General features: G+C 37.1%; 3 protein-coding genes and 1 long non-coding RNA gene across 5 annotated transcripts; 1 reads left to right on the top strand and 3 right to left on the bottom strand.

Annotated features, from left to right (window-relative positions):
• Nucleotides 1–10132: 10132 nt before the first annotated feature.
• Nucleotides 10133–88843, bottom strand: LOC130622433 (tectonic-3-like). The gene is made up of 13 exons (XM_057437898.1): nucleotides 88686–88843; nucleotides 88388–88505; nucleotides 72107–72213; nucleotides 67200–67336; nucleotides 57013–57115; nucleotides 56740–56858; nucleotides 56312–56551; nucleotides 21968–22099; nucleotides 21435–21550; nucleotides 21170–21307; nucleotides 20526–20688; nucleotides 20354–20452; nucleotides 10133–10410 (listed from the first exon to the last, which is right to left on the bottom strand). Exons 1-13 carry the CDS (start codon nucleotides 88765–88767, stop codon nucleotides 10201–10203), a joined length of 1764 nt encoding a protein of 587 aa, XP_057293881.1. The 5' UTR covers nucleotides 88768–88843; the 3' UTR covers nucleotides 10133–10200.
• Nucleotides 88844–93584: 4741 nt separating this feature from the next.
• LOC130622436 (uncharacterized) lies at nucleotides 93585–97217 on the top strand. 2 transcript variants are annotated; one of them, XR_008981072.1, is made up of 2 exons: nucleotides 93585–95239; nucleotides 95325–97217. It is a non-coding gene; the product is annotated as an uncharacterized LOC130622436 (long non-coding RNA). The 2 variants fall into 2 exon arrangements; XR_008981073.1 differs by having other exon boundaries at nucleotides 93585–95125.
• Nucleotides 97218–107069: 9852 nt separating this feature from the next.
• On the bottom strand, nucleotides 107070–107990 carry LOC130621275 (uncharacterized). Its single transcript, XM_057436579.1, has 3 exons — nucleotides 107792–107990; nucleotides 107290–107744; nucleotides 107070–107168 (listed from the first exon to the last, which is right to left on the bottom strand). Exons 1-3 carry the CDS (start codon nucleotides 107988–107990, stop codon nucleotides 107070–107072), a joined length of 753 nt encoding a protein of 250 aa, XP_057292562.1.
• Nucleotides 107991–108026: 36 nt separating this feature from the next.
• LOC130621276 (uncharacterized) lies at nucleotides 108027–108686 on the bottom strand. The gene has a single exon (XM_057436580.1). It carries the CDS (start codon nucleotides 108684–108686, stop codon nucleotides 108027–108029), a length of 660 nt encoding a protein of 219 aa, XP_057292563.1.
• Nucleotides 108687–140587: the final 31901 nt, after the last annotated feature.

A 140587-nucleotide genomic window follows, 5' to 3' on the forward strand; every position in this document is an offset into this window, starting at 1 on the left:
CCTTGGTAGCCATGACAGCAATGTCACCATTGGCCAATTCTTGATCAAAAAGAAGTACGCTCTGTTCGTTGATTTTCGGGCGTCTCCCGATCATACCCTACATGGTAGTGGAAGGCCTCTACAACGTCTAAGTGATGGGATTGCCCTACACATCACCAAAAAAGCAGACGGAACCGGAGATTTCATGGATTACATCTACCTCTTACAGGATGCGCAGCTGAATACACTGGACGGTAGGTTTCATTCTGTGGAGTACTGAGAAATAAAGAGACATGGCGACAATAGATGTGATCATGGCTGCGGCGGCCATAAACGCCCTAGCATTCAGCGAACGAACTTTCTATTTTCAAAGCTATCGGGAAACGGTGAGGCTGAACGTAAATGGCACGACGAAACTGTTGAAAAGCTCAATACAGCCCAGGCCCAATGGATCAGGGATAGACAGAAAATATTAGACTGGTTTGCGAAGGAAAGAGGGAGGCAAATAAAGGCGGCCAAAAGCCTAAAAGAATTGGAAGACGATATGTATCGGTATTATATTGCCTTGGAGAAGGAGGCACCGCACTTTTATGTACCCTCGAAGCAGCAACAAGACGGTGAGTTAACGTTAGTTGTTGGCTCCTTATCCCTGCTAGGCTTTGTAGCCTACAAATACTTATAGGAACGTTTTTGACATATATAAAAAACATGTCAAAAGCATCACACGTTGTTACCGAAGAAGAGGCGGAAATGCTGAGCAATATCTACTATACTCCGGAACATCTGTGGGTCGAACGGAAAGCCGTTAGATTACTTACGAAGGAGAGTGGCATCCCCAAAAAGCTAGTAATACATTGGCTTAGTAGGCAACTCCTGTGGTTGAGACACATAAGGGGCCCAGAACATATAGACTACCCCCATTTTACCATTACGAGGCCCAACGAAATGCATCAGTTTGATCTATTGTACATGCCTCACGATCGTTTGTACGGTAGTACATATAAATACATCCTGACAGGCATTGACGTGGCCTCACGTTACAAAGTAACGAAGAGAGCTAGCGAGGTCGCCGAGATGATCAAAGATATTTACAAACCAGGACCTTTACGATACCCCAAGATTTTTCAGTGCGACAATGGTTCTGAATTCAAGTCAGATGTAACCAAGCTGCTAGAGGGCAAAGGTGTTGAAATTAGGAGGGCCACCACCAAGTACCGACATACATTTACGGCCTTCATCAAATCGTACAATAAGGTACTTGCAGAAAGACTATTCAAACCCCAGGATGCGCAGGAGCTAGTGTCCGGCGAGCCCAGTACCATTTGGTTCAAGCACCTGTATACCGTCGTCTTAATAATGCCAAGACTGCCATGATCGGCATGAAACCTAACAAGGCCATCAAGCTCGATGAGATACCACTCGCAAAAAGCGAGGAATATCCCGAGGAAAAGCCTCTACCCGGGGATGGTCTCTACCTCTATCTTCTACAGCCAGGGGAGGAGCACGCTGATCAAAAGAGACGCACAACCGATGCTTTCTGGAGTAAACATACTTACAGATTGGATCGTATTGTGACGGGTAGTCGTCTTTTATACTACCTAAAAGACGGTCCTGATTGCAGCTTTGTTTCGGAAGAGTCGATGCTTATTCCGGAGGATGTTCAGATGCCTCCGGAGGGTGTGAAGGATTGGTAAAGAGTATTTTTAGAAGTACGTCTAAGGGTTCATCCTACAACTCTTTACTCGGATCTCTTATATACAGCAAAGGAAGTAGGGTATAGAATGGGTATCCATAAACGATACCTTTGATGACATCAGGCTCAATATCCAAATCAATATCAAATAGACAATTGAGTATTTTGCATCCTCGTCCACAGGGTCTTGCGGAGATCAACTTCATCAACAAGGCAAAATGCCCTGGGAACGAGGTTGACTCCCTATCCTTGATAACCTCGTAACAGAGTGCCCCATACTTATTCTCCTTAACCGAGACGATATGGAGCCCCAGGCGTTCAATATCATCCTCGAGATCATCATTGATCTCGCTTCTTGCAAATGTCCCCCATGCTTTTTCGCATGATGCTACTCTGTGTAAAAGATCATCATCCGTGGGGTATTCAAAAACTTCATAGTATGCCCCGTCTCGATACCTAAAATTTTCTAGGCAGGTAGGACAATAACCAGTTACTGATCCTGCCTTTCTGCAGCAATGCAGCACAGGTACCCGAATATCATAACCCCTTACTTACTTTTTTTGTACGTAGGCTTCCATCTTTTTGATATTTCACTACTTTTTAACATACAGCTGAAACGGTCAAAAAGGTATACACCCTCAATTTTCACTACCCGCAAGGGTAGTGAAAATTAGCGTCTGCCTAATCCTCTAATGCCGGAACACCCAGATCATATAGGTCATGCCGAGTAATATCAATAAGCCTGAAATTGTTTCTGAAACATTCCAGATGTCCCTCCTCTTCAAACCGATTACCGCTGGGGTTGTCGATGACGACAATCTCCTCCGCGCCTGGGTAATTGTCACTGAACCACAATCTCTTCCTGCTAATATTGCGCCTCTGAACACGCGTGCAGTAATAGGGAAGATGATGGTATTTGTCGTCATCCTGTGCACGGTGCTTACGTTGGATGATGATGACGTTGTCTATTCCGAGGTCCTGAGCATTGGGTACATGTCTTTCTCTAAGCCTTACATTTTCCTGGGTCTGTACTTCGAGTTCGTACCCCAGCTCTACGAGTTGTTCATCCCTGGAGTCAAGATCGTTCTCGAGAATGACAATGTTAACATCTCTGTCTTCGAGGGCTTGACGCTGCTCCTTGAGTTCATCCTGTAATTTTTGGACACCTGCCCGGGCTAACCATTTGATTAGCCCTTCGGCCTTTGGTTTTCGGAAACGACGTATGATTTCTAATGCTTGATCTAATGTTACAAATACATCATGCGGATTTTTCCCTCTTCCAAGGCCTAGGGTAGCACCCTGGGCCTTCAGACCCACAATTTCTTGCCTTGTTATAGTTTCCCCGGCCAAATATTGAAAACTGCGCGCTATGTCAACAATGCCTGTATTCATTTTCAAGGAGGTCCAAAACACGTTGTGTCTTGCCACAAGACGTCGGGCCTGTAAAGATTGCCGTGTGGGAGTCTTCTAAAACATCCATTTACTAATAGTTTCCTATCGTGAATTTTGGGGTATAGCGCGGCACATGTTGAACAGATCAACACACCTCCATGCTTGTTTTCCAAGGACCCTCGACAGGCATGGCATAGCTTGGTATTTCGAGCCTGATATTCGAGGGGTGGTGGAGTATATATTAATTTACCCTGAAGACACCGCAATGCGTTGCGATATCTCTCAACAAGCCATGCCTTCTCGGGGCTATCCTCGATGAGTTTAATATATCGAAGGATGATTTGGTATGTGAGTAGGTCTTATAAAATCAAATAATTCCCATCCTGTTGAACACCTCAAATTTTCTTATCAATAGCAAGGGGATCCAACTCGTGTTCAACATCCTCAATATCTCTATTTGCTGCAGCCGCCTCTCCTTGGCTTTAGTCAGGCAAACAATGCAACTTTTCGTTAAAGTATTGCCCCTAATTTTAAACTTGTGCGGGGGTAATAGCTGTTTACATACGTGACAACATCTTATGTCCATTTTATTGTTTGCGTCTTGGGCACTTGACTCATTCCATAACTCATGTTTGTCCACTCTATTTTTGTTTAGGCTCAATGCTTGCGGGTAGCCATCCTTTGGATACGGCCATTTCACGACTTGCTCTCCCTGCCACGAAGTACGCAACCATTTTGAGGACGTCTTCGGTGTCCATTTTTGTAGAAAGACTTGTTATATTCACAAATTTCTTACCTGCCATGGCATAGGCAAAGGTGAAACCAAGGTCTACAATTTTCTCATAGAGCATATCTAAAATCTTCTTTTCTTTCTGGGTAACGTGGCTTGCACTCATTTTATTATTACTGCATTTTGAAAAAATCGATATTTGGTTGGGTTTTACCCTGTTTCTCCTGTTGGGGCTCGGGATGGGCCGCCGGCTTGTTGGGTTCATTCCCACCCCTGCCAAATTTGTACCAAACCCCGGCGCCTGTTGCCAATATGGCCAAAGTTCCGACCCCATAGATGTAGACACTGTCCATCGACTGTACGGTACTGGCCCCAGAAGAGGATTTGACTGCAGGCTCTACAGTACCCTCCTGTGGCTTCATTTCATCCTTGCTCTTCTTCATCAGTGCCGTCAACTTGTGCCCCTGCGCAACACTTCCAGGATGCTTTGGCGGCATTTTAATGACTCTCTCTTCTTGTTTTTGTTCCCCTTCACTCATTTGTTATAAGTCCTAAAACTTATAACAAATTACTTCTTTTTTACTACAAGAGAGATAGTAAGGCCTTGGTCCTCAAGGATCTCCATGGCCTCCTTTATCCCCTTGAGTATGGCTTCGGGGGTGTTTAAATCCCTCTCGAAGTATCTCAAGAACTCCCTAAACGTCATGGGTTCTTTCTTTTGAGGCTTTCGAAGCCGGTTCCATTCGGCAAGTCTTTTGCCAGCAGCAACCCTTCCCGGGTGCTTTTTGTGTACATCAACAATTTTTTCTACGGCCTCGGGTTGCTGTTGATTGATGATAATACTACACGCACTGCTCATCTTTGTTATCCTGTCGATATCCACAAAGTTGCCAATCATGTTCGCATACAGATTGACCACGTGAGTAGACAATGCCCTAGCTGCTTTCTCCCCCTTTTCCCGAAGCTCGCGTTGTATGTATTCGGTATGGATCTTTTCTACCGCCTCATCGGGGGCCTTGTCAATGGAGCCCTCTGTACATTTTCGGGCAGAAGCTGCCCCTTGCCCTTACGTAGAGCCTCTTTCAGGACTTGACGCTTATTGGGCGGGGTTTCCACATGTTTATATTCTGCAGAGGCATTGTCAAAGACTTGTGCGATATCAGACATCCTTTTTATTAGTAGTCGATATCGCACAACTATGTAGCCCATCATGGCATACGGTAGTATTATTTTTTTCCCTTAAACCACAAGCGGAGAGGTATGTACCCCGTCATCGTGCCGAGAGCCCGAGCTTGTTTTGTTCGTACGTGATCATGCCCTGCTCATGTACCCGAAAACCTACGTTCTTGGCCATATCTAAACCACCCTTCAGCGCACTCAGGTATCTACCCCAGGTCACAGCATTTTGCCCTTACATGAGAATTTAGTACCCTCCTTACCTTCAACAAAGTAGCATTTGGCTGTTAAAGCAATCATCCGAAACCCAATAAATTTCGCTTTAAATAACCCTCCTGTTCGAATCGAGTACTTATCAGTGGCAAGGCAGTTTTTTACAGCCTCATCATACTCGTCAAGTAGTTCGGGGCGAATGACATGTCGTAACTCTTCTCCGAAAATGGCAAAATACGCACTGTCGGTGTCCATGTAAATATACTCAAAGTCCCGACGATCCACGTACTTGTCCAGAAAATCGTAGTAAAATTCGAGCATGCGCAACTTCGCGAGTTGATATACCGCGATACCGCACTGGTAGGCTCTATCGATAGTACATTTGTGCTGGCCCCTTCTTACCTCATACGCATCCCCAATCTCTTCAAGGTCCTCAAGGTACGGGCTTCGCAGAGCAGCGTCAACCTACTTTTCATCCCTCGTAAATGTAGTATTTGCATGCCTTGCCAAATCTTCAATCATCTTGCCGTAGAACGAGTTGCCTTTCAACTTTGCCGTATCCATCGCAATACGTTTGTCGGGGTCTTTATCAGCCTGTCGTCGTGCATCGGCAATTTCCTCCGGGAACCAGGCAAAGGGCCTACCTCGGGCGGACTTGAGGAACTGGTGAAAGGCAGTAACCTTTAGCCCATGGTTAAGTTACCATTTTAGCACAGGGGTATACAGTAGGATTCTTTCAGCACAAACAGGGGAGCCATTTCACTAAACTTTTTGCGCAGATTTTCAGGCACCTCAATATAAACTTGGGCAAAGCCAAACAATGACCCATCCATCACACCCCGTGCCAGTAGCTCCAAGTTATGTGCCGATGTCGGTGTGGCCACCTTGATCAACTGTTCCTTCCCACAATGAAAGACCTGTAAGAGCGTGCTCGGGTAAAGCATGTTTGCATCATACCCTAGAATGGTCTTGCACTTGTGATGTTCACTGTACACGTGAGATCTGATACCCGTCACGTTTCGTTCGTGGTATCCACAGAATACGATCGCGGGACCACCCACCATCCCCGTCCTCAAAAGGTCGTAGGCCTCATTCCTCGTACATTTTTCACATGTTTCCGTACCTTCTTGCAGGCCTTACAAGTCTTGATATAGCAAGAGTCCTTACACCTATGCCTGCATGGATCTCCTGGAGCGTATAGCTCTAGCTTTGGGTTCAGCCGTAGAGACATGTTCAATACGTAGCGCATCAACACGCCTGGAATACTGACCGCGTCCTTCAAAATATCGATTTCATCATCGTAATACTGCATAAACCTCGTCTTGTTCACGGCTTCAATAAACGGTTCCACATCGGCTAAGTTGTACTCACGCAACCAGTCCATCATGGTGACACAGCCTCGCCTGTTAAACTCACCGCGGAATGTCTTGTACTCTTCGTGAGATAGTGTGTTTTTCCCACTTAGACAGCTATAAAAGTCCTCATGCGCGACAGGTCCAGCATGGTTCAACTTCTCGTGGCTCGTCAACCATTCATAGGGAAACACGAGCTTTTCGAGCTTACATTCCAACGACTTGCACCAACCGTCATAGCGGGAGCAAGGAAATTTTTGATATCTAGAAATTTAAACCTCGAGGTGGTAAGGAACATGTAGTCATTATCTTTTTTCGCCACCTTGATCTTATCGCCTTGCGCGATCTCTTCGACAAAATACCGCTTGATCAGGTTGATGTCGTACTTGCCAGAATTAAACCCTATTACAGCTACTTGATTTAACCACTCATCCCACAACTCCCGGTTCTTTTTGGAGAGCATGTCAAAGTCGTCGGGCTTCGGGTACATTCTCTCGACCTCTTTCACAATCAGGGCATGCCTCTTTTCCAGCTCCCCCACAAACTGCTTGACCAAAACCTTGGGGTCCTCGTGCTCGATGAAATCAGGTGGCCATTCAAACTATCGGCAATACCAACACTAGGAACATGCCTCGAAAGGTATGTTAGATCAGATGTTTGCCGGTAATTTAAAGGTGATAGGAGGGCTTCGAAATCAAATACCAGGTAGTGAGGATATGGTCTGAACTCCTTCCTAAAGTACCTCCTGATTTTGGGTAGTTTTTTACATTCCCAAGCTGTGACGAGGCTATAGCCCTTTTCCCGTATCATCCTTTCCTTAGACGGGGTTGCAGCGTAATGAGTCTTGTCCGCCTCGGTTCTTCCGGACAGACAGGGACATCCGTGCCACTTACAACCTTTGTACTCGTGAACGGTCTTTGTGACAGGCTCAAAGCCATCCACTTTCCACTCCTTTCTGCCATCACGGATAACACGCTTACCACCATGTCCACAGAGTGCATGATGGATATGCCTTCCGGTTTGCTTTGACATGCATTCTATCCATTTTGATACATCATAGCTATACTCCTAATCGTAAAAGACCTTCTTAGCCCTGCTCGGCATACGTTTGACCTTCTCCCTTTGCAGATAATCATCGTCCTGACACGCCCGCATTCGTTCCTTTTATGCCGTGTGAGGTGGTTGCTTTTGGTAAACAGTTGTTTGCATACCTCACATTCCCATTTCTGTTGGGCCAGCACGTCTAAGTCCTTGATGTAGAAACAGTGTCCGTCCGGCATACCTAGATTGATAGTGTCTAACCCCTCTTTGTGCTGCCTTTGCCCATAGACGATAGTCGCCATGGTGCTTTATCAGAGTTTGTCTTGGGTTCAAAGACCCTGATGTTGACCTTGAATTGTTTGGCAACGCCCTCCAAATCCACCAGCCTTGTGGGGCGCACGTCCTTACGCTTGAGCTTGGGGTTCTCGTAGTACTGTCCGGCTAGGGCGAGGGCTGGCCTTGTTGTCCGTTCTACCATCTTCGCCATCCATGGCGTATATGCACCTCTTGCCCCGCAGTCAATCCGGGAGAGGGCCGCATCCCAAAAGAGGCTCACGTGTTCTTATCACCTTGATCTGTACGTGATCGAAGACAATTTTGCCCTCATATGCTCCGGGGGTCTCGGTGGTTCTAGTGGGTCGTAAATAAGCCTTATTCCAGAACTCGTGATCCTCCAGATCGAGGCGCTTCATTTCGCATTCTTCTACGAACGCTTCGATTTCCGCTATACTTGACAACGACCTGGAGCTCTTAGTTTTGTGATAATCTGACACCTCGCCCCCAGCCTTGTAAATATGACAGCCAAAGCTGTACACAACCTTAACGCGCATGTCCATGTGTGATGTAATTTATTGGATAATTGCGTCCTTTAGAGATTGATTTAGATGATTGTTAAAACGCCATGTCTTGATCCTATTTCCATCCTCCAACATCTGGATATCGTCCCCGGGGCCTTGAATATCCTCCGTGTAGTCCTCCCTTGCCCCCTGTTCAATCTCGTCGTGAAGCATTGTACCTCCCGAAATTTGTTCCTTTGCCCTGTTGTAATAGAATGGGACGGTATCCCGCACACTCTGTAGTCGATAGGCAAGAGCGTCGTGGGTTGCTGCCACTGGTGCCGACACGGTGCTATATAGTTTGCTGATAGCATTCTTAAACCAACTCATCTTTATTATATACGGATTTTTTTTTGAAGTGGTGCCGAGGGTTGCCGAGTTTTGAGTAGGGAATTTCCCTAATCAAAACATATAGTAGTACTCAATAAGGTATGCCACGATACAGCCGGTCGAAATAATTTTATCGGCTTAGCTCGCGTTCTTGATCAGGCACTCGATACAATTTGTGCTAAATCTTAGCCTTTTTTTGTCTATTATCCTATACTCAAAGTCAAATTTAACCTTTTTACAACAGGGACACACTATACCATTACCATATTTTTTCCGACGTTTTGCTAGGGCAGCAGCTTGTTGAACATCAAGGCACCCGATGCAACATTTTGTCAGCTGTCCGTCATCCTTGATCCTAAAATTGTCCATAGATAAAAATTGTCTAGATTTTGGGCACTTCTTGGCCTCCTCCACGTTGTTTTTTTGTCATATCTTCATGTAGGTTATATGTATGGTCGAAGGTTCGGCCGAATGTTGGGTATGGGAATTTCCCCTACTCCATTTGCGCATGATTTGTCACATCTTACAGCGCATGCGTTGATTTTTTGCTGATGATCAGCACAATTTTGTGCAATGGAGCGTGACGAAAAGTGGTGACGTCACAAGTGAAATTCGGTATAATATTTATTATGAGAGTTTGACCGTGATTTTTGGAAAATCCTGTACATAAGGACCCCCTACACTAGCTGCATTTTCTACTTCTAACTTTACTTTACTACTTCTAGCTCCACTCTACACTTCCAAAATAACTTATTGTGCCTTCCAACTTCACTTTTCTACTTAGAAGTAGAACTACTTCTAATTCTTCTCTTGGACTTTTCTTTCTTTTTCATATATGCTTGTTTGAAATACTTTACGTTTTCACTCTGTGCACTTTTTTCATGACAAAGGGCCCGTTCTTTTTTTGTGTATGTGTCGATTGTAACCCTATTCCAATGCTTTTTTTTAATCCACTCCACTTCTTCACTTTGACTTCCCTTGCTCTTAATATCTGCATTTTTATGAGTAAATAAGAAATTTTTTATCCGCTTTTTTAGTTCGCATTTTGTCGAGAACTTTGTCGGGATTTTTTTATGTTTGTTTGTTTTTACGCCTAGGTAACTTTCTTTCGAATGCAGTCCCGTTGGAAAGTACGTATTTGAACGAATCATACTGCTTATTTTTATCACGTGGTTTCTAACGGTTGCGAGACGAATGTAAACAAAACAAAAAAGCTCGAAAAACTAGTGCATTTGGGTGGTAAAAAATATCGCGTTTCAAAAAGTCACAGAAAGACAGGTAGAAGCTCCGTATTATTATAGAGATGCTATTAGGTGGACAAAAATGCAAGAACTAGAGACGCAGAAAATTTTTGGGACAGGAACTAATAACCTGCAACTGATAACAGTCATTCATGATTAACTCAAACATTTTATCACAGAAAATAACTTTAAAGTAAAATGTTTTTCCAATAACCTTTCATAGAAATGGATAAAAGAAGTCATTGGGCGCCTTCGATTTAAATTTTGGTTTTTCTTTTATTTCTGTTTGAGGTGCTGAAGAAACATCAATAAATGAAACAGCTTGAGTAATTTCCACTTTCCTTGTTGTTGTAGTTTGACAAAGCAAGCCGTTGCATTGATTTAACAAGATTCTATCAGCATCATACTTTACTTGAAAACCAACAATCTAAATAATAATCTGAAAAAGTCTAAAAAATATAGGAAAGGGAAAAAACAAAGAAAATAAAAAAATTAAACAAGTCTAGGAAATGCTCGAGTTACAAAATCGGGCAGTTAGGAAGTTAAGATTTGGGAAGTTATGGAACAGTTATACATATTTCCGGTAGCCGGGAAAAACCTAAAAATATAAAATTCAAAAGAAAACAAAGCCACCATATTGAACAACTATGACCTAACACTGTAATTAAAATATTTTAAATTGTTTTTGTCAATTTGCAAAAAATTCTGACAGTAAAATATTGACATAAAAATTAATTATTTTATTGTCAATGTAACTTTTGTGTCATGTTGGTCCGTATATACCGTGGCCCAGAAGTGTCAAATCTATCCCACGGCACAAAAAACCCCACAGCAAAATAACAATGCTACTGCACACACAAAAAAATGTCACGGCACAAAAAATAAGCCACGTACAAAATAAGAAGATCAGTAAAGTTTGTTTTGATAATTAAATAGCAGAACACCTGGGATATAATTTTAAAAATAGTTTGGCTGGGCCTACGAGATTTTTTTGTTGTTGGGTTATTCGTGTTATGTGGTTAAAGAATGTTTCTTATTTCGCCATATTAGTTACGAAATACATTTCGAGCTTCCTTCTCTTCTATACTGCTAATTAGCAGTCAACGTATATAAATTATTTAAAAAAACAAACAAAAAAATGTTTTGTGTCAATTGTGGCAAATCTAAAGTTGAAAAAACAAAGTTTTGCAGCTACTTATTGCAAGTATTAACAGTATGCCATTGTCATGACATTGCAGAGTAATGCTGAATGAATATGTATATTTTTACATTTTCGATTCAATATTTCAATTTAGTTCTTTTAAAACTAACAGGAAATTAGAATCTTGAGTAAAAATTTGGTATAAAAATTATTTTATTGCTTTAGTTGAAAATGCTGAACAGGAACCAAGGCAAATAATTAATTCATTTCAAAAGTATCGAAGTGAAAAAGGGAGCCAATGGAAGTAGTGTTTTTTTTCAAAAAAGTACCACCCGACATAAAGTAGAAAATCAAGAAGAGCCGTTATATTTATTGGTATGTTGAAAATAAAAGATTAAGAATTAAAGTTATTAGATGAAAACGATTGTCTTTACGGGTCTCCAAAGATTACAGTCCTGTTGCAACTCAAATTAAAGCAGAGAACAAATGGAAAGGATACTACCCGACTTTATAATTTCTATAAACTCGCTTATGAATGTGGCAGAGTCATGGAAACCTTACAGCACAGAGCCATTTACATTGTATCGACACAAAGAGGAGCTGGGCAAGGACTACAAGAGGATCACCCTGTTTTTCTGCACTGAAAATGATATTAAATTGGCAGTCTTGATGGGATAAATGATGAAAGCAGTGATAACGAGGATAACAGTAAGAATAAGCATGTTTGGAAAATTGTTATCTCTCTTCAAAAACTGGAATCTGTTTCACCAGGAAATAACAATTGTATGAATTATCAGCAAAGAAAAAACATGTCTCCTCATCTACCGTCAGTTCACCTCCAACTAAAACCCACTGGAGATATTAAGTGAGAACGACAAAATAGGTGTGCCTACTGTACATGAACAACCGGAACCCACTGTGGAAGAAGTCAGTGTGCTATCAAGCTGTTATAAAACATATAGACGCAAAAAAATTGTTGTTATCAATGATTTCAAGAATGGCATCAACAGTATTTCTGACAGTGTTCTTGCTTACTATGCTAAATTTGCTATATATTTTTGTTACAGTAACACATCTTTCAAAGCGTTTGATATTTTAAATCTCTTTTGACATAAAAAGGATTGTATTCTTAGGTCAAATGGCAGACTTGAGGAATATGATGCAATGATAGAATTTAAATTCAGCATTGCAGATCTTGAAAAGGGCAAATAAATCTTAAAGGTTTTTATTATTTGTGACATGTTACAATCGCATATCTGCTTTTGGATTTTTAAAAAAATAGACATTTATTTCTGGCAACAGTGACCAGCTAGCAACAGCATCGACTTGCACTACGAGTTTTACAATACCCACTGTTCACACAAGAAATAACATTTTAAAAGCGTTGGAGGAAGGAAAGATGTTAATGGCTATTTGAGATTAAAGAGATATACCTTGTTCGCATTAGTTTTGTCTATTTTTTTCATACAGGTAGCTTTTATTTTATACACAGAGTAAAGACTATCTTTACTAGATAAAACGTCGTGGAATAGGCAAGGTGATCACAATTTTTTTCCAAGAAAGGAGGATTTTAGGGGATTTTAAAAGAGATTTTGCACTGAAGTTAGACGATTTTTTTCGCAAAAATAAAAAAAATTGATAAAAAATAGAGGATTTTAGAGGATCAACTGCACAACTTTTTTTCTTACTTCTTAGATTTTAAAAGCCTATCAATTGCTGAGGTCAAGAACAAATACCTTTAGAAAGTATTACTTTAAGAATAATAAAAAAGCTTTTGACGAGGGACGTATTGCTAACATGAAGGATAGAACTAAGATCTTATATCACTATAAAAAAAAAAAATCTCTGTGCCATAATAGACATGTCATTCACGAAATTTAAATAAAATTTATCATCAACTAGAACAACTATTTTGAGGAGTTTGTATGTAGCATCACTTGAAATCAAAAACAAAATCAAAACGAAATCTGTCATAAATGACTACCATCAATGAAAAAAACTTCGACAGCACTGAGCATTAATCGTTAATTTTCTGATTTTGAGTTTATGGACTTTGCTACGATCCAAAGAACTTAAATAATCATCATAAGCTGATGCTTTACCTAAAAACTTAGAATTTCAATAAGATGACTGTACTTCATTGTCTATGTAGGTCCATTTGACCTTTTTTTAGAAATTTTATTATAAGACTAGTCGATTTGGCCCGTGGAAAAATCCACCTAGGCAGGGGAACAATGAAAAAGAGAACCATCACTTGAAATTTGATGACATCTGCAAGGACCTGTTAATATACAAAAATATTTTCTCGGAAATTTATTTATCTAAAATACGAAAATATTTTTTTTAAAAAATTTTTTACCCGTTGCCTTCATCGTATAGATCTTGAAACGCTGATCAAGAAAATGAATAGGATCATGTATCTTAAAGTTGCAGAGATATTAGGGTTTAGGGCATCCAGGTTTGGAAAACTTACCCAAATTGGTCCCAGGCTGTACTTAGTTACCCACACGGTGAAAAAATGACTGACGTCACCACCTCGTTACCAATTTAGTTGGCCTCAAAGTTTTAAGTGCACTTTAATAGCTTCATTAATAGGGACCTTGCGAAATGGACGGGGAAGATTTTTAGGACGGCGCTATTCTTAAAAGTTGTATCTGCGCATGCGTAATAAAAGGGAAACTCCATAGTTTAAGCGTAGTCAAAATCCTTCGACGTAAAGGCAAGTCAGTAGCCGTAGCCAATAAAACGTGAGTATACTTCGACTGGTTTTAAGGATTAATTCGTTTGATAAATGTAATACAAAGTGCCAGTGTATAAAGATATGGCTGTTTCTACACCCAATCATAAATTCACTTAAAAATTATGAATATTTTTAGATGGCAGAACAAACAGAGAACATGTCAACAAAAACCACAGCTTCGAAGAAGAGACAGTAAGTTTCACTACAAAAATTTTTTTGTAGATAGCTCTAATAAAGTTCTTATTCACTAAAATATTTAACATGCTGGGCATCGATGGATTGGACTGAGTCGCACGACATTTTGTTAATCAGGGAGATTTTAACAGTTGAACCATATCAATAAAAACCTTCGACAGTTAGAAGGGGACAAGCTTGAAATGAAATTACCGATCTACTCAATTCTTCTGACCAATCATAGTTCAGAATTAATCAGAGATCGATAAGAGAACGATTCAATCACCTAAAAAAAAATTTTTACCAGAAAAATTGCAGACGAAGAGAAAGTATCTGGCATTTCCCCTCCAGAGTTGACAGAAAATGAAATTGGATTAGAAGAAATTATTAGTAAAAAGAAAGAAGCTGTGATACAGCAAGAGAATGAAAGTGAAGCATCTAAAGATGCTCAGAGTGCTGAGAGAAGCAAAACAGAAGAAACGAGAAAACGATGTTTAGAAACATACGCCGAAACAAAACAAAGATCAAAAGATTTAAAGGAAGATGAAAATAAACCCAACAGGAGGGCTCGTAGAAGTAGAAGTGAAAAAATAGCCTATCTTCAAGCAAAAGCCCAGACAGATTTAGAAATCAAGAAGGAAGAGCTATAGCTGAGGCGAATGGGAAAAAGAACGCCTGAGAAGATTGTCAGACGGACAACAACAACAAATGCTGGTAAATATTTTCACTCAACAAAAAGATCAAATGAAAAAGCTAGTACAACAACAAGCTATACAGCAACAAAATAATCAACTCGTCATGGCTCAGTTGCAAGCACAGCAGCAAAATCAACAACACTTTATGACCTTAATAGAGAAACTACAAAAATAACTCAACTTATCAACTTTTTGCAGAAAACAACATTTTTTAACTTGTACATCATCCAGAAGAATGATGTTGTGCTTCCATAAAGACAGCTTCGAGCATTACGTATCACTGCACTACAAAAGTTCATCTTTCCAACTGCGCTTAGACCTATTTTCAAGTTCTTTTTAAAGTCAAGAAAGGCGAAGAAATTCACTAATGAATTTAAAAAAGGCTATAATCATTCGTGTTTGAGCAGACAAAAATAATTTTTTTGATGCTAGTTTTATTGTAGTTCCTGGTGATATAAAACCATTGTTGAGTCAACATCATATTCGCATATTACGTGCAACAAATATTTCCGTATAACGAAGAAATATACATATCAAAATGTGTTTTTATTATCGTTTATATTAAAATAATAATAATAATAATAATAATAATAATAATAATAATAATAATAATAATAATAATAATAATAATAATAATAATAATAATAATAAATATCAGGAAATCGGGTCTCGGGTATTAGTATCAGGGTAACGGGTCTCGGGTATCACAGAGTATCGGGTCTCACTTTTCTCATATACCGAACAGAACAGCTTACTTTTTGATTCTGATGAGCAGTATGAATATTGGCATTTTAAATCTTTAAATGACGAATCTCTGCATTTAATGCCTGATCTCTTGATACTATATCAATATTATTAGTTTGCTTTTGAACTATTCTCTGTTCTGTTTACTTACTTCAGAAGGCTTTTTAGCAAAACATATTGCTACCAGATGGACATCTTTCTGTACGTTTCTTGCCTTATATTCTTAATTCTGTTTGCAATACTAAACGACTTGTAACGAACTTTACAAAAAACATTTGTTTCATCCTTCTTCACATTGTGAATTTCTCCACATTGATCCACGAGTCCTGAAATTTACTTTTGTATAGGCATTATTTCTACTTTTCTAAACAAAACAAGTAAATTCCTAATGATAGGACCTTAGAGGTTGTTTTTTTTAAAAAAGACGACTTTAGATGATTTTAGAGGAGGCGTGATAGGTAGTATTATATAAAGCTGTCTTGCGTTAAATTTTAGTTATATTTTATATACATTATAATGGTGTTTTCAGAAGTATTTTTTAAAAAGTTTAAAAAGCATCTAAACATTATCCTCGTCAAGCAAGTAAACAAGAATTTTGGATTTACAATAAGTTCCCTTTTGTTTCCCTCTTTTATAATATTTGTAACTTAAAAGTTTTGTTATATTGCGTCATTTCCTGTTTGTCCATTAAGTGAAATTTTCAGTAGTTTTTCAAAAGTTAATAATGCTTCTCTCCAATCTATTGACATAGTAATGTTAGTTTCAGCCCTAACATAATCTAAATACTCTGTTTACACGTTAAATTTAACTTTTTATTCCTATCGTTACCAGGAACCTTTTGATCTTGTTCTCCAAATCTTTCCGAAAAAAAATATACGGAAACAGGACGCCAAGCTACAGCATGTGTTTCCAGTGCTAGGGTTGTCATGAAAAAAAGCTTGGATAGCAGCCGTAATTTCATTTTCAGTAAGTCAGTAATTAACTCTATTGGAAAACCATCTATTTCTGTCACTGCATTTAGGCACATGGAAGGTATACGATCTGGTGATTTTTCTTATCTAGTCACGCATAACCACATAATATTAAGGTTAAATCCATCAATACATCCATGCATTGGAAATCCACAAGGTTTAAGTTTATCATATCCTTCAATATGCCATACATAGTTAGGTCCTATGAGGCCTTCTGCGAAGTTTCTGAGCCTGCCTCGCTTTAACGCCAACAGGATCCGAATCTCTTAGCAAATATTGTACTATATTCCTAGGTACTTGAAAAACTTTGATGGGCAATGTGTGCCAAATGGGTCGGTAACCACCGTATGATCCTGGACCATCTATAATTTTTTCAATACGTTTTTTCCCTTTTGGATACATACCATTACATATGGGATTGCGTCGTTGAGATAAGCCATATAACTTTAACCTACTTAGCAGTGTGCTTCCGGAGTTCCTTGCCGTAGCATGTTTTGTGCCGTGGTATTTTTTTGTTGTGACTATTTTTTAGGTGGCGACTATTTTTTGTGCCGCGACTTTTTTTGTGCTAAGGTGTGGATAATTTTTTTTTTATCTTGGATTTTATTTTTTTGTTCCGTACCTTGGGCTGTGGAGTTTTTTGTGCCGTGGGTAGATTTCTCCCGTTAAATTTGTGGGCCACCGTACGCATGGAATTTTATCACATGGATCTATGTATGTTTCATGGTTTTTGTGTTTTCTTGTTGTTACGTCCTTTAATGATGCAAAATATGTTTTTTTCTTGCTTCTTGATATTGGATCCAGTTCTGAACCAATATCAAAGATTTTTGTGTTTTTTTGTAGGTAGTCTTTGCAATAAAGTATGATAAATCACTTCAAAGGATGTTACAGTAGTCTATTTAATTAAGGGACACTCCAAATGGCGGACACCTCTGAATAACAGACATAATTCCATTACACTGGCCAAATTCTGATAAAGGTCTTTCTAAAAACCAGACAAGCAATTAGCGGACAATAGACCTTTCCCAAATTTCCTAATTATGCCAAACTCAATTAAAGAGGTCGATACTAAAAAAGATTCTTGTCCCTAAGTTTCTTAGCAAAAGGTTAAACAAATTACCTAATTACCTGAAAAGCCAATAGGAAAACTTCGTTTTGTTTACAACTAATAAGAGTACAGATTGTAAATAATCTGATCTTTACGATTTTCTAGTATTCTACATTCCTTGGTCAAATCTTTGGACTATGACCAAAAGCACTTTGAATTCTGGTTGTGCGCATCGTGTCCTTTAGCTGTGCCTGTGGGGAATTTCTTTTAGGGTTGGCTTGCTGGTAGGAACTCCAGAGTAGTATATATTATAGTATACTTGATATAAGGTAAGAATTATTGTAGTTTGATTAGCTAGCTGGTGTCTTTTAGCTGATCTGCACATGCCTTTTGTTTAGTCACCAAGCTAGCTAGCTTTAGAATAGTTAAAGCTAGCTAGCTACCAGAAAAGCAAGTTTTTAGTTGGGTTAATAATCAGCCAATTGGACGTAGGTACCCATTTATTCTTTAGTTTTACAAGGGTTTTAATTAACTATTTCGGTAACTTTAAGATTTTATATCTGAAAGCTTGGGCACTTTGTTGAACTTGCTTGGTAAATTCCTTAACCAACAAGCAGAAGCATTTACAAAATATTTTTTCAGGCTTCGATTGGATAAAATTATACTTGAATTTTGTAAAATCACTTTTCCCTGCTACAGTTAACCACATTATATAGTAGCTAGCTAGTTAGACATGTTTCATTGTGACATAATGGTGTTTATATTTCCATACCCCAAACACAAATTGACAGGCTAAAAATTGCAGGCGATAAGCCATAGACTATTTTTTTAAACGTTATTTCCAAGATTTGCGCATTGCTCACTTATATATATACTATGTTTTAATAGTTTTTTACATCTATATTATAACTGGGACATATATATGTTTTTCCGTAAGCTGAAAATCCAGACCACATTATATACGTTTAGCCTTTATAATTTACAACGTCGCTGACACTGCAATTGGCCGAGGCGAATGCCCAGGTGTTAACAACAATTCTCTATTTACGTTGGCATGTATTCACCGAAATGGTTTGTATTGCAGTTGGATGTAACTTAATTTACATATATAAGTTTTGTTCTCATTTTCTTATAAATTTCTCTTTAAATGTAACTGCAATTTGTGTATGGGAGCATACTATCACAAACAAAATATAAATTGCCCACATGAAACCGAGTTTTCCAACTTAGAGCAGCCAAAAGGTAGTTCATGTCAGGAGTTTTTTGCCAACAAGAAATAAATGAAATTAGAAAGGCTGATGTTTGAACACCTTCATAGACTATATATAATAACAAAATTATAAGTGTACAACGCTAAAAAAGCATAAAAAGTAAGTTATAAAAAACCCTGATCCTGGTAAAATTAAAGCAGGTTTAAACTTGGAAGAAAATAGGTTTTTTCGGTGATATTACACTGAAATTGTGTTTCACCGATGTTGTACAAATTTTTAAAGAAGCATAATCAAATATTTTCACAATTAATAATAATTTTTGTATTAGTCTTTCTTACATGTGTTGTGAACACTGTGAATAAAATCATGTATATATACTTCACCTGTCTCGTATATACGTTTTCTGTCCTGGTTTTAAAATTGGATGGAGGGATAAACGAGGGATAAATATGTTGTGTATGGACAAGTATCCAATTGTATTATTGTTCCTAATTTTTTTGAATGTTTTTTCTTTTTTAGATTAGCCCTTATCAAAACATCCACTGACGGCATTTTCAAATTGAGCGAGAGTTAGAGTAACGCCTAAATACTTAAACATTCAGAAGTTCAGTGTTACATAAAAGAATTTGTATATATCAAAAAATGTCCACAATTTTCTAGATCAATTTCAAAGACATCAATTAAAGGTTTTATTTTTCCATTAAAAGGGGCGCTTAATTGGCAGGGCGGTTAATTATGTAGTAGTGCTTATTCAGCAGGGGGCGGTTATTCCGTAATTTATGGTATTCCCCTAATTTGATGATAAGTGCTACAAAGTGTAGCACTTGGATTTTTTTATATTTTTTTTATATTTTTATTTAATAAAATTGTAGTCAAGCTTCACAAAGCCTTAAAATAATCTGAACATGTTCTTAAATTTTGAAACTTATGTTCTTATATACTTTGTTTCGTCCTCAAAACAAAAGATATTTACACTGGGCTTACTTTGTTTTTTCTTTGTTTTTAACCTTGTTAAACATTGGTGCAGATAACATGCATTGCGTTATTGCTCTATGAGGATAATCTCACACTATATGACATATTTTAATCCCATACTTATTATTTTTGCTGATAGCGGGAATCTTCAAGCCATCGGGCTTCTTGTTTCTTTCTAATTAGCAGACAACTGCCCTTTAAATTGTTTTCTGTAGAGAAAAAATGAACGAAAACAGTATTTTACTAGGATTTTTTTTGCTATTGCTCTTTTTAAACATTTAGAAATAGTACAATACACCTTTCCCGAATTTCATAAATTATAATAATTATGACATCATCCAGAATTTTATAATGGTTCTATGCTCTTCAAATAAGGATATTCAGATAGAATATTAAATTATCTGAATTTTTTAGAGCAATATAATATTCTGGTCGGATTTTATTTATATTTGAAAAAAAATAATAAACTGAAGGGTTAGGTGTTAAAACCACATGGTGTTTCTTGTTTAACGTCCAGCTTAATCAACAGAGGACAGGAAGGTAGAATTTGCTGTTGTTTTTATGCATAAACTAATATCGCTTATATCAGATTAGTAAAATTAAATCCTGTGAGAGGGAGGAGATTTAATTTTCACCAAAATGTTTCTACGTAAAGGTATAACACTACACACCTTGTACTGAGGGTTTGCAGAGTAACCAGTCTTAGCAAACAAAAATTCAAACAGTACCCCAGTCACCATGTTGCCACATTGACTGTTCGAAACTGAGACCTTAATAAAATGACAAAAAAATGTGTTAGAAAGTGTTAAGAAATTCTCCATGCTCAAAAACCATTTTTCTTACCACAGCTGTCGGCTGATTGTTAATAACCGCCACCCATTGATCAATAGCAGTGCCAGTTGAATTACCAAATGAAGCAATATGTGAAGGAAGATCTCTTAGCAGCACACTATATATATCTTTCTGTAGCTGTTCACATTCAGTCAAAGTCATTGCATCTTTTACACTATGGTATGAAGTTGGTTAGCTGTTCTGTTTAATTTGCTGATGACGCAGGACAAAAAATAGGATTAGGGAAAACCACTTTTTGCAGATTATTAGTCTTAAGCCTAAGATAGCCGATTCTGATTTACCATCAAGTTGAAGAATATGTTTATAAAAATCGTGTTAAAGTGAAAATATTTTAAATACTAGGATGCTTTTGGAAGAAATTTTTTTTCACACAGATTATATAAAGTCAGGTAATATTTTGGGACTAAATAATTGAAGTACAAGCCGACGATTTGTTTAAAAAAGACACATTGATAACACGATGAGAATATTGTATTAAAGCACAAATTATCATGTGCAATTTAAAATTAATTTTAGGCAACAATACTACTTATCTTTGAAAGTAAATTTCCAAGGAAAATTTTACTTTTAAAGATATATTCTGCAATAAGTTCTTTTTAAATATTAAGTTTATTTTTTATGTCGAAGTTTCTCACATCATAAAGCACCCACTTCTGAAGTCTGTACCAAACGATATGGGGAGTCGAAGTGCTGTGGTAGAGCATAAACCTTGACTTGATGAAGTGATCGTAGAAAACCAGGAAGATCTTTCCTGGTTCACCGCAATAAAATTTCTATAAACAAAAACGAAAATGCTACCATAGAGTTTAAAATATTGTTCGATATACTTAAATATTAGCTCCCAACAAAGAAAGAAAAATGCAACTCTTTATTTATAAGCAACTTTGCATAAGTACTTACGATTGAGTTGCAAAATCAACAAAGACCTTTCCTGATACTACAGGAAGACCTAAAACATAACCAGGATTGCCACTACGCGCAATAACCGTAGTATTGGTAATGTCACCAACAGGTTTCTAAAGTGTTAACAAATAAATGAAACAGAATGTTTGAACATGAGCAGTAAATGTGCTCACAATGAAATTAACTTGAAGGATGGTACTTTAAATGTGATTTTTGTGGTATCTTTTTTTGAAACACGTGTTGTGTATTTTAAAGAACAGAAGATGAATATTTTAAAGAATGCACTTTTCTACTCTGCAGTTATTCTCCTTGTTTTGAAACATTACTGCCATATACTAGCAATGAAGTAACTTCTACCACACCTTTAAATTCATACTTTTTCTAAAAATTACCTAAGCATGCCAAACAGGAGTTCTTTGCAAAAGCCAAGTGACGTACAGAAAGAAAAAAAACTTGATTAAAGCTATACTAAGGAACTAGGGAAAACAAGTTTGCAACTTTGTGATAACAATATTGGTTGTTTTTTATACCTCTTCAAATAGCATTGTGTGAGTTTGCTGAAAAAACTTGGTGTTGTCAGAAATACTTCCCAGAACAAAAGAAATCTCAACCTCGGAGACTTCCACAGTTGTGTTAATGGTGAAATTCACTTTATACTGCACCTAAAACGAAAAGCAGTTTCCGGTGATGCAGGACACCAATCATTATGGTCTCCCTAAAACAAGTAAATAAGCATAAAACAGTAGAAACATACTTTTTGGGTTCATCTGGAAGGTGTCTAAACATTAAAGCAATTCTAGTCCAGCTTAAAAATGCTTAAAAATTTAATTTCAAACTTCTTTAAAACATTTTTCAAGTTATGAGTCGATAATACCTTAATTCGAGCCTGGTACTTTTTATAGAAAGAATGTATTCTGGTGAACTCTCTTTAAAAGGGTCTGTATATTATTAGCTGCTGCTTGGTAAACAAAAAATCAAAATTTCTTGTTACAATGCATTTTGTAATAAGCCTAAAGTTTCTAGAAAGATGGAGAGGACACTTGCTTTTTGAAGAATGGAACTATTTTTAAATATCTGAGCAATTATGTTATTATTATTATTATTATGAATGTTTATACAGGATTGATATAATTCAGTTTTTAAAAAACTGCTCTTAATATATGTCCTGTGAAAAATAAAATTATAAAATATTATTATTATACTAGTCGATAAGGCCCGTGGAGAAATCCACTTAGGCTGAAGGACAATGGGAAAATAGGTTGTTTTAGATATTTGCTGACGTCAGCAGTGCATATACAAAAAAAATTGGTAAAATTAAGTTTATCCGTTTTCTGTAATGTGCAGAGATTGAAACGCTAATGACAAAAATTTATATTATCATGTGCTATTGACGAACGGTTAAGAAGAATAAAGGTTTAAAATTTTTGCTGACGTCAGCAAAGTACCTAATAAAAGTAACAAAAATTTTTCTTTTGAAATTCATAAACCCATTGCCTTTATCGTATAGATCTTGAAACGCTGATCAAGAAAATGTATAGGATCGTGTACAAACGGTTGCAGAGATATTGGGATTTAAATGTTCTTTGATGACGTCATAAACCCGTGCATTCCGAAACGGATTCGGAGACTCAGGTTTGGGAAAATGACCCAAATTGGTGCTAGGTGGTCCCTAGTTACCCGCGCGGTGAAAAATCATTGACGTCACCACCTCGTTTCCAAGTTATTTGACCTCAAAGTTTTTAGGTGCATTGTAATGGCTTCATTAATTTAATATAAGATATTGACGTTAAAGTAGTATTATTGACGTCGCGCTGTAAAGTCAGAAAATTTAACATATTAGACATTCATTTTTCCGCGACTTTAAAGAAAATAACAGTAAAAAACATGAGTTAAAAATACTAGCTTTACAATAAGGCATAAAATAATTTATTACCCCACTGTTGAGTATTTTCGTATGTTTACGTTTATTCGAACGTTCTCGGAAAATTTGATTGGTTTTTTTTTTCACGTGACCAGTCTATATGACGCCGTATTAACCGACATCAAAACAAAAACAAAACAAGAAAGTTAATTTAAAGTGGTAGAAAAATGTCAATTACTCCTTGTTTTCGTCTGGTAGACGATAGTTTATTTGACGATTTAAATGAAATAGACGAATTCATAGCAGGACAACAGTCAAAAGCTACAAAATATTGTAATACGTTTGCAGCAAACACCTTTTACGGATGCAAATGTCCCCGAAGTTTATGTAGCCCAACACAGTGGTCACAAAAATATTGATTCGTTAAGAAATTACAAATCAGCTAGTACCACTCACCGTTACAAAATGTCAAACATCTTGAGCTCAAATAATAACCAACTTGACGTACATAACCAATCGACAGCTCTTAATACTTCCAGTTCCACGCAGTCTTCAACCCTCTCTTCATTTTTTTCCGGAGGAAATTTTAACAATTGTACATTTAATTTTAATACGAACACTCCACCAGCGAAACGACAAAGAATTGAATTTTAAAACTGTTTTGAAAATATTCTATGTTTAAAAGTTGTGGATCGAATGTCTGTGTACGTTCGAAATATAAAGAAAGTTACATGGTTTCCACCTAAGCCTTGTTTTTGTTAAAGACCCCTGGACTCTAAAACCTTTTTTTCATTAATGGTTATGAAATAATCAGTGGGGTAATAAATGACTTATTAACCTTATTAGCCTGTCTATACGGGAAAATATAGACCTCTGTCACTCGCATGGACCTCACTGCGTTCGGTCCATGACGTCATGACCTCGGTCTATATTTTCCCGTATAGACCGGCTAAACGGTTAATAAGCCATTATTATTACAGGTTAAAATAGCTTTTAGTGTTTCTTACGAAACTTGGTAAAGTATCCGATCTTCGAATTTCGATTGGCAAGTCATTATAAATCTTTGAACCAGATCTTTTTACTTCAAGTCTCACTCTAGGTATTGTTAGTAAGTAATTGTTGTTTCGGGTGTTTCTACTGTGCGATCTTATCTCGAAGAAATCTTCAAAATTGCTACACACTGCTTTTTCCAAGCACTTTCTGACGAGCATGACAGCATGTTTTTTTATCTCATTCATAATCGGTACTTGGCGTTTCTGTCACCTTCGCAATTCTTCTATCAAGCGATTGAAGCTTATTTTGCTGGCCGTTGGTAAGATTTTGTAGTACAGCAGTAAAGAAGCGTTGGCAGCAGCATTTCGACGTAGATTTTAGTGATGGCATTGTTCGTTAAGTTGGATTTCAATGAGAGTAGTAAACGAAGCTTGGCAGACATTTTCTTGTAAAGACTAAAAAGTGATGGTTCATTGACAAAGTCTGGTCGAGAAAAGTCCCAAGATAACGATATTAGGTGGTTGCGTTAATTAGCTTTCCGTTGATTTCCAAGTTTAAGGTTGATCCGTTTTTATTCAAATTTTTGCGAGTTCCGAATATCATCGATTCGCCAGCCTTCAGATTTAATAAAAGTTCGTTTTCAATGAAGTACCTGTCTACGTTTTTCAATTCAGCGTTGCAGGCGATCTCAAGTTGCTGGCTTGTTTTTCGTCCAATGTATAACACGGTATCGTCCGCAAAGTTTAGTACTCTAGAATGCTTTAAACAATTTTCGAAATCATTGAAGTAAATAAAAGAGACAGGGTCCAAGAATGGACCCCTTTGGTACACCACAAACAATGGGTTGGGCTTAGGCATTGACCATTTACTTCACAAATCTGGGCGCGGTTAAACAAGTAGTCTGCGAACCAGTTTAGTGACAAACCTTTGACTCCATATCTTCTTAGTTTTGACAGGAGAATGGAGTGGCTTAAAGTATCGAAAGCCTTCGACAGGTCAACGTAAAGCGCACCTGTTAAATTCCCTTTGTCCATCTCCTTCCTGATTTCCTCTGTCAGATAGAGTGTGGCTAATTCGGTAGGTCATTTTTTCCTGTATCCGTATTGGTTGGGTGTTAAAATTTCCTTTTTTTCAAGATAGTTCACAAGTTGAACATAAACAGCTCTCTCAATTATTTTAGATATGGCCGGTAGGATGGAGATCGGTCGATAGTTTGACATTTCGTCCATTTTCCCACCCTTGTGGAGTGGGATGACTTTCGCCAACTTCCATTCAGTTGGTATGGTGGCTGTTTTTAGTGACAAGTTGATGATGAACGATAAGGGACTTGATAACGCTGTGGCTCCGTCTTTCAAAAGTCCTGATGGTATTTGGTCATAACCTGTAGCTTTCTTGCGCTGCAACTTCTGCAGCTGACTTTCAACAAATACATTTGAAACGTAAGTGAACGCAAAAACAGAATTCGTGTTTTCATTCACTTCACTTGGCTTACCCCATATAAATTCCTTCATTAGCAGTGCAACAGATTTAAGTTTATTTGCACATGTGGAAAAATATGAACAAAAACTACCAGCTGTTGTTAAGTTTTCTGCAGCCGATGTACATGTGCCATTGTTTACCGACTTCCCTTTTGTTGGAAAAATGCTTTTAATAATTTTCCAAAATTTTCTTGGGTTATTCTTGTTCTCGATAAGGAGGTTTTTGTGAAAACTGTTCTTTGCATTTTTATCATGTTATTGCATCGGTTCTTTAGGTTTTTATAAAGACGCCAATTAGCACTGTTGCCTGATTTTCGTGCCTTCCTCAAGACAGTATCTCTCCGAGAAATAAGTCTCCTAACCTCCGTACCTAACCACGGGCACTTGCCTCCCTTCACTCTCTTTTGTATGAGCGGCGCGTGTTTATCGATTACGGTAAACAAAATATTTTTTAAAATAACTCCACGCACTAATTACATCAGTCAATGTGTACAAATGCTTCCAATTTTGTTTATTTAATTCTTTTAAAAATCATTGTGGTTGTAGTTGGTATAATTACGACAAGTAGTTACTTTTGGTGGAAGTTTTTGACCAGTGTGTCTTCGAACGCAAGCGACGCAATCGTGATCGCCGATACTCAAGGGTATAACTTTTGTAAACAGCAAGAGAATCAAGCACCCTTATAGATTTGATTTATACAAACAATCACTCGCTAATTTCACGGACAACAACAGCTCAGATAAATAGTTTTACAGTTTTACTAATAACCTGACTCTTTTCGATTAAAGCATACATCTTTCGAAAATGTTTTTAATGCAATTACATCGTTACGACTTCACTGCTCCATGGGATTTGAAAACAATCACACGAAAAGTATAAAAAATACGTTGCTGATTATATTGCCTCATTGTTAACACATAGTATTAACTGCTGCATTGAAAGTTCTACCTTTTCAAAGTTATGAAAAATCAGCTGCGTTTGTCCGACCACTAAAATAACGCATCATTCTAATTTAGCTGACTATAGACCAATAAGTGCCCATTAGTTGTGTCAAAGGTATTTAAGAGAAAAATAAGTAAGGAATTTTTTTACTCTGGTTGTGCAACGAGGGTGTTTAGTTAAATTTGGTCGAAAAAATTAAAAATCAGTATATAACGGCGACTTAAATATTCAGGTGTTAAAAGATATCCTTATAAATCTTGATACACATAAAGTTTATCACATGCCACATGATTAATGAGAACAAACTTTATCAATGCTGTCATAAAATAACTTATTTTTATATGTGTATAAAAATATTTATGCAACAATAGTGGATTACCGTAATCCCTCTTTTAAGCCCCCGGGGGGCTTATTAAATTCTGAAGGTTTTAGACGGGGGCTTAATAGAAGGGAGAGGGGGGCTTAATAGAAGGGGGGGCTAAATAAAGGGAGGGGGCTAAATAAATAATAAAATTTTAAACACAATATCTATTTTTCAAAGTAAAACATAATGTTAATTTTTTCTGTTTCACCATCAAAAAGAACCATAGATATTTTGCAAACAAAACTTGGGAGAAAAAATTAAAGCTGCAGCATATGGATATCGTTGTATATGACATTAAATCAACGAATAATATCGAATTTCTTTTCCTACTTTTACTTTTTTATTTTATTTTAAAATTTTTACTTTTTTTTGAAGGGGGGGGGGGGGGGGGGGCTAAATAAAGGGAGGGGCTAAATAACTTTTTGAGTCGCTGGAGGGGGGCTTATTAGAAGGGGAGGGAGCTAAAAAGTGGAATTACGGGAAGCAGAAAAATAACTATTAGACTGCCATTTTGTTTATTTAATTCTTTTAAAAATCATTGTGGTTGTAGTTGGTATAATTACGACAAGTAGTTACTTTTGGTGGAAGTTTTTGACCAGTGTGTCTTCGAACGCAAGCGACGCAATCGTGATCGCCGATACTCAAGGGTATAACTTTTGTAGAACGAATTAGCGAGTGATTGTTTGTATAAATCAAATCTATAAGGGTGCTTGATTCTCTTGCTGTTTTCGTAGCCGCTGTTACCAACTGGTTAAATCCCTGGACAGCATTAGCGTTTAGCGTTCAGCCATTAACGTTTTTTTACTCTTTCTAGACTTTTTTTATAATATCAAAAAGAAGAAATTATTATATTACTTTAAACAAAAAAACCGAAATAGCAACTCTTTCCATTTAATTGATGAATTTCTTCGGAATTTATTAAGACTGCCATGGCAAAAAAATTCCTAATAATATATATAAAATCTTAGTAGCCGTAACTTTGTTTACAATGCAAAATTTCTAAAACAGGTCTTATGACATAACAGAAAGCAGGTGCATTGTAAGGATGAGTTAAGCAACAGGGAAAAAATTGATCCGGTAATTATGTTAATTAAAACATATTTTTAAGTTTTAGTTATCAACGACAACAACAAACTGTTAAATATACTCAGAAGTTTAATCAAATTTAAACTTTTCTCACTCTTGTTTCTGATGACATATTTTTTGAATGCAGCACAAAAATTTTACAAGAATATACTCTAAAATTAACTTTTACACAAAACAGTTAACAACAAAGATCTTCGCCAATCCTATAATACGCAAATCACACTGTCACTGTTCAACTTTTACTCCTTGGTGATATTAAAAGTAATCCGAGACCTGTCCATAAACCTTGTTAGGTTTGCAAAAAAACGGTGTGAAAACACAGTAAGAAATTTCAATGTACGCAGTCTAAACACGTGTTCATTGGAATTGTTTGTAGATTCGCCACAACAACTGTTTGGGGTACAAAAATGTATACCTTGTACCCGCTTAAATGTACTTTTCTGTATTGCTATGCTTTAATGCTCATAACACAAGTATGTCAGTTGTTCAAAAAGATTCTTTCACAACAACTTTTCTGTACCACATTTAACATCAACCCCTAATTTAAAGCAATGTTGAAAAGTCACCAGTTTGACGTCATTACGTTTTAAAACTTTCCTGAAATTCAATAACGATCCAGGCTATTAGTTTGGTTACAGAAATAGTGATTGACGCAAAAGTGGCAGTGTTGTTTTCTTACATTAAGACGTCGAAAATACATTAACGAATTGGAAAAAACAATGGAGCACCAGTGAATTGACATTTTGGTAAAAGAAAAAAGATCCTTTTGGGTACAGTATAACAACTTAGTAGTAAACCTGTTGATAACATTGGTGGGAAAATTTAATAACTTGTTGTCGTTATGGCACATGAAGGTTCAATTATCATTGCAGGCAATTTAAATGTAGATTTAAATGTATTGTCAAAAGCCATCTCTATCTGGACATTCTTAAAAGGTATACCATGTCACAACAAGTAAACAAGAAAGGATGTTGCCATGATTGATCATGTTATTTCTGACCAATCGACTAAAAAGCAATTGCAAAAAATTGCGAGGATTTTGTTTATTGTGGTGAAATTAATGACCATGACGCACCATTTTGCGTCTTTAAATAAAAGCCTGACAAATACGATCTGAGATATAAGTTTGTCTGTTATGACAGAACCTTTTATTCTGAATATCTTACTGTGAGGACTTCGGCTGACCTGGGTTATAACATGGAAGACATGTCTGACAAGCTAATTATGTTACATGCTTAATCACTGTTTGTATAAATAGACACGCACCTCTCAGGCGGGCTGAGTTACCAGGTCACCTTAGATAAAAGAACTAAAAACTTACCAAGCTTTAACATAAACAAAGCCATCTAAGGATTGAAGTTACGTTGGACTACAACAATGTTCAATGGAATTTCATAAGAACTGTTCATAACAAACTTAATAAAGGAGATAAGCTTAACTAAATTGAATATTCTAAAAGGCTCCTTAAAAATAAAAGCACAAAAGTCTGGAAAGTTATTAACAAGATCCTTCACTCAAATCCGAAGAATATCAAGTAAGATCCTGATGTCGTTAACAAATTCTTAAACAGTACTGCAACAAGAACAACGAGAATAAAGAAAAAACAACTTTCACGGACAACAACAGCTCAGATAAATAGTTTTACAGTTTTACTAATAACCTGACTCTTTTCGATTAAAGCATACATCTTTCGAAAATGTTTTTAATGCAATTACATCGTTACGACTTCACTGCTCCATGGGATTTGAAAACAATCACACGAAAAGTATAAAAAATACGTTGCTGATTATATTGCCTCATTGTTAACACATAGTATTAACTGCTGCATTGAAAGTTCTACCTTTTCAAAGTTATGAAAAATCAGCTGCGTTTGTCCGACCACTAAAATAACGCATCATTCTAATTTAGCTGACTATAGACCAATAAGTGCCCATTAGTTGTGTCAAAGGTATTTAAGAGAAAAATAAGTAAGGAATTTTTTTACTCTGGTTGTGCAACGAGGGTGTTTAGTTAAATTTGGTCGAAAAAATTAAAAATCAGTATATAACGGCGACTTAAATATTCAGGTGTTAAAAGATATCCTTATAAATCTTGATACACATAAAGTTTATCACATGCCACATGATTAATGAGAACAAACTTTATCAATGCTGTCATAAAATAACTTATTTTTATATGTGTATAAAAATATTTATGCAACAATAGTGGATTACCGTAATCCCTCTTTTAAGCCCCCGGGGGGCTTATTAAATTCTGAAGGTTTTAGACGGGGGCTTAATAGAAGGGAGAGGGGGGCTTAATAGAAGGGGGGGCTAAATAAAGGGAGGGGGCTAAATAAATAATAAAATTTTAAACACAATATCTATTTTTCAAAGTAAAACATAATGTTAATTTTTTCTGTTTCACCATCAAAAAGAACCATAGATATTTTGCAAACAAAACTTGGGAGAAAAAATTAAAGCTGCAGCATATGGATATCGTTGTATATGACATTAAATCAACGAATAATATCGAATTTCTTTTCCTACTTTTACTTTTTTATTTTATTTTAAAATTTTTACTTTTTTTTGAAGGGGGGGGGGGGGGGGGGGCTAAATAAAGGGAGGGGCTAAATAACTTTTTGAGTCGCTGGAGGGGGGCTTATTAGAAGGGGAGGGAGCTAAAAAGTGGAATTACGGGAAGCAGAAAAATAACTATTAGACTGCCATTTTGTTTATTTAATTCTTTTAAAAATCATTGTGGTTGTAGTTGGTATAATTACGACAAGTAGTTACTTTTGGTGGAAGTTTTTGACCAGTGTGTCTTCGAACGCAAGCGACGCAATCGTGATCGCCGATACTCAAGGGTATAACTTTTGTAGAACGAATTAGCGAGTGATTGTTTGTATAAATCAAATCTATAAGGGTGCTTGATTCTCTTGTTGTTTTCGTAGCCGCTGTTACCAACTGGTTAAATCCCTGGACAGCATTAGCGTTTAGCGTTCAGCCATTAACGTTTTTTTACTCTTTCTAGACTTTTTTTATAATATCAAAAAGAAGAAATTATTATATTACTTTAAACAAAAAAACCGAAATAGCAACTCTTTCCATTTAATTGATGAATTTCTTCGGAATTTATTAAGACTGCCATGGCAAAAAAATTCCTAATAATATATATAAAATCTTAGTAGCCGTAACTTTGTTTACAATGCAAAATTTCTAAAACAGGTCTTATGACATAACAGAAAGCAGGTGCATTGTAAGGATGAGTTAAGCAACAGGGAAAAAATTGATCCGGTAATTATGTTAATTAAAACATATTTTTAAGTTTTAGTTATCAACGACAACAACAAACTGTTAAATATACTCAGAAGTTTAATCAAATTTAAACTTTTCTCACTCTTGTTTCTGATGACATATTTTTTGAATGCAGCACAAAAATTTTACAAGAATATACTCTAAAATTAACTTTTACACAAAACAGTTAACAACAAAGATCTTCGCCAATCCTATAATACGCAAATCACACTGTCACTGTTCAACTTTTACTCCTTGGTGATATTAAAAGTAATCCGAGACCTGTCCATAAACCTTGTTAGGTTTGCAAAAAAACGGTGTGAAAACACAGTAAGAAATTTCAATGTACGCAGTCTAAACACGTGTTCATTGGAATTGTTTGTAGATTCGCCACAACAACTGTTTGGGGTACAAAAATGTATACCTTGTACCCGCTTAAATGTACTTTTCTGTATTGCTATGCTTTAATGCTCATAACACAAGTATGTCAGTTGTTCAAAAAGATTCTTTCACAACAACTTTTCTGTACCACATTTAACATCAACCCCTAATTTAAAGCAATGTTGAAAAGTCACCAGTTTGACGTCATTACGTTTTAAAACTTTCCTGAAATTCAATAACGATCCAGGCTATTAGTTTGGTTACAGAAATAGTGATTGACGCAAAAGTGGCAGTGTTGTTTTCTTACATTAAGACGTCGAAAATACATTAACGAATTGGAAAAAACAATGGAGCACCAGTGAATTGACATTTTGGTAAAAGAAAAAAGATCCTTTTGGGTACAGTATAACAACTTAGTAGTAAACCTGTTGATAACATTGGTGGGAAAATTTAATAACTTGTTGTCGTTATGGCACATGAAGGTTCAATTATCATTGCAGGCAATTTAAATGTAGATTTAAATGTATTGTCAAAAGCCATCTCTATCTGGACATTCTTAAAAGGTATACCATGTCACAACAAGTAAACAAGAAAGGATGTTGCCATGATTGATCATGTTATTTCTGACCAATCGACTAAAAAGCAATTGCAAAAAATTGCGAGGATTTTGTTTATTGTGGTGAAATTAATGACCATGACGCACCATTTTGCGTCTTTAAATAAAAGCCTGACAAATACGATCTGAGATATAAGTTTGTCTGTTATGACAGAACCTTTTATTCTGAATATCTTACTGTGAGGACTTCGGCTGACCTGGGTTATAACATGGAAGACATGTCTGACAAGCTAATTATGTTACATGCTTAATCACTGTTTGTATAAATAGACACGCACCTCTCAGGCGGGCTGAGTTACCAGGTCACCTTAGATAAAGGAACTAAAAACTTACCAAGCTTTAACATAAACAAAGCCATCTAAGGATTGAAGTTACGTTGGACTACAACAATGTTCAATGGAATTTCATAAGAACTGTTCATAACAAACTTAATAAAGGAGATAAGCTTAACTAAATTGAATATTCTAAAAGGCTCCTTAAAAATAAAAGCACAAAAGTCTGGAAAGTTATTAACAAGATCCTTCACTCAAATCCGAAGAATATCAAGTAAGATCCTGATGTCGTTAACAAATTCTTAAACAGTACTGCAACAAGAACAACGAGAATAAAGAAAAAACAACTTTCACGGACAACAACAGCTCAGATAAATAGTTTTACAGTTTTACTAATAACCTGACTCTTTTCGATTAAAGCATACATCTTTCGAAAATGTTTTTAATGCAATTACATCGTTACGACTTCACTGCTCCATGGGATTTGAAAACAATCACACGAAAAGTATAAAAAATACGTTGCTGATTATATTGCCTCATTGTTAACACATAGTATTAACTGCTGCATTGAAAGTTCTACCTTTTCAAAGTTATGAAAAATCAGCTGCGTTTGTCCGACCACTAAAATAACGCATCATTCTAATTTAGCTGACTATAGACCAATAAGTGCCCATTAGTTGTGTCAAAGGTATTTAAGAGAAAAATAAGTAAGGAATTTTTTTACTCTGGTTGTGCAACGAGGGTGTTTAGTTAAATTTGGTCGAAAAAATTAAAAATCAGTATATAACGGCGACTTAAATATTCAGGTGTTAAAAGATATCCTTATAAATCTTGATACACATAAAGTTTATCACATGCCACATGATTAATGAGAACAAACTTTATCAATGCTGTCATAAAATAACTTATTTTTATATGTGTATAAAAATATTTATGCAACAATAGTGGATTACCGTAATCCCTCTTTTAAGCCCCCGGGGGGCTTATTAAATTCTGAAGGTTTTAGACGGGGGCTTAATAGAAGGGAGAGGGGGGCTTAATAGAAGGGGGGGGGCTAAATAAAGGGAGGGGGCTAAATAAATAATAAAATTTTAAACACAATATCTATTTTTCAAAGTAAAACATAATGTTAACTTTTTCTGTTTCACCATCAAAAAGAACCATAGATATTTTGCAAACAAAACTTGGGAGAAAAAATTAAAGCTGCAGCATATGGATATCGTTGTATATGACATTAAATCAACGAATAATATCGAATTTCTTTTCCTACTTTTACTTTTTTATTTTATTTTAAAATTTTTACTTTTTTTTGAAGGGGGGGGGGGGGGGGGGCTAAATAAAGGGAGGGGCTAAATAACTTTTTGAGTCGCTGGAGGGGGGCTTATTAGAAGGGGAGGGAGCTAAAAAGTGGAATTACAGGAAGCAGAAAAATAACTATTAGACTGCCATTTTGCCTTTGACTGTAAGATGGTCACTAAATAATTAAAAAAGATATTTTACGTTTTCTAGTCTAAACAGTCAAATATAAATTTAGAAAAATCGTCTTCTTCGACCTCATCACTGTCACATTTTGTAACGAAGTTTGGATTCCAGTTTATACATAATTCACCATAAAATTTCTAACATGCTGTGATGCAAAGGAGACTATTCTTTTTGCACAAACAAACTATAGAGAAACAAGGATTTTTTGACGAGGGGTTGCAGTTACAACAGATTAATTTAAAAGCCATTCCGGCGATATTCCATATCAGTCATTATAGGTTGTAAATGGTCTTTGTTTAATTGCCAGCCCCACTGATTTACTTTTAACGCATTCAAATTCCACATTATTCACTGACATACTTGTAAATGTCAAGGCAGGACATTTTGCAAATTTCTCGGTAGGTGGAGGATTTTCTGGTTGCAGACTTAATTTTGATACCATGGTCATGAACAATAAATATTGCAATTTCGTTAAAGTGTCAGTTCACTTTCCACTACAGCTGTGGAAACAGAAATCTGAATGCAGTTGAAGTTTTTGTTTGAAATTTCTAAAATGTGCATAAAAACTTAAAATGAAATAGTGCTAAACTTTTATTGATAATGCTAAACCTTTATTATATATAGCAAACGTTGTATCCCATCCTAAAATAGTATATATTGTCATTATTATTATTACTAGTCGATAAAGCCCGTGGAAAAATTCACTGAGGCAGGATAAAAATGAAAAAGAAGCGTTATTTGAATTTTGATGACGTCAGCAAAGACCCGCAAAAACACAAATTCTTCTTTAGAAATTTGTATGCCTGTTGCCTTTATCGTATAAATCTTGAAATGCTGATCAAGAAAATATATAATTTCATGTACTTTTGATAAACGGTTGCAGAGATATTGGGGTTTAAAGGTTTTTTAATGACGTCACCAACCCGTCCATTCCGAAACGGATTCGTGGAACCAATGTTTGGGAAAGTTACCTAAATTGGTCCAGGTGGTCCGAAGATACCGCCGCGGTGAATAAATGACTCACATCACCACCTCGTTTCCAAGTTATTTAGCCTCAAAGTTTTAAGTGCACTGTAATGCCTTCATTAATTTAATATAGGATATTGACGTTAAAGTAGCGCTGTAATTTCAGAAAATTTAACATTTGAGACATAACTTTTTGGCTACATCAAAGAAATATGATCACATCCACTTTGCCTGTCACAGACACACATACTCTTTGTATTATTATAGAGACTAGTCGATAAAGCCCGTGGAAGAATCCACTCAGGCAGAAGATTAGGTTGTTAAAGGTGTTTTGCTGATCTCCCAGGTGGTCCCTAGTTACCCCCGCGGTGAAAAATGACTGACGTCACCACCTCGTTTCTAAGTTATTTAGCCTTAAAGTTATAACTGCAATGCAATGGCTTCAGTAATCTTATCAAAAGCATTAACGTCTGTCTACTTGCATTGACGTCGCGCCGTAACGTCATATATATTATTAATATATCTATATATTATTAATACGGAAGTTGTGTCTGTCTGTGACCGCCAAAGCATTTCAAAATACATCTCACTCATAAAAGTTAAATCACTAAAAATGTCACATACAAGATGTCTCACAAAAAAAGTTAATCAGTGTCAAACACAAATCTCTCTCAATGTATATGTTAAAATCAGTTAGTTTATTGCAAACCCTGCCAAGGATTGACACAAAATGTGAAAATAAACAATAAATTGTGCCTCTGGCAGAAATTTTTATCTGAGATGTAAAAAAACGGATTGCAAGGATAAATTATAATGCAACAAAACGTTTTTTGATATTGCATATGGTCCTTTCTCACTAAACTTTGGACAAAATGTCAAAAACGGTTTGTAAACCCAAAATTAATTTCAAATCTTGCATAGTATTCTGTTACAAAAGTTTACATAAAATATATATATAAAAAAAATAACAGCCTGTATGGTGTAAAACTAATTGGCAAAAAAAATATATTGGCCAATTAGTCCAATTAGAAATGCAAAAAAAAAAAGTTTGAGTCATAATGAGTCATGATAAAACAACAACAATAAATCTAACAGTTCATTTTATGTCAATTTTCACACCAAATTTGCAACACAAAATATAAATTCTAAATAATACTAAATTCTCTTATTTCGGTCTATTGCATACTGACCGTCTCCCACAAAAGTTTTCGCAAAATCTATTTATTTTGGTATATCTATTGAATATGCCTTGCAAACAATATTTTATTCCAAAATGCCAAAGAAAAACAGTTTGCAAAATAAATCAGTTATTTCGAATATTGCATACTCTTTTTTTCCACAAAAGCTTCACTAAATGTAAAAAAAAAGAATGGATGTAGGGAGTACTTTTGATTCAACAAAAATCAGTTCTTTTGACATTTTGTATCTTGTCCTTACCCATTAAATCTTACACAAAATTTCAAAAAACTACGATTGGGAACGCATCAAATTTAAATCAAGAAGATCAGTCATTTTGGTTATTGCACACAGTCCTCCCTGGTAAGAATTTATACAAAATATAAAAAACACAGTTGCAAGGTGTAAAATCTAATTTTTCTTCTGTCTATGGTCCTTTCTTAGAAAATTAACATGAAATTTTAAAAAAATGTTTTAAAGTTTTAAAAGTCTAAAGCAACAAAAATAAGTTCTATCAGTATATGTCATGTAATTGTCTTCCACAAAATGTTCACCTTAAAGTTCCACAAGCCACAGCCTGTAAATTAAAACAACTAAGATCAGGTATTTTGGTCTATTTTACACCATCCTGTTCCAAAGAAATTTATATAAAATGTGAAAATTGAGCGATAAAACATAAATTTGCAAAATTCCATTATTCAAATATGCATATTGTATATGCCTTCTACAACAATAATTTAATCCAAAATGTCAAAAAGAAAAAAATAGCTTACAAAGAGTATAAAATCGAAATAAACAAAGTAGCTCTTTTGGTGTGTTAAATATGGCCATACGCACAAAAGTTTATATAAATGTAAAGAAAATGTAATTCTAAATCCACAAAAGTCAGTTCTTTCAGCATGCTCACTATGTCTTTGCCCACAAACTCTTATATACATGAAAATGTCAAAACCACAAATTAGAACAAATTAAATTTATAGTCAAGCACTTATAAATTGCGCACCAACATCAGGAACATTAAAGTTACGCACCAAATTTCTTAAGCTGCAAAGAAAATCAGGAGTTGGCAGTGTTTGATAAATGTAATTGAAATTAAAATATATTATAAATTAGAATGAAACAACTGGCATAAAGCACACACAGACAAAAAGGGAACGGAAGGCTAAGAATACCAAACTGTGACTAAATCGTATAGATTAATGTAGAATGTAATATCATTAGAAACATGATGCTACCTCACTAACTAGAGCGTTGGAAGAAATAGAATCTTCCAGCTTTTCATTGTGGAACAGTGTTCTGCTGCCACGTAAACAAATACACATTGATGAAAGAAGAGCGAAGCAGATCTTCCGCCTAATCCACGCAGATATAAGGGAATAATGTTGCTTTCGCTTTTCTGCCACCATTTCAGCAAGACGAGCATAAAACCTCCTACATTTGCGTGCCATACCGCCCAATGGTGACATGACTAAGGGCGTAAAAGATCCATGCTCGACCTGCATCACTCTCTCATTATAAGATCTCTTCTTTTCGTTTTCGTTAACTTCATAAGTTTTCAGAAGCTTTTGACTACCTTTTAGCGGTCGGGTTAAAAACCCTTTACATCAAAAAATGCTAATTGGCTTGTTATCTAAAAACCTCTGGCGCTTATATCTACTCGGGCCTCATCAGAAATGTTTGCAGTTTTTGCTTCAAAAGATTCACCGGTCAAAGGCTGTAGCTGTGGTTCAACTTTGACATCTTTACAAACTTAGAAGTTTATCAGTTATGTTTTTCACTTTGTTGTCTCAGGGTCACAAAGCTTCCCTTCTTGCCAGAGAGAGCGTATTATTTTTTTGCGTATGAACCAAGTTGGACATTAAACCTGTAATTGTAAATTGGTATTAATTTTGCTGTAACAGATTTTTTGTTTAATTTGCAATTCGTTTTTTCTGGATGTTTCTTAGTTTCTTCATTTCTAGATTAGCTATAAACAATAACAAAACTGTTAGATTTAAAAAGTTCTTTACAATCCTATTTAAGCATTTTCATTGTTTTACGTTGAGACATTGCTGTTCGTGAGCGTAAGGTGTGTTGATTTTATTACTTTTAAAAATGTACATTTAATGTTCAAGATGTTTCGTGGGGTGCGGTGTATATTTATTTGAGAGACCTATACTAACTTCGCTAATCTTTTAATTCCATTTATAGGTTCTATATTACTAACCGGTACCACACTTGTAAGTCTATTCAACACACTTTTGTGCAAGTTATTTTATTGAGGTTTAGAGCAAGGCTGATCGTTTTATGTTTAGTTAGGTTGTTTTAACAACTCTGCAAGTCAGGAATCGTAAAATTTGGCTGCGAATTCTTGAAGTAAAGTTAAACGTAAGGACATAAAAACAACATTTTCCTTTTTCTTTATTGTATTATTCGAACTTGTATATACTAATAGAAATTCAATTCTCAAACAGGAATCTGACAATACAAAATGCCGCCGAAAAATGTGAAGCGAAAACAGAATAGCAGGAAAGTGCGGACAGAAGAAGACATGAAGAACGCGCTTCTGGAATTCAACACAGGACAGTTCTCTAACCGTGGGATAACAGCGAAATAGGGATGTCTGAAGGGATTCTGCGACATTGTCTAAAAATGCAACGTGAAGGGCGCGAGCTCGTAGGATCAGGAAGGAAATGTACGTTTATGCAAGAAAAAGAAGAACGAGCCCCGTGAATTGGTACCTTGTGCAAGTTAGGCTTTAGCCCAACAAGAAGTTACATAAAAGTTTTGGTGAAAAGTTACAAAGCATGATATTGAAACTTCGTGAGACATCTAGTAAAAACTGGTTAAAGGGATTTATGCAAAGGAATAATCTTTCATTAAAAAAGCAAACATGATATACGCCGCAAGAAAGTCCGCAAATGCTAATCCTTTTAGTATATTCGACTTCTATGATATAATAGAAGGATTAATCAATGAGCTTAACTTAACACCTTCACAAATTTGGAGCTGTGATGAGAGTGGCTTCCCCAGCAACCCCCAAAAGTGTAAGGTTGTAAGTGTTAAAGAAGAAGTCGCTTACAAAGTCACATGTGGTACCGGGGGGAGGGGGGATACAACCACCTTGGCTGTGTGCAACGCTGCTGGAGGGGCATTAAAGGATAGGCGAACAGCCGTGGCATGGCTGCTGATTGAAAATTCATGACGCCTGAGATAATTTCAAAGACCAGATCCGCTGGTCTGCAATATTCGATAAAATCTTGACAATTGTTTAGCTTTGTAATATTTAGTTAGCATCAAATGGTCTTGTAAAAGATTTGCTGTTTTTATATTAAGGGGGTTAATAAATTAAAGCAGCTTGTTTAAAAAAGGTGAATTTATGGCTTAAAACTTTGCAGCACAACAACACGTTATTATACTCACATTATACCCTGAAAATCTCTTCATTAGAAGTTTATTTCAAAATACAAGTTTTTACTTTTATCCTTGAATGCTGAAGCATTCATTTTAGGCTCAATATTTTTACACATTTGCCAAACTGGTGTGGCTATTTTCAGAAACAATATTAGATCTTTCGCTACAGTGATGGCCACGCTTCGATGATCACACTGTTTTTTAAAAAATAATACAAAAGTTAAAGATCAAAATAGAAAATATGCTATTAGTTGAATAACACAACGAAAATATTTTTATTTTCATTACTAAACTTAGTAATTTATGAGTAAAGATAAAGAAAATAAAGATTTGTAAACACAGCTGAAACCGCCATATTGCACGTTCGATTTGTTGTTAAAAGTTTCCGGCCTGTGTATTTATCACATTTGGCGAACTTCATCGTTCGAAGTTGGATGTATGTTGTGAAAAAGCGAACCAAAATACGAAAAGAATATTATTATTGGCCGTGAAAGATATTTATAAAGTTCCAAGAAGTATTACCGAAGGTTATAAAATGCTGGCACTACGATTGTATGTAAAATATTCTTGGTTATCTTGAGTTAAAGGTCTTATTTTTAATGTTTATTGGTAAGTACATCTCAAACTTGCTTCTTTTTTACCCACATAGCCATAAAACTTTGTAAAAATGTTGCTAGGAAGGAATATGGATATTTATTTACGAAACAGTCATTTGTGTCTCGTTATAGTAGTTATTTTATTAGATTTTGGGATATAGATGTTCCTTAATTTTTGCTACCTCGCCTAAAATTTATTTTGTGGCTGCCACAAAAACGTTTTTTGTTCGCCTCTTCTTTAAACCCGCTGATTGTGTTTGCCGAAAAATATCTCCAAAGAGCATGGCATAGCGATAAGGCCTTACCTGGTACGTTCTATGGCGTGTATGATGGACGTCCGTCTTATTTGCCGAATGGTTTGAAAGGCTTACGCAAGTAGTGACGGAGAGACCCTTCTGTTGATTTTTGATGCCCATCTTACTCATTTATCGCTTGAGGTTATAGAAAGAGCCATAACTGAGAACATTCTATTGGTAAAACTTCCGCCTCACGTTACTGACAAGCTCCAACCTCTCGATGTAGCCGTATTTTGACCTTTGAAAAGGGAATGGGAGAGTGTCCTTAAAAATTGGCTTAGCCATGTAGGTCCAAAAGGGTCATTTAGAAAGTGCAACTTTGTGGACAAATTATGTGAAATTTGGCATAAAGGATTGTCGTCGGAAAACACTTGTGATGGATTTAGAACTACCGGCATTTGGCCTTTGGACAGGACTAAATTTCCAAGGAAGAGGTTAGATGCACGTTTGTTGAAACGGTTTAAATTGTGGGAACCCTTAAATAAACCTGATCTGTTTGATGATATGGTGATGTCGGTGCACACTCTACAGAAATTGCAGAAATCAGTTGCAGCTGCTAACTTGGTGTTGCAAATTTGACGCTAACGGAAACTCCTTATTCTATTTAGGCAAACATAAGTTTTGATGTACAAAAGTCTGATACAAAAGTCTGATACATACACGCCATCGACATCGAAGTGGGACTGTCAGCTGAACGAAATTCTTAAGAAGCTAGAACCGCAACCTCCACCTGTAGCAGGTCAAATTTGGGTGCCGGGTGGACGCTTGTTGACGCAGCTACGGTGAAAAAAGGTGCTGAGAAAAAGTCAAAGGCCCGGTAGAAAAACCACCCGTCAATAGACGAAAAGTCGATTTAAAGACAAAAGTGATGTCCAAGATGGAATATTTTACTGCGTTAAAAGAGCAAGACGCAGCGAGTGCGGAAAAGAAAAAGAAGAAAGAAGAAAATAAAAAAACAACGGCAACGTTTGCGAAAAAGTAAATTGAGTTTGCCGACGAAGATGTTTCTTTTAAAAATGACGATGAGCCTGAAAGTGAAACAGAAGAAGAGATAGAAGATACGAGTGAAGATGAAGATGAAAATAAAGAAAGCTTCTTTAACACGGGCGAAAGTAAACCCTCCCAACAAAGAAGACATAGTTCAGAAGTGGTACGGAGTAATTTTCAATTAACATAAAAAGACGTGTCTTTACGTCGGCAAGGCCTGAAAGCGCTTTATTGATGACGAATCCAACGTTGCCACCAGCCTAGAAGTCGATTGCTTAAAGTTTGATATTGGCACTGAGAATGTCCTTGAAGAATATGCCCCACATATTGATCGTGACATTGGCATGTTTCGAATTAGTGATGTTATTAATGGTCCTCTCCGCGTTGAGCCAATGAAGGGTGGTAAACTTTAATAATAGTCGTATTTTGTCAGTTTCTGCGCGGACCCCCCGCTGAGTTAGAAAATGATGTTACGGAAACACGAATATCAAATGCGATATATCTTTATCCACTTTGTTGCGACGGGTAAAGTTAAGGGACGGGCGACCCCGTGGATTTTTCAACGGGCTAACGGCTAGTCTATATTATAATACCCGAATACGTCTGTCCGTCACGCAAAATGGTACAGCAATTAGCAAGGGGCACGCAATGTATAAAGGGAACGGGAGAACCTGTGGATTTATCCATGGGCAAACCAACTAGTATATATAAATTAGATAGCAATTCTACTTTCTAGCTAGCTAGTTGTTGGTGGTGCCTGGCTTTATGATGCTAGCTAAGAAATCTGTCTCGCATCAATAATATAATCAAAACTGAAAAAAAAACATGAACAAACCTTACAGAAACCTTAAAGGAAAAGTAGAAAATACTAAAAAAAAAACAGCCATCTTTTTTGTAAACACAATTTCCGTGTACTTTGTGAATATCTAAGCCCGTTAATTTATATGTAGCATATATATTCCTATATAGGTATTTTGGCATATGGTATATATATTTACATCGTACATTGTGGCGCTTATATAGTTATAATTTATATGTGATTTCTATGAAGGAAAGGTCTAACTATTATGGTAAAATTTTAACGTGCCGCCACGCTTTAGGGGGCAATGCATGGGCCGTAAAAAAGTTACTGGTAATATTTGGTCCTTGGCCTAACTGTGCGCACACACGCACACACAAGGCGCATTAATATATGGATGTGCAAACATAAATATAAATTCAATCAGAAATAAAAACAAAATGAGCATAAGAAAAAAAAAATCATGTGGTTAATGTAACAGACAAGATTTTGATCGACCCAACAATGGGATTTAAATGGAAGAAGTTAAAGCTGCAAAAAATAATTTAGTTGTTCGAGTTAATTCCAGTTAAAAAGGCTATAATTCCTCTTAATAATGTACCTGATATTTTAAAAAATGAACTTGGTGAAATTAAACAGCTTGTTAGCCGGTCAAATGTTTTTACATATGAAATTTATGAGAAGGTTAACAAAACTTTAAGTAAAAACTCAACCCTGGCTAAAAAGCATTTTGAACGTGGAGAGCAGCTTTTAGAAAACCAATTAGATATTAACTCTACCCATGTTAAACAAAGTGATAATTTATTTTGCATTAAAGGTGTTTGTGCTGCAAGTTTAAAGAAAGTTGATCGGTGGGTCACAATTGCTCTTAATATAGAACCATGTAGCATATATTTTGCATATTGTCAATGCGTTGCAGGAAAGCCTGGTACATGCTCACATGTATTTGCTCTTTTAAAACTTATGGCTAAATGGATGTTAGAAAATCTAAAGAAGATTCCTACACCTGCTACATGTATTTCACAACAGTGTTTGTGAAATACATGCAGCTTACAGGGTTGTAAAAAGCCCAATTTCACTAGAAACATGGAAAAGGAAAAATGATGATGTTACAGACAGTAATTATTTACCTACCATTTCCGTTAAAAAAATAGAATCAAAAATGCTTGAATTTATTGAGAACTTATCTTTAAAAAATCTTCTTCAGAAAAAGAAAATTCGTTAAACAGTTGTTTATAAACCAAACTGATGTGGAACATATACAACAACAAACAGTACAATAAGCAAATGAACTTGCCTGGTTTGACTTCCAGAAATATAGACCCACAGCTTCTGTACAATCAGCTAAAACTCAAAAACCCTAAGTCGGACAAAGCATTTCACACTTTAGAACAAACAAACAAGAAACAAAATTTTACAATATAAGTTAAATTTTGGAAAATACCATGAGCCAATAGCACTAAATAAATATGAGCAGTATATAAAATTACAAAATCACAACATACAAATTGAACAGGTTGGTTTAGTTATTGATTACGCAAACTACGTTCTTGTTGCTACTTTGGATGGTAAAGTAATGGACCATACAGAAGACACTCCTTATGGAATTTTAGAAATTAAATGCTCAGAGGAATACAAGGGCAATGATCCACGAGATATTTGTTTAATATCTAAAACCTCTTGCTTAAAACTTGTAGCAAACCAGATAAAATTAAACAAAAATCATTTCTATAACGATCAGGTACAGATGCAGCTTGCATTAACAACGCAAAGTTGGTGCGATTTTATCTTGTATACTAAGAAAGGAATTGTGATAGACAGAATTCGATATGGTAAACAACACTGGTTTAACCCTATTTGATCCGGGGGGGGGGGGGGTGATTCTATGTTTAAATATTTGTATTTTCTTGGATTAGAAATCCACGGTCTGCCTTTAAACCTTCACCAGGTTTCCATAAAATCGAGTTTAAAATGCCACTGTGTACTGTCAGTTCTTTGTTACTAATACTTCCTAGATACACAGATGACACAAAGTAAATCCACCTCCTGGGCAAATACCAATTAAGAATTTTACTGTAGTATGGCTTGTGAAGTCAGAATAAAACATTTTGTGTAAAAATAGGGAAACAGGTACTTCAACTTTAAATTCTACCCCATCAATAATGCATTTAACATTTGGGAATTTCTCTTTCATTAAACTAGGCATAATTTGCTCTCACTTGATAGATGGCCACATCGGTATGCTTCCAAATTGAATGAATAAGTAATTAATCCAGGTTGTTACTGTGGTACTAACAGTAGTTTTTTTCACTCCAAACAAAAATGCTAAGTGAGAAACGATTAAGTTTCGTCAAAGTCTTATTCGTGGTAATATATAACAAAAAAGAGGAGCAAGGAACGTTTTCTCCCTCTTCCAGTTTCTTAGTTGTCTTGATTCTGGTACAAAATTACATTTTGTCCATGGGTTTAAGTTTATTCTAGCTTTCCACTTGCCGAAGTTGGTACAGAAGCTCCTTAAATAGGAGGGCAGCAATATGGGCAAAAGTACCCTGAATTTTGTTTGTCTAAATTAAATTTGAATTCATGATATTCGTTCGTAACGATTGTTTGGAAAAGATAGTGTCAGGTAACTTGGCTGACTTTTTTCTTTGTTGAACAGAGCTTTATGTGCAGGTTTTACAAAAGAAAGAGATATACTTTCTTCCACTGGAAGCCATTATAATGCTAGCATGTCATGATCAATGCAACGACGACGGCAAACAAAATTTGCTGAAGATTTTTGTAGCTTTCGCAAAGGTTTCGAAAGATATTTTGGTGAATAACTGAAGATGGTATTACAGTAATATATTTGTCAAGATTAAGCTCTGTGCTAGTGATTTTCGAAAATTAAAATCTGCTGCACGCTTAAATTGCTGTAGAGATCGTAAAACAGCTTAACCACTTTTAATAAAAAATTCAAAATGTACTACTTCAAAATGCTAAAATGTACTCTAAGTATTTTAAAGGTATTAACATAACCAATACATTTATTATTTACTAAGGTAACATCCTAATTAAACATAATTAAAATAGCATAAGTAAATTAAAGCGTGACGCCCACCATATGTTCCATTTTCATTTCCTGTTGCATTGATAATATCTTACAACTTGTCTACCTTGACATGTCGTTGCAGTGTTGTATCGTTGGCATATTGGGTAAGTATTTAGTCTATTGTTGCTTAGCAAAGTAACATACAGATTGAAAAGATGCTACCTCGAGGTACTCCAAATTTCACCAACAATTTCTGCGATACTTTATCGTCAACCTGCACCAACTGGTATCTGTTACTACATCAATTAGTCTGATGAAATGTTTCGAGAAACCTAATTGGTTAAGATTATCAATAAAGGTAGGATAGTCGACGGTTTCAAATGCTTTAGAAAAGTCTGCAAATATGGAAAGCGTGATTTCACCCTTCTTCATGGTATGTAAAATATTATTGGTTTAGCTAAACACAAAATCTTTGATGCTTCAAAAGGTAAGTCTTTTGGAAACCATTTTTCCATCTATGATTGAGCAAGATCTAGTTTCCAGTGATCATTATAAGAAATAGAATATATGTTTCTTTTTCTACTACCACACTTCTATTTCTACTAACATCTTCTATCGAACAGTAATCCTGAAGTGTCTTTGTAATACGAACATCTTCATACCATTGTTGATCTTCTATCTAGGCGATTACTAATAAGAATCACTTGGTGGTGGGGTTTTAATTGTGTTGAACCAGTATCATTGGTAATTCGTTGTGTTTAGTCAGAGTGGTGTTCAATAGTGTTGAGTTGAATCAATCACACTAAGTTAGCGTTGCGTTATACACAGAAAGAACTATTGCGAAGATAACCTACAGGTTAGTCTTATATATATATATTCCTATATAACAATGGTAGCAGAGGAATAAAAGTGAAATGTCAAAAAGTTGGGTCCCCCCACCATCATTAGACAAAGAGACAAGTTACAAAGATTGGAAAAAAGAAGTGCAAATATGGCAAGCACTGACAGAATTAAAGGCAGAAAAACAAGGGCCAGCTATATTCATGGGCTTAAGAGGGAAAGCTAAAGAATCAGTTCTAGAATTAGACATTGAACAGATAAGTGCAGCAACTGGAGTAAAAGCCATTACTAACAGATTGGACAAAATATATTTAAAAGATGAGAATCAAACTGCTTACCTAGCTTATGAAACCTTTGAAAGATTTAAGCGACCGCCTGAGATGAGTATGAATGACTATCTTATAGAGTTTGAACGGTTATACCATAAGATCCAAGGACATAATATGGTACTTCCAGATGGAGTGTTGGCATATAGAGTTCTACAAAGTGCCAACCTCACACCAGAGCAGCAACAGTTAGCAAGAGCAACTTTAAATGAACTACGGTATGATGCAATGGTACGGCAGTTAAAGAAAATATTTGGGGATACGGTGGCCTCATTAGGAACAAATACTGAAATAAAGATAGAACCAGTTCTTCAGGCAAATGCAGATACAATTGAGCAAAATTACTTCACCCAAAGAGGGGGATATCAACGCTCAAGGTTTAGAAGAGGAAGACCTGCAACTGCTTCAAATCAGAGATATGCAGGAAGAAAAACCAGACCCAATAATAGAAGAATGAATCCATCCGATCAATCTGGAAGTCCATCAAGATGCAATATTTGCCAATCTATATATCACTGGGCTTCAAACTGTCCACACTCTTATGAGAACCAGGAACCTGAGGATGTTAGAAAAGATGACAGTCATTCTAAGGTTACGTTTTTTGCAAAAATCAGAGAAGATGAAATGCAATCTCTGGTCGGCGAAACTCTGTCATGTGCAGTTTTAGACTGTGGTTGCACAAAGACCGTTTGTGGTAATACTTGGTATCAATGTTTTATTGATAATCTTGAAAATGATAGATTGCCCGAAGAGCATCCCAGCCAAATAAGATTTAAATTTGGAGATAGTGATGCAGTTTGTTCTATGAAAAGAGTGTTCTTACCTGTAATTATTGGCTCAAAAGAAGTTTATCTGGAGACAGAAATTGTCCCAAACGAAATTCCTTTGTTACTGAGTCAAGCTTCCATGAAAAAAGCAGAGGCAGTTTTAGATTTTATCAACGATTCGGTTACAATGTTTGGAGAATACCATCCTTTAAAATTTACCACTACAGGTCATTATTGCATACCTTTGAACAACAACATAATAGAGATGGATGGGAAGAAACATGACCACTTGTTACCCCAAGGTTGCCTTTGTTTGTGCAAGTACAAAATCAAGAAAAAGTAAGATTATCAAACTTTATCGTCAATTTTGCCATCCAAGTGCTGAAAAATTAAAATCTCTCATCAAAGCATCTAATTCCTTCTTAAATGACCGAAGTGAAGTTATGAAAGTCATCGATGAAGTATCAAACTCTTGTGAAGTGTGCATCAAATACAGAAAACCAAGACCGCGCCCTATTGTTGGCTTACCAATTTCATCAGTATTTTAACCAGTGTGTGGCTCTAGATCTTGTGCAACTTTCGCAATCATTATGGTTTATCCATATCATAGATGTTTTTACCAGATTTTCATCAGCAAAATTGACAAAGACGAAAGACAAAGATGTAATAACAGATATTATTTTTGAAATTTGGTTAGCCCGATTTGGTCAACCAAGGAAGTTTCTAGCTGATAATGGTGGAGAATTTGTTAACAAAGTGTATGAAGAAATGTGTGAGCAGTTTAACATAGAGTTTTCAACAACTGCAGCTGAAAGTCCTTGGTCAAATGGACTATGTGAACGACACAATGGTATGATTAAGGAAATGCTGAAAAAAATTATTGAAGACACAAAATGTACACACAATCGGGCACTATTCTGGGCTATAAGTGCAAAGAATTCTTTATCAAACAACAAGGGATTCTCACCAAATCAACTTGTTTATGGTAAAAATCACGACTATCCCTGCATCCTCACTGATCATTTGCCAGCTATGAATGACACAGTTTCAAGCAAAACCGTGGCCCATAACCTTGCTGTAATGCATGCATCACGAAAAGCCTTTATAGCAGCAGAGTCTTCTGAGCGTATACGAAGAGCATTGAGACATAATGTTCAGTGTTACAATGATGAGCGATATATCAATGGAGATAGACTTTTTTTATAAGAGAAAAGACAGTGAAAAATGGCATGGACCAGGCACTGTAATTGGACAGGAGAATAAGCAAGTCCTTGTAAAACATGGTGGAAGTTATGTTAGAGTACACATGTGTCGCTTGCAGAAGTTGGATCAAGTTTTGCATTCACAAAAACCTTTACAAGACACGGAAAGGAGTACTGAAGTGACAACTACACAAGTGAACAATTGCATTCCGCTTGAATGCGATGATGTTTTTGGTGAATATGTTGGTGCAGATGATTTTGACAGTAACAATACAGAAGAACCAGAAAATGAGAAAACAACAAATTTACAAACAACAAAAGAAACAACATCAGACGGTGCCTCAATGAATGAAACAACAACACTCAAGATATCAACAAATGAAATCACAACCAATGGAAATGTTAGCAATTCGTCAACAGTCCAAGGAATACCAAAGTTGAAGACAAAAATCATTTACAAGCTAACTCCCGACAGTGAATGGACAAGGGGATTAGTCCACAGCAGAGCAGGAAAAGTGAGCAGAAAAGGAAAAGAAGGCAGACAGTATGGTAGCTGTTTAAATGTCCAAAATGAAGACACAGGTGAAATAAATTGGTTAGATTTCAAAAGATGTGTGAGTGACTGGCAACCTGTTGTTGAGACAAACGAAACTGAAGAAGTACTATTATCGACTCAAGCAACTGTTACAGATGAGGTCCTAAATGCAAAGTATAAAGAATTAGCCAATTGGGAAGACAACAAAGTTTTCTCCACCATAGAAGATAAGGGTCAATCTCCAATATCCACAAGATGGGTGGTCACAACAAAGAATATAGAGGGATACAAAACAGTTAAAGCTCGTTTGGTCATAAGAGGTTTTGAAGAAGAAGAGGTCAAAAATCTGACTAAGGACTCCCCAACTTTTTCAAAAGAAAGTCTTCGCATTGTACTTACGATGTTAGCAACCTATGAATGGGAATGTCACACCTTAGATGTTAAGACGGCATTTCTTCAAGGCAACCGGATTGACAGAGAGGTTATCATAAAGCCCCCAAAGGAAGCAAATACATCAGGTGTGTTCTGGAAACTAAATAAAGTTGTATACGGCCTTGCTGATGCTTCAAGAGCTTGGTATCTACGTGTGGAGGAAGAGCTAATCGGCTTGGGGTTGAGAATGTCTTTATTTGATGAAGCATTATTTTATTGGATTCAAGATGACTGCTGCCAAGGACTGATTGTAATACATGTTGATGATTTTCTATGGGGAGGATCCCATGATTTTCAAGTGAAGGTCATTTCGCCTATCAGAGAAACTTTTCTCATTGGATCTGAAGATTACTCCAATTTCAAATATGTTGGTGTCAATATACAACAATCTAATGGTTCAATTAACTATGACCAAAAGAACTATGTGGCAGGTATGGAACTGGTCAAGATTCAAAACACAACAGACAGACATCGTCAACTATCACATGAAGAACAATCAAACTTCCGATGTATATGTGGGCAACTAAACTGGATGTCATCGCAATCAAGGCCTGACATTTCATTTGATGTGTGCCAGCTAAGCACAAAACTAAACTGTGCAGTAGTTGATGATGTCATGAGAGCCAATAAAGTGGTAAAGAAGTTAAAATTGGATCCCAACATTTCCTTGAAATTTTGGAAACTTAAGCTTCCATTACAACTGATCTTATATTCTGATGCTTCATTTGGGAACCTTCAAGATGGCAGCTCTCAAAGTGGAATTTTTATTTTCCTGAAAGGTGTTGAGAATCTTATGGCACCTATCACATGGCAGTCTAAAAAGATTAAGAGAGTTGCGCGTAGCACTCTTGCTGCTGAGACACTAGCTCTTGTTAATGGTATTGATACATGCATATGGGTGAAGAATGTGATAAATGAAGTGTTGAATACTAATCTAGAAGGCATCTTATGTCATACAGATAACAAATCATTGTTTGAAGCTGCCCATTTAACAAAATCTTTGGAAGACAAACGGTTAAGGGTTGATATGGCTTCCCTTAGACAGAGTATCAATCAGAAAGAGATTGAATTGAAGTGGATTTCTACCAAACATCAGTTAGCAGACGTGTTAACAAAACAAGGAGCAAATAGCACACTCTTAATGAATGTGCTACAGAGGGGTCATGAAGAATAATAGTGACCAATTAAATGTTGAGTTATGAAAATTTGAATATTGTGTTCAAAAATTAAGTTTTTTTGAGTTTTTATCTTTTAGAATTTTTATGTTTAAATTCCACACAAGTAATCACACGAAGAAAGAGAGATACATGTAGTGATGACTTAACCAAGACTAGTACAGTAGAGGGTTTTGGTGAAAAGCCAGTTTTGCCCCTAGACCACTGTACTAAGCGAGTAGGAGTCGCTATAAATTCCTCTCAACATTCGAATAACCAACTGAACGCCAAACAGAAAGAAAATAGAGGGAGATTGTTGATCTTCTATCTAGGCGATTACTAATAAGAATCACTTGGTGGTGGGGTTTTAATTGTGTTGAACCAGTATCATTGGTAATTCGTTGTGTTTAGTCAGAGTGGTGTTCAATAGTGTTGAGTTGAATCAATCACACTAAGTCAGCGTTGCGTTATACACAGAAAGAACTATTGCGAAGATAACCTACAGGTTAGTCTTATATATATATTCCTATTTAACAACCATCACCACTATTAACTGTCGCATAACCATTGTTTCTTCGTTCCTTGCTAAGTTGATCAATCAATTGTTGTTTATTAAATGGATTTTTGAAAAACTTATCTCCGCTTTCCGTTACAACTTTTTCTGACAGACTGATTAGATTTGCAGACATACCGCCTATTTTTTGTTGGTGTTCTTGACTTTTGATGGAAGTCGATTTAGTTGAATGCCCATCAAACACTACAAATACTGTGTCATATGCATGGTACTTGTGTTTGATATAGGAAACATATTGCTAAAATATATCTTTTGCACTGAGACAGCCTTGATTTTGTGTATTACCATTCCACCATCAAATACACATATATTTGTTGTTACATAAGGTATCTTCACACTTTTTTCAATACATATTTCCTTAAATCGGCTTCCTGTTGCTTTCAAATCATTCCATCTTTAATTTCCGGAGTTTCATATCGCGCAGGTCTGGGCCCGAGCAAAGTGGCTTGTATGGAAAAATTTTCAGAAGTCCCGCAAACATTTAGCTAGCGTTGGTACACACTTCCAAGTCATTATAGTTATTTTCTGAGTAACACTTATAGATCTTGTTTTTGTAATAATGGAAAAGACAGATTGTGTACAATCCAAAATCGGCCTGTCCACAGGTGGTACAATGCAAGAGCTTAACATGCGCGTTAATTGATTTAAGTTATACCCATTACTGGTGGAAAAATTAAGAGTTAAACGGGAAAGAAACTTTAGTTTTGGTACAACAATAGATCCCAATCTTATCCCTCCTATTTCAGCTCCCTGGTGTCCCAAAGAGGAACTGTATCATAAAGTAACAGCATCCATATTGAAAATTTACAGTTATAGAAAATTTAGGTCAGCAACAGAAAGATTATGCTATGATGACTAGCAGGAAAATAGTTTCAGTAAAAACACATGTTGCAGGTGATAATATATTTGTTAGAGCTCTTGTTAAAAAATGATATGGTGAATTAACAAGACCAACAGTTATTCTATTCAGTCATAATATTCCAGTCAAAAGCCACTATGAATTTCCTGTTGGTATTAGTGGCTTATGTTACCATACATTGACCTTGCTTCTTTATTAAAAAACTTTTATGACACGAAGGAAAACTTGTTGCCTCCATCTTGCACTGAGCAAATGCAGAAATTGGCATCACAGACTTAAACATACCTATGATGCCGTTACGAACAACATTGCTTTAAAGTTGCGTCATAAAGTAAATCTCTAAAAACATCTCTTGAAGAACATTATCTGCTTTTAAGTCTAACTTACTGAAAAGTGTTTCTAAAAAACAAGCTATCCAACAAATATCCTATACATTGTGCTTTTACCAACAGAATACATTTGTTTCAAACGCTGAGAAATATGAAAACTTATAAATCACAAGTTTATCTTGTAAAAAAATTTAAGTATGCCCTGTAAAATTTTCTTAAGTTATAGTTTGAAAAAAGTGTTGGGGGCTCGCGAAAGTTGCTTTGACTATAATAAAGAACTTTAACATCAAACTGACCCACACAAAGTGGGGCGCAATATTTGTCTGGTCTTACATGCACGACTTTGACAGTTTTTGTCCTACATGGTGCATCTATAAAAAAAAATACTGTGCTGTCCCAATTAAACGAAGTAGGGATTTTATTGGAAATATTGTAGTTTAAGTACGAAAACCACTGTATTGCAAAAAAATTGACTTTGGTCAGCTGTGTGCAATTATACCAAAGTAGAGCCAGTCAAAGTAGGGTGTTTTTCATCACAATCAGGAAAATAATACTTTTGAGGATACATTTAAGAAAAATAGCCTTGTTTCAAACAATAGCCTTAGCCTAAACTATATATAAGGCAAACTCTTGTGAAACTAGTAACCTTTCTTAGCAACACTTTGGAGTCAATCAAAGATGGGCATTTTCAAGTCTCCAATTGCTTTAAGCATAGTTTCTTTTCATAATGTTTTTTAAGAAACCAGTCAAAGGCCCTGAAAATTCCTGGCTAGCCAATCTGTTTCTAATTTCCCTGCACAATTTGAAAACTAGTCCCCAGGGATATCCCTCTTTATGTGTTGACAGAAGGTCAGAAGAATACAATCGAGGTCAATGTCTGTTCACATGCAGAAGTTTCTGAAAGTTCCCCAATTGATCAATGACTTAACATGAACACACACAAGAACAGAGAAAAATTTAAATTATTAGCATCTTAACAGGAAATATTAGATAAGGATCGTAAAATTGAGAAAAGTGTAAAATGACATTATAAATTAACTAGTCGATAAGGCTCGTGGAGAAATTCACTTAGGCAGACAAATCGACTTCAAAGTCTAGCCTTTATTTTCTACTTCTAACTTTCTTTACTTCTAGCTCCATTTCTCACTTCCAACTTAACATTTCTACTTCTTCACATGAAATTTTTTCTTTTTAAATATGCTCTTTTCACTTTTTTCAAGACGAAGGGACCGTTCTTTTTGTTGTTGTTTTTTTCAGTGTCGAGAGACACCATTTTTGTAAAGAAAGCAGTTAAATTTATTTCAGCAAATCAAGTTGCTCCATTTTAATCACGTGATGTAAACAAAGTAAACCTGCTAGCAAAATGGATATAACTTTTCGGAGACTTCAAAGGAAATATTGGCTGCATCAAAGGAAAATGAACATATCAACTTTGCCAGTTGCGGACAGACACACACAGTCTCCGTATTATTATAAAGATGGCTTATCCGTCACTCGGACTTGACAACGTTTTGTGTATGCAAACAGAAAAAGTAGTTTCTTTTACCTATATTTCAATATGTAATTTTAATGATAATGTAAAAACACATGCACATGATGTTTACCAACTTTCTGAAAACATTTTTTAAATAAAATCGGCGAAAACAAAAAGAAGGAAATGGAATCACCAACAAGAAATTAAAGGATATCGTTTAATGTTATCTTTATTTCAAACGCCTGCTTTGTCTAAGAATGTGAAACAAACTAAAACTACGCTGAAAGGATTAAATTTTGGGTGGATAAAACCTTTGTACGTCTGTGTGTCTTTTGATCTGAGAGAAGATAGCAAAAAATGCGCTGATATCATTGCTAAGTATGTGGTCAGGTCAGGGAACAATTCTGCGATTTTTAATGTTACCTGAAACAATCAGAACAACTATGTTTTTTTGAATTTGACTATCCTTATGTCTTGTATTACGTTACCTTTGACTCTTGTTTTTTTATTTTTGACATTTTATTTTTAACTTCAGTTTTACCTAAATCGATTTTATAATCCAGTTTGTACCATAGCCATTTTTTTACTTTTATGCATTATAGGGTATATTTGTATTATATTTATATAGCTATTAGTAAGGCACATATTTATTTATTTAAAGTACCTACATAGTATCATGTATTCTAATATCTTAGCAAAAGATATTCTCTACAGAAGCCATTCTAAAAAGTTTAAAAAACTTCCATCATTATTTTTAAAGTTACATTCAGCAATTGTACAACCTACATTGATTTGCTAGGATATACCAAAAACATATAATGTCCCATGTTGGCTATAGTGTGTTTAGTCGACTTAGGTCAGCAATAAAGGTCAGTAATAGCGACTTAGAAGGAGTTTGTGCACTTTGGTCAAGTTTCTATTCACAAAGAGCAAAAAATACTGTAATAATACTATTCTTTTTGCAAACGATAAAAGGAGTCATTAGCATTTTGAATCTGACTTTAAATCATTGTATCAGTTTGAGTATGCTGTCGATACGGGTCAACATGTCGAAAAGGGTTGAGAAGTATATCTATTAAATTTATGTAACTTTCGGTCGGTCGAAAAAGTCGATCTTAAAATGCCTTACTTTCAGTGGCTTCTATTCCTGCTCAAAATCAGCAAAAATTGTCAATATTAAAATGCCCGGGTGTTCTTTATTCCTGCCCAAAATCGGTCAAAAATTGTCAATATTTAAATGCTCTACTTTTGATGGCTTCTATTCCAATCAAGGTTGTGTCAAAAAATTTGCCCAAATGCTTTATTTTAAGCATGCTTAAGCTAAGATAGTTCTTGCTTAAAACCATTAAATTTGGTTAAATATGTGTTCATAAAAGCAATTTTCATTAAATTTAATTCAGGCATCTTTCGTTAAAAGTAAAGTAAGGCTTAAAATATTTCAATAAAAGTTATTTTAAGACACAAGAATGCAGATTGAACTGATGTATTTTACTTTTGATAGTTTTGCCCTACTTGGGTTATGGTTTAAAAAAATGCCCAACTTTAGGCAACTGCACTACTTTGGGTGGAACAAAAGAACATAAACACCACTAAATAAAGAAACCGTGTTTTGCTATTTTCTGTAACCTATACCGAGATGTGTGATATGTATCAGAATTAATTGTCTTAAAACACATTCATATTTATCTTCGTACTCTTAGATTATGTCAACCAGCTATAAAATTTGGAAACTACAAAAATTGTCATTTTGTAAATGTAACTTACATTAATAAAAGAGATCTTTGAACTACAACCCTCGACAAATATATTAAGGCAAAGTGAAAAATTTCAAAGTTTGTTCCTACAAGTAATTACATGGACTATTTTTATACTAGGTTAAGGCAACTTAAACTTTGCAATGTTTACCTACACATCTAAAAAAGCAGTAGTTGAGAATTCCAAATAGAGAAAAGGTGCCATCGTCTCAATATTTAAGTGAGGGGTTGTAGATCAACCCCATAATAGCCAGGTTTTACAACATCATGTTTTTGTTGGCAAATACCCAATAATTGATTTCTTTCTTTATAACTTATTATAAGCACAGCTTTAAACTTTTGCAATCGAAAATTCGACTTGTTTAAAAAACCACATTAAATTGTTATTTATCAACTTGTATATAGTACAAAAAGTGCTAAAAAGACTGCTGTCATTTAGATTATTTTGACAATTTAAATTATCTTTATTGGGAACTTTCACCTTTTAGACAAAAAACTGGATTGGAAGCATTGTCCATAAGTTCCTATGGAATTTAAAAACAAAAGAATATTAAATGGGTACGTGGGGCTTTAAAATTTATTTTTTCCTGTCTCATTTTGTACCCTCCTATGTGTAACTGACGAACAAGCCTACCTCAATAACAACATTATCACACTTTCCAGAACCAACATCACCAGAATAAGAGGGAGATGGCAACGTTGTGAAGGGACAGTCTGAAACTGAACCACTATCATCTTTACATTTAAATGGCAAATTTAAAGTTGGATCTACCAATCTTGGATCTGTTACTGATACCAAATCCACACTATTATTTGATGAGGACATATTAGATCTTGTTAGGAATATATTTATTCCCAAAATAAAGGATGGAAACTAAAAAAATATATTTATAATACATTTCTTGACAATTGATCCACATAATCTATTTAATCAACAACCTGAGAAGGCAAGTAGAATTCACTTTCTACTTAATATAAACAGTAACTGCAAATTTATCTATAAATTATGCATGCATTGAGAAAATCTTGGTAATTAAGAAATCACAAACGATTAAAACCTACCGGTGCAACCTTAAATCCAACAGCATAACCTTTAGCATCCCAACCTTTTTCAGACGTACATTGGGAAGATAAATTCAATACTTGACGGGAGCACACAGTTGTATTGCTTTCCAAAAACCCTTTAAAAAATATTTTGTTACGATTCAGAAAGGTTGCAGTACTGGCAAATATTGATGTTTCAAATTTAAACAACTAAAAAGTCAGACTAGGGAATATAACAAGAGCCACTACTTTTATTACAATAGTGATTTTAAAGAGTAGATTATTTCTTACTGGCTTTATTGCTGTCTTCACAGAATCCACTTGTAAAAGATGTTGGATGTGATATATACCCTTGCTTATTGTCACTTAATAGCACAAATAGGGGATCTCCAGCCTATATAAAAAAATTATGCAGAACACATTTCATTGCAGAAAATTGTGAAGGCGTCATAAGCTGGATTACATAGTGAAGAAGAATCCTTCAAATATACAGGTAATAAAAAATATGGTTTCGGTAACGCTCTAGCAGAACCTGGATATCAAAGAAGGTAAATGTAAAAAAATTGTCAAAAAAATGTCTGTAAAAATTTTGGTCACTAAAAAGCCAATAGCGTAAATGATCGATTAAGCCCCTGGGGATTTATTTGTCAAAATGGGTTTTGGGGGAGGGGGCTTATTCAAGAGGGGGGTTAAATGTGAGGGGGGCTTATAAAATTATACAAAAATCTAGTGTGCTAAAAAATAAAAACAACGATTTTAATAAACACAACCTATCTTTCTAAAAGTATAATAAAAACAAACACTAATCGATCTCAATATCACTATCACCTTCTTCGTCCTTGTCTACAATCGTTTCTAAGGGAGCCGCATCAATCATTTCCTTGGCATCTGGGATAAATGTGTTGTCTTCCATCTCGTTTACCAGTTGTATTTGATTATTAAGCATTGCAAGACCAGCCTGACAGGCTGGTCTTGCAATGATCGCTAGGGCTTCAAGAATCAATAAGTTGGTTATTGTTCTCGCTGTACTGATAATAGACACATGTTCCAATTTTAGTTTAATATCACATTTTATAAAATGAGCTCTAACAGGTTTGAGTGTTCTTTAAGTCGGTTGATCATATGCCAGTCAGCCTGACCAACATAGCAAGCTTCGCATCTTGGACAAACAATATGGTATACCACATAACTTTTTAGAGACTTTAGAGTCAACCATAGCCTTGAGCGATGGAAGAACTTATTTCAGCTTTTGGATCGTAAATACAACTTTGCTTGGAGCATTCATTCGCTTCAACAAGTCTTAAAATTTTTCAGAACATTTTCCTCAGTATTGTACAAAAATCATTTTCTCCTTCACAGGTTTTTCTTAACCATCCTTTGCATTGGTCCTTTCTGGATTGATAAGCTTCTTAATTGTCGATTTTATTATCGGTTCATAAAAATACGGAGGGTAAGAATTAGCTTCCAACAACCCCCTTGCTCTCTTCAAGCTTTTATAGAAATTTTTCCACGAAATACAGGCACTGTGAATTCTGTGTGTAAATCCTGAAACAGTAGTTTTCAATACTGTAAAGCACTAAAATAGTAGAGCTAAAACAAATTCTTTTCACTGATTAACATTTTCTTTAATTACAATAGTACAAAGAATGAATGTGTTGAAATTTCATTTGGTTCTGAATCCAGTCAATTATCAGAACATAGGTAAATATTCTTTCCTTAGTGCTATAAATTCTGTTTGTTGCTTTAAATTGTGTGAAACATTTGTTATAGAATTTTTAGTATATCAACAGAATAAGCCTTTTCATCGATAGCGACACCATTTTGAATTTCCCACTTTCACAATGCATTTCCGGATGACCGAAGTATCTGAGAAATCAAATCAGTACAAGATTAGAGCCATTTTGGAGCTTGTTTATACTTGGATTTTTGTGAAATGGGAATTAATGATCGCTGTGCTGTTGAAGCTTGTAATAATGCTAACAAATATAGGAATCAATATGTAAATAAGCCACATATCTCTGCATACGATGGGAGTCTTGAGCTGAAATTCTGAAAATGTTCTGATCCAAAGTTCTAAATGGGGGTTTGCATGTAATAGGAAGCATTTTATTTTTAAGAAACACAGTGTTATATGCTCAAACCATTTTGATTATGGAAGACCCACTGATGTTAGCCAACACCCTACACTATATTTGAAAGGATATGGTGAAGAGCCTGATAGGAAAAGAAAACAACCAAGGTACAGGCAGGCTACAAAAAATGAAGCATCTATAGGACAAGCCAGTGAAAAAGTGAAAGAAGAAATTATAACACCTGATACAGTGCTTCTGATTTTAGTGTCAGCGTTGATTTGACATCGGCGTCATCTTCCCTAGCTAGTTTTGCATCAGAAATTTTTTCGCCTTTTGGCATCCCTAATAATCGTATCATCAAGCTATATACTGGATGTCCATCAGGAAAAACATTTATGTTCATTTGTAAACCATCTTAGACCCAAGCATAAAAAAATGCAGTATTATCGAGGCTCTAAATCATCTAATAATGATGTAAATAAATACAAGCAAGTCAATAAAACTGTTTTGTCAATGAAAGCCTGGTCCAACGAGGTCTCTCTCATTGGAGGATGAAATATTAATGAGATTAATGAGAATTACCAGCATAAACATGCAAAATCTGCATGTTTATGCTGGTAAATCTTCTGGTTTTGAATATTTCATAGGAAATATTGAATCTATTTTTTGTATTGACTGGAAGTTTCTTTGGGCTATTTTGTGGAATTCTTCAAGGACAAATGTACTAATTAAGTCTTAGGAATTCTATCAAGAATGTACCTGCTGAAAAATTATTTATGTGAATACCAAAGCTTATGGCACTTAAGTGTAGCATGTTGATCCAAAATGATGTTGTATTACCGATCCTGCTAAATGGACAAGTGATATTTTATCATTTCATAAGTTCTGGTGTAACAAAAAATATGCCACAACAACAATTTGTTGGTTGATTTGGACAAATAAGAAGACCCATTTCATATATTATGATGTGATGATACGGGAAGCTTGGAGCAATCTTAAACAAAGTCCTACATTATTCAGAGTAGTAAGACTGGTCATGTTAGCAGCATATCAACAAAAAACAGACCATGACATCCTTAGTGACAAATATATAGTTAGCAGAAGAGTGTATACCAACAAGTCGAAGGAAATTCGCAAAAAGACATTAGTCAGAGGTCATTTACCTGATAAAATTCCACAAAACATAGTATATATTTGCCACAAATTTAATGACCAATAACATAAAATCAAAGTAAACCCCAATGAGAATAGTGAGATTAATATTCCTCACCTCAGAACATACCCAAGTACACGTAAAAAATTCTTAACGATGTTGCTAGTGGTGCTCTTTCATCACATGCTCAAGACAACTGACATTAGAGTATTAAATAATATTCCGTTATTTTCCTTTGATGTTTCCATAAAAATCTTTGATGTTACCGAAAAAAATATGTCTATTTTGTTAGCGGGTTTACTTTGTTTACGTCACGTGACGAAAACAACTCAATTTGATTGGTGAAATAAATTTAACTGCTAAGTTTCCAAAAATGGTGTCCCTCGACACCGAAAAAAAACACAAAAGAAAGGTCCCTTCGTCTTGAAAAAGTGCAAAAAGTGATTCAAAGAAAGAAAACTCTAAGTAAAGAAGTAGAAGTAGAAAAATAAAGTTGAAAGCCACAAGAAGTTACTTCGGAAGTGAAGAGTGGAGCTAGGAAGTAGTAAAGTAAAGTTAGAAGTAGAAAATGCATGCTAGAGTTTCAAGTGAATTGGAATTCAGAAAAAGTAAGAACTTTGATATATTTAGACGTTCCGTTTTTATGTCACTGAAGCTGCGTGTTACTTTGCACTACACTTAAAATTGTCAAGCAAAAAAGGCATTCACAAAAAAAATCCATTAAAACTCCAAATTCTTAAAGTTTTTTTGCATAATTAATGTGTCCCCTGGTGCATAACTAATGCATATGAAAAAATTCAAAATGCTAGATAAAGCTGTTAGCTGGCTAACAAACTAATTTGCTGGACAAACAGAAAACTTTGGTTTGTTTTACATTAGTATTGTTTCTCTTTATAACGTCTTTTACTAAGCATAAATAGCTAGCTATAGACCCAGTAAGTCTCCCCAGTTTAAGTATATTTAACTGGGTGTCTTAGCTACTTTTATCTGATAGCTAATGTTAGCTTTAAGGCTTCCCAAGCTTAGCTAGCTCTAACCTATCTCTTCTTTTTCGAACACGAATTATGATGAAACAAGCTAGCTAAAAAATATTTCTTGAACTTTAAGGATGGTGTGACTCATTGTTATGCCCATAGAGTATAATTTTTTCACATTACCTGTGAACTTTGCAAAGGGGACCACAATATGACAAGTGGAACGAATTTTATAGAATTTAAAGTGTGTGTGTTAAGTTATTTTTATTGTTTTGTTTCTGGCATCCCGTTAAACTTTTGTCAGCCCACATGTAATATGCCAGGTTTTTTTACAGGTTTTTTTTACATTTGATTGGAAATTTATGTGTGTTTATTACCGTGGCATATTTGTGCCACCTCGACTTATATTAAAATTTAACTCGTTTTTAAGTTATAACTTGAGTTATAACTTATAACTTGAGTTATAACTTATAACTCGAGTTATAACTTATAACTCGAGTTATAACTTTTAACTGAACTTATAATTTTAACTTCAGTTATAACTCTACTCGAATTATAACTAAAACGGTGACTTAAAACTTAACCTCAGTTATAATTTATAACTCGAGTTCTAACTTCTAACTCGAGTTCTAACTTCTAACTTGAGTTATAAGTTATAACTCGAGTTATAAGTTATAACTCAAGTTAAAACTTAAAAACGAGTTAAATTTTAATATAAGTCGAGGTGGCACAAATATGCCACGGTAGTTTATGATGACTTTGGGTTAAAAAAAAATTATGAGAGGATGGTATGATTAAGTCAGTTTATAATTGTTTGTGTTGCAAAATGCTGTTTTTTAAAATTTTGTGTAAATTTTTGTGGACATAAACCGCATGCAATATATACTGAAAGAACAAATTTTTGTAGAATCGGACTTCACTGTAAGCTGTTGTATAAGCTGATGCCTTTATATTTCGTAATATAAACTATTGTTGGGGAGAACTAACTGTATGTGATGTCATTTTTGGTGGAAGAAAATTCCATGGTTTCACGGTTTTGTTTTTCTTGAGAATTTTACAAAATTTTGTAGGGATATATAAATGTTTGCTGATGATAAAAAAATACTTAATGTTCTGACAGAAACTGTTTTTGTTTTTTATATTATGTAATCTAACGAGCGAGGACTGTATACACTGAAATGACTGATTTTTCTAAATTTTGATGTGTTTTATAACCTTTTTGTGGTAGATTAATGGGTATTGGCAATATACGATATGCTGAATGAAATTATTTTTGTTGATTTAGATGTGTTTCTCAAAAACCAATCTGTTTTACATTTTGTGTAAACTTTTGTTTACGAACCGTATACAATGTTTCCAAAATAATGAGCTTTTTTTATTCAAGTTTATTCTTTGCTTATTGATTTTTTGACATTTAGGTTCAAAATTGTTGGTAAAGGGCAGTACGGATCATCATACTAAAAAAGAAAAAATTTTGTCTTCTTCACTGGTAGATTTTTACATTTCTGTAAATTTTTTGTGGGAGAGGATGGTATGCAACTGAAATGACTGATTTTTGTAGATTTAAATTTGATGTTTTCCAAACTATGGCTTTTTCATTTTTTGTATGAGCTTTTAACGGAAAGACAATATTTAAAATGTGTAAAGAACTTATTCTTGTTGATTTGTGCTAACTCTTGCAGGCCAACTTTTTGACATTTCAGAATATAATACTGAGGGTTTTCAACATAATCACATATAAAATGTACATATTTGAGACGCGTTATTTCTGACATTGTTATTATCCGTGTTGTGACTGTCAGTGTTGTAACTGTCAGTGTTCTTACTGTCAGTTTTGTGAGTATTGGTGTTGTAAGCGTCGATGTTGTGAGTGTCTGTTGTAACTTTTTATCAACTAGATTTTGCACCTTGCATCCTGTTCTTTATTATTTTGTAAGATTTGTGTGGAGGATTTAATGCAATTTGACATTTGATATTTGGTGTAAAATTTTCAGAACATTTTTTTTTGTATATGCACTGCTGGCGTCAGCAAAACATTTAAAGCAACCTATTTTTTCATTGGCCTTTTGCCTAAGTGGATTTTTCTATGGGCCTTATCGACTAGTCTCTATAATAATATGCCAGTTCCGTCTATCTGTCTCTGACTTTTGCAAAGTGGATTATATTCTTCACTATTTTCTTTGATAAAGTCTGTAAAACATCGCCCTTAAAAATAACTTTAACGTTAAAATAATATTAACGTCAAAGGAAAGTATATTAAATTAAAGAAGCCACTACAGTGCACCCACAATTTTGAGGCCAAATAACTTGGAAACAAGGTGGTGACGTCAAATGATTTTTCACCGAGTGGGTAACTAGGTACCACCTAGGACCAATTTGGGCAATTTTCCCAAACCTTGGTCCCAACATCCGTTTCAGAATGGACGGGTTGATGACGTCATCAAAAAACCTTCAAACCCTAATATCTCTGCAACCGTTTGTCAAAAGTACATGATCCTATACATGAAAATACGTGAAAACAAAGTTTTATTTTTTTGTGGATGGGTTGCTTACGTCATCAAAATTTTTATTCTGCCTCAGTGGATTTTTCCATGGGCTTTATCGACTAGTTAACTATTAAAGATCAACGTTTACGTTGCAAACAGTTGGAACAGAGACCAATTAGACCAATTTATCTTTACAAAGAAATATTTCAGATGTAACTGCATCTATATCCACGTTAAAATCGCCGTGATCATCCAAAAATCAACCTTCAATCAACAGAAATATATCATCAAGATCATCACCACAAAGAGACTCATTGTTCTTTGTCGCCATTTTTAACTATCTGTGCAGTGTTAGCTGGCCTCCAAAGAAATTCCGAGCCGAAAACCGTAAACACAAGGAAAGGCCCAGGAATCTAGACTACTTTTTTTTCTTATGACTATGAATATTGTAATGATACTTTAAAACTCTCTTAACAGTTATCACAAGATATTGTGCATGACATCTTTGGTGCAGATGGCTTAGTCTATAGCAAGGATTTACAATCACACTGTAAAATGATTTGTAAGAAAAGTAGAACAAACAAAAGACAGAAGGGAGAAATTGTGAATCAACATTTTCCACCTATTTTGCTAAGCATAAAGATGAGCATATCTGAATCACATGTTTGGTAATGGTCTTTAAATAACCAACATACCAGAAAACTTGAATGCTAATATTAAACGTTGGCAAAATTTCCACCAAAAGGATATATTATTATTCATATCAGATTTACATTATTGATCCATTGAAACATAGATTTAGTCAAGTTATCCGATTACTTGGACTTGTTTACAGATTTATCAATAACTGTAAAAATAAATGTTTTATTACAAAATCAAATAAGTCTATCTCTCAAGTGGAAACAATTAACTTGTCCATGGATGGATGGCCAGAGAGTACTTTTGGAAAAAAGCTACTGCTGAAGTTATTCACAAAAAAGATGCTTATGCTAAGATATCAAAAGAAAACAACAACATACTGTATTATACAGGACATATTCTATCAGATCAGAAGTTCACTAACACAAGCACAATGACAGATGTTATATTAGATTTGACAAGTTCTACGTTTTCTGTACCAATTGCTGATATTCACCTTTTGCTTATAGTATAATAAATGAGGTTTATTGGTACTACCCTGTTGCTAAGCATTCCGGTATCGAAACCATTCATCAGTACGTCATGAAGCGTACATAATCGAAGGAAGAGGACAAATAAAAGTTCTCCAAAAAAATAGTGAAAGATGTCGATATCTACTCAAACGTACTATCAAAGTTGCTATGGGACCGATCTCCAATCACAATCTCAATATCGCTCCTGCGTTTTATGTGTCAAGTCAATCTAGCTGGCCCATTCTTGTCATATTCACCACACAACAACAAAACCAATGTAAAAATTTGGTACTTGGTGATTTGTTGTACCAAAACATCAACGAATTACAGCACCTCAGGTTTCATCCAAGCGTTTATTTGGTTTTCATGTGAGGTTGGATATCCAAAAATCCTATACCAGACGAAGGAAGCCAATTAGTGAGTGGATGCAAAAACATGAAAATCATGTTTATGGATTTGAAGGGTAGACTTCACAAAGAGATGGGAATTAAATTCGAGACATGCCCTGTTAGGGGACACTTTATGCATGGTAAATTCGAGAGAAAAATTAAACAAGTTAAGTAATCTATATTAAAATCAAATTCAAATGAGAGACTGTGAGTGGAAGATTTTGGGTACAGAAATGGCCAATTGTATTAATGATCTCCCATTAGCTATTAGAGATGTCACAGCTGATTTTGAAAATGACAGGTCACCAGTTGGTCTTATTGGCTTAACCTTAACCTTGCCTTAAAATTTATTGATCTAAACTGTAAGACATTCAATGCATGGTTCCAATGTTGGTTAATAACCCATGTACCCAAACTAATTAAACAACCATGTTTCGAAACGATCTTAATATCAAAATTGGCAACATTGTCTTATTTTTAAAAGCAGAAAATTTGTCAGGACAGTATATATGGTTAAGTAGTTGATGTTGAATTTGGACACTGTTGTTGTATAAGAACTGTTGTTGTTAGATATCGAAACTTAAGCGAATCAACTAATCGAGTAACAAGACGAGCTGTCAGAGCATTAATCGTTATTCACTATGTTGACGAATTGGACATACAAACTGAATTATATGAAGCTGCATTGAAAGCAAAAGCAACGTTAAATGATATTAATTAAGACAAATTTCAAAATATTGATTATGGCTATCAATTATCAATCAAAATTTTTCATTTGTCTGGGGGCAATGTACAGTTAACACTGGATTTGTGTTGATTTTGTGATACACATGATACTATAAATTTGTTTCGTGTTCAATATGTATGTTACGTGCATGTTTTATTGTTCTTTTAAGGTGTACTGCGTAATTAACTTGTGTCTTATGTTCGTGTCTCAAGTGTGTTATTTTCATTGATAGAATTTATATATGTATTTTTTTCATGTTTCTGGATTCATTCCCGCTCAAAAAGACAAAGTATCAAGCTTAAAATTAAATTTCAAACATAAAGTTAAGTTGTTTTTTTTATCAAAATTCAAATAATTCACGTCTATTAAAGAAGTTGGAAGAAAATTAAATAACTCAACGATGTTTAATCCTTTCAAGCCCTGTAAAGAATAGTTATTTATTTTAATTATTTTTTATTTTCAAATTTAGGCGTTGTGTTTTTCTTCGAATTTTCATATATTGTGTATTTATTTTAGTTTGAACCTTGTTTGATCCAAAAAATTACAAACATTTCTATCATGCTTTTTTGTCATCCCGCGAAAACTTAACAACTTCATCCTTCAAATCTTATTAACCAAAATAACACAACGTTCCAGGAGGACCAGTGGTTTCTAATTGCGATAAAAAGTTTCTGAATTTTTACACCACTATCTTAAACCTCAAAGGATATAGCAATTTTATAAACAAATTGTGCAAGATGCCTGAGGTGCCAGAACAGACACTGCTAATCTTAGCAAATGTGCTGGAACTTTATCCAAGCATGCCTTATGCAGAAGGGTTAGAAGCACTCAAGCAATTCATAATAGAAAAGAGAAAAGCATCCCACATTCATCTTGCGTCCATGGCTGCATTTGTGCCGACTAATAACTTTCTGGAGTTCGGAAAGTATGACAAACATCAGATTTTAGGTACAGCTATGAGTACTAAGTTTTCTCCCCTGTATGCATGGCTGTCAAGCCTATCAATAAGAAAATAACACCCAAGCAATAAATCACTTGCCCAAGGTGACATTAATTTAGACTGGGCGAGCAATCTGAATAAATAGAATAATTTTATAAACGCATATTCTATTACAAAATCTTTTAGCTCTTCTTCACCGCCCAAACCTTGTGACTGGGAAAAACTAAGAAGTAAATGAATATTCCCAAGTTCTTTTGAGCTATGTACGCAGTGTGACATCACAAATAAAAAAATATGTACGAACTAAGTTGGCTTTTGTTTGATAATGGCAGCGACCGTTAATGTAATTATTGTTATTGGAGAAAAAAATTTGGACATGAGACCGTAATAACTACCAAAACAACCTTTTCCTCAAATTTATGCCTCTTCCCAAACCCATCCTTTCCTTTCTAACAGGCATCCACTCTTTTCTTAAAATCACATCCTGTCTCACATCGAGACAGGATGTGATTTTGTTAATAATGACAGTTTCCAAAAAAAATTATTTGATAAAAAAACCTTAAAAAAATGTCAAGAAGATTAATACCTTGAACGACTTTTCATAACTAAATATTAGCGTTGAAGCCACACCATATGTTGATGTCTGATATTTCATTAAGAGATCATTAAAGGCGTTTTGGGAAGTAACAGATGAGACTGTAGAATAAAAATGCCTTGTCTCATCTAAAGGAAAGACACAATATTGTAAAAAAAAAAGTCACATTTTAGCACTCTCAGGGCTGCTCTTTACCACAATCTAAAGCACTCATGCCAACTAAATAATCCATTGTTTGAAAGAAAACAATTGGTTGATTTAAAGGGTTTTGGGTTGTTCAATTATTGAGTAATATAATTTTCTTTACAAAAAGAAACGAAATATGCAAGAAAATAGTTCTTATTATTCTTTTTTCAATCTTAAACAAGAGCTACCAATAAAATATTAACTAATTTGGCAGGATAACACAGGATTCACATTTAAGTGGAGCACTAGAGCAACAGCGGAAAAGTAAACAAGGATGAAAAAGCAGCGGAGGAGAACTAGGGAAAAAACCCAAACAACAATTTCCCTAATTATGAAAGAAACAAATCTGGTAGAAAAATTACTTCTCGCATAAGCTTTATTCAAAAAACTTCACAAATATGTGTAGGTTTATGACACTGTCTGAATTGGTCTATCAAACTGTCAATTCAGTTTTCCATTAAGGTGATGGTATAACTTTTGAGCATGGTTTTTTAAATCGTAAAAAGTTTATTCATTCATACATCACCAAAAAGCATTTTTCGCTTCTAAATCTCATTCAACGTCCTTTAGAATGTGAAAACAATTTTTTAATTTTTTTTCACTAAGTCCCCGTTTTTGATTTATTTTATTTTTTCTAAAAAAGCCATTTTTAACTTAAACTTCTGTCTTTAAGATGTAATATCTAGAGACTCGTTGGTTTTTTAAAAATAAAATAAAACAAGTCGGCTTCAGCACAGTAGCACTCTCCCTTGTAAATCTTCTGTAGTTTTGCAAAAGAGATTTGAAATGTAATAGATGGTATACGAAAAAACAACACTACGAAAAAATGGTTTTAAAGATTTTTCAAAATATCACACCTTTCAAGCATACTCAAAATGATGGTGATACTTTCACACTTCTGAGGCAATGAATATTAAAAAAAGTTGTTCCTTTACAGTTTATTATTCGCAAAACGTGACTAAGAATACCATAGAAATAGAACTTTCTAAGTCGTTTACCATTTTTCTGTGACTTGCAGAGACAAAACAGGATGGCATACATTTTTAGAACTGAAAGATTTGAGGAATTTTTTTTAGAAGGTCATTTCTTTTCGGAAAAAAAGTATAATTTTTTTTATTTTCAAAAGCTAAAAACATTCACTCTTAACTCTTATTCAATTTGAGGTGTGAAAGACCAATCAGAAAAAAAAAGTTATTTGGATAAAGTCAACATTCCCTTTTAAAAAATAAGGAAATAGTTTCACCATTGGAAAGATCGTCGTTTTTTTAGTATAAATAGCTAATAAAAGAAAAATCGATTTTTTGATACAATAAAGATATACCGTCATCTTAAAGATTCTGGATTATTGACGCAAATCCTCATTAACCTGTCTAAATTTTTTCATTCAGATTTAGATATTGCAAATTAGCCAGCTTTAACTAAATGTTTTCGTAACTGCACTGTTAAATTATTTAAAAACAACTCAAAATTGCGAAGAATTTTTCTGCCTTTGCCACTTCAATGATCAGATCCATGTATATTATCTTGTTCAAAAATGTTGTGACATTTCAAAAAAGGCACAAAAAAAACTTTTTTGTATATTTGGTTGGTTACAAAATATTTTTTCAATATTTTGTAGGCAATGTAAAATTTTAATTTGCCTAGATATAACTTACTTTCTAAAGTTGGGCTAAATTAGCGGCTGCAGATCAATTTTCCAGCATTTTTATAAATGTCAACCACAAAAATGTTACTTGAGATTAAAACTTGAAATTTGGATAAGTACATAGAAAGATTTCACTGGATAAAGAAGGAACAGGATTTCTACATTTTGTAGGTCCAAATTTAAGGCTCACATTTGCTAAAAAAATATTTTTAGCTCTTTTTATTTTTTACTAACGGCATTCACAATTCCTTAACTTTAAATTTTCAGAAGATTTTCGGCAAAATGAGTTAACACTACTTATTTTTTTATACCGTATTTTCCAGTATATAACCCGCGGGTTATAAGTTGATTTTTACGACTTCCACCGTTGGTACGGGTTATAATGTGGTGCGTGTTATGTGATAAATTTTATATTTTCTGCCATTTGTTGTGAAATTTAAAGTTTATAAATTCAATGGAGAAAATAGTATATACCAACAAGGTAAAATGCGTACATTAATATAACTGCATGCACGATCCTATATCTACGTAATCTTATTTCAACCAGTGATTTAATTGTTTTTACACCGTGAAATTGCTTTAACTTTCTATTGCTTGCCAATGCTAATTTTACGAGCTCTCTCTGAAACACAATTCTGGAGATCATTTTTCTTTTGTGTTGAATGTAATTCTAATCTATTTATATCTTTGCAATCACATTGAGCACATTGAAATGAATTGGTTAGAGCAATATAGCAGGTATCATTTTTAGGTTTAATTGACATGTATATCACAACCTAGTGCTCAGGACTTAATTTTTATTTCCTGTTAAAAATATTGAAAAATGTTAAAATTAAAGTATAGATGATAATTTTCTTTTTTTTATCTTCGCTACCTTTAAGCAACAAGGTGGCCACTGAAAATATAAAAAAATAAATATAAAATACAATTAATAAGACACACGCAACTATCTTCTCCTCATTGCTGCCATTCATTTTATCATGCACACTGTAATTGCTGAGATATAAACGGATAACAAAATTATGTAAAGATTAGAAAAGAACGTTCCGTACATCGCTGTTACACACAATCCGTGATAATTATTATGTTGTTTATTTTCATGCCAAAAAAACTTAAATATACATAAAAAACAGAGATTTTACTTTTATAACCTGGTAGCGTGTTTTTTTTATTTTTATTTGTTTGTTTGTTTGTTTAATCACAGGAAGCAAGAGTTATTAAAGGCTGAAACTAATGTCTATAAATAAAAAAAACAGCATTGTCTGATTCAGTACTGTCGGCATTAGCAGAAGATCAACTTTTTCAAATTAATTTTAATACATTATTATTTTGGCAATCAGAGACAAGTAAGTTAAGATTGAGAGAGTCGCTAGTCCAGACACTCGGTTCTCGTGTTTGGGGTTCACAAGTTTAAACGTCCCCCACTTGTCTCCAGCATGAAAAAAAAAATGACATAGAATACATGCACATATTTATAACGATTTAACACGATGCGGGTTATGCAAATGTGCGGGTAAGTAAAACACATTGATTGAAATTTTATGTGGTTTATACAAAGGTGTGGGCTATCTGATAGCATCTAGTTTCAAACTGCCTTAAAAAGCTAGGCTGCAGGTTATGCAATGTGCGAGTTATATACTGGAAAATACGGTAGTATTTGAAAGAATGTACACTATTTTTTGTACTCCAAATAGTATGGCAGCCAAGAATGTTGCCTATTTTGTTGTACAAAATCCCAACATTCCCACATAATTATATGACATGATCAACAGTGTAAACCACATGTGGCTGACACCAAAAATGTCACAATTTATCTAATCTAATCTGTGAGCACAATAAGTAACTGTTTAATTTAGGTGTGCATCTGTGATTTATACTATAATGGCTTGTCAATGTAGTGAAGTAACATTAATGTGTTGCTGCACTTTTCTACCAAGTACCTGAATTATAAATATTAAGAATACAAAGTCAAAAAAGTAAACAGAGGTAGTTATTTTTATTTGCTAAATTGTTTTAGAAATAAGAATAAATTTTGCTTTTTGCTGACTGTTACAAAGGTCATGACTGTGCAAATATTGAGATTAATGAAGCATTGATCACGATGAAGTGCAGACATTTTTAGATGCTAGGTATGATAGTGCCCCAAAAACAGTATGCCGACTTTTGGAATTTTATATGTATGAGCATTTTTACGCTGTAAAACAATTAACAGTGCATTTGCCAAATAATTATTGTTTATTTTCAGCATGAACAGGTTGAAAAAGCTTTACACAGAGCTGCTAATCAGGCCACAAAATTAACAACTTGGTTTGCTTTAAACATGGATAATCCAGAAGCTCAAAAATATGTGTATTTGGAAATTCAATAACTTGTTTCCGATGACCAAACATGGATATCCTCTAACATCTACAATAGTATTTTCGCAAATACTTTTCAAAAGTTCTTTATGCAAACACTAGAATTAGGATTTAAATGGCTGCGTGATCCATGAACCATGCATTATTTTATAATCTAAACTCAAGTTGTTCCTACACTTCAGGAATTTTAGCTGAAATTAAGGCGACAAAATCATGGTGGCTCTAAAATGTGCAGAGTAAGTCGTCAAGTAGTTGACCTTTTTATCTATGAATGCTGTTGTTGCATACTCCTGGTGCAACTTCTTTTATGGATCTAAGAATTGTAGCTGGCATTGTTGCTGAAACATTTTCCTCCACCATTTTGGTACCTCTCTTTCATATTTTTCTTCTTTCACCTTGTTGGAATATTGAAGTTATTTATTAGATTACAGTGCTGAGCCAAATAGTGCCAAATAGTGGCCATTACTACAATACTTGAGCTTCATTAGCTCTGTCTGATGAAACTAGCAGTAATACCGGGCTGTGTTGTTACTTCTATGCTATCTTAAGAATACATCCCTTGCAGTTGACATGCATGCAGCAAAAAGAGGAAGAAGTAGACCTATTAAACCCTTTAAATCAACCAACTCTTCAAACCAACTTGAAAAAACCAGAAGCTGGTTTGTTTAGCTGTTTAAGACGAGCAGTCTGAAGGTAAAACAAAGCCTTACAGTTGTCTCTGAAGATGCAGAACAATCCCATTGCAGAGCCTTCAGCTTGATACTTTCCATTTGTTGAGTAAAGTACACTGTCAGACACACAAACCTTTTCAATGCGGCTATAAAGTAAGACATAAAAGAAAAGAAAATTACAGTTTGTACAGTTTGTAGTATGTAAAAGCTTGTAAACACCAAAGGAAGAAAATTGGCCACAATGAATTCTATAATATTGCTTTTTTCTACTATGAAAATTTTAAATCATCCTAATCTTAAAAAAAATTCAACAAAAGTTAATACCAAAAACATTTTAATATAAAAATTACAAAAAAATTTTCTTGCAAATCAACATTGCAATCCAAGAAACAAAAAGTCAGAATTCAAAATTACTTTTTTTCCCACATTCGATGTGCATTTTCGAAGACGAAATAATAAATGTAATCCATGGACTTTCCATAGAAAATGTGGGTAAAATACTCAGATGATAGATTAAACAGTTTTTTTATATCAGACAAATTTTAATTTGAAGAATTGTTTGCACTTGCAATGTAAGCTTCTTTTTTATTCATTGGATATCGCATTATATTATTGGTAGTTTACTTCTGTCACAATAATGCAAATAGCTATCCATTTTTCTCTTATCAGGTCAGGAACAATTAATTAAAAGTTTGGACCAAGCCTTTCACTGTTTCCATAAAGATATTTCATAATCTGGCCGTATTTCTGTTTAAACATTACAAATATCGTTTGAAACTATCTTGCATATAACAAGGTGTTTATACATGTATATAGTTTAGAAAACACTGAATTTCTTTTCAAAATGAAAATATCTTAGCTGTATAAGAAGCATAAAAATCGTGAGGAACCTTACAATTTGCATATTCTGGTTTCAAAGGTGACAAAAATATAGCTATAAAAATCGCTGTGCTTTGTTTAAAAAGATAGAAAATTCTGCCATATGAAGCATTAGAAATCATTGTACAGAAAACCTGTGTTAACAGCCATCTCTATAATAATAGCCGTATTTTGTCTGTTCAAAAGGGTTACCGCGTCCTGTAACGGAAACACGAAATGTTATATATAAAGGACGGGGGACCCCATGGATTTTTCCACGGGTTAACGACTATCTCTCAATAACAACCCTCTTGTAAGGCCCACTTTAAAGTGCACCCCTCTGCTTTTAGTAGTAGTTCAACCTGCCTATAGCGACCACTTCCTTAGCGCGACTGACAGCCACAAAATTTGGCTCCCTAGTTGCATTACAACCTGTATACAACGGCCACTAAAATAAGATTACTCACTGCTAAGGTACATCATTTTTGTTTTCATGGTAATTTTATTGTTGGGAACTCCATATATTCTGCACATTGTTCAATAAAGCCAATTCAATTGCTACTTACATGCTACATGATATTATATTTCTCCTGTCACATGAAATTTTTACCAATAGATCAATTCTTTTCTACATTGTTTTTTAAACCAATCCTTTTAGTTTCACTAAATTTTAAACTAATTAGGCTTTTTAAAGCTGACTTCACTTCACGAGGAATGATTGTGGCTTTGCGCCTGGTTAATTGTCTTAAACACTTTGCTATGCGAAACAACTATGCTAAAGAAGTTATTACTATTGCAACTGTAAAGAGTCAATTTGATCAATGCTTCAAAGAAAACTACTGCCAGGCAGTCTACAATTATTAGAGCTAAACACAGGTCATGTTAATTGCAGTTCCCAAGACTGGATAGTTGCTGGGCAGATACATCAGTAGGGGCTTACAAGGCTTCTTTGTCTCAATTAAACAAATCAAAGCTATGTGTCATAACATGAAGCAACTTTCTTGTTGCTGATACAGTATAGGGACTAAAGGTCTAGGTATCTACTCTGTCAATGTTAGGTGGGCCTAAGTTAGCCAATCAACAATCAAGGGGTCCCCTATAAATAGGAGAGAGTTACTCTGATTTTGTTTCTCACCTGTAATTGGTTTCAGAAATATGTCTACGAAGAAAAATACTCAAGGAAGCGGTAAGAAAAAAGTTTTTCAGCCTGTTGATGTTGTGAGGGAGCATCAAACGCGAACAGTGGAGGAATGGGCTAAACTCGGGAAAGAATCCTAACTTTAATATCTAATTCACACAACATGCCAGTTAAAGGACTATTAAAAATGACTATGGCACAAGACTTATTCCAAAAATTTCATTCTGATCATCTAGATGAACAAGGTCCGCCCAGAAGCTAGCCTTGACAATATTATTCTCCAAATTAGCAAGGGACAAGACATCATGGAAAGCAGTGGTGACATGGCAGAAGAAAGCAAGCAAAGCAATGGAGCGGCAAGCAGTACATTAAAAACAAAACGTAGGAGGATTATCAAACCTAAGAATACTCATATTAACTTACATAAATTTTCAAACGACATGAAAACATTTTTAAGGCACGAGTTAAAACAAATTATAAAACTTGAGTTCCGCCATCAAACCACACGGCAACGCGTCATCTTTGTTTTTGTTTGCTGGTGCACAGGCATCACTTACCAACAAAGATTATGGTGGAGATGGAAAGTGGATTTTCAAGACTTAACCAAAACTACTCGCATCGAGGCTCCATTTTCTGCAGGTACTAGGACTTCTTACTCTGAGATGTATCACATTGTTAGATTGCCTCCAATCCCCAAACATCTTGTAGAAAATATTAAGAAGGGAGAGTACATTAATTTTGATTCTCTTTTGCCACCTTCTGCTGCGTCTTCCTGTGTTTTCTTTCCGTGATGGGTAAGAGTGAAGAATTTGACATTAATATCAGTAATGTGGAGGGTACCCCTAGGGAGGGTGAAAGATTTTAACTCCTGGGTGTCAGCATGGACAAATTATTTGGGGTGTGTGGTTTGTTTTCACCCCAATCTTGTACATCAAATGTTGATATATCAAACCGTAATCACTCAGTTTGCTTCACAATATGCCTTTTTTTCTGTGTACGAATACGATCAACTGCATCGTATGCAACTGGCCAACAACCCTACTAGCTGCAGATGAGTCGTGGTTAACCACGCTTTGTTCAATATGTATCTTAGGGCAGTGTCAGGGTTCTGGGCACTTTGCTGTGCAATGCCCAAATATATCCACTGGTCCAGCAGAATCTCCAACACAGTTTCGGAATATCCCGAGCAAATCATTGCCATCAGACAGACCTGCTTGCTTTGCCTTCAACAAAGCACTTCCTTGCCAACCAAACTGTTCCTTTAGCCACTGTTGCCACCTCTGTCAGAAGAACCACGCTGTTATCTTTTGCCCATCTAGGTTCTCTAAGCTCGATCCCCACTAATTTTTTCCCCATATCCTCACTTGTTAACACAACGGTTAAGGTTTGAGTTCTAAATAACTTTCTGCTGTCCCACCTCATGCGGATCATGTAGATTTCATTTTCAGGTTTCACCTACGGATTTAGGTTAGGATGCAGCCACAACACTCCCTTAACCTCGGCTAGAAGAAAAAGCAAATCCACTTATATCTATGAGAATTTAGTTAATGATTTTAAAGGAATTAAACAGAGGCCACACTGTAGGGCCATTTAACTTTAGGCGGTTGGATAACTTACACTGTTCTCCTTTGGGTGCAGCACCTAAAAAGATGGCACTGTCCGGGTAGTTCTTGACCTATCTTCTAGGTATTTAAATTGACACCATCAATCTAGTTCTTAGATTACCTCGTCATAAATTTTGCAATCTCATGTTAGAGTTGAGGAAATGGAACAGCAGGACGAAAAGCAAAAAAAGGGATTTGTTTTCATTAATAGGGTCACTTTCTTTTGCTTGCAAGGTACTAAGAGCGGCAGAATTTTTCTTCAATGCTTGAATCAACATAACTTAACAAGGCTAGGAAAGACATAAATGGTGGCTTGAATTCCTACCATCATGGAACGGGGTTGCTTTATTACACAAAAATCATTCTGTCTAGCAAAGTTGACCTGTCCACTGATGCCTCAGGATTAGGACTAGGGGGATCCTATAATGGCCAGTGGAAACTGGGAGACACATACATCATGCACTCTGTGGGCATGGTGGTGAACGTGTTATATGTCAAAGATGGCGAAGGAAAGGAGTGGAAAGTAGACGGTTATGAGCCTATCAAGAAGACTGTTTACAAGTACTACGGGTGTTACTGGCACGGATGCTCCTGCCAGTCAGAACCTAATACATACCGTTATGAGCAAACAATGAAGAAGGAAAATATAATACGGGAACAGGGATACAACCTCATCACAGCCTGGGAATGTGAAGAGCCACCCAAAACCAAGAGATACTTTAAGAAAGAATTTAGACCTTATCCTCACTACATTGTGTTTGATTTCGAAGCCCTCTTACCACCTTTAAATTAGCAGCAAACCTCTGATTTATCATACCTTTCGAGGCATATCCCGGTAACGTTTTTAGAAAATGAAGACCCCAAAATTTTACTGAAACTCTTTGCGTCTTGGTCCTGATATCCAATCAGGAATCAGTGATCCTTGCCTTTGTTTGCTGGAATAGAATCACTCAGCAAAAGGTTTTCAATTTTCACATCTTTGATATTTAGTGGTGTTGCGTTAGTGTAAAATTCCTTTGACTTAATGGCTTTGTCTCCAAATTTCAACATCTCTTTATTTAAGGATTTTAAAACATCAACTAGCATCTGCTTATGAGCTTCGCGCTTCACAACAGACCTAAATCCTAACATGCGCAACTGCCTCCATTATATGTTATATACTCTTGATAACAATACCAACATAAAATTTTACTTTGCACCACAACTCTCTGCCACATTTACATCTATCATACTCATCAAGAATGCATTCACACACATCGCACTGTTTTTTCATTGTTTTATTTTATGCTTGAGTGAGAGATAGATGACATTTAGCGATCGTGGTTTGAGTAGGGAATTTCCCACTCAAGTTGAGCATGATAGCACTGTCGGTTTTGTCATGTCGTTGAAGGTTTTGCGCATGCGCAGTCGTGCATTTTTACGTGAGTAGCTGCAGAGGGGCTCTGAAGCGGGAGTTTTGCGCTTAAACACCCCCATTCATCTAAAAAGCGTATATATAAATCCATCATATCTACTTCCGCCTGTAAGTGCAGTTTTGCGGACTTGCTTCATCCATGCTTCGTCGGCGTTCACCTCCGCATTAGTTAAGAACCGCATGGCTGGATTTCTTGTGTAAGACCTGGTTACCAACGACGAAGGGGCCAGGCAAAAGAGATTCATGTCTACGTAGTTCTTTTAACTAAGTCAGGAGTCGCTGAATTAGCTAGGACAATCACGTTGGCTATGAATCGTGGATTAAAAGGACCAGGACTATTCAATAATTTTGAGATCTGAAAGTGGGGGTGTCCGACCAAGACGGAAATCTATCTGACGTTTTGTCCGAAGAAAGTTCGAAATGAGCTACAGACATGTCCATCTCCCCAATAAATTTAATTAGTTAGTTTTGCCGTCATTAAAATCTTTCACGGTGGCAAAATTTTGCTGTCATGATTTTTGTTTTGCCATCGAAGCTGACTTAACGGCAGCAAATTTTTGCCGTCGAAGATTGAATTGGCTGGGGCACTTGGAAAGAATGGAGGAGGATAATTGGGTAAGAAAGTGTAGAGACTTGATAGTTCCTGGGGCAAAGCCCAGAGGCAGACCGAGAAAGACTTGGCAGGAGGTTATAAGGATGACTTGATACAGAGGAAGTTGAGTTTAGATCTAACACAGTCTAGATCAGATTGGAAGAGGGTCATTAATATACCCCGTCCAACCCATGCTAGCATGGAAAACGGACGTTAAGCCGAGAATGATGATGATGATCATCCTCATCATCATTCTCGGCTTAACGTCCGTTTTCCATTCTCGTTAATTTAGAGGGCTGTTGCTTTCTTGTTATTAATTTATTTATTTTTCTATTTTTACTTCGTAAAACTCTTTAAAATAGAAGAATTAGCAAATTTATAAAAATATGTACTTTTAATTACACTGTTTTCTTCATATGTGAAAAAGATTCAAGTAAGGGTTCTAAAGCCATCTTAAATTATTCTCTGATATCATATTATCTTTATTTGTAATTATGATAATTTGAGAAATCTCTCACAGACATAATGTCATTTATTTTCTGGTCCATGCGCTTTTAAAAGCTATTTTTTTAATGTTTACTTTCTGTGAAAGTACGCTTTTTTAATCTGTATGTCGTATTTTTAAAAATACAAAGTTCTATTTTTATAAATCATACATACTAGAAAGGGTAACACCCTAGAACAAGCTAGAACAACCTGGGAACAAGCTAGAACAAGCTAGAACAACCTAAGAACAACCTAGAACAATCTAAGAAATATAACAACCAAAAATAAAAGACTATCTCTGTATCGATTCTGTAAATAAATCTGGATTTCTAACAAGAATATTTCTGCCATGTTTCCCGCTCGCCAATTTATGGGGGATTCCCTTAGTTTAGTACAACAACAGCATTAACCGTCCCGGTATTTGTACCCCTAAAGCATTTAGGTAGAACAATAGCTAGTTATTGCATTTCTTTATTATATTGAATTTTACCATTTTATGTGAACCCTTGGTCTTACGACGATACAGTTCGCTGCATCAAGGAAATCGACTTCTTTCTGTCTCGCCCATTCGAAATGTTTGAAATGAATGGAAAGAAGGAAAAATTATATTTTTTTCTTCATTCAAATCAGAGCGTTTACGCTATTCCACACAGAATTCCCATTTCATTCGCTGCCGGTTCTCTGGTTGTTCTCTTCGTTTACTGTCAGCTCTCTGATTGTTCTGTGAAAAGGTGGTTATACCTGGTTTTGTCTTTGGGTAAAAAAACCTTCAAAAACGCCTGTCGTTTAAAAACAACAACAATGAAGGGAAACCAGGTCACCTATTTTGTAGCAAGATGTCGGAAACACACATTCGATACCCATTTCATTACTAAGCATCCAAGAAGGTTTTTTAAAACAGTTATAGTTAAATGGCGTCTTCTGATGATGAAGATTTGAAGCCATTTCAAAGGTTTGTTTTTATTTTTATCGCTTCTTTTTTCAAAGTTTCATTTTCTTTCTTTGTTATTCTTTCATTCGTGACTTTAACTGGGAAAAACTTTCGCCAGAATTTTTTTCTACCTCAAATGTTCTTACTTGTTTTTTCCACAAAAAGGCGAATTTATGGTCAGATTTAGGGATAATGCTGAATATAGGATTGGCAGAAGTATGTCAAAGTTATTTAATTGTAAAACATTATGTCTGGTACACTTTTTTATAAGAACAATGAGGCCGAGATTTGCTGAAAAATAAGAACAAAATAAGAACAATGACAAGGCTGAAATTATACTGATATTCTATTTCTTCCTGAAAAAACAGAAAACATGGGTAAATCTTTCAAAAGGCAGAAATTTTCACCAAATTTATTATTGTGACTATGCGAAACTTTTACTACTCAAAAAAGTGTAGTAGCTAAAAAGAAAAAATAACTGTCCCAAAATAGTAGTAGTTTTAGAAATTCTATACTCGCATTACACTTTCTTTTTTTTAAGAAGCTGAAGTGTTTTTTTCACTTACTTAGCCTTGCCATTGTTCTTATTTTGCTCTTATTTTTCAGCAATTCCCAGTCTCATTGTTCTTATAAAATTGTTCTTATAAAAAAAGTGTTTCTTGTTCTTATAATTTAAAAGGGAATTCAGGTTGAGTATGTTCTTAATATGATCTTAACTTTTAGCAGAATCGCAACCTCGACGTTCTTATAAACTATAAGTTCTTATAAAAGAACTTTTCGATCTACTTAAGTAAGGTGATTGCTTTCATTCTTCAAAGTAAGTCATAAAAACGTTATATGCTCATTCTACATTATGTGGTTTGTGCTAATTTTTTTATTTACTTATAGCCTTATTGCGCATGCACCGATATTAGTAATTGACAGTGATGAAGAAAATCAAAATTCGTGTGACAAGGCTGCTCCCGACGCCATCAGTGATGGAGACCTCTCTGTCGAAATCATAATAAACATTCGTGAGGATGATACACATTCATGAGGATGAAACGCGTACGCTTTTATCCTCATATCAAAAAACGCTACAGGCCCTGGGATCGAGGTTGTCTTTTAATAAATCCCCAGGATTATGAACCGAAAGAGCAACCACGTGGTATCCGGAAGAACTATGTATGCACACTAGAGGTGAACAAAGTATTTATTGCAGTTGCGAAAAGTGATGATAACGGAGCTTATATTAAAAGAGGATCTCCAAAACGGTTGTATCATGTCAAGGTTACTGGTAACGAAATTTCAGTCGCACAAGTAAAAATCTGCAATGATGCATATTACGTAAACCATAGAACTACTGAAACACAGGATAATAAAAATGTAATTGGTGCTAGGTATAAGAAAGAATTTTGTGTGAAAGCTGACGAGGTTATGAACTACCAAGACAATATAGAGTCAGTAAGAGTAACAATGGATTTTCAAATATAATAGTAACTATTCGCAAAGTCGAACAAGAGAAAATAGATTATTATCTTCTAATATACAGATGGAATGATGACTGCAAAATCAACGAGGAAAACTTTGTTCTTGAACGACATGAGAATGCCAAAAAGCCTCATGCTCCTACATATTTTTGCCAAAACCCATCTTTGATGGAAAAAGCAAAAGATGCGCCACAATCTGGAAGCTCTTGGGCTTATGTATACAATCGCTTGACAAAGGAAGCTAAGGTATGACATAGCAGAATGTTCTTTTGTTGTTTCAGCTTTTACATTCCATTCCTTATACTGTAACGCACGATAACTAGTTTTTCATTTCATTTCATTTTCGTTAAATCAGCAACATGATTATAACTTAAAAATTAAATTTTGCACTTTCAGGCCACCAGTGACGCGCCTAGAGATCCAAAGTACGTGCATAATCTGGCATACCGATTAAAAGAACCTGGAACCAACCGTACAGATGGAATCCCAGAATGTGAATTGATGGTACGCCAAATGCACGAAAGTGACTACACAAATAGTGTTGTAATTTTATCTATCTTACCACAGTAAACCACACATGCTATCTGACATGCGAAGATTTTGTGTAAATGGTAACTCTGTATTACAAGTGGATACTACGTTTGAGTTAACAGATGGTTTATGGTTAACTGATACTTGCTATAAGAACCTGTCTTTGATGAATAAAAAAGGTGAAAATCCTGAATTCCCCGGCCCCTTCATGTGGTCATTTAAAAAGTATCGGTAAGACATACATGTATTTAATAATCTGCTTTCGTTATTATTAAAACTTCAAGAGTTGCTACATTAGGGTATAAAAAAGTGCGGAACTTTCTAGTGTGAATTTGGATGAAAATCCCATTATTTAACTATTTAAATCCACACTTTTTTTATTCTTGCACTTTTTATACCCTTTAAGGTAACTACCACTATAACCTGTTTAATGACACAAGTCTCTGTTTATAGTAGATTTGCCGTGGAAACTGTCGCCTTAGATGCAGTGCTAATGAGTATCAGAAAATTTGGTACAGACATGGATTCTGCACTTAGTGGTGGATTAGGTGACATCTTCACTAATGCTGAAAAGTTTTGGTGCACTTAGCACATACAACAGGCGAGTGTACGAAAGCTAACATCTATGAGTGCATACAAGAGCACTATTAATAGAATAATGACATGTGGTATATCGGGAAGAATTTATACTAATGGTTTGGAGTTAACCCACAGGCTCCAAAAAAAATAACAAAGGATACTACAGGAAATGTAAAGGCTGTTGATGTGGTTGAAGCTAACAAGTTACTCAGGGACTTTGTTGATCAATATTATTCGGAAGCTGTTCGTGCCTTGCGTGGTATCGGTAAATACAGGCCTGCTAATGCGTATGAACATTTTATTGTGCAGCCGATAACATGGGATCGCTGGTCTCTCCAACGTCAACAGCAACACATCAACACTTTTTTGCAATTTGATCCAAGTCAAATGCAACTATTTGTGAAACCAAAGGACTTAAAAGCACACCACCTGCAAAGCATAGGTGTGCGCATTTACCTGAAGTTGAATTATTTTCTTCACGATTTGATGAATTGCAGGAGAAGCAACAGGTATCACCAATTGTGCTGTCACGAAAGGAGATTAAGAAGAAGGGAAATGAAAATGACGATCGTTGGGAAGTAGCTTATAAGCATGCGCGCATAGAAGAAGATCCGCTTAATCCAGATAGGCATTTAACCAACAAATATGTTCTTGTTCATCGAGAAATCAAAAAGGATTGCCCTAACGCTGTGAAAAGGTGTCACAGCTGCAAACGCATCTTCTCTGATGCAGTAGTGGTATTAGCAAAGACTGAAGGTAATCGTGAGAATACAGACAAAAATGGGAAGAAAGTGGCATACTCAGGCAATGCTTATATTAATTGGCTCACTAGTTGCTTGAAGAAGTATGATCAAAAATTTTCGTTTGAAAGAATTGATGTAACCGCAAGAACTTTAGCTTTATTGCCATCCAGTGCTAAGAAGAATTTGAGAGACAAAGGTTGTAACATTGTTCATTAACGGAATTTTCACAGATGATTTTTTAGCGTTGAAAATTGCTTCCCTCTATTTATAACGCACTTAATTTAATATACATTATTTCCCGAATTAGTTTTCTTTGATGTTGCTACAGCTTTTTCTGAACTTGTTGAAAGAAAATGGATGTGATATTTTAAAAACTCACTTCAAACTTTCCATGCCGGATAAAGTTGCAATTTTATACATACCGTATTTCCTCTAAAGAACGCCGCCCTCTAAAGAACGCCGCCCTCCAAAGAACGCCGCACTTCTATATGAAAATTTGTAATAAACGCCGCCCTCTAAAGAACGCCGCCCTGCAAAGAACGCCACACCTTAGATGCGGCGTTTATTAGAAAAAAACCATTTTAATAGGGAAAGTAAAAAAAGTTGGTATTTATATGAATTTGATCTGTTTTCTTTCACAAAATTCTTCTACATCTAATGACAAATACGAATATTTAGTTTTACGCTTTAACAGTTCACCGTGAAGAATTTTAGCATAACTTTTGCTAGATGTAAAACAAATGAACTTTGCAGGTACACTCAAACCAATCTCTCGTTTTCGTTTCGCAGTAACTGTCGCATTTACATGATTATCTCCAATTTCAATAAAAAACGATATCAGCTTTGACAACTGTATTGGCAAATGTCCCACTAAGGTTTCGTTGCCGTCCATGAGTTTGTACGTTCCAATTGCATTCTTGTCCAGTTCTTGAGCCTCTACTCTCTTGTCTTCTTTGCAAACCAAAGATTCTTCTATAATGGGTGTCCATATATTTTTATAAACATAATGTCCGCGAATATTTGTAGAGAATTTAATGATGAAATACATTTCAAATGTTTTAGGAATCACTCGAGCCATGTTCTTCTCAAATCTCTGACTTCCACGTGTAGCTATCATATATTTCGTATGAGCGTGCAATCAACGATTGATAAAAATAGAACTTTTTCTTATAGAGAAAAAATTCTATTCAAAATCATTTTCCGCGCTTTTGATCTCGTCGAAAATAACACTCCCTTGGATTGTTAATAGTGTTTAAAGAAAAAGTTGACACCAGTAAACAATACTACAAGATAATTGCTCCCAATCTGTATATATCAACCTTACACACTTTTATGTTTGTAAGTGAAAGTTCATTAGAAAAATGTCGCACAACGAGGAGAAGCAGTTAATATCCCATAAAGGGGAAAAAAGAAGAAGCTTTACCTTTGAATTTAAGACAACAGTTGTTGATCACGCAATTAGTACATCAAATCGCGAAGCAGGAAGAAAGTACGGTGTCGATGAAAAAAGAGTAAGAGAATGGAGAGCTAATGTGGAGAAGTTGAAACAAGGAGCAGCGAAAAGATTCAAACTAGAAGGAGGAGGTTGCAAAATCAGAATCTTGATTTAGAAGAAGATCTGCTCGAATGGATACATGATAGGAGAGCTAATTCTTTGCGTGTTTCGAGAAAACTGATAATGAGAAAAGCAAAAGCAATGCACGATGAAAAAGCTGGAGAGGACACTGTTACAAAAAAATAGTTTCCAGGCTAGTCGAGGTTGGTTGGAAAAGTTCATGAAACGAAATTGTCTTTCATTACGTCGTAGAACGACAACAGTTCAAAAGGATCCAGCGTATCTTGTGGACAGGTTGGTGCAGTATGTAGTACATGTCCGCCGAATGTCAAAGAAATACCAATTCAACGCCGGTTCGATTCTTGCAATGGACGAGACTGCTGTTTGGGCGGATATGACAGCACCTACAACGGTGTCACAGCGTGGCGAACGAGAAATTATGCTTAAATCGACTGGTCATGAAAAGGTCAGAATTTCTGTATGCTTGACAGCAAAGGCAGACGGAAGTAAATTTAAACCATTTATTGTTTTTGGTGGTGCAAAACGCGAATGCAAAGAACTAAATACTGAATTCAAAAATAAATGCGTAGTTGTGTCCTCAAAAAATGCATGGATGAACGAGGAACTCACCTTACACTATGTGCAAACAGTTTTAGGAAAGTTTTCCTTTAATCGACGCTTGTTAGCTTGGGATTCATTTGAATACCACATGATGGATTCCGTGAAACAAGAATTGTCAAAAGGCAGAATTGAGAATGTCATAATTCCCAGTGGCTGCACTAAATATATACAGGCACCAGATGTCTCATGGAATAAACCATTTAAGAGTCGGATGATCGATCTTTATAACGAATGGATGGTTGAAGGTGTTCAACAGTTCACAAAAGGAGGAAACCAGAAACCTCCATCGCGACGAAAGCTAGTGCAATGGGTTTTAGACGCATGGAATGGCTTGAGCACGGAAATGATTATCAAATCTTTCAAGTCGTGTGGTTTAAATTTAGCTCTTGATGGATCAGAGGATGGACAAATCCATTGTTTTAAAGAAGGATCGTCCTGTTCATCTGGTGCTACCTTAATGAAAAAAGCAACTGAGGCATTGGAAGAAGACCAATCTTCTGACAACCCATTTGAAATTTATGATTGTGATGTAAATGAAAGCTATGAGTCCTTTCATGTTATCGACGAAGACTCGGACGGAGATAGCGACATTGACATTGACATTGTTTAATAGACTTTTCATAGTTTAATTCTTTTGTTATCTATATTTAATCTTAAAGAAAATACTTAACGTCAACTTCTGCTTTTTGTCTCACTCATGGTTTTGTAATAAACGCCGCCCTCCAAAGAACGCCGCCCTCTAAAGAACGCCGCACCTAAAAATTGCATTTTGTAAAGAACGCCGCGGCGTTCTTTAGAGGAAATTCACTGATGCTGAATAATTTTAAAACATCAAAATTCCAAATTTCAAAAGTCACAACATCGAAATTCCAAAATATTAAAAATCATCTAATTCGGGAAATGTAGAAAGAGAAAAGTTTTTTGTGTTATTTTAATCGCCGATTTTTTGTTACCTGTTGTGTTCTAGTAGAAGACACTTCTGTTTAATTCTGATAAAGGATACATTTGGCAGAATTTTCGCGAGTCTTTAATTTCGTTAAAGCTTTTCGTGGTTTTAAGAATTTTAGATTGTTAATTATAGTACAGTTTTTTTAAACAAGATAGGGAGCAAAAAGCATACAAAATGTTCTTTTTAAAAAGACGGATATTTTCACGGTTTTTATTTTTGCAAAAATGCTAAAAAATCGCAAAATCACGATAACTTTTGCCTTTAGGGTATATTTAGTATTTGAGTCTTATATTTTTTTCAAAGTCTGTCATTGTATTAATTTTTCAGACATTACCTAAAAAACTTCATTCGTTGTCTTTTACAGCTGCTGCCACATAGCCTCACCTGCCTTACAATAGTTCTTCGAAAAATCGCATTTTTGTAGCATCAAGCAAACTGGGTGGGTGGAGACGTGTCTATGCACATCCATTAATAAGGCCTACATCAATACAGCAGGTGCAATGGCTGGCACGTATCATCAACCAAAAGCAAATCTCTGGCCACATTGCTATTACGACTATTCCTCGTCATTAGTGACCCTGTCATTCCAGGCTATTAATCGCTGCCTTCTGGCTCCTCGAAACTTAGGAGATCGTTTAAATTTTTTGTCAAAGAGCTATGTACAGGAGCCAAAATGTAAAGGTAGATAATTAACTTTGCTGTCTGCATCGACGATTCAACTGACGTATCTTTTCGTTATTCATTCAGATGTTACAATCACGGGGCTTCTTAGGCTTGATTTTTTTTTTGTACACACTTATAACCTCGCTCACAAAACACGCAAAGGGGATTACCTGAATTTAACTCTATCAGTGTGATCTTTTAGCATGTTTTCAGATAGGTCTCGCTTGTCCTTACTTTATTCCAGTTTGTTTCAGGTTGTTCTTAGGTTGTTCTAGCTTGTTCTTAGGTTGTTCTAGCTTGTTCTAGGGTGTTACCCTTTTTAGTATGTACGTTTAAAAAAATACAAATTTCCTATTTCCTATTTTTAAAAAATACAAAATTTGTATTTCGTGTTTTTCAAAAATCAAAATACGAATTTCGTATTTTTAAAAATAGAATTGCCTATTTTTTTAAAATAGAAAATCTGTATTTTTTAATACGAAGAGAAGTGGTCGATTTTCCTAGAGAGCATTTCATTCTAAAAAAAAAGGAAAAGATGTCTGTACGAACTTAAATGAAACATAATATACTAGCCGTCTTAGCAATAAAATAAAAAAATAAAATATTAGCAGCAGGTGTGTGCATGATTTCTTTTAATTCAAATTTAAAAGAATTTATTTCAACAAACAGGTTGTAAAAATTACTGATCTATAACCTGTTAACCTAGGCGGGTATGATGCTCAAGTGAGTATATATATTGCCAACATTGTTCTCAACAATCCTTGGTGACAAGGTTGCCTAAGTTGCTCAGTAGATGGATATATTTTTTATTAAAAAATTAGAAAAGAATACTACGTTAATTTATCCCACGATACTGTCTAATTAAAGTTTGTTTTTATGATATTTTTCCAATATGTAGTGCAAACATCATCAAATCACCTCCTAAATAAAGAATATTATTTTTGCCGGAGAAAAGCAAAGAAATGCAGCCCCCTCTCCTTTCCCTCTTTAACTTTTTCCATAACTTTTTATGGGCTTATAGTCACACCTTGATATTGTATTTGCCTTCCAAAATATATCCTTTTGAAATAAAAACCATACATAAATGTGTGACATGTTGAATAATCAGTAACTTTCACAACCTGCATCTCAAATAAAAGTCCTTTGAAATAAAAATCATGCACAACTTGTGTCTCAAATAAAAAGTCCTTTGAAATAAAAACTATGCATATTTTATTTTTCGTTTGATTGCTTGGCTATGTGAGAACATATGCAGAATTATTTCTATTTTTTAAAAAAAAATCCTTCGTAAAGAACTTTACGCAGAATTATTTAATTTTTTTTTAAAAAAATAATTGTTCGTAGAGAGCTTTCGTTTCACTTTGCCGCACGAAGGTATATGTTCTGGCTATGCAGTCAGTAATAATTAAAGCACTACCGAAATAATATGTAACAGGGTCACGTGCCACTAAAAAAGACTGGAGCTAGAATGAAAATTTTTAACAAAGAAGGTCGAAGATAACCAAAATGGCGGTCGAGCGACAAGAAAAATAAATATTTAAAAAGCTATATCTGGATCTACATGAAGTTTTAACAAAAAGTAAATATATCATTTAGCATTTCTCATGCAAATCTTTCGGATGAGTCCAACTTGTAAAAGTACCTTGGGATCCCTTTAATGTTTACAATTTTTGTTCTGTAAATTTTTAAGATTACTTTTCCAAAAAAAGTTTTCCACACGTTTTGTTTACATTTTTCTGTAAAGGAAACCTACCAAATTTTAAAAATAATATGAATATTTTCCAAAAAAAACAACGCAACAATAACTTTTTCAGCTTAACTTTAACAAGCCCTTGTGCATTTTTAGCTGAAAAAATTCCCTTTTACTTCAACAACTGGTTATGTTGTAGATAAACTGTAGTAACTTTGTAGCCTTCTACGATCCTGCTTTGATAGTTTTCAAGAAAGTTGTGGCAACATTTTAGCTTTCCTTGAGATCCTTTGATACCAACCAGAGGTTTTTTTTTTCAAATTAAAACTTGTTGAATACCCATCTCAGACATAATGAGTTGTGAGTTGCAAATCAATACTATAACCTTCAGAACCTAGTTTCTTCGATCAAAAAAAGCTTAGCATTTTTTTGTGTCACTTGAACTGTATTTTCATATGCACACTCTTAACAACTTATGGTTTGAAAAAAACACTCACTTCTCCTTCATCTGGATGCACTCACTAAATGCAAGTTTGTTCGCAACTGTGCATTGAGGATCACAACAACAGTTGGTATCACATACAATGCCCTTTAAATCACATGAACAGGATGCAGCTAAAACAAATTTTTATATACCATCAGAGAATTCCACTTGAGTTTTATGCAGTACACCTTTTCAAACATACTTGTTTCAGTGTTCCTTGTCAACTTCGCATATGATCATGTTAATTCAATTTTGACAGCACATTACCTGCTGCAATATAAACAGTAATAAAAACAGAAATAAATACATACCTTTGCATTTAGCATGTCTCTCTGCAAAGATAGTTAGAAAAAATAATGTAATAAACTTTCCCATATTTCCACATGGACCCATTTCTAGTAACAATCCCTTTCTTCTGAAACTAATTATTTCAGTATTAGTTGACTAAAAGAGTAAAGGAAGAACTCAGTGTGTGGGTCAATAATTCTACAACAGCGTCATTGAACATCAAAATCAATTCTTGAGAAATTGACATTTTTTTTTCAAAACATTTTTTTTTCCTTTTGATTTACATTGCTCTATATAAACTCTATAAGATAGAGCGCCAATTTTTGAGAATAATAAACAATTGGGTGAACAAGGTTTCTATATACCAATATTTTGGAAATTTTATGTAGAACAAGAAAATCCAAGGTTTGATTCGGCCTTGCTCAGTCTGTATTTTACACACAATCAAGGTGGTCTTGGTGGAGGCCTAAAATTTAATGTTACCTATCATCTGCTAGTTAATTCCATTAGAACGGAATAAATTATTGATTTTGGTTTACTTAGGGTGGTATTATAATAAAGTAACTAAAAATTTGAAACTAAATTTCGTTTGCCTATTTTACAGAACAGAATAAGCAAAATTGTGGTATTTTTTTACCATTTTTTAAAATTTTTAAATATTTTCACATTTTTGTCAATAAGTTTGGAATAGGGTTTCGAAAATTGATGTAGATTAGTATGATTTAATCACTTCCGGTCTGTGTTTTACACATTTTTCGTGAATATATATATACCTTGCACGTTGCAAAAAATACATAAAGAATCTTAAAATGTAACAAGGTTGATAATCAGTGTTATAAATTTATTTTTAACAGAAATTGTGGACTATCTTTGGGTCAAATGAGACTCAGCCAGTAGAAATTACAATTTTTTTAATTCATGTGTATTTTACAGACCAGAAGTTTCCAAATTTGTAAGATATGTTTTAGCGATGACTAGAATGACTACAGTACCGTGAAAAGGTTTGTTAACATCGTGGTTCGTGTTTATTTTATGTTACGCACGAACCACGATAGTCCACGATGCGCATTTTTTTAACAATCGTGGACCTCACGATTATGTTTTGTGGACTACACGAACGAAAATTAAATATTACATCGTGGCTTCCACGATAGATAAATTCTATTGTAAAACAACAAAGACCGTTAGTTTATCAATTAAATCAAAAACCGACGGCAAAAAAATAAATTAACATGTTTAATTCGTTGTCATAAATCTAGCTACATAATAGATTTTAATCGTTCGTGAATCAAAATGCGATGTAAAAAAAACATTTCTATCGCCGCTTTTCGTCTATAAACTTTTAAAATGCGATCTTAAAAAAACATTTCTATCGCCGCTTGTCGTTTATGAACTTTTAAAATGCAATCTAAAAAAACATTTCTATCGCCGCTTTTTGCTTATAAACTTTTAAAATGCGATCTAAAAAAACATTTCTATCGTCGATTTCGCTTATAAACTTTTAAAATGCGATCTAAAAAAACATTTCTATCGCTGCTTTTTGCTTATAAACTTTTAAAATGCGATCTAAAAAAAACATTTCTATCGTTGCAATTCGTTTTTAAACTTTTAAAATGCGATCTTAAAAAACATTTCTATCGCCGCTTTTCGTTTATAAACTTTCAAAATTCAATCTAAAAAAGCATTTCTATCGGCGCAGACAAATTTAACTTTTCTAGATAAAAGACATTTCGTAAAAATACGATCGCGTCCATGACGAAAAAGTATACACCAAGCAAAAACTACGAATATGCTTTTTTAACTTGATAAAACCTGAAACAAACAAATTAACTTTAATAAAAGACTTTTTTGAAAAGAAAAAAAATTAAATTATACTGGTTATAAAAATCGTGGAGCTGAAGAAAATAATCGTGGGACACACGATCCTTTGTGGAGATAATAATATTAGCATGGTGGCCACGATAGAATGTTTAAATGTTTGTTATACATAAAGACCACGATTTTATTGTGGTTCGTGTGCACCACGCTCATTACACGAACACAATGTTAACAAACCTTTTCACACTACTGTAGGTCTTATTGTGCCCTAATATTCTAAGCATATAAATGTTTTTAAATGTCTCACTCTGCATGAAACCTAATAATTGGATAATATTTTTCAAGAACGAAGAGGTTTTATATATAATTTACAAGTTTAAATCTAAGTAGTCAAATTTGAATAAATTTCAAAGCAAAACATAAAACTCAAAAAATTATTTTGGTATTCAATTCAAATTTGAATCATCTGATGTCTTGTTGTTGGATTCAATCTTGTCATCATCATTTTTATTTGTCTTCTGACAGTTTGAACAATCGCAGGAGTTACTACATACCTAATCAACATGTAAATTTTTTACTGGTGCAAGAATTCTTACTGGAACAGAAACAAATTCAAGTATATACCTAAAAAAGTACCTAAAAATATTTCAATTATAACATTCCACTTGTATAGCTTGAGATTACATAATAAATAGTAGAAGTAGCAATTTATATATTAGATTACTTTGGTCTGATTATTTTCGTTTAATTCATACTATGTTCTAAGAAAAAGGTCTGCTGGAATGGTTGACTTTATCAGGAGCAGGGCTGAAAGTCAGCCACAGTAAATCTAGAGTTTCGTTATTGGCATACTATTCATAGCCAACTGCCCCATCACTACCGATCAATATGTTAAAACATTGTTTCCAAATGTTGGTTTTATACAGTAGAATTAGCGAAAATTAGGAAATTTAGTTCCCGCAAAAAATTTGTTCCCTTATTTAGCATTGAAACCAAAATAAACTAGAAAATTATAAATTTTCACAGTATTTACTCAATAAAAGCAGAATATAAAACAGTGATTCAACTTACAGGTTAAACTTTTTCATCTTAGTCTATATATTGCCCCAATGTAAATAGAATGTAAATAGATTTTGCATTTTAACTCTTCCATCACTTATTAAAAAAACAAATCTTGAGCAAAGCTGTACTTTATTTGAGATTGACAATTAAAACAGATATTTTCATTAACAATCAAAGCAGACAAATAATTGTCCAGGGGCACTTGGAAAGAATGGAGGAGGATAATTGGGTAACAAAGTGTAGAGACTTAATAGTTCCTGGGGCAAATCCCAGAGGCAGACTGAGAAAGACTTGGCAGGAGGTTATAAGGACAGACTTGACACAGAGGAAGTTCAGTTTAGATCTAACACAGTGTAGATTAAATTGGAAGAGGGTCATTAATATACCCGTCCAACCCATGCTAGTATGGAAAACGGACGTGTTTCTTTAGAGCTTTATTTTCTTCTTCAAGTAGAATTATTTGCCTGTTGGATTCCTAGCAAACCAGAATACACAGCAATCCTGTTTCGATGGGTAAACAATTAAATATCGGTACATGGTTTTATGAAGTTTCTTTCTAAATACTTTTGTGTTAAATCTCCCATTATTGCATTTTTAGATAGTATAAAATCCCTCATAATTTTGAGAAGTTCTATGAAATATGTTTTTCCACCCTTTATATTCAGTTCGTAACACTTTCGCATTACTTGTTGGAATGTGAATCGATCAGCTTCTTTATAAAGACCCAACACTAGGGTTTGGTAAAAACTTTATAACAACCTGTATGTTAATGTGCCTCCCTTGCAAATAAATCGTGATCACCTGATTCCTTCAAGTAAAAGTTATTCAAACTTTTTGCAGCACTGATGATAGAATAAGAAGCGTATTTGTCAACACACTTCACTTTTCTAGCACTTTGTATTAATTTTTTTAACAAAAGATACATTCTTTAAGCAAAAGAACTGTTCCTTGCTGTGCATTGCTTTGAACTGATTTCTGACATATTTCCCTTTCAAATGACAAAAATTGAAGACTTTTATCAAGTGACCTTTCCATTTGCGCAAGGGTTGATTTCATGGTGAAAGATTGATAACATTTGCCGTGATATCTTATCACTGGTATTCCAGTATTTTCATTTACCTCAATGTTATGGAAATCATGGCATCAAATCTGACAAGCTCGTTTTAGCATTTTCTATGTCGCAAGTTTTCTAAGCTTTGTCAACGAGACAGTCGTATAAGCCACTTTGAAGAATAAAGAATTAAAAAAAGGATTTGAGTCAACTAATTGGTAGTCTGCAATGGTCTTTTACATCTTTGAGGGAACCACTGAGCATAAAAATGCTTCAGATACAGATACAGATAATCTTTTCGCTTAGGTAAAGCTAGCCGTACCTAACAGCCGTACCTAAGCCGTACCACGTAACTACACTTTCTTTTTAAGGTGAGGTAATGTATTTTAATGGAAAAAAACTGAGCTAATCGTAGTGGTAAATTTGTTATATTTTTTTTTTTTTAATTTCAATTCAAATTTTTTCAATTCAATTTTACAACAATAACTAGAACATTATATCACTACGAGGTACTAATTTACGACATAACACAATATATTCCTAGCTAACGATTTAACAGTTCAACTTTGAAATTTCATGATCAACCACAATATATCTCCTACATCGAACTTTTTATATAAACTTCTCGAACCTCTTAAACATATTAACCAGATCTCGACAGAGCAAAACAAAGTTTTGTGCGTATATGTGTGACTGCAGTTGAAATGGGTATGTTCTTCTTATCCGCTATCATTTCCGAAAGCCGACTGTAAAAAGTGATGCATACGCGACCCATGCTTCCGTGAATTGAAAATATAAGCGGCGTGAAACTGTCATTATCAACACTCAAAATTCTACGATTGTAATTTCTTTTCTTCTCGTTCTCGTTTGAAATGAAAGATTGCTGTTTGGTTGTTGTACCTCGAGGCAGTGGGGTCAAAAACCCTTACGTCAAAAAATGCCTGTTGGCCGTTTATTCAAAAATCACGAGCGCGAATGTCCGGTCTACAATCATCACCGGTTTTTACACTCTTTAAATCGAAACGTTCTCAAGTCAGCGGTAGCAAATTCGGTTCTAACTGTACGTCATGACAAACATCCTTGAGTAACTTTGATGTGAGGTCACGAATGTCGTTGTGACGTCTCGTAACAAAGCCACCCATCTTACACTTCATGCTGTGTTCAACCTCAAATCGAGCTCCACAAACGCAACTGCTGGGTAAGTTGGGAATGCTCCAATTGTAGCGTAGACGCATAGCATCCCAAAACTCTTGCTTGTTGAGATAAAAACCTTGCTCAGTTATTGGCAATACATTGAGTCAATTGGAGACTCCTTTTTGTTGGTTGATATCGTTCACCTTAACTTGCTTTACCGTCATGTTATTTCTGCATAGGGCCAGATTCTCTTTCTGGATATCCAATTTTAAAGCTTACCTCCCGAGAAAAATTAAGTTGCCCTAAATTGTCTCATATTCATACGTGATTTACGAATATAAAGTTTATTTTCCTTAATTCGCACTTATAAGTTAATAATGCCTATTCAAAGATTCAAAAATTCACCTCCGACACGAGGTAAAACATCCGCAATGTTGTTTTATAAATTTCTTCACCTTGAGTGCTCTGACTTCACCTGTTAGAAGATCGTAAATCATCTTCCGCATTGAAATTTTTACTCAAACTTTAATAGTGAAATTCATTGGTAATGAGTATGTTTACCCCCGTGAAAATATCAGGAAACTTTGAAAATGAATACTAACTTCGGTTGAGAAATCATCATTCAATTGCAATACCGAGAAGCTGTGACGCAAAAAAAGAAAAAAAGAGCGACAGGGAAAATGTTGTAGAATTTCAATTTGAGCAGGCGAAATACTAGACCAAGCACTGACTCGGATTTCAGTTGGGAGAGCTGTGATGAGGATACTATTCAAGAAGAAGTCGCTTCACGTGTTGCTGTTGCTGTAAGGACGTGGTGCAAGTGTGAAAAGTGTAAGATAATGACGAGCGAAGCGGAGTGTCGTTGCTATTGCGAGTTAGAATCCGCGAATATATTTAATTTGATCAGTGAGTTTTGATATGTGAACGTATTCGAATTAGATAATAGCGCATGAGTTCGATGAATGACGATAAAAATGAAAAAATCTTCTAACCTTCTTCTTTTTGTTTTTTTCTTTCAAACTCAGTTCTAAAGTCAAAGAACTCGGAAGTAAAATGAGCTTCGCAGATCTTAAAATTATTTGAAAGTGTATCCTCTCTCTTGATCAGTTTGATCCATATAGTTCGTTGTTTTGGATCTTTGGGAAAGTTGAAAAAAAATACACCTTGTTTCTTTTGGTGGTTAAGACAACTAGGTAAGTGGGCAAGAAGCCATCCTTATTCATCAACGTGTGGAACTTTTTTTTACAAATCACATCACATCACATACGCAAAGTTTCGCCTCTCATCCCGGGGGTCCGAATGTGAGCTTCTAACTAGTGACGTCAGGCGCATAATTATACTCTTAAATGTTCACTTGCAAAATGGCGAACAAGTGAGGTGAAGGCTTAAAAACATGAGGTAAACATTGTCTGGTTTCTTGAATACTGTAGTGATTTTAATAAAACAAACGTTAAATTGTTTTTTCTGAAGATGTTATGAATCGATTTAGGTCAACTTGATTTTTCTCGGGAGGTAAGCTTTAAAGTTCTAACTTGTGCTTTAGCTGTTTTTGTTTTTCCAACATCGTAGATACCGTCAATGTCTTACTTTTTGATAGAGTCGACAAGACATTTTGTGATCATTCTCGAATTGTTAAATTGTACTTGTGCGTCGTCAGGAAAAATAGTGAGATTCAATCCACCAAGTCATGTGGGAAGTGATAGCAAAAGCCTTTCGTTTTCGGAGCATAGATGACCACCAGTTATCGCAGGTATGAATTCGTTTCTGACGACTGTCTCTATCGGTTGGAGTAATTTTTTTATGTCAGGAACGGTCTGGAGAAGAAATGTCAATTTAGCTTTAAAACCGGTTACAAACGCACAATAAGATGATTGAGGTTCTAGTTCAGCAATCTTTGATAGAAGTTTTAGTTGTTCAACTAAACTTGCAACTTTGCTATTAACATATTCAATCTTGTAAGACTGACTACCAATGACTGCACCAAGATGACGTTGACCAGTCGATGTTACCAAAATATTTGATTCTGCAAGATTTGCTCAGCACTAAGTAGATACTCTTGTTTCACAATTAGATGGGATTTAGTCCCTTTCGGGAAGTAGCCGTATTTCGGACCGATGTCAACGATTTTCGACCAAAATTCTTTAATTTCGTAAAGTTTTCCAGCAACAGTAAAATCATCAGCGTATGCAACCTCTTTAAGGGTGTGGTCATTGGAACGTGTATTGTTGAAAAGTGCTTTCAACAATGGTATGATTCCAATAGCATACGAAGCCATCGACGTCGGATCGCCCTGCGTGGTGCCTTCCCTCGAAAGAATCTCCTTTCCGCCTATCACGAATAAACGTGCAGGTACAGCATAACAGTTGTTGATGAACGTAGCAATCATTGGGCATAACTTGGAAATGTTACGCAGCATTACCCTTCTATTAATTGAGTTAAAGGCATTCTCAGCATCGATTAGAAGAACAGCCTCAGTATCATCGTTGTCGAAAATGTCATGCATCGCATGGACGGCTGCTTCAACACCAGCATTTTGACCAGCACAAACTTGTAACGAACCTGCTGCTTTAATTACGTTATTTTTAGATATGTTCATCACAATCTTCCCAACTATTCTACGAAGCACCTCACCAACACCAATTGGTCGTAAACCAGGATTTTTGTTTAACGGTATTAAGCGGCAAGCAACAAAAGCTTCAAGCGGAGATCTATCAGATTCTGGAATAGATTCAATACACAGCTTCTTCGTTATCTCGGCTATGGCTTTACGTAGATCAGTATTGGTTGTACCAAATGTGGACGAGCAAAGTATACGTCTCCATCCGTCAGCATGCAAACCTGACGGACCAGAACCACCTTTGGTATACGTGGCAGCTTTCAATACCGTGTCTTCATCAATGATATCAAAAACAATATCATGGATTCGCTGTGACGGTTGATCTATTAACGTATCTTCGCTAAGATTCCCCTGATCTGGATGTTTTTGTTCCAATAATAATAATGGGATAGAAGGATACCTTGCGTCATGTTGTCAGTTAATAATCGCAAAGCACTGTTGATATTTCCCTTCTGCATGAACAATCGAAATTTTTTCGAAATAGATGAAATATCACTTTTCGGATTTGGTGGTTGAAGTCTTTCTTGAATAGCGACAGCTTCATCAAAAAGTTCTAATAATTCGCCATTCTCCCATAGTGTCAAGCGCCGTTCTAAAGCTTGTGTATGGTCTTTTGATTTCGACTTCTTGCTGGGTTTTTGTAACAAAAGTGAAGGCATTACATGAAGTGCTTTTAACGAAATAGGTTTCATCGACGAATCGTCGATCCAAAGATTTATAAGACGTGTCATTCTCGAATAAACGATTTTCCAGCCGCACCAGAAGGTAGTAAAAACAAATTTGTTTTCCAGTAAACTATTCTTTCATATGTATAGTCTAAATCATGTGTAAATTTTGATTCCGGAATGCTCTTCCAATAAAAATTCTCATTTACTACAGTTGTTGGAATAATTCGTTCGGCAGCTGGTTGGCTTGAAGAGTTTGTAATTGTCGCTTCATTTGTTTTTCGTAAACATGTTCTAAGATAAATATTCAAACCTTTATATGTGGTAAAAGTTCTCGTATTACAGGAGTTGCATCTGAATGATGTAGAAGATGTCGCCAATTGAATTGGTTGCGCGGAACTGCCATTTGCGTTTGAATTTCGATTCGATTCGTTATTCACTAGCGGTCGATTTAAAGTGGCCATAACAAGTACCAGTAATTTTGCGGCAAAGTTAATCTGCTTAATACGTTTAGTCAAGAACAAAAACTTCACATTTACTGCTTTGTTTCACATTTCCAATTAACCGTTAGCGGAAAAACGTCCGCCATGTTCGAAGTCATTGCAGCCGCAATAAATTTGTTGTGTCACTGAATTTCTGTCTCTCAATCCCCAATGAACCCGCTTGCTCTTATAGAAACCAAACGGGGGAGAGTGCAGGAAGGTGATTCCCAAATCAACAATTTAAGTACGGCTGGCAATAAAAAGGTGGTTAGTACGAGCGGTGAACTTCAATGCGACTTATCAAGTAAAGTAAAATAAAGGGGATAGGTTAGGAAATGAGAGGAAAAATATGAAAATTATAAGACCACATATATTTTACGGTTGGGTCCTATCATAAAAGAAACAACTTTAAAGGCTAAAATATGTCCTATCGTATAAGAAACATCTTCAAATGCTACAAATGTTCCATAAAAACGAAATTAAGATAAGTACGGCTAGCTAAAATAAGGTACGGCTGGAAAATATTAAGGTACGGCTAGGTCCTATGGTATAAGAAACATCTTCAAATGCTATAAATGTTCCATAAAAACGAAGTTAGGTTAGGTACGGCTAGCTATAATAAGGTACGGCTGGAAAATATTAAGGTACGGCTAGGTCCTATCGTATAAGAAACATCTTCAAATGCTACAAATGTTCCATAAAAACGAAGTTAGGTTAGGTACGGCTAGCTAAAATAAGGTACGGCTGGAAAATATTAGGGTACGGCTAGGTCCTATCATATAAGAGACATCTTCAAATGCTAAAAATGTTCCATAAAAACGAAGTTAGGTTAGGTACGGCTAGCTAAAATAAGGTACGGCTGAAAAATATTAAGGTACGGCTGCGTCCTATCGTATAAAGAAACATCTTCAAATGCTAAAATTGTTCCATAAAAACGAAATCAGATTAGGTACGGCTACCATTGATCAAAATGAAAGTACGGCTGCACATCTATTAAAGTAAAATAAATTGTATAGCTGAAAATATAAAAAATATTACCTAAGAAACGAGATGTTTTAACAAATACAAACAGGATAATATATGACTATATTTTAATAAATGTCACTATCAGTGTCAGATTGATTGCTTACATTCTCTAACGTTTCCATTTCTAGGACCAAATCTGTAACAGATCTATCTGAACTTGATGCAATATATCGAAACGCTAACAACTGTAAAAGAAAGATGTTGATAAAATCAAAGGTCGTAAAGAGTGATTCAGAGGTAGCAGGGATAGATACAGGCTAGTTCTGTATATAGTCAGTCAGTGTGACTCTTAACCCAATTGCCAAACAGTTCAAAAAAATACTGGGTAAGAACTTGGCCAGGGCTTCCTTCCTTGACGCTGCTAATGACATTCTCTCCATATTACTTCGATATTGTCGACATTTGATGATAGTGGCGATGCTTTTATCGAAGGTTTCATCATTGACTGTTGCACAACAGTAAGAACGTATAAAGGACGCTTCAGAACAAATAAATTTCAAAACATGGTTTCATATATTTTCAGAAAGTTGATATGAAATATCATTTTGAAAAAGACGTTGCATGTCTTTAACTACTTTGTTTGTTGCAATTTCCTTTACAAAAAGTGTTTCGTCTGATGCAACAAGGCACGAAAAATGCGAGCTGTGATGGTTGTCCAGCGTGATCAGCTTTAAATATGAAAAACGGGACTCTAAAAAGGCTTTAATCTGTCGTAAACAACCATCCGTATTCTCCAAATCGATTGCAATCAAACATTGAGCTACCAAAAGCAATTGCCGAAACTTATAAGCATGAGTCAGGATGTTTCTCTTGTTCAGAAGACCGAATAGCACTTCGCAACAAATAGCATGTGACAGCACAGAACCTGGACGCTGCACAGCCAGTGGTACAGATACTCTGTACTCTCACTTTATCACATGGCATGGTTTGCAGGCTAGCAGAAATATTCAATCTCGTGTGCAGATATCGTTTTTGAGAGTCTTGAAACCGTTCTCCTGCGGGTTATTGTTAGAAAGCTCCAGAAAGGACTAAACATAGCTGTTAAAAAAGATATTAATATTGCATTGCTTTCTGAAAAACCTTCCAGAATATATATTCACCTCAGACAGACAGACATATACTGTCTGTCTGTCACGCAAAATGGTAACAGCAGTAGCGAGACACACAAAATGCATTAATAAACAACGACGAACCCGTGGATGTATTCACAGGCTACCGACTAATTATATAGATTAGGTTTTCCTTAAAAACTTATTCGTTTACCTGAAAAACCTACACATTTTTTTGCAGACTACAAAAAGTTTGATGCAATATTATTCAACATTCTGTTTATATTTCCAGTATTTCACTGATTCACGACCCAAAGAGTTAAACTGTGCTTACTCAAATTAATTTTCTCTAAAGTTAGAAGTATAAATAAAATTGTTGCAAGCAAATCTTTCAACAAATGAATAACAAAAACAACAGAGCACCCTGCAATAACACACTTTAGGCAGCTGCCATATTTGTTTATAATGATCGGTATTAATTGATTGTATTTATGCTCACGTGCTTCAACTTAGTAAAGGTGGTGCCAATGTTTGGTGTGACTGTTGTGTAGCGGTCAGCTGCAAAAACATTAGTCTATTTTAAAAACAAGTTAAAGTTTCATAAAAGATAAAGTAACAATTTAACTGACAACATCTTCTGGTGATAGAATCAGTCCATAACTAAATATATTAAGCTCTAGCTTACCCCTCGCCCCAGTTTATTGCTTTCTCATTGGTCTAGAAATATTTGCCATCCATCTGGTGCTAATTTGCGATAAGCATGTGCTCTAATTGGAGTTAATTTTTTAACACATAATGAAAACATCCAGCTAAATATAAGTTTATTTTGATATTTTAATGTCAGCCGGTGCAACGTTTACATTATGCATGCCTCAAAGCTGCAATAAAATTACGAGTCGGAAAACAGCAAACGAATATGTAAGGACAGCCTTAGTATTAAACAAACAAAAAATCGGTATATTGTAAAAAACGTAATATAACTTAAATATTTTATTTTTCTCCACTTGCGTCAATTTCCCCCTGCCATATTTAAATGGTTAATCACTTAAAAATATTTTAAATTTAACCTGATCTTGAAAAAAATACTAATGGTATAAGAGTGATACTTGTGTAGATGCGTTATGAATAAAGGCTGTATCAATATTTCTATTTTTTCAGAAATGGGGCACACATTCTTTTTTGTGTTAAAACATTACATCTTAATTTCAATGCGCACCTGGGTTTACAATAAGAATTATACGAGTATAGAACCAACATTGAGCAATTTAATTTTGTATTGACAATATATTTCGATCTTCTAAAATCATCTTCAGGTTTAAAATATATAAAAACAAGATTAAAATCCGTTATATAAAAAAATATAAATTGCGTATCACTCCTTTCTACAATAAAAAAAATTTATCAACAACCGAGTAAAAATTCAAATGTACAAGAGAAAAGAAAATTAAACAATTGACAAGTTTCCCACCACACACTATCCGTATAAATCAAAATAATTAAGATTTTATTACTAAAGTATGGCTTTTGTATTCATTCTTAGTGTTTAACTTAGGACGTATATCGTTAATAATCAAAGCTTCAAGAGTCTCTAGATGATGCATTGACTTCGTTGATGATGCTAAAATATCTAAAATTATATAAATAGAATGAAATAAAAAATATAAAAATAAAAGTATAAAAATAAAATAAGTAATAACTAAGTAAGTAAGATAAGTAAATATTATATAAATAGGAAAAAAAAATGCACCATTTTTCTATTTTGCATAAATGGAGCATACATTCTATTTTTTGACTTGAAACATCCGGTTATTTTGATTTGTTCCACTGCGTTAAATAAGACTGCATTGATTTTTCTATTTTTACAGAAATGTGGCACACAGTTTATACTTTGACCTAAAACATTGCAGGCTATTTTGATTTGTGCAACTGCGCTATGAATAAGGTTGATTCAATTTTTCTATTTTGCACAAATGGTGCACACAATTTATTTTTTGACTTTACTGGTTATTATCTGTGTGCAACTCTGTTATGAACAGGACTGCATCTTTTTTTCCTATTTAACAGAAATGGGGCACACAATTTTTTTTTTGACTTATAAAACGTTGTTGGTTATTATCTCTGTGCAACTCTGTTATGAATAGGGCGGCATCTTTCTTCTATTTAACAGATATGGGGCACACAATTTATTTTTTGACTTATAAAACGTTGCTGGTTATTATCTCTGTGCAACTCTATTATGAATAGGGCTGCACCTTTTTTTCTATTGAACAGAAATGGGGCACACAATTTATTTTTTGACTTATAAATAAATAAGACTTATAAATATGTTGCTAGATATTTAAAGAATTAAAAGACACAGATAACAACAAGTATCAACTAGCTAAATGTACCTCTTCATAAGACGAAGTCTCTCTATTTACTGGGGTGTTTATGTACACTAAGGTCCGTGGTTATGTTAGTAGCTGACCATATACTATTGTGTAAATAGTGAACGACCCATAACAACGTTGACAAATGACAGGTGGTTTCAGTAAAAACAGTCATTTTTGTTCGCACTTTGAAATCAACATCGCTAGCTACAAACACCATGGGCAATCCCGTGCAATAATCTGCATATTCTTTATGTTTAGAGTTTCTAAAACATCTATTTAAAAAAAATTATATGCGGCTAGTGTAAAGAAAACTATTTAAATTTTGTTTCACATGCGCCGACATTTACCAGAAATCCCAACCTCGAATGTGACTGCACATAGTCACGACGCATTTTTTTCTTTGCGACCTGTGTCCTTTATGGCTTCACGAATGTGTTTTTAAAGTCAGGATTTGACGCTAAGTCGTTACCAACATCTTTTTCCAGTATTTGAAATCTATGAATATGAGAAATTCACGCTAAGTCGTTACCAACATCTTTTACCAGTATTTGAAATCTATGAATAGGAGAATTTCACGTAACTAGTTAACTACCTACAATCTTCGTCTACAGTTTTTAAAACACCTACATTATGACCATACATCCAGTTGTTGTTTTCAGCATTTTTGTCATAGTTGTTCACTGATTCATATATGGCGCAATTCTTGGTCCGTTGACTGGCTTAATTACATATAAGCACATTTGATTTGATGTTTAACATGTGCAGTTGCGTTTATAACACTTCTGTAGGGCTCTTTTTGTATGTGTGAAGTTATTTTTTACCTTAATGGCACTATAAATAATCAATTTTGTGGCATTTTAATTTATGGATATATTTGCGTTATATGAATGCTTTTCACAATTAAGGGACACGATTTATAAGATATGCATAAAAAGGGGACAAAAATTTTAAAAAATGATCTCAATGTCAGATCCTGTTTTTATTATTTATAACGATATATTATAACGATATATCAGTAAATGACATAGTCCAAGTCAAATAATGAAGGAATTCTAGCTTTATCACCTTGAAAATTAATATATAAAATGTAAATTAATTTAAATGAATACCAAGTTAAAGCAGGTATATCGATGTCACATGAAACACTGAACTTACATGAGGGCTTCATAGAATATATAAGACATTTTCAAAATTCATTGAAATTTTCCACTCATTGAAAAAAATCAAATGTCACCTTAAACTTCATTTACCACGCTCAACAAATATATACTCGAAATTCTTGAAGGTCAATGATTCCGTTAGAATAAAATATATCAATAAACTAACTGCAGGACTCTAAAGCATGCTAGATGGAGAATATTTTAGTCATATATAAACAGTTCAAAATAGTCCTTAATTTGTTCAAAATATGCCCGAAAATCAAAGGGGACACGAATATGTCCCCTTTAATTTCACGTGATGATTAATTTTTTATCTTTTGCATCATAAACTTTTTCCCTAAAATATTGCAGGATTCTTTTTGCTTTAAGAGTGTAAAAACAAGTTATAAACTGTGTTTTTATTTTTAAATGTATATTTGTAAACTGTCCGCAAAATAAAATTGCTAAGTGTTTGTTTTAGCTGTGTAGGATAACAACAGGCTGTTTACTGTCTGTTTATTTGAACCGAAGTTAGGATAGTTTTTTGGAAATGGGAATTATGCGGAAACGTAGATGTGCAACACAGTATACCTGTACTAATCACTCGGCCCCAGTGTTAACGACAAGCTATTACCTGTGTTTCTATTTAACAGAATTTGTGCTAACTTTTCTTTTCAAAGGGTTTGTTTACCTATACTAATGGCTCACCGCAGATTAAAGTACATATATATTTTAAGTTTCACCAGGAACATTTTGTGAAATATAAAAAAAGTTTGCTGACTGTTTTCGCTACGACATGGCACAATATGTAAATTGTCTTTTTATTCTAGCTAAAGTTGAAGGACAAATATTTCCTGAATAATATAATTACACCCTATATAATTACATACCTGTACTAAGGCGCTCCACCTAAATGTGTGGTAAAGTTTACAATTTGTATTAATTGTACCACTTAGCGTTTTATGCCAGCTAACACAGTTACTTGAGCCTTAACCAGCATTTCTCAAAAGGTAATTAACTGGGTGCTGTAAATTCCTAAGTGTATAAAATATTCACCTGTAAAGTTTCTTATATATTTATATTTATGCCCTGCTGGTCTAATGGCTATGACACTCATGCAAATGAGAGATCCAGCTTCAAATCCTGGGCAGGGCTACGAAAAACATAATTATCTTGCATCTACAACAACCAGGTATTCATAAGTAAATGATATTAGCTATATTGAGTGTAATAGGTAATCTTTGAGTCGTAGAGGGGGGGGTCACTTTAATTTATAGAGCCCAAAGATGCTTTGTTTTTGTAATAGATCTATTACTTTTTGTTAAAAAGTTTTGTGTTGATGAACCTGGTAGGCACAAGAAACCAAAAAAGGCGTTTTTTACTAAACCTTATGAACCAGCGAAACGTGAACTACCGCGCGTGCGCGATTTTAAACACAGTCTGTATCCCGACTTAAATATATTTACTCAAGGCGTTCTTGAGTTCGAATCCACCTGATGGCAGTTTTTCTAAAAAATAAATTTGCGTAAAAAAGCTCGTTGATGACGCTGCAATAGCGCTACAGCCGGCCGACGTCACAATTTATTTTTACCGGGCATTGTGGGATTAAAGTGCGGACAAACATTTAATAATTAGTTTGCTTGGCGGGGGGAAAGATGGATGCTGCTTTACCTCTACAAGAACTTATTCTAATAGAAGATGATGTTCCTGGCGCAAAACTTTTAAAAGGTGTTTGTGAATGTACGGTGGTGGAGTTAAAGCGTTGGCTGGAATGTCATGGGCAAAAAAAATGTGGAAAAAAAGCAGAATTGCAAGAAAGAGTCAGAGGGTCCACACTCTTGGATTTCAAAGTTGATCCAAAAATCGATGGTGGGAAATGGTACAACTTAAAAAAGTGTGGAAAAGTTGCAGAACATCAAAATATAAATTTCAAAGATGATGCTTTTCCTGTTCAAGGCTGGAAAGAGTTCCCCTCTCTAAATATTCCAACCATGTTTAACTATGGTCATGTCTATCACTACCTAGTTGAATCAGTAGATCATCTTTTAGAGACTGAGGGTGACAATGATGATTTTGCAGAAGATACTGTGACAGCAAAGCCACTTCGAAAGGGGAGAAATCTTCTGGAAAGTAATTTCATTGAAAATCTTCAAAATGTTGATGATGATTCCCACTATTTTGTTAGAGCACATGTGCATCACTCAATGAAATCTGATTTACCTCTTTAAGTGTTTGTGTCACTTAGCAAAGCAAGTGGTTATATTAGATCTTCTACATGCAACTGCAAGGCAAATGGGCTTGGAATATGCGCACATGTTGCTGCAGTTTTGATGCACTTAAGTGACTACGTTTCAAAAAATGGACATGATATTGTTACACCATCTACATCAATGGAATGCCAATGGAACAAAGGCAAGAAACGTATTAAAAACCCTACCCCCCTACATGTTGCTTCATATGATTCAAGCAAAAGAATAAAAGCTTGCGAAAAGTATAACTGGGATCCTCGACCACAAAGATACAGACAAATAATATCTATTGACGATGCAAATAATTTTGTATCTGATTTGCAAGTTTATAATGCGCCAAAAAAACAACTTTCGATGTGGGAAACTTTGTTGCAGATTCATTATGTAGACTTTGCAATTGATAATGATGATGCAGATTATTATGTGAGTCTAACTGAACAGTTTGAAAATGAACTCATTGAGTCAGTTAAATTAATTATTCCAGATGACAAGAATGCTGGTTCAATTACTGGGACAGAACTCCAGAGTGATTCAGAACTTTGGCATCAATCAAGATGGTGTAGAATTACAGCTTCAATATGCAAAACTGTAACTGACCTTGGAAAGAGAGTTTACGATGTAAACAATCGTACAGTGTTTTATAACTGGCTATGGAATAAATTCTGGCATAAGCAACATTTTACAACAATTGACATGCTGTATGGAATAAATGAAAAACCTTATGCTGTCAAGAAATATGAAGAATTCATGAAGGTAACCGTGACAAAAAGTGGGCTATGGATTAATAAAGCATACCCATATTTAGCTGCATCACCAGATGGGTTGATTATTGCTGAAAACCAGCTAGTTGGAATTTTAGAGGTTAAATGTTAGAAAATACTAAAAACTAGAAGTGTTCAAGAACTTCTAGAAAATAGAAAAACAATTAAAACTATAGTTCGACAGTGTTTTCAAGTAGTGAATGAACAGTTTTTTTTACGGAAATCACATGCATACTACTATCAGATACAACTACAGTTGCTTGTAACAGAACCAAATTATTGTGACTTTGTGTTACATTCAGGTGTTGGTCCTCCACATGTTGAGCGCATTTTTCAAGATGAGCAAGTTCAAGGTGAAATAATAAGACATTGCTATAAATTTTGGAAATGTGTCCTTGTGCCTGAATATTTTTTGATGCGTGTGCCACGTAATCTTTTACCATCAGTAAATATGGCATAGTGTTTTTATTTATTTATACAAAATTGAATAGTTGGTAGTGATTTCTAAGGAAGTGTGCTTCTCCTGTTGTTTAGGATCCTATGTTTGTATTCAGTAGTTTTTGTGTAAATCTTAAATATTAGTGTATCATAAAGATGACAAACATTCATTGAACTTTTTGTTCTGCTCCCAAACCCTTTACCTCACGTGAGACGGATGTTTACATTATTAACCAATCAAATCAAGACGGCATAAAAATTAACAGGATACCTCATGTAAATTTATAATAAGCTAACGAGTGATCCTGATCCGTACATCAATAACATCAACATTTGATTGATTTGAGCCTCGTTTCAATGTCTCTCTCGCGTTGCGAACCGTGTTTTTCAAATAAGTGTCAAAGATTGTTGTCCTTCTCTGAACCACTTTTTCCTCCATTAGCGAAACTTTTTACCCGCGAAATATCTCGAAGGGGGCCATTCACGAAAGTTTATTCCCGCAAAAATGAATCTATTCTTTACCATCTTCGAAAATAGTTCGAGTTCAGAAGCGTACTAATTTTCGCATGTATTTAGCAAAGGGACATATAAGGAAGACAAATAAAGTAGGTTTTGAGTACAGAATATTATTTACATAAACAGTCTTGAAAATTAACAAGACAGCAACTAACATATACAAGCTGTGATGCCATTGGGGATAGCACTAAAGGTATTGTCCCACATATCAATCTAAACTTCTTTAATCGCTCATTGAATCTTTCTACGTGCATACGAGCTTTTGCAATCCTTTTGGTCAGCATTATTTCTTCTTTCGTTAATGAATCACGTTTGCCAAGAAATGGTGGAATGAAAATCGTAGCTTGCTTGGACAGGAGTACATCTTGCACTGTAAAACCCTTATCCACTAAAAAGTTATCACCAGGGTTGACATGGTTCATAAGACCACAAGTTTTGAAAATACGGACATCATCAACACTTCCTTCATATAGATCAGATACGAAACAAGCTGCACCATTCAGGTTCACTGCGATTAAACATTTCATTGTTGTATGGTGTTTATATGATGAATACATATTTCCTTGACAACCATAATCTCTAGGAACTTCACAAAAAAACTCTGTACAGTCAATTGAAGCTCTGATGTTTTTAAACTTTTTAAAGACTTTGGGCATAAATTGCTTAGAAACCTGTCTTTCTGGAAACATTACTGTTTCGTAGTCTTTAAAAGTTGATATAAAAACATTATCCATGTTGTAAAAATATTACTAATGTATGAATCACTCACACCATACATATGTGCTAGGGATGACAAATTAAAACCTCGACGCAGGCGTAACAAGGTTACAAACAGTTGATCTCTTATACTTAAACATTTTGATTTTAATGCTGGAGATGAAAGTATATTATTTCTGTGTTTCCAGTAAGTCAACTCATACTTTGAAGGAGCAAGGAAGTTAAACAACATATCGAATTCATCTGGATACAAACCAATAAAATACTTTCACTTGTCCTGATCTTTTAAAATAATATCTGGTGACATAGGATTTGCCACGATTGATGGTAATGAAGTTTCCCCTATCTTGAATTTGTTTCTCAACACAATATTTTCAATTTTTGATCCAAGAACGGTCTTCTCGTAAATGGTTTGAGTGTATTTATTTTTCGTAAATATTGTATCATCCTCATCAACTTGCTCCATATCACCATTGTCAAAGTTTTCCTCTCTGTCCTCGTTGGTTTCAAGGCTATCATATCGCAGCTTGGCCCTCTTTTTCAATATTGGGGTTCTAGACTTAGGTACTTTTCTCTTTCCAGAAGATTTTTGTTTTAATTGCTCTTCTGATAAAGTTGCAATTAAAGGATCAGGATTGTCATCAGTAAGTCCATTTCCCCCAACAAAGTGGAGTGAACAGATGTAAGTGTCCTTCTTCACTTGACACAACTTTGAAAAATCTCTTCGACAACAAGCATGAACCCATCGTTTACATTTATCCGTTCTTTCACCTTCTCGCTGCTTCTCCCAGTTTGTCATTACTTCCTTAATATTTCCTGGCTTTGTAAAACGTATAAAAAACACATCTGTAGGCAATCGATCTGCATATCTAGAATCAGAATTGCATTTTCCCCAACAGCAATGCTTTGTTGCCCCTTTCGACGCCATTAATGTTATGGTGTTTGTCCGCAGACAGACAGACAGACAGACAGACAGACAGACAGACAGACAGACAGACAGACAGACAGACAGACAGACAGACAGACAGACAGACAGACAGACAGACAGACAGACAGACAGACAGACAGACAGACAGACAGACAGACAGACAGACAGACAGACAGACAGACAGACAGACAGACAGACAGACAGACAGACAGACAGACAGACAGACAGACAGACAGACAGACAGACAGACAGACAGACAGACAGACAGACAGACAGACAGACAGACAGACAGACAGACAGACAGACAGACAGACAGACAGACAGACAGACAGACAGACAGACAGACAGACAGACAGACAGACAGACAGACAGACAGACAGACAGACAGACAGACAGACAGACAGACAGACAGACAGACAGACAGACAGACAGACAGACAGACAGACAGACAGACAGACGCTTCGTATGTCTCGCTACTGCGGTTACCATTTTGCGTGATGGGCAGACAGACGTGTACGGGTATTATAATAAAGATAGTCGGTAGGCCGTGGATAAATCCACGGGTTCGACCGTCCTTTATTTATCGCATTTTGTGTTTCCGTAACTTGACTTTTTTCTCGCGCATAAACAGACAGACGGAATACGGCTATTATTGAAGAGATGATACAAAATTATGGCTTGAAGTTGGAACTCAGTCAACCAACACAAAACGATATATCAGCGTTGACAAAATCCATAGCAAACTTGGTGATTCTTTGTGGAATGCCTTACCAGCTTATTATGGCTTTACAGGCTGTGATTACACGGCATCATTTCTCGGAGGGGAAAAATAGGTCCATTAAAAATCTTGACATACAGATAGCATTTTCAAAATTAGGAACCAATACTGAGTTGAAAGAAGAAACAATAAAGAAACTAGAAGAATTGGTTTTTGTCATCTATGGGTGAAAGAATTGCAAGAAAGTCAACGAAGCAAGATTTGAAATGTTTCACAAAAATATAACGCATCGAAGATTTTGTCAGCAAAAAGATTGGATTCTGGAATCATACCACCATGCTTTAAGGTTCTTCAAAAAAGATTGCGAACCCATTTGATAGCACAAAGATGGATGTATGCAACATTAAAAGTACAACCTGTTGAAGTCCCAGAGGAAAATGGCTGGTATATGAAAGATGATCAGTTTCGCGTGTGTTGGTTTGAAGGTGCAGAGACTCCAAACGTTTTGGATATTGTAGAAGAAACATTTGCAGGTACAATAAACATTATTTTTGTATTGGTTTATTCATCTATGATAAAACCTTTCATAACATAAGATTTCTACGTAATAGAATTTAAACACACTTAAGGCCTGAAAAACGTATGAGACATATCAATAATTTTCGATTTTTAGCAGCTGACTTTAGACTTAATTTTCATTCTTGCTTTAATTCCCTATGTTTTCATTAATGTTCTCAAAAATCCAGATATAGATGAGGATAATGATATTGATATGGATGAAGAAGAGGATGGTTACGCATCATCTTCGAGTGGAGATGAATCAACCTATGACGAAGAAGACAATGACGACTAGATATTGCAAGAGGTAACTTTGATTACACACAAAATTATTTAAATTGATTAAACTTCAAATAAAGAAATTCATTGTTTTTAGCTGCCATAAGAATATGAAATAAAAAGTTTGTTAGTCTAATATTTCATTTCATTTTTCTTTTTCAGATTTCAATTCACAGAAGTATCGCACTAACAGATATCAAGTGTCTTCTACGTTTCCGACTGACATCATTATAAAAAGATTATTTTACCTAATTTGTTCTGTTTATAACGATTTTCGACGATCATATGTTTAATTGAATTAATTTATATTGATATATTCTGAATAGTATAGCATAGTATTGTGAAGATGTATATTTCATAAGCTTTATAGCCCAGAAAACCAGTGAAAAATTTTATTTGTATAACCGAAGGGGTAACAAAATGGCAAAAAAAACAAAACAGAAAAAGTAAGATCGGGTTAGTAAGCTGGACAAAAGCCTCGGTCATTTTAGTAAGCTTTTGTGGTTTTATGACCTCTATAGCTCAAATAATAATTGTGAAGAATTTCATTCGTATAACTTATGGGGGAACTAAATAGCAATTTTTGGGGAATTTGGGACGAGTAGCTGGGTAAGAGCCTCGGTATTTTTGTACTCTCTATACATATATGTACATAATTCAAAAGTTTCGTCTATATAAATTATGGGGTAAGTAAAATGCAAATTTGGGCATTTTAAAAGGCCTATAAGTCCTAAAAGCCCCATAGGTGACCCAGCTGACCAAGTGATTTCAATTATTACTTGCTAGAGTAGCAGATTTAGGGTATTGAAAATTCTGTAACTTATGGGGTGTAATCACCCGTAGTCAGCCCCCAGACTATCTACTTCAAATTTTAAAATCTTTTAGGTTAATGGAGCCCCTGTGCTTCTTGTTTATTTGTATTCATCCAGTAGAAGTAGGGAGTGAATATAAGTAGGAAACCGCTCCTTTGACACCTCTCGACCGTCAAACCCCCGCCTCCACCCCCTCCAAATAATATCAGGGAATTGCAGACTTCAAACACATGTTCGCGAGGGAGGAGAAGCAGACCACGAACCCGGAGGGAATCGAGGACATCCAGCACATATTTGACGAGAATAACACGCAATTTTTGGAAGACGGAAATCGCATCAAGGCGTGGCAGTTCAACAAGAACCTCAACCAACCATTGACAGAGGCTATCATGCGAAAAATCACACCCTACGTAGACATGCGCGTCAAGTTAGTTTACAGTTTCAGCTGTGACATCTACCGAGGTGGTGGCGACGTGTCGGCCTACCACAAGACCAGAGTTCCAACTGACTATCAAGCATGACGGAAGTCGAGGCCTTCATGGAAGAATGCGAGATGAAGCGGCTCGATCTGGAAGATGCGGAGTTCTGGACTAAAGCCTACTTGCCACCCGACAGAACCATCGACACTCCCGGAGCGTACGAGGGTAAGATAGTTTTTAAGCACATGCGGGTCAAGATCATCTCCCCGAAGGAGCCCGTACTCGGATGTGGACCTTTACCAGACTGGCTGTGGGGCAAAAGGTGCATCTACGGCTTTGACAAAGACGATGAAAGAACGGACAGTCTGTACTTCTAGAGATGTCTCGCGGTGCACTATCGGGGAGAGCGAAACCAGCGCGAAAAATACATGACGCGGGAAGCTCTCACCCTCGCAGACAGACAGACAGACAGACAGACAGACAGACAGACAGACAGACAGACAGACAGACAGACAGACAGACAGACAGACAGACAGACAGACAGACAGACAGACAGACAGACAGACAGACAGACAGACAGACAGACAGACAGACAGACAGACAGACAGACAGACAGACAGACAGACAGACAGACAGACAGACATACAGACAGACAGACAGACAGACAGACAGACGCTTCGTATGTCTCGCTACTGCGGTTACCATTTTGCGTGATGGGCAGACAGACGTGTACGGGTATTATAATAAAGATAGTCGGTAGGCCGTGGATAAATCCACGGGTTCGACCGTCCTTTATTTATCGCATTTTGTGTTTCCGTAACTTGACTTTTTTCTCGCGCATAAACAGACAGACGGAATACGGCTATTATTGAAGAGATGATACAAAATTATGGCTTGAAGTTGGAACTCAGTCAACCAACACAAAACGATATATCAGCGTTGACAAAATCCATAGCAAACTTGGTGATTCTTTGTGGAATGCCTTACCAGCTTATTATGGCTTTACAGGCTGTGATTACACGGCATCATTTCTCGGAGGGGAAAAATAGGTCCATTAAAAATCTTGACATACAGATAGCATTTTCAAAATTAGGAACCAATACTGAGTTGAAAGAAGAAACAATAAAGAAACTAGAAGAATTGGTTTTTGTCATCTATGGGTGAAAGAATTGCAAGAAAGTCAACGAAGCAAGATTTGAAATGTTTCACAAAAATATAACGCATCGAAGATTTTGTCAGCAAAAAGATTGGATTCTGGAATCATACCACCATGCTTTAAGGTTCTTCAAAAAAGATTGCGAACCCATTTGATAGCACAAAGATGGATGTATGCAACATTAAAAGTACAACCTGTTGAAGTCCCAGAGGAAAATGGCTGGTATATGAAAGATGATCAGTTTCGCGTGTGTTGGTTTGAAGGTGCAGAGACTCCAAACGTTTTGGATATTGTAGAAGAAACATTTGCAGGTACAATAAACATTATTTTTGTATTGGTTTATTCATCTATGATAAAACCTTTCATAACATAAGATTTCTACGTAATAGAATTTAAACACACTTAAGGCCTGAAAAACGTATGAGACATATCAATAATTTTCGATTTTTAGCAGCTGACTTTAGACTTAATTTTCATTCTTGCTTTAATTCCCTATGTTTTCATTAATGTTCTCAAAAATCCAGATATAGATGAGGATAATGATATTGATATGGATGAAGAAGAGGATGGTTACGCATCATCTTCGAGTGGAGATGAATCAACCTATGACGAAGAAGACAATGACGACTAGATATTGCAAGAGGTAACTTTGATTACACACAAAATTATTTAAATTGATTAAACTTCAAATAAAGAAATTCATTGTTTTTAGCTGCCATAAGAATATGAAATAAAAAGTTTGTTAGTCTAATATTTCATTTCATTTTTCTTTTTCAGATTTCAATTCACAGAAGTATCGCACTAACAGATATCAAGTGTCTTCTACGTTTCCGACTGACATCATTATAAAAAGATTATTTTACCTAATTTGTTCTGTTTATAACGATTTTCGACGATCATATGTTTAATTGAATTAATTTATATTGATATATTCTGAATAGTATAGCATAGTATTGTGAAGATGTATATTTCATAAGCTTTATAGCCCAGAAAACCAGTGAAAAATTTTATTTGTATAACCGAAGGGGTAACAAAATGGCAAAAAAAACAAAACAGAAAAAGTAAGATCGGGTTAGTAAGCTGGACAAAAGCCTCGGTCATTTTAGTAAGCTTTTGTGGTTTTATGACCTCTATAGCTCAAATAATAATTGTGAAGAATTTCATTCGTATAACTTATGGGGGAACTAAATAGCAATTTTTGGGGAATTTGGGACGAGTAGCTGGGTAAGAGCCTCGGTATTTTTGTACTCTCTATACATATATGTACATAATTCAAAAGTTTCGTCTATATAAATTATGGGGTAAGTAAAATGCAAATTTGGGCATTTTAAAAGGCCTATAAGTCCTAAAAGCCCTATAGGTGACCCAGCTGACCAAGTGATTTCAATTATTACTTGCTAGAGTAGCAGATTTAGGGTATTGAAAATTCTGTAACTTATGGGGTGTAATCACCCGTAGTCAGCCCCCAGACTATCTACTTCAAATTTTAAAATCTTTTAGGTTAATGGAGCCCCTGTGCTTCTTGTTTATTTGTATTCATCCAGTAGAAGTAGGGAGTGAATATAAGTAGGAAACCGCTCCTTTGACACCTCTCGACCGTCAAACCCCCGCCTCCACCCCCTCCAAATAATATCAGGGAATTGCAGACTTCAAACACATGTTCGCGAGGGAGGAGAAGCAGACCACGAACCCGGAGGGAATCGAGGACATCCAGCACATATTTGACGAGAATGACACGCAATTTTTGGAAGACGGAAATCGCATCAAGGCGTGGCAGTTCAACAAGAACCTCAACCAACCATTGACAGAGGCTATCATGCGAAAAATCACACCCTACGTAGACATGCGCGTCAAGTTAGTTTACAGTTTCAGCTGTGACATCTACCGAGGTGGTGGCGACGTGTCGGCCTACCACAAGACCAGAGTTCCAACTGACTATCAAGCATGACGGAAGTCGAGGCCTTCATGGAAGAATGCGAGATGAAGCGGCTCGATCTGGAAGATGCGGAGTTCTGGACTAAAGCCTACTTGCCACCCGACAGAACCATCGACACTCCCGGAGCGTACGAGGGTAAGATAGTTTTTAAGCACATGCGGGTCAAGACCATCTCCCCGAAGGAGCCCGTACTCGGATGTGGACCTTTACCAGACTGGCTGTGGGGCAAAAGGTGCATCTACGGCTTTGACAAAGACGATGAAAGAACCGACAGTCTGTACTTCTAGAGATGTCTCGCGGTGCACTATCGGGGAGAGCGAAACCAGCGCGAAAAATACATGACGCGGGAAGCTCTCACCCTCGCACGCGAGTACTACGAGGACTCCAAGCTAAAGCGTCAACAGGTACGTGCCACGAAGCTCGTACACTTTGAGGGTATAGCAAGGTACTTCAAGATCAATATCAGAGTCTTTGAACCAAGAAGAACTCAGACAAGGCACCATGGCGGTTCGTTTACGGACAAAACCAGTACAAGAAGGGGTTAGACACGATCGATGTCGGCATGATGGATGGTCACTGCTTCTACATCAAGAAGATGGATGTTTTGACTCAGCGCTGGGAGTGCGAAGCCTGTACCCAAATGTTCACCAGATCCGAAAACCTCACAAGGCATAAGCAAACGAGTGCGAAGGTGTCAAGACGACGAATATTTGCAAAGGCAAAAAGGTCAAGCGCATGCCGAGTAATTCCAAAAAGGTTTTTTACGGCGACGAAGGTTTGAGCTACGCGGCGTGTCAATGGCTGAAAGCCATGTCAGAGCAAACCGGCAGACATATACATCACGCTCTCTGTGGATACGGAGGAGAGCGCGTCAAACGTGAGGGCAATAAGGAGGTCTATAAAGTAGACGGTTATGAACCTCAGACCAAGACAGTCTACGAATATCACGGCTGCAAGAGGCATGGATGCACATGTCAACCAAGAAGGTCCGACGTAGATAAGAATAATCACAAGCTCACCGAGTTCAAGGAAGACTACATCCGAAAACGTGGCTACAACCTGGTTACCACTTGGGAGTGCGAGAACCCGACAAAGATCAAGAGGCTCTTCAAGAAAGAATTTCGGCCATATGTCCACTTTATCGTCTTTGACTTTGAAGCTCTCCTAGCACCTTTACACCAGCGGCAAACAGACAATCTAACATACATCTCGGAGCATATCCCTGTGAGTGTGGCCATTCACGATAGTCTTAATGAACATCCAACGTTCATCATGCACGAGTATCCCAAGGTATTGATGCGGAAATTCATTCAGCAACTCGAGGAGATGCCAGCCCTCATCGTCGAAGAAGTCGAAAGACTGCACCTCAAACCAGAGGAGTTTGACATGCACTCCAACCAGTCCCAACAAGCTTGGAACGAGTGGGTGAATCAAGGGGCGGTGATCGGTTTTAACAGTGGAAAGTACGACATCAGGCGGTATTTTGTCGAGTGAATTGCGTATGACGACGAGGCGAAGCATGGGAAGATCAACGTGGCTAAGAAAGACAACGATTACATGTTCCTCACAACACCGAAGTTCAAATTCCTTGATATCAAGAACTTTCTCGCGTCCGGGATGAGTTACGACGGCTGGTGCAAGTCTCTAGAATGTGGACTCGAAAAGCTTGTGTTCCCTTACGAATGGCTGTCGAACCACAACAAGCTGAACCATGTCGGCCCAGTCGCGCACGAGGACTTCTAAAGTAGTCCTAGCGGGAAAAACTCACTCTTCCCCGAGGGGTACCAAGCCTTTCGGGAAGAGTTTTACAAGCGAGGCTGCGTCACTATGATGGACTGGCTGGCTGAATACAACTTAGCAGACGTGCTACCCTTTGTCGATGATGTCAATAAGACGCGAACTACATACTACGACGACGAGATTGACATTCTCAAGGACGCCGTGAGCATTCCAGGCGTGTCGATGCGCTACGTTCTGAACAAGTCTCTGCGCTTAAACCCCGAGTTAGAGCTCTACGCACCAGGGGATCCCTGCAAGCACAAGTGCAGCAAAGCCTTCTTCAAAACCATGTGCAAGGCTTGCATCGAGACTCAAAAAACCTGCAGCGAGTGCACGAGAAACGAGGCCTACGAGCTCTTGCAGACCGGGATGGTTGGGGCCCCGCGATCGTCTTTTGCAGGTACCACGAGAGGGATGTGACAGCCATAAGATCTCACATCTACGATGAGCCCCGCTAGTGCAAGACCATTCTCGGTTATGATGCGAACATGTTCTACCCCAGTACCCTGCTGCAGGACTTCCCATGCCTTAAGGAGAAGTTGATAAAGATCGCCGATCCCGTTAAGGGGTTGGAGGCTCTAACAGAGAGGGTTCTAGATGGTTCGCTCTTCGGCTTTGCACTAGTAGATATCGAAGTGCCTGCCGAGCTGCACGATGGATTCAGCGAAATGTCTCCGCTATTCGTTGGTAAAAAGATGCCCGATACTCAAATACCTCAGCACATGCACGAGTACTTAACCAAGACAGGGCGCAAGCGCGTTCCCGGTACCAAAAAGCTCTTAGGGTTGATGAAACCGAATGGATCCTTTTGTACACTCCCGTGCTAAAGTGGTACCTAGAGCACGGGCTGAAAGTAACGGCATGTTATCAGTTCCTCAAGTACTCTAGGGGCAAGCCCTTTGCATGGTTCCCGGAAGAGATTGCAGATGCGCGACGACAAGCGGATAAAGATCCGGACAAGCGCATCGCGGGTGATACAGCCAAGCTGAAGGGGAACTCGTTCTATGGTAAGATGATCGAGGACTTGGCAAGACACGCCAACACTAGGTTCAAAAGAGACGAGAAGGAGGTAGATGCAGCAGTGAGATTCCTATATCTCGAAGACCTTGAAGAGATCGGAGATGCATACTAAGTTAAAAGGGGCAAACAAGGGGTCAGTATTCATCAAGCCTATCAGTGTGGTATAGCCGTCTACCAACTGACAAAGCTGCGCATGCTGGAATTCTACTACGACTTCCTTGACAAGTACGTAGATCACCGAGACTTTGAGTGCATATACATGGATACCGATAGCACCTATTTTGCCATCTGTGGAGATGAGCTACGTGATGTCGTTCGCCTTGAACTCCTCAAGCAGTACGACGCTGACGTCCCGAAATGGCTAGTCACTGACCAGCACACGAGCCGAACTGGAAGTCTGTTTAAACCCGAATTCATCGGGTCTCGAATGGTCGCTTTAACAGCCAAGTGCTGTTTTGGAATCTCAAAGAAACAGAATGAAGTGACTTGGGCTAGGTATATGGGGGTTTTAAAGGGCGAGCTAGGCACTGCTAAAAACGTAGGCTTCCGGGTTTACAAACAAGGCATGGTCATTTATGAGCAAAACAAGCTGGGGTTATCAGCGTTTTACGATAAAAGAGTCGTGCACGAGGACAGTGTACACCTCCCCACTTTGCTGTAAGAATAGCGAGGTTTACCTGTCCAGGTTCTGTAAGGCGATGCTTTACAAAAACCAACAAAAAATGGAGCTTAAACAATGCTCACGCTGCAAACAACCCAGACAACTCGATAATTTCAAGTTAAAGAAGGACGGTCTGCGAACTAAGCAGTGCATAAAATGCCTTGATGCCTGGAGGGCGTGGTCGGAACGTAACAGATACCCACATGAAAAACGACCAGGACAGTCTGCCATATATGGTTTCCTCTGGTATATGTATCACCTTATTTGTACTAGGATTCACAATGCTCTAAAGTATGGCAGGGGGATATTCCACACAGGGTATTTAGGTTACGATACTACCACCTTCATGCAGCATATCCAGTCACAGTTTAAATATGGTATGAATTGGGGATACCGAAGGCAGTGGCAATTCGATTATAAAAAACCACTCAAGTACAGGGAGAACGGGGTATATCCAAGCGAAGAAGTGCAACTCGAGAGGCTCCGCTATACTAACATGCAGCCGATGTGGATCGCGGATAACCAAACGAAAGGCTGTCGATATATCTCCTCATCAGTATGAAGCGGTAGTAACAAGATCAAACTCATTTGCCCCATCTATTTAAAAAGGTTTATCATTTCTGAATGATCAAGAGGTTTTCTGTATGATGCGCAAAAGATCAAACCGGTGATGCGTGACACACAGGTAGTACTCAAGGTGATACTGAATTACTATATACGAAGCTCAAATTATAGTAAAATTGTGGGAGCAGGCTTAGTTCCTGCCTAAAGGGTAGGGGTGCGCGGGCGAGAGCACGTCCTAGCTGGAAGCGGCCGTCTCGCCCCGGAAAAAATTGTGTCAATCGGGAAAAATTGTGCCAAATGCCGGTTAAATGTCAGTGCTAGGAACGGCCACTGAAAGTGCTCACATAAAAAGGTGGGCTTGTTAATGCGTAGTACAAGCACGAAATTCTGTATAATAGAGTGTAAAGAGCAAGTACGCTAAGCCTGCAAAGCAGGACAGCACTGCAAAAACACCTCGGATATGGTAAATCAAAGGCTCCGAGTGGTATACCTGCAGAATCAAGAACCCTCTCGGTCCAAACAACAACAACATAAACAACAAACGCCCAGAGGGTTCCCTTGCGAGTGTTTTGTTTTAAAAAATAAACATGCTATGCGAAATATGCCTATGTCTCGCTGTACTCCTGCCGTACGTTCTGATTGTGTTCTGCTTTTGTAGATACAGAAGGTTATTAATAAAGAAATCAGATCTCGCTGATATATTTGATGTAGTTGACACACCTGCGGAACCCCTCGAGCATCGCGACAAACCTATTTACAAACGTCAAGTTTTGAAGGATGCTATACGCAAGGGTAAACAGGATCTCTTACCGAAAAAATAGCAGACTTGGGCATCCTCGTGTACTCAGCCTTTGGGACGTTTCTTGCGCCCCTGTTAGTCGTTGCTCATACGGTCAACCACTGTCAACTCTCCATGTCCAAGATGGGTGAAGAGCAAGATGGTGAACAGCAAGATAAAGATGGGGAACAGTCTATCATAAATACACAGGAACAATCCTGAACTGTATGAACGATTCAACAGCCTGGCTCGATCTTCACCCAAACTCGGTACCCTACGGTATTCGGACTGGTGCAGTCTAGCCGGGGACCTTGATGCACATGGTCTAGAAATGTTAACACTGGCAGCTGATAGATTCCCACCTCACGTCTGTATTTTAGAGATGAAGCCCTATCAGAACGCTTTAAAACACGCCGGCAGAGGTGGTTTGAAAGCCAGCTGACATACAGGACCGGGAGTGTTTTGAAAAAACTTCTATCTCATGCCGCGAGCATGGCAGGATAATTTGTTTGTACCCCAGGGCACACACAAGCCTATAATTAATGAGTGAAGAACAAACACAAGAAGAGAGAGTCATTACAAAGCCAGGGGAAACTCGCACAAAATCACAATTTAGCGGCAACAAGAGGGTACTGTGGAATCTACAGTGAAAACCTCTTCTGTATCAAGTTCCGTACAGTCAGGCCTCGTATTTGGTGGAGGCCTTGTTGCCATGCTCACCTTGGGAGTCGGAGTCTATTACATTTCACGTAAGAAGCATGTAGCAGCAACACAGCCTGCTGAAATCCCACGTGCGCTTCCGCAGCACACGAAAAAGCAAGAGCGACAGCCTGATATCGACACTTTCAAGATGTGATAACCTCTAATAAATGACAACCAACGTAACTCCAAAAGAGAAGGAAATAATCGACATGTTGTACGAAATGGTCGTGGACCTAGGTTTCACTTTCGCTTATGCCATGGCGCGGAAGAGGTTTTTGAGCATCACGAGCCCCAGCACCAAGATGGATACTAGCGTTTGCCCTCAAGATGGTAGCTTACTTTTCGGCAGGCAGAGCCAATCGTGAGATGGCCGTTCAAAAAGGGTGGATCCCTGCATCTACCGTACCAAAGCCCAAGTAAGTTTACAAGCTTGTGCGTACCCCTGGGTACACACAACCTAAATAAATGCTAGATATTGTCAAAGACCCTTGCACTACAATTTTTACAGGTCCTACTAGTTGTGGCAAGACCCAGTGTGTATTGGACCTGCTTGAGAACGAGTACACGCACCACTTCCATAACATTGTGATCCTGTGTCCCACTTTGCGATGGAACAAAAACCTACTTGACAAGATCCCCGCTCTGGACCCCTACTTCTTTCTGGTAGAACCTCAGGATAAGCTGTTCTACTGGATCCAAAAATCCTCAGAGCTTCTGGCGGGCAAGGAGACGTTGTTTATCATTGACGATATGATCGCCGACGAGACTCTGGACAAGCGTCGACAACCTCTGCTTGATCTCGCCATCAGTGGTAGGCACAAGGGACACAGTCTCTGGCTACTAACGCAATCGTACACCGCTCTGTCAAAGAACCTGAGACGACAAAAAAAGCAGTTGTTCATGTGGTACCCCCATGGGCGGAGCGACATGAAGCTCATTCATGAGGAAACCAATATGATAAAGGACTGGAGACTATCAAGGCTGAGTTCAGCAAATCCAAACAATTTTGTTTGTATGTGAGGCTTGAGCACCTAGGTCTTGGAAAATTTTGGAGTGAAAATACTCCTGTGGGGCCGGGCGATGCGGGGATAAGCACGTTAAGAGGAACACCTACAGATCGTCTTGGTGCTGATGATATTCGCGCTATGGGTTTTACCGAATATGTCGCTACGCCTAACAAAGGTAGTAAAACAGAGGCCCAGAACCTCGCGCTAGAGGTTGATGGCGTTATATTAAATAATGGTGGGGATAAGGGGGGTGAGAGCCTCGATATGATTACATTTGAAACCATGGATAGCGTTCAGAATGTGGCTAATGATTTAGAAGGTTTTGTCGATACCTCATTCGCGGGCATAGAGGGTGATGAGGCCCTCGACATGAGGAAGATGAAGCTAGAGATTGAAAATCTACAGGGTGATCTTAAAAAGTTGAAGCCTGAGCTTATTAAATATGATAGTGAAGTAACCGCAAAAAAGAGCGGGTTGAAAGAGCTCAGGAAGCAGAAAGCTGGGGTGCAAGGGGATGATGATATAGCCGGTATTGAGTTGAAAGAGTTTGGGAAGCAGAAAGCCGGGATCCAAAGGGATGAGGATATAGCCAGCATTGAGAAGGATATTGATAAATTGAAGAAAGATAAAAAGGCTGTGCTGGATGAACATGGTCTACTGTCATCTGAAATCTTTAAGAATCTGAAAGAGATCAGGGCTGAGTTGATGAAAATCGCCGGAGAGGATACGTCTTTGCTGGAGAAGCTTAAAACCCTTTTTAGGGAAGAAGGCTTGACTATAGCGAGCATCGTCTCGGATGTCGGTCTACTTGTTTCCACCATTGTGCTCGCGGTTACTGGAGGTGGCGGAGGTGGGCCTGCCGCAGCAGGAGGTGCCACAACTGGAAAGGGTTTTGTACAAAGGCAGCTGGAAAGACTCGAAAGATTCTTGAAGTATCTTTGGCAGCGTCCTGTTGTTCTTTTTCAGAGTAGCAGCGAAGATTGTCGAATTCGCAGCCAAGCACTTATGCATGGCTTTAGCTGCTGTCGTCGCTCTTGTTGTGGGATATATGAGGAAGAGTAAAAAGTCGTAGACTCGAGGGTGTGCGTACACGTCTAATGTGTTGATCAACACATTAGATTTGGCATAGCAGCAGTACCTATTTCCTAAGCCAGACATAGGCCAGGATTAGTCCTACTCCCACCGTAACCAATGTGGCCTTTTTGTCCTCGTGCTGGTTTCTACCCTTTCCAAGGGGTTGGTTACTAATGACCCCTGTCTTGTGCCTGAGGGGTGCGCCGAAGGGGATGCGCTGGCTGGTAATACTCTTGGTCATTCTTATGGTCGTTGTATGCCTGACAATGGGCTTGTTGTTTAGGTCTAGCCGTATTGCGATCATTGCACTCGCGGGCGCGATCAAGATGTTGTTGTTGTACTCCACAATTTTACCGATACGCAGGTTCATATAGGATGGTAGCATGTACACGTGGTGCATTACGGCGAAGTTCACCGTAGTCCTAGCATATTGGAGCACCTTTTGACTTTGACCTACGTTCTCCTCACGCTGTACCATGGCTTCAAATTTCTGCAGGAGTATCTGCCGGGCTGTTTAGTTGTCCGCATCCGAGCCTATAAGGGATGCTTTGGCATCAGCTTGAAACCCCAGTATCAAGACCACGTAGACGCGAATGCTCTCGCTAAGCTTTGTCAGGCCTTCCGATGTCAGGCCTTGGCTTGTAGGCATGATAAACTTGGCCCAATCCCCATCAACTTGCGTCCACCATCTGCCGTTGGTAAGGGAGACATGCGAGCTTTGAACTTGTACAAAGCTCTGGGGTCTGCGCCATACCCTCTACAAACTCGGGCGTAACCCAATGTGGAGTAAGGGTTCTCGTATTGTGAGAAGCCGTCATCGTATGCATGGGTAACTTCATTCTCGCTAGGATGTGTTGCATGTGGTAATAGACGTGGAATTTGAAGATGCTGTTGATGAGAGGCACGGAACCGTTCAAATGTTTTTCAGAGATGCCCAAAGCGGTGCTTGCGCAATGACAAGCGAAGTTCACCTGTATATTCCAGTAGCCAAGGGGTTGGCCCGCCCAATTTACACTCACGGGATTGTTCAACAGGTTAGTGGGGACTTTGATGGGGTATTTCGTGAACTTTGGAAAGGCTATGGGAATGTGTGATTCGGCAGATACGTAGAGGTCTTGATGCTCCAATTGGAGTACGCCGAGAGGCCACTCACCTCTGTTGGAGCTGTACTTTGCCATGTGGTTGAAGCTGTAAATGTGCATGTTTCTTGTAACAAGAAACATGGGCCAACTGTATATTACGGATATCGGGAAAGCTACGACATTCGACCCTCATCTGGAGGAAAACACTAGGATCGCTATAAAGTCCATTATTATCCCCCCTAGGTGGCTGAATCTCTTAACTAAGAGCGAGTTCAACATCTATAAGGCGGGCGCCAAGCAGACCGACGGGACCTTTAATGTCGGGCCGTTGGAAGTCCTCATCACGATTGCGCCGGGTTTGTATAGAATCGAGGATCTCGTGGCCATAGTCAACAGTCAATCGGGGGACAAGATCAAGCTTTTTGTACTCAGGAACGGAGTCTGTAGGTTTAGGGTTAACAAGGGGTATGTTGTGATAAACGATCAATCACTGCAGGACCTAATGGGGTATGCATTTGATAACAAGGTATTGTTTGCCGCGGGTGACTACGACAGCATCTACAAGACTGACGTTCACCAGCGGCTGAGACTCGTATGCTCTCAACTGAATCCGGATTATTCTCTTTTAAATGGTGAGTTCATGCTCATAGACGAGTATCAAGACGAAAAGAACCCTTTGGCGGGACTCACGATGCATATTCTTATAGAATAAAAGATGACTGAATTTACTAAGCTTTATCCGAGCTTACCTTCTGCACCTCCGGATGGCACGGAGGATACTTCACAACTCTGCAGACTCGGCAAAATCGAAGAACTCGAGCAGTACCTACGTGGCGAGATTAAAGAGCGGGACAAGCTCGCTAAAAAGTTCAAGATGCATGGTACGTGGGTAAGGTTTACGGACCATGGGCTATTAGCTGTATCTGTAATAAGCAGTGGTGTTGGTATTGGTAGCATGCTCTCGGGGATCGGGGTACCACTAGCTGTGGCTATGGGTGGTATCACGATAGCTGTGGGAATTGGGCAAGCGGGTCTGAGGAACGCTGGCAAGAGGCTGGGTGTCAAGAGCAAAAAGCACGAGAGCATAAGGCTACTGGCAGAGACTGAGCTAATTTCCGTCGTTGACTTGATCTCGAGAGCTGTGGAGAATGGAGTCATTAGTGACTACGAATTTAGCCTGATTATGCAGGAGAAGCAAAAATACATGATACTCAAAGAGCAAGCACGACAACGAACGAGAAAGATCGTAGATTCCATCAATGATCGGGAGCGCCAGCAGCTGGTGGCCAGGGGGCGTGAAGAGGACAAGGAGGAGCTTATGAAAAAACTTCAATCTGTACAGCATGTCAGCGGTATCTAGAAGAGCCGCCCGCCAACGAGGTCTAATATGTCGTTCAACATACTAGACGATTTCGAGTACTTCTCTCGCATCATAGTCGATCACCATTTCACCATCAAGCACGACCCGTCGCTGCCTGCTAAGTACTTCTCTCGTGTATCGCTTGAGGTTCTTCCGCCATGCTAGAAGAGTACACGGTTCGCAAAAGGGTCCGTCAGTTTGTGTCGAAGCATCTAGATACTTGAGCTTTCGAATACCCGCGATAAGGTCGGGTTTAGTCATCGTGGAGTAGTTACGGACCTTTAGTGCTTTCGCTTCCTTTTAAACGCGTTAACGTCGCTCATGTTTTGTTTTTTGTGTGCTGATCAAAGCACACAAAAAATCTCTCACATCTAATCTAGTACGACGAAGGATCCATCGTCGTCGTCGGAATCGCTAAGGTAGCTGGAACCATAAAACTCGACATCCTTATACTTGCACTCTTCGAGGTATATCTGAAGATAATAGTTTGCACCTTGTTTGTAGATGCTGGCGGGCTTGATGATAGCCTTGCACTCGCAGCTGTCCCTCGGTACCTTTTTCTTGTGGAATTTTGCCCTCCCACTCCTTCAGCTTAGTGTTGAGGTATCGCCCTTTTTTCACAAGGGGGATTAGTGAAGCAGTGGCACTCCAAGGACTCCGCCTTGGTCAGTATTTTCTCGTAGTTTTCTAGCCACTCGGGTGTCGCTTTGACATAAAATTCTCTTTATTTAACAGTCTCGTCACCGAATTTGAACATCCTTTTTATTGTAGATAAGAGACTTCAACTAGAGTTTGGTACAGGGACAGCTTCCGCCGTTGTACGTGATGTACAAGTAGTAGCAGGACCAACACAGCATTTTGCCGTGTATCATGAGTTTCAGTCTACATTGCAAGCATGTGTCGTAATCGTCGAGGATTGCTTCACAGTCGTCGCATTGTTCGTTCATCGTTTATTTGCGCCGAGCCCAGCGAACATTTCATGAGTCCTTAGATGGCTCGGAATATACCCGATTACATTAAGATCCCCTTGAAGCGCCATGGCGCATATGTCCTGGGCCTTGAAATGATCTGGAACAAAATCGAGTAGCCAGAGATCCTCATGAAACGCCCTAGCACACATTTCCTGGGTCTTGAAGCGGTCTGGAACAAGCTCGAGTAGCCGGGGGTCCTTTTGAACTACCATATTGCACACTTCCCGTGCCCGTGTGAAGAGGCGGGGGTATGACGGTCGAGAGGTGTCAAAAGGAGCGGTTTCCTACTTATATTCACTCCCTACTACTACTCATCCTGAATGTTGTATATTAAGTAATCTAGTAATCGTCCTAAAGGCGTAAGTTCCCCTATGTTTTCAAGGCAACAAACTTGGAAATGCATTTACCAGTATTTCCAGTAAGGCCATGAAAACTTACAATGATGAAAAGACAATAGCACTGCTGGACAAGCCAAAAAAATGATGAGCGCTCCGTGCCAGCGTACATAAAGTTTTAGCCTGGACATTATTTTTTTTCTTTGTTTTTTTTCTCAAGTTCAACATTGTTTTTTTTTATTGTACACATAACTAGTGTTAACTAAAATTTATTATTTATTATTATTTTTTTTAAAAAACTACTGTCTATTTATTCTGATTGTTCTCGAGTTTTTTGATTGTTTTTGAAATTTAAAAATCTTTTCACAGAATGGATTATTGATTAATCGCTGCCTACAATCCTTGAAAGAGAATTGGAGAGTTCAATGTCATTGATTGTTGCAGGTTTCCTACCCCACAATTAGCGTGCGCCTCTGACGCGTAGTAAAGTTGATCTTAACAAACTGAATGAGATCTTCGACCCTATGAAGTTGGTGGATTGTTGAACTGTGACATCCCGCTTTTCAGCAATCATCTCTGATAGTCGTTTGTAAAACGCTCCACACTCGCGACCCTTTCCTCCATTTGTTGAGAAGTCAAGGGGACTGAAGGTCCCATATTCCACGGTGTTTACTCGCTCGTTATAATGGCGTTTCTTTTCATCTTCATTCCTTTTGAAGCACTTGCTGAGCTCCGGACCCCTGTATCTTCGAGCACTTAGGTCAAAGACCCTTATATCGAAAAATGCTCTTTGCCCATGAGTCCAGAACCCAGTAGCACTGATGTCCAAACGTGCTTGTCTGCTTCGATTGGCAGTACGATATTAAACTGCTCGCCATCTAGAGCCATCAAGCTTGGTTCGCTTCGAACATTGACACATACCTAATCAATTAGCTTTGCTGTTATGTCGCGAATCTCATTATGTCTTAATGTCACAAACCCTCCTTTCTTACAGGACAGCGCATGTGAAACATCAAAACTGCTTCCACAGATACATTCAGTGGGTAATCGAGGAAGGGTCCAGTAATATCGAATACGCAGTGCATCCTGGAACTGGTCTTTGTTGAGATCGTACACAAGCTCTTTGATGGGAAGATTTGTTAACCAGAGTGAAGAACCGACTAAGGCAATTGGAGTCGTTCTTTTTCTTTTGATCTTCATTCAACTCGGCTCTGACTCGCACCAGTTTCTCTTTATTCTCTCACTTTAATCATTGCAATTGATTTTATTTCCCCATTTTCAGTGGTGCCAAGTATCGGATTCTGAAGTTTAAATGTAAACTGCTTTGAATTCTCGTGCTCGATCGGTGCAATTTCACAGAAATTTTTACGACCCAGTCCGCCCATCCCATGCGGGAGGGACAGAAGATCTCTTTCTGTGTCGTTTATGACTTTTCCACCAGTGATGGCTGGAATAAATTGATGTCTCAAAATATCTTCAATTGGTTGGAGGTAATCTTCCATTTGAGGTATCGTTCGGATGAAATATGAGTAGCGATGCTGAAAGCCACTCACATAACATGCATATGCCGCCCGTGGCTGGGTGACTGCAATCTGTGTCAGCAAGGTCAATTCATCAGACCAGTGTTTGACCCTCTTTTTGCAGTATTGATCTTTGGCTGTTTTAATTCCAATAACGGCGCCAAGATGTCTCTCACCATCTTTGGATATTTGTATATTTGTGTCTTCAAACACTGTTTTGGCAAGATCAAATTGTTCCTCTTTTACAATTAGCCATGATTTCATTGGCTGGGGAAAGTATCCAAAGTGTGGACCGATTGTTGTAATATTGGTCCACCATTGCTTCAATGATCGCAATTTTCCTGTTGATGTAATATCGTCCGCAAATGCTACTATTTGATCTGGAACATAAGCAATTGTTGACAACATGACGTTAAGGAGTGGTGTAATTCCCATAGCATAAACTGCCATGCCAATTGGGTCTCCTTGAGTCGTTCCTTCATTAGAGCGGAGTTCAATTCCATCAATGACAAACAATCTGGCAGGCACACGATAACAATTGACGACACAAGAGCTTTCCGATTATTGTTATTGAAAGCATTAGCGGCATCTACTAGTATCACCGCCTCAGCTCCTTCACTTTCAAATGCTTTCCTCATCGAATGGATTGCAGCCTCACTTACTTCTTTTTGACGAAAACACATCTGCACCCTGCTCCCCGATATGATAACATCTCTTTAAACAATTGACATAACCAACTTTCCACAGATACATTTTAGCACTTCCCCGACCCAATGGGCCGGAATCCTGGTTGCTTGTCAAGTTGCACTAACCTTACAGCTAGAAAACCCAGCAACGATTGATCAATTATTTGTTGGGTGTAAAGTTTCTTTGTGACATTTGCAATGGACGATCGTAAATCCTTGCCACACTCTCCATACATTTTCATCCATCAGCATCAAAACCAGAAGGACCCGAACCACCCTTTGTTGCCAATGCAAATTTTAGTACCATTTGCTCATCAATAGCATCAAGTACTATCGGATTGATGTGTTGAAAAGGGCCATGCAGTAGATTGTAATCATTAGTATTTTGTCCTTTGGGATGCTTCTCCTTCAATGTTGCAATTGTGGCATCGTCTAATGGAAGAACTCCTCCACCCATATTGTTTGTAAGCAATTTGATTGCGTCATGCACATCACCTCTTTCCATTTTTTCAATGGTTTTCTTCTCCATAATTTTTGGCAGTCTTGATTGTAGTGCTTCTGCCTCATTCACCAACCCATCAATCTCCCCTCTATGCGATAAACGCAGTCTTCTTTCCAGAGCTTTTACATGGTCTCTGGTTTTGGATGTTTTGCTTGGTTTTTGGAGTAAAAGGGCTGGCATGATGTGAATCGCCTTCGTAGATAACGATCCCAGCGGGCTATAGTAGTATAGTAGAGTGAATATGCCCAGGATTTCGCTCCTTTGACACCTTTACCCCCAAAAACCCCGCTCCCCCGACACCTCTCCAAAATCTCGAATGCGAGATGAAGCGTCTGGATCTGGAGGATGCGGAGTTTTGGACTAAAACCTACTTGCCACCCGACAGAACCATCGAGACTCCTGGAGCATACGAAGGCAAGATAGTCTTCAAGCATGTACAGGTCAAGATAATCTCTACGAGGGAGCCCCTACTCGGATGCGGACCTTTGCCGGACTGGCTGCGGGGTAAAAGGTGCATCTACGCCATGGACGGCGAAGATGCCAGAACGGACAACCTGTGCTTTTGGAGATACTTGGCTGTAAGGGAGAGGGCCGACGTAAAAAGAGGAACAGAGTTCCTAACAAGACCGGCTCTCAAATTGGCACGACAGTACTACGAAGACTCCAATCTAAAGCGTGAAGATGTGCGCCGTACAAAGCTGGTAGATTCGGAGGGCATTGCCAAAAAGGGGGTAGACACGATCAATATTGGTATGTTGGCTGTTCACTGCTTCTTCATCAAGAAGATGGATGTTTTGACCCAGCGCTGGGAATGTAAGGCTTGCACCCAAATCTTCACCAGATCTGAAAACCTTGCGCGCCACAAGCAGAACGATTGCGAAGATTCTGGCACAACGATCATTTGCAGGGGCGAGAAAATCAAGCGCATCCCAAGGAAGTCCGAGAAAGTCTTTTACGATGAGAGCTTTAGTTATGCGGCATGTCAATGGCTAGAGGCGTTGGCAGAGGAAACAGGTAGGTATATCCATCACGCACTCTGCGGACATGGAGGAGAACGAGTGCTGCGTGATGGTCTAAAACGCGAAGTATGTAGAATTGACGGGTATGAGCCAATCTCGAAGACCGTCTACGAATACAACGGTTGAAAGTGGCACGGGTGCCCCTTCCAACTTAATAGATCGAATGCGGACAAGAATCTGTACAAGGCGACTAAGTGGAAGGAAGATTTCATAGTTGGATCAGGATAATCTTGTCACAGCATGGGAGTGTGAGAAACCACCAAATATCAAGAAGTGCTTCACGAAAGAATTTCGACCCCACCCCCACTACATCGTGTTTGACTTTGAGGCCTTCCTAGCACCATTTAATCAGCGGCAAACAGCGGATCTAACATATCTATCCAAGCACATCCCAGTAAGTGTCGCGGTTCATGACAGTTTCAATGAGGATCCAACATTCATCGAGCATCACGATCCCAAGGTATTGCTTAAACTGTTCGTGGAGGAGCTGGAAAAAAGACAGGCCCTAATCGTTGAAGAAGCGTAGCGAGTGTACCCAAGACGCTTGGAACGAGTAGGTGAACCAAGTTGCGGTGATCGAGTTTAACAGCGGTAAGTATGACATCAACATGATCAAGGAAAAGATCAAAGTAGCCAAGGAAGATAATGACTACATGTTCCTCACAACCTCAAGATTTAAATTTTTCGATATCAAGAGCTTCCTCGCGCCAGGTACGAGTTATGACAGCTGGTGCAAGTCCCTGGAATGTAGATTTGAAAAGCTCATGTTCCCGTATGAATAGCTTGACAGCTATGAGAAGCTGAATCATGTTGGCCCTGTCAAGCACGAGGACTTTTACAGTATTCTTAGCGGAAAAACACGCTAAAACATGAAGAGTATCAAACATTCCGCGGAGAGTTTTATAAGCGCGGCTGCGTCACTATGATGGATCCGTTACGTGAGTACAACCTCGCCGATGTTATACCTTTCATCGGAGCTGTGAACAAGACAAGAGTGCAGTATTATGATGATGAAATTGACATTTTGATGGATGGGGTAAGTATCCCAGGCGTGTCGATGCGATATGTGTTGAACAAGTCTTTACAATTGAACCCCAAGCTGGAGCTCTATGCTCCAGGCGAGCCGTGTACACACAAGTGTGAAGATCGATGATTCAAAACCCGTTGCAAAGCTTGCAAGAAGGTCTAAAAAGCTTGTACACTCTGTACGAAGAACGAGGCGTATGAGCTCCTGCAGAGGGGATGGTTGGTGGTCCCGCGATCGTCTTTTGCAGGTACCATGAGAGGGATGTAACAGGTATCAGATCTCATGTACAAAACGAACCCCGCTCATGCAAAATCATTCTAGGCTATGACGCGAACATGCTCTACTCGAGCGCCTTGCTCCAAGATTTCCCATGCGCGAAGGAAAAACTGATCGAGATCACCGAACCAACATCAGCGGAACAATTTGCGGTATTAAGACGATTTATTCAAAGTGGCTCGCTCTTCGGGTTTGCGCAAGTTGATATAGAGGTACCCCCTGAGTTGTTAACAGATTCAGCGAGATGTCCCCGCTATTTGTCGTGAAGGAGATACCAAACGATCAAATCCCTGGCTACATGCAAGAGTACTTGGCCAAGACGGAACTTAAGCGTGTCCCCGAAAGCTTCTGGGTTTAATAAAAGCCGAGAGGATCTTGTATACTCCCTTACTAAAATGGTTTATCGATCATGGGCTGGAAGTCACCGCTTTTCATCAGTTCCTTAAGTATACTCGAGGCAAACCTTTGCATGGTTCCCAACAGAGATTGCGGATGCACGAAGACAAGCTGATCAAGATCCAGACAAGCGCATCGCGGGTGATACAGTCAAGTTAATGGGTAGTTCACTCTATGGCAAAATGATCGAGGATATTGCGAGACATGCGAACACCACGTTTACAAGAGACGAGGAGGAGGTTGATAAAGATCGAAAGTTGATATAGATCGACCGGACCAATGTGGCATTGCCGTTTACCAACTGGCAAAATTGCGGATGCTGGAGTTTTACTATGATTTCCTCGACCAGTACGTAGATCGTCGAGACTTTGAGTATGTGTACATGGATACCGATAGCACGTATTTTGCCATCTCCGGAGAGGATTTGCGAGAGGTCGTTAGGTCTGAACTACTCGACGAGTACGACAAAGACGTGGAAAAATGGCTTGTCACTGACAAGTAGTCGAGTCGAACGGGAGGGTTATTTAAGGAGGAATTCATCGGGTTCAGGATGATAGCTTTGACAGCCAAGTGTTATTTTGTTGAGGGTAAAGATGGCACCAAAATTCTCGCGAAAGGGCATGTCCAAGAGGCAGAATGCTGTTACTTGGTCCAGGTTTATGAGCACTTTAAAAGGGGGCGTAGATACTGCTGAAAATGTGGGTTTCCGGGTGCTCAACCCGGGGGATAATCACTTATGAGCAGAACAAGCTGGGGCTATCGGCGTTTTACAACAAAAGGGTCGTGCTCGAGGACCTTATACATACAAAGCCTTTAGACTTGTAGGTAGCGTTTAGTATTAGATGCGTCCACACGTTGTATCTACTTTCATGGTAGATACAACACACACAAAAATGGAGTTTAAGTAATGCACGCAATGTAATCATTTTTTATCTTTGAGTAATTTTAAGTACCAACGGAATGGTCAACGGACAAAACAATGCATCAAATGCCTCGATATTAAAAAAGCATCAAAGGAAAGAAACAAATGCATCAAACATAGAAAACAGGAGAGTCATTGCAAGGATTGCGATTTCCCTGCATATCAACACAAACTAATTCTGGATAGGATTCGCGATGCTCTAAGGCATGATAAAGAGATTAACACCACAGAGTACCTAAGGTGCGGCATCTGCACATTTATTGGCCACATCCAGGCCCAATTCAGAGAGGGTATGAACTGGGTTAATCGAGGGATGTGGCAATTCGATCAGAAAATCCCTGTTAAACACAAGGAGAATGGTGTTGCCCCGAGAATGGAGGTGCAACTATCAAGGCTTTATTATACCAACATGCAGCCAATGTGGGCAATCGAAAATCAAAGGAAGGGGCATCGATTCATCACCAAGTAGTTAGCGTGCTTTATCATATGATTTCGAAGGTGTTGTCAAGCACCACCTTTACCAGAGGGTCTCAATAAATGTTGGACGTATTCTTGCTGATCGCTATACTCCTCCCATACATCTTGTTACTTGCTTGCTTCTTTCGCTATCGACGTATAATAAATATGGTTCAAGATATTGCAGAGATATTCGATGTTGTTGATACCCCGGCAGAAGCGCTTCAGCAACGTGAAAAACCTATAGACAAACGCCAGGCTTTGAAAGATGCAATACGTCAGGGTAAACAGCACCTTCGGCCCAAGAAATGCACAGAAGGTTTTGTTGATAAAGCATCACCTGAGGTTATCGACAAGATACATACTGAGTTCGTTCAGCGCTAGATTCAGGAAAAGGGCTCAAAGACTGCCAAGGCACTGTCAACCCACGCGATAAGCATGTACACCAAGGCTATAAGTAACGCAGTGCCCCTCGATAGCCCTGAAGGCTTGAGGCAAGATATCGAGGAGTACCCTATCATCAAGGATTCTATGGCTGACTTGGGGATACTGGTATATTACGCTTTCGAAAAGCTTCTAGCACCCCTGTTTATTGCTGCATATACGATTAATCATACACAGCTCTCAACGTCCAAGAGTGGTGAAGAGCAGGTTGATGAACAGCAACAAAACCAGGCGCGGATCCAGGGTTTGTCAGATAAGTCGCGTGACTAAGTATAAATTTGACGAAAAATGTTAGCCAAGCGAATAATGTCGACAATCCAGGTGTTACAGACGGAGCGCGTTAAAAAATCACATGTAATTTATTTACGGCGCAAAGCCATGGTTCACAGCCCTCTTCATTTCGCCTATGGCGATGTTGACGTCAAAGTTGTGACGTCGCTACCATATAGACTGAGAGGGTTGCAAATTATAGCTTACAGATTTTGACTGATTCATTTTGACTAATCAGTCACTCAGTTAGTCAAAAATCAAATAGCTATAGCCCGCAACCCTCCCCATCTCACCTAAGGGGCATGTGACGTCAAAATCATGACGTAATTTTCACACTCTATGCGTAGTCCAACAATATGTGGCCCGCAGCCGGCGTAGGAAATTTAGGTTCCGTACTGCGTGGTTACTTATAACCTGTTAGGCTATAGTTTTAACTCCCATCCGTCAGGATTAGTCAAAGACTCACGCCTTTTGGCTTGGATTCTTTCCGTACTATCATAGCTACTGCGGAAATTTTGGCGCGGGTGCTTACTGATTTAAAGTGTGATAATGTTGAATCTGTTCGTAAAATCCAAAAAGAACTTTTTGAAAGTGTTTATTCTCGGACATTTTTGTTGTCTGGTGATATTTATCCCTTGGTTGGTAAAAGTCTTCATCGGAATTCAGGTATATATACATTCCATCTGAGGCGAGGTGTGAAGATAAAGGAATTATTGCTTTAAGGTGAGAAGTATGTTTTTTACTCTCCAACACACCTTGCATGTATTTAAGGGTTTTCAGTATATTCGCTACGAAAAGCTAGTTGTGGGAGAGCTTTTTACAACAGACTATCAAGAACAAATACAAAAAGATTTAGCTAATTAGCTATAGCTAGCCAGCTGGCTAATTGTTTTTGTAATAAGAGCTTTGAACAGAATTTTCAGAATTGTGGAGGAGTTCTTTCTCAATTAATATTTGTGTTGGTATTAGAAGCAAGAACTTGACATCTGGATAAGTAAGGTTGGTGAAGAAAATAAACAACTCTTCGAATGGCTATTAGGAAACAAAGTTTGTTGAGTGAAAGGTCATGGTAAAATGTATTATACAGCTCAGCATCGTTAGTATTGGTAGGTGATAATTCTCTTGTTGATATTTTGAGAACCTTGACATCCATAGAACTTTTCTTGCATCCTTCTTTTTATTCCAAGCATCCTTGTTTTCAATTACTTTTAAAAACCAAAAGGCAAATATTTTTATATCTGAAAAAAGTTTATTCAGATTTTCCCTTTCCCATATTTTTTGTGATATGACTTTTCTCCTGAGGAGGCAGTTAAAGCCGAAGCAATCAACATCTGTACCCCCAGACGTGGTCTCCTTTTCTATCAATACTTGCCTTGTCAACAGTAATAAAGAGAAAAATTAATACGTTTTACCCACAGTTCGGCTTTTTACGGATTCGAACTCTCTTTACACAGTGTATATTTCCATGCCCATCTATTTTACCTGATGGAGATCAGTTAAAAAATTTATTTTGTTATGAAGGTATTGGTGTAGACTTCAAGCCTTGTTGCAGGTTGCAACCTTCTTAAGCGAAAGTCGCATTTTCCTATTTCAGCATGCAAAAAAGCAGAAAATTGCCCTTCTTAATTCTTCTTAAAGTTCAAACGAAACTTGAGTTTAGCCCTATGAATAAACAAATATATCTAAATAAATACATGGGTTGAGGTGTATGTATCATATCATGTGTATGTACATTTCATCTTCATTATCCTGATCTTTCCATATTCTTATTGTTTTTGTTATGATTGTGTTATATTTTGCTGTCCATGGCTGGTGTGATCACCTAGTCATGCTGATGAAGCCTGATATTGGCAGAAACAGCAAGAGTTTATAAATATTGAAATATATTCACAATTGTCTCACTTTATTGTAGTTAATCCCTGTTAATTTTAGTGCTTTTATCTATCTTAAATAAGACGTGTAGGACGGAGAGTTGATTCTTATAAAAAATGTTCTTGGAGATTTTCTTATAGCTTACCGCTTCTTTTCGTCAATTTTATTAATAACTAGATAAATCGGTAGACAATTTTCGGCGATTTTTGTACCCGCAAAGCTTAAATTAGTGAAAGATTCTGACCCCACCTGGGAGGGGGGGCTTACAGCGCCCCCAGGAACCCCAGCTGCTAAATTCAAGACTTTGTCCAAATATTGCTGCGCAGCAGCAATATTTTGACTAAGTCTAAAAAAAGTCTGGATCCGCCCCTGAAAACAATGGGAAAGCCTATCAAAGATACACATGAACAGTTATGAATTATATAAAAGAATAAACAACGTGTCTAGCACTTTATGCGAATTCCCAACAATGCGGTATTCTGATTGGTGCAGCATGATTGGGGACGTGGGTGTGCACGATTTAAAATCCTGACACCTGTGGCGGCTCGCTTTCCACCGCACGTGTGTATTTTGGAGAGAAGAGCATATAGGAACGTGAACGTATATACAGGTAGATATGCTCCCAAAGATAAGCCAATGGGAAGTGCTTTTTCAAGTTTCACAACTTACATGAAATGACCGAACAACAACCACAAGAAGTAACAGTCTTCACAAAGCCAGCAAAGCACCCAGGGAGAGTCGCGTGTGTCACAAGTTAGCGGCACTTAAGAAGGAAAAGAATAAACTGAAGCAACAAGAGGGCACAGTAGAATCTACAGTCAAAACCTCTGCAGCAGGTCCTCCCAAGTCGACGGGCAGTGTATATATCTATGGTGCTGGAGGCTTTGTTGCTATATTAGTTTGTGTAGGAGGGGCATATTACATTTTACGTAAGCTGCCCGCAGCGACCCAACAGCCTGCCGAAACACGTGCACTAAAGCAGCCTCAGCGAGAGCCCACAGCCCAGCCCGATACCGACTTTTCAAGATGAAATAATCATAATATAAAAGAGTTCTAACGTTACACCCCTGCAAAAAGAGATAATCGACGTTCTGTATGAGACAGTCGTGGACCTTGCATATGCCATGGTTGGCAAGAGGTTCCTCGGATCTCAAGCCTCAGTACCAAGCTGGATACCTGCGATCCTTAGTACCAAAGCCCAAGTAAGTACATCCAAGGTTTCTGTCTGCCCAAGGCAGATAGAATAAATATGACTCTCAATGTGGTGCTACAACCTCATACCGCGCTTTTTACAGGGCCTACCTCGTGCAGTAAAACCCAACGAGTCTTGGATTTTCTTGAAAACGAGTACAAGCAGCACTATCTCTACGTTGTCATACTCTGCCCAAAGATCCGCTGGAACAAGGCCTATCTCGAGAGAGCTTCGCTTTATAAGGATGACTATGTGTTCCTCATAGAACCGGGTGATCAACTCTTTTACTGGATCGAGCAACTATCTATCTATCCTAGCAGGGGGGAGACTCTGTTCATTGTTGACGATCTTATAGCGGACGAGAGTCTGGATAAGAAGCGTCAACCCCTGCTCGAGCTGGCCATCAGTGGGAGGCATCGAAAGCATAGTCTATGGCTCTTAACTCAATCTTACACGGCCTTGCCAAAGAACCTAAGACGTCAAAAGAAGCAATTGTTTATATGGTACCCCCACGAGAGGTCGGATATGAAGCTGGTGGATGAGGAAACGAACATGATTTCGGATTGCGAGAGCATCAAGACCCAGCTGAGCAAATCTAAGCATGCCTGCTTGTACGTGAGATTGGAACACCCTCGGACCTGGAAAAGTTTGGGGTGACGCGGACATCAGTTGTACCCGGCGGGTACAACTGAAATTGGAGCATTTTGCCTTGACTTTCAACTAAATAAATATGTCTTCTATCGAAAATTTACGAGAGGAAGAGATCCGGAAATTGGAGGAAACAATTGAGGACTTGGAAGTAGATCTCGAGGAAAGAAATTGGGATCTGTATGAGAGGATTCTGAGAAGTAAATGCAATAACCGGAACGCGTTAATCGCCTGCGTCTCGTCGCTGGCTCTTACCATGATCCAGTATATGATGAAATATTAAGACCATTTCACGTCGTGAAATAGGTGGCTTTGGTAAGACCACCCTTGGCAAAACTAAAAATCCCCATGATGCTTTCGTAACATTGGAAGATTCTTAGGTACTGGGGGAATTGGAGAGCCGTATCGCGGTATTCCGACAATTTTACGTCATGAAGTGGGTGGTTGTGGTTTTACTGACAGAACCAGCAGCCACGTGGTCAAAATATGTGTGTGTGCCACAGACACATATTAAACTGAGCGGTTCCCCCGTAGCGGGCGAACCGGTGAAATGGTCATCTGGCTCGATAATTTTACAACTCTTTAACATGCTCCAGAGGTACTTCAACACCCTCGGGTATTAACATGAGCTCCTCGGCCACAAAGCTTCGATCAGGCCCATCTGCTCGATAGTACAGGAGACGTGTACCTGTCACAATACGGTCAAGTCTATATGTCTTTTTGCTCCACCAAGCGTCCGTTGCACGTCTTTTAGCATCACCATGTTCCTCTCCGGGTTGCAGAAAGTAAAAGTATAGACCATCCTCGGTTAAAGGCTTTTTTTCAGGGTGCTGCTCACTTTTCATAAGCGGGACTTTATCCAGCTTGATGGCTTTCGAAGGTTTCATGTCGATCATGACGGTCTTGGTATTGTTCAGGCTTTTCACGATAGTGTACAAGTGCTTGACCCATGTGGTACTAGTTTTGTCAGAGGCAAGCTCTTGCGCATCTTGGGGCTTGAACAGTCTCTCCGCGAGCACCTTGTTGTATGACTCGACGAAAGCCGTGAAAGTGTGGTGGCATTTGGTTGTTGCATGCTTTATCTCGACCCCTGTGCTTTCCAGCAGTTTGCTCACGTCTGACTTGAACTCTGAACCATTATTGCACTGGAAGGTCTTCGGATAACGCAGAGGTCCCGCTTTGTATATGTCTTTAAGCATGTCAGCGACTTCGCCGACTTTCTTGGTCCTCAAAGCTCTCGCTACCTTGTATCTGGAGGCAACATTGATGCCTGTGGGGATGTATTTATAGGTGTTTACATAGACTTTGTCATGGCGCATGTAGAGCAAGTCAAATTGGTGTATTTCATTCGGCTTTGTAATTGTGAAATGAGGGTAATTGATACGCTTTGGCCCTCGAATATGCCTGAGCCAGAGCAGTTGGCGAGAGAGCCAGTAAATAACTCTTTTTTTAGAAAGGCCATAGTGTTCAGCGAGTAATTTGATCGCTTTTCGACCGGTCCAGAGATGTTCTGGAGAATAGTAGATACTGCTTAGTTTTTCCTCCTCTTCGGGCGTAACGATATGTGCTTTCGACATTTATTAAATGTCAAAAACGTTCCTTACATGTACTTGTACACTGCGAAACCCAAAAGATCCTACGATGAACTTAAGCTCGCCGTCTTGTTGCTGTTTGCTTGGTGTGTAGAATTCAGATAACTTAGGGGCCTTCTCGATCGTCGCTATGTAGTAATCCCGCATCCCCTCATCAAACTCCTTCAGACTCTGCCCCGCACCACGCTGTACCTCCCGTCTCTTGTTATATGCATCGATCTTTGCTTGCCTCTCACGTACCCACTTTGCTTGAGCTTCTTGTAATTGTTCAATAGCTTTATCGTGCTTTTTGCGCTCCTCTTCACCTTGCCCCGATAGCTTGGAGAATGGGAAGTTACTTTCTGAGAATGCCAGCGCGTTAATCAATGCGCCTCCTGCCATAACTGCCAAAGTTGCCATCTTTATTCTAATATTTATTATTGTATCTTTAGATTTTTTGGTATCTTTCTTGGTCATGTGGAGAGTGATCCCATCGCCAGGCCTTTGCAAGGGTCTGCCAGAACCATGGAGACTGTGATCTTGACTACTGCGGAAATCAATGAACAGGGCATATCTCTCCGTGAAGAACTGACCGATGGTCACTTTGCTATCGTGGGATCCGAAGAGTTCAACGATTTGCTCGAGATGATCGTTCGGTAACATTCCATGTGAATACAGCTGAGAGGGCTTACCTTCGACAGTGATCAAGACTTTCTTTATCTTTGGGTTGTATAACACCTCATTGACTCCGCTGTACGCCTTCACTTTTCCAGGGTCTACAAAGAGTAGGAGTATACCCTTGAGGCTCTTGGATGAGGTATCGACTTTCAAGTTGTAGCTGGTATCACTTTTTTTCATCGTTACTATCTGGCTGCGTAATATACACTCATATGGCAGGTCCAATCTCGAGTATCGTGACATCATGGCACTCGCGAGCTCTTCATTGGATACCTGATCGCACATTAGTTCTATGTTTGAGATATTATATGTAGCATACGCTGCCTTAGCCGCTGTAGATCCTACAGCTGGTGTACTGGCATCTTTGATAACTTGATCATAAGGCGCGAACCGTATACTAAATTGGAGCCTATCGTGTAGACCTGCCTGATAGAATGGTAATGCGCTTGTCGGCTCGAAAAATTTCCCGAGTGGGATGCAAAACGTATTCCCGTAGGCCTCAGCTATCGCCTTTTCCTCAGCATTTCCTTGCAGAGCTCTGATGGTGCCGTCATTGGGATTACTTCTTCGATATTTAATGGTTTCACTTTGGCATAAAATTCCCTTGATTTTACAATCTCGTTACCGAATTTGAACTTCCTTTATTTTGTGGATATTACAGTTCAACTACAGGGACAGCTTCCACCATTGTACGTTATATACTATTGGTAGCATTACCAGCATAGCAGCTTGGCTCTTATGAAGAATCTCCGTCCGCAGGAGCATTTGTCATAGGTGTCGAGTATCTTTTCACAGTCGCCGCATTGTTCTTTCATCGTTTATTTACTCCAAAAGAGCTCGAGGTCTGCCTTTTCATCCTCTGAAAAACACCATTCCATAGCGCTGTCGGGATGCCAGGCTACCGGAAGAAGCTCCTTCTTAATCCTATACTTCCACGCTTTTCTCAAGCGATGGGCCTCGAGTAGCTCAGGTTCCTCTACAGCCATGCTGTGATACATTTCCTTAGTAACAAACCAGTCCAGAAGATGCTTGAATCGACATGGTTCTTCTTCAATAGCCTTGGTACACATGTCTTGAGTTTTGAAATGGTCCGGAACATCCCCGAGCAGCCGGGGATTCAGTTCAATAACCCGTGTGCACATTTCCTGGGTCTTGATATGATCTGGAACATACCCAAGCAACCAGGGCTCCCGTTCAACCGCCATGGCACA

The sequence above is a fragment of the Hydractinia symbiolongicarpus genome, chromosome 12, assembly GCF_029227915.1.
Source record: "Hydractinia symbiolongicarpus strain clone_291-10 chromosome 12, HSymV2.1, whole genome shotgun sequence".
In the NCBI taxonomy this organism is placed as follows: Eukaryota; Metazoa; Cnidaria; class Hydrozoa; order Anthoathecata; family Hydractiniidae; genus Hydractinia; species Hydractinia symbiolongicarpus.

What these genes read in the sequence shown, in the direction of transcription:
- LOC130622433 (XM_057437898.1), bottom strand. Translation starts at nt 88,767, where the DNA reads ATGGGTCCATGTGGAAATATGGGAAAGTTTATTACATTATTTTTTCTA. An exon ending in TGCATCCAGATGAAGGAGAA is followed by an intron (nt 72,214 to 88,387) that starts GTGAGTGTTTTT and finishes CTTACTTTATAG; the next exon opens with CCGCATTGAAAAGGTTTGTG. An exon ending in GTTGATTTTGCAACTCAATC is followed by an intron (nt 21,308 to 21,434) that starts GTAAGTACTTAT and finishes TTTTGTTTATAG; the next exon opens with AAATTTTATTGCGGTGAACC.
- LOC130621275 (XM_057436579.1), bottom strand. Translation starts at nt 107,990, where the DNA reads ATGTTGTTTAACTTCCTTGCTCCTTCAAAGTATGAGTTGACTTACTGG. An exon ending in TGTGAGTGATTCATACATTA is followed by an intron (nt 107,745 to 107,791) that starts GTAATATTTTTA and finishes CAACTTTTAAAG; the next exon opens with ACTACGAAACAGTAATGTTT. An exon ending in TTGCAAAAGCTCGTATGCAC is followed by an intron (nt 107,169 to 107,289) that starts GTAGAAAGATTC and finishes TTAATTTTCAAG; the next exon opens with ACTGTTTATGTAAATAATAT.
- LOC130621276 (XM_057436580.1), bottom strand. Translation starts at nt 108,686, where the DNA reads ATGGCGTCGAAAGGGGCAACAAAGCATTGCTGTTGGGGAAAATGCAAT.